The following is a 144,179-nucleotide window of genomic DNA, read 5'->3' on the forward strand; positions in this document are numbered from 1 at the left end:
CTAATGGTTCCCAAACAATTTATAATAAATTTATAGGTCAGAGTACTAAGGACACTAAAGTTATGATACTATAAAAATGGAAAGAAAATAAAGAGATGTAAATGTAAGACATGGTCAAATCCTTAATCTAGATGAAAATTATACTTCTCTTTACCTTCTAATACATTTTATTTATTGAACAAAATATTACACATAATCATTCAGATAACAATCCTATGCTCTTTTAACCTTTAAATTTTAACTACCAAACGCTCACTAGACTCTCCTAACTTGTTTTATAACTTTCAATTGAAAAGTAACTATTCATATTATAGGTTATTGAATTATATCACCAAAGATAAAATGAATTCAAGGGCAGATAAGATCCTGAAACAAAACCAAAAACAAAGATTAATGAAATCACTAGGAAATCAATCAAAAAACAGAACTACCTATCTATTACAAGGTATGAAATATATGGTAATTGTCGGCATCAGATCTGCTATTATTCTCCCTCCCCCACACCATTTTACAATCCAGATTGTCAGTCTGTGAACATCCCAGCTAGCTATTGGTCCGCTCTTCAGTCTGTGAACATTCTTGGCTGTCATTGGTCCAGATTGTTGGCCTACAAACATCCTAACCAGTCATTGGTGCACCCATCAGCCTATGAACATTCTCAGCAGTCATTGGTCCAGATTGTCAACCTGTGAACATTCTCGTCAGTCATTGGTCTGTTATTAGCCTTCAAACTACTTAAGAATAGCTCCCCCACCATTTTCTCTCCTCACTTTCATGCTGTCTTCTGGCTTTCACTCTCTCTTGTGCCTTCCTCCTTCTCTCTCTCTCTCTCTCTCTCTCTCTCTCTCTCTCTCTATCTCTCTCTTCCTCTCATTTTCTCTCTCACCCTGCAGGGAGACACTCTGCCTGTTTGCTTAATAAAATCTCTTGCATGAGTTCCCTGTCCGAAGTGGTTTTCTGGGTGCTGTCAATAATTATAGGATATTTTTTGAACTAAGAGCAATTCAAAAGGTCCATCTATCGGGGGTTTTTTTGACAAGTCTGTAATTAAAATTTATCTTAGATAACTGTCAATCATTCTTCTAACAATGTTGAGAACATTTCCTAACTATTTGTCCCAGGGTCCAACATGTATTAATTACCTTCTAGAATGTCTTTCTTCTCTTTGCATGAAGTCTCTCCTACTCCTATTTCCTCTGGTTCACCTTCTGAAACAATGGCAAATAATTTTTCATAAACTACAGCAGTGTTTATTAAATTCAGACCAGTAACAATTTACCTTAATGAAATAGAAAATATCACAGAGCATTGCATGAAGACAATGCATTGATTCATGACATTTGTCTCAGTTATTCATATGGAAGTGCTATGGTTTGGACAAGTGTCCCCAAAGGCCCATGTATTACAGATCAGTCATCCATCAATGATTCTAAAGGAAGATGGCAGAACCTTTAGTAGGTGCAGCCCACTGGGAGGTTTTAGGCTGTGACACTTGCCCCCAAAAGGACTGTGAGACCCCATCCTCTTCATCTTTCTCCTTGCTTCCAGTCTTCATGAGGTGAGTGACTTGCTCCACCATGACCTTCCCATCACGAAGTGGGCAGAAGCCTCCAAAGTGTGAGCCAAAATAAACCTTTTCTTTCTATAAGCTGGTTTATCTCGAGTATTTGTTACAATAATAGAAAGCTCACTAACACAGTATGTATGCATGAACCAGATATTCACTTACATATGAATATGTGTGTGTCAGAATAAAATATATTTTTTACTGGTTTTTAGTGGTTAAATATATAGGTAGGACAGCAAATATTTTTCTTTGGTCACTTTATTTCTTTTAAAGTTAAAGAGCATTTTCTGACCATGTTTCCTCTCTTTCACTCCTTGTTGATAGTCCATTTCACTTAGGAAAAATTTACAAGATATTTTCTTAGAGACTACTTTTCACTAAATTATATAAGCCTAGAATTTAGTATCTTAGAAAGTGAGGCTAATTTAAAACCTTTGACACATGAATTATGGCATGACTGCTATTTAACCTCTACATAATGAGAATGACTCATGATATCTGTGTGTATCAGCAAACTTCTACATTATTATTACAATTGATGAAGCTAGGAAGTTTTTTCTTTTTTTCTGTATGTGGCACAATTGAACTCTCAACTATATTACAATAAATATCATTGCTTTGATACATAATACAAAAGACATTTAAAAGAGAATTTTTCCACACTAATTTTGCATAGTTTCTCATTACTAGAGGCAAAGTTGGGGATTAATTTTCAGCATTAAAAATATGAATCTTTCCTAAAATAAAAACTACAGAGATGGGAAGGCATATGATACTATTATAAAATTCAAAATTTTTTCTTTGGATTTTTTTTATTTCCTTTTTTATAAACTTTATTCAGGTATAAAATAAAATGTCATACATTTTAAGTGTACAGTCAGATGAGTTTTGACAGTGTGTACACCAGTGTAACCACCACCCCTTCCATTCAGTCCTTCTTCAGACACACTGTATGAATCAATATGTCCTTCTGTGGCCAGCTTCTTTTGCTCAGCATAATTTTGTTGAAATTCATTTATTTTGTTCTATGTAATTTGCTTCTTTTTACTGTTAAGTGGTATTCCATTATAGGGGAAAAAAATCACAATTTGTTCATTTACTCACCTATTAATAAACATTTTGAGTTGTTTCTAATTTTGTTTTTTTGCTTGTTTGTTTATTTGTGTGTGTGTGTGGTGTGGGGGATTGAACCCAGGGCCTTGTGCATGTGAGGCAAGCACTATACCAACTAAACTATATCCCCAGCCCCTAATTTTGGTTATTATGAATAAAACTGCTATGAATATTTGTGTACCCATCTTTTATGAATATATATTTCACTTGGGAAAACACCAAGGATTAAAATTAATGGGCCACCCATTAAGTCTGTTTACCTTCATAAATAATGACCTGTTTTCCGAAGCAGATGTGCAATTTTATGTTCCTGCCCAATGTCTAAGAATTTGCTATATCTCCTTTCCAACACGTTAGCATTTTCTCTTCATAATTTATCTGTTGTAGTAGGGTTCCCCAGAAAAAACTAGAATCAACAGGAAGATATAGATATAGCTATACATATGAAGGTATAACCTGTAGAACCTATGGGTTCCAGACCAAAAATACATATATTGTATGTGTCAGGAACACACAATATAATTCAATATATATAATACACATGCAGTAGAGTGTATAAACATACACAGACATGAGTCTATTAATAATGGCAATACCTTCAAAGGAACATATCATTAGACAATTTTCTCATTGTGTGACCATCAGAGCATATTTACATAAACCTAGATGATTCATACCTACACAGTATAAGTCAATCACGTAACATAGACTCTTTATTTTTTTTTAATTTTTTTTATTTTTTTGTACCAAGGATTGAACCCAGGGCATTTAAACACTGAGCCACATCCTCAGTCCCTTTTTTTTTTTTTTTAATTTTTTAAATTTGTTTTAATTAGTTAGACATGAAAGTAAAATGCATTTATACACTTTGATATGTCACACATAAACGGGGTATAATTTCTCACTTTTCTGATTGTACATGTTGTAGGAGCACATCAGTCATGCAGTCGTATATGTACATAAGGTAATAATGTCTGTTTCGTTCCACTATCTTTCCTATCCCATATCCCCCACTTCACTCCCCTCTACCTAAAGTAACTATTCTTCCCTAGTGCCACCCCCTCTTATTGTGAATTAGCATCTGCATTACAGAAAACATTCGGCCTTCAGTTTTTTGGTATTGGCTTATTTTGCTTAACACTATAGTCTCCAACTCCATCCATTTACATGCAAATGCCATAATTTCATTATTCTTTAAAGATGAGTAATTTTGTCCATTGAATATATATACCACATTTGCTTTTTTTAATTTTGATTTTGATTCATTGTACACAAATGTAGTATAACTATCATTTCTCTGGTTGTACACAAAGTAGAGTCATACCATTTGTATCCTCATACATATACATAGGTTAATGATGTTTGTCTCATTCTATCATCTTTACTTCCCCCACCTCCTTCCCACCCCTCCTTTCCATCTACACAACATCCTTCTTTCTTTCTTCCCTTAACTCCCCCCACCCGCATCGTGTATCATCAACCACTTATTAGAGAAATCATTAGGCCTTTGGTTTTTTGGGATTGGCTTATTTCACTTAGTATGATATTCTCCAAGTCCATCCAAAACCTTTTGTTTTAGTTTGACATAGCCTCTTCATACAGTCAAGAGATATGGTAAACATGAGATGTATGAGCTGCTTCCAGTGTAAACTATACTATCTTGCAGTAAACTTTTTTAATAAGTCACAATACATTCTAAAATAACAAATGTACAGTAAATACATAAACATAACATCATTTAGTATTATCAAGTACTAGGTACCATACATAACTGTATCACTACACTTTTATATGACAGTAGTGCTGTAGGTGTCTTTAATTACCAGCATTACTGCAAACATAGGTAATACATTGTTCTATGATGTTAGGATGGCTATGACATCACTATACGATAGGAAATTTTCAGTTTCTTTAAAATATTATGTGACAACCATTGCATATGCAGTCCACCATTGACCTAAATGTCATTATGCAGCCTGACAGAGGAGATAGAAAGGGAGAGAGAGAGAGATTAAGGAACTGACTCACACAATTGTAGAAGCTGAGAAGTCCCAAGACCTGTAGTCAATAAGCTAAAGCCCCAGGAGAGCTGATGTATAGTTCCTGTGCAAAAGCCAGCAAGATGGATACCCCAGGACAGTCCATGTTTCTGTTCAAGTCCAAAGACCAAAAAAGACCAGCATCCCCACTCAAACAATCAGGAAGAAGGAGTTCCCTCTTACTTGCCTTTTCAATCTATTCAGGTCTTCAATGACTAGATAAAGTCTACTTACTTTGGGGAAGGCAATCTTGCTTTACTCAGTCCACAGATTCAAATGTTAATCTCAACTAGAAACACTCTCACAGGCACACCCAGAAGAGGGGTTGACCAAATGTCTGGACACTCTGTGGCACATAAAATTAACCAACAAAGATATTGCATCTATAATCTCATATCTCCTAATAAAATATAAATACTGAAAGAAATCCCTGTTGTATACCACTAAGACTTGTGACATACTGGAAAGACTAACCAAAGAAGAAAAATGGGTAAAAGAAAAAGGAATGAATGGAAATCAAGTAAGAAGAAAGGCAAGGAGAGGTTTAAATTGACCTGACATTTGTCTCAGAGGAAGGTTTGTAGGAATTTCTATTTGGGAGCTATGGAGGATGCTTCATTGCTGAGCAAATACACTCCTTGTTAATGGTAAATTCAGAAATAACCTCTAGATACCTGCCTTGTGATTCAGGTCTCTAAAATAACCAAGTTCAAATAAAAATAAATTAAATTACCAAGTCTGCTTCCTTAATGATTTGCCCAACACTAACCATCTTTATCCCAAGCAAGGGACTGTCCTCTAGATAACCAACTCCATTCATGGTAGCTAAGAGTTAAACGGGAAAATACTCCTGAAAACATGCTCACGAAATCACGGAATGCTACTTTAATCAAGTCTCCTCTTCTTTGCGCTGAAATTTAGAAGAAATTGTCCCATTCTCCACTCCACCCTCCACCCAGCCTCAATGTTTACATGCAGTAAAGATGAGATTCTGATGTTTGGCTTTCAGAATGACTCTGTCCATTGAACACTTGACCAAAACTCATGAAAATGTCCTCTGAATCAATTCTGGGTTCTTATAGGAGTAAGATGCTCTCAAAGGTCATTTTAGTTCACTGTTCTAACCCAATATTTTCCCATTTCCCTTCATTTGTTTGGTTCAAAAATCTTTAAATACATTTTTTTTCAAGTGAGGGTGGGGAAAGGTAAGGGGACAGTCCTATTGTGAAGAAAATGTGAGTCATACTCTTGGCTCCATTTCGCTGTGCTGGGATTGTGTCAGGCCTGGGTTCAGTGACAGGTTTTCCAATCTGAGCATTTTATGTGCTCTAGCATTAAATAAAAATATGCAAGTTCCAAATGTCTGCCATAATTTTCTTAATATTTGAAAGCTTTTACAACTTTCAGGTGCATGCACTGGAACATTTCAGAAGGGTTTCATTCTTCTAGACATTTAGACTAACAAATATGAGAATTTAATTTTATGAATGGGGTTTTCCATACACTGGTATCCTACCATAAATGGCCAGCTATGTGCCAAGAATTGTTCATAATGCTTGATGGTTTTTAACTCTTTTAATAATTTAATCATCATAACCATGGCAGTTGAATACCAATATTATCCCCATTTTACATATGTCTGTGGCACAAAGAACAAATAACTTGTAGAAGTTTGCATAGCTAATAGATGAAAGATCTGGAAATTCAACCCAGACTGGCTGTCTCTAAAATCCACATCCTTAACCACTGTACTCTCTTGCCTTTCCATAGAGTGGTTCTTTCTTGAAGTGGCTTAATTCCTGAAGTTTCAAAGGAGGCTCATTTAAGATATTGCACCTAGAATGGTAATATGTCATAGAATTTGGGAAGGGCATTATGATAAGGACCTCACATTCTTCTTCTTATACCACTGTAGGGAAATTTTATGTTTTCTCAAAGCAAAATAGATACACTACCACTTAGATGCTATAAATTTTAGAAATTATAAAATCAGAGGAAAAAATAAAACGACTATTTCCTACTCTCTACTTAGAAACTTTTTTTTTTCTACTTAGAAACTTGATAAAATATTTCTGACACCAGTTGTATAGGGATTTTTCCCCACACACTAACCAAGCAATTCTGCATCAGATTCTCCAATGGATACAAGCTGTTTGTTTTCTAATTCCATTCAATTGTGACATTTTCTATCTGGAGATAACTTCAGATCCCACAAGTTGAAGTTGCAATCTCACAAGACTGTCCTCCAGTTCAGATACCAATTACAAACTCAAGTTTGTGGTCATATTTTGACTGACTATCTGTAACGAGTTTCCCAAGACAGTCTCAGACTTGAATCATCTGCTAGAACAACTCACAGAACTCAGGGAAACACTTCACTTATATGTACTGGTTTATTATTATAAAAGATATAACAAAGGACAAAAAGGAGCAGCCAGGCATAGGGCAAGGCATGTGGGAAGGTACGTGGATCATCCATGCCCTCTCTGGGTACACCATCTGGGTACATACATCCCCTCCACATGTATGGCAATCAAGAAACTCCTCGGATCTCACTGTCCAAGAATGTTTACAGAACTTGACCTTCATCACTTCCCTTTCCTAGAGGTTGTTGGGTGGGGGCTGAAAGTTCTATCCCCTCTAATCTCCTAACCACTTGGTCTTTCTGAAGCCTGGCCCCATCCTAAGCCATGTAGGGGCCCTATGCTAACACCTCATTAGCAGAAACTTAGGGGTAGCCAAAAGGACTTTTATCATCAGGAAATTCTGAGGGATTAAGGAACTTCCTTTAAAAATCAAATACAACAAGAAATGTTCCTATCACCATTGTCACTCACGAAATCACAAGGTATTTGGGAACTCTGTGCCAGGAACCAGGAACAAAACACAAATACATTTCACATTATATCACAGGCATATTAATCAAAGATTATTTTTGAAAGTCCAGAAATGGCATCAGGCAAACATGAATAATTTTAAAAGTTTGATGTTGTCAATAATCTAACACCATTCACTTTTTAATTTTTCTGTTTGATTTTTGTCATATAACAATATCTTCCAAATGATCGATTCTCACATAACTAGATAGAAAACACATTATACTTGACCAATAGGTGTCATAAATTTTATGTTCCATTCTATTGATTTTAATGAAGAGAATATATCTGGGCACATCCATAATTTATTATTAAAATATCTATCCTCTTGTGAGTACTGGTTTAGAAGTCAGGAGACATAGTATCAACTTCCCTCTTTCCAATGTTCTGTGTTGAATAAATCACCTAACTTATCTTCCTACTGGTTTGCTTATATGTGGATACTAGGAATCCCATTAGGAGATTTTTTTTTTTTCCTCTCAGGGTAGTATGGTTTTATGAGTTCTTCCAGCAAAACAATTTTTATGGTTATGTGTATTTAGGTACCTTCTTTTGCACTTTCTTTTGAAGATTTTTTTTTCTTTCACAAAGAAAATTATCCTTCATTTATCCCCAGGGAACTTCAGTTTGTTTATTTTTTAGCTTGTCAAAGTCATTCAGAATTTGAAGGAATTCACTTAAAATATCTGTCCTTCAACTCCAATATGCACTAGCTAGGGGGAAAAACAAAATATGTCTTGTGTATTGAATCAGTTTCAGCAACTTATATGAAATAAACTACTTTTATATCTAGTCTCAAAAAGGTTTAAACAGAGAAGGAATAGGTCAAAAGATGAGATTAACTGGTCTTAACTATTCATCTTCTATTTTCTCCTCTTCCAATAATATTTATTTAACACCCTCATTTACTGTGCTATGTTATGCCAAGAAAGCATAACAGATGTATTTCTTGTCCTTGAAGAACTCGGATCCTAAAATAGGTAACATTGAAATGAAGAAAGGGATAAGTAATGGGCCTGAAATATGCAGAAAAGACTGCCTCTTTCAAAGTATATGCACTTTCACCCATTTGTGCTATTTGGAACCTGGTAGTAAAAAGGTCTTCATCTCCAAGGCTGAGCTCCAAGGCTGTCACTTTGGGTGACATCTCTGTCCTGCTCACTCCTTTTTTATTTTTATTTTTTGTACCAGGGGCCCTTAACCAATGAGCCACATTCCCAGCCCTTTTTTAATATATATATATATTTTTTTATATATATTTAATTTATTTAATTTTATTTATTTAATATATATATATATATATTTTTTTTTTTTTTTTTTTTTTTTTTTTCCAGACAGGATCTCACTAAATTGCTAAGGGCCACACTAAGTTGCTGAGGCTGGTCTTGAATTTACAATCCTACTGGCTCAGCCTCCTGAGTCTCTGGGATCACAGGCATGAGCCACTCTGCCAGACTAGTCCTGCTTGATTCTGTGGGCCATTCAGGAAGGGTCTTGCCTGGAAAGAGTCAGCATTTGTTCTTTTATTACACTGTTCTCTCACACCTGTCTCCTTTCTCTTTCCTTTTTATTCCTCTTCAGTCTCCATCTCATACTCTTAACAAGCCTTCATTATATGCAGATAATAGAGTCCAGGTACTTCATATAAAGCCAGCCCCATATGTTACTTGACACCTGAGTTCTCAAAATTATCCTTAACTTTTTTTTCTTAAATTATTCTCAAATTCTTTCTTCCAATGATAAAGGGTTCCTAAGGAAAAATAATAATGTTAAGTCAAGCATAGCATCTTTCCATAAAGAGGCTGAGAATCTTCAGTACAGGGACTATAAATAATTCTTGCTGGAGTGATATTCTTATTTGAAGCCATATTGTTGGATAAGGTCATGGGAACTATAAAGAAAGATTTGCTGAATTCTGGTAGAGCTTAAATTAAGAGAGAGAAAGCTTAGAAATACTCCAGCAGTATTTGGTCAAGAACATTTAGATGCAGAGGAGGAAAGGAATAATTACTCTGGGATATCCTGACATTCTTCTAATTTGTAACCAAAGATAAGGAATTGGACAGTTAAGAAGAGAAACAGCAACAGAAGAATTTTAATTAGAATGACTTGTTAAAGTTATTGGTCACTAACTCACTTTTTTTTTTTTTTTTCCCCTGGTGCTGGGGATCAAACCCAGGGTTTTGTGCTTGCAAGGCAAGCACTCTACCAACTGAGCTGTCTCCCCAGCCCACTAACTCACTTTTGATGAAACATATAAACACCAAGAACCTTCATATTTTTTTCTTAACTGGAAAAATATTTTATATATACTTTATTTTTTAATTACTTTTTATTTGTTATAATTAGTTTACATGACAGTAGAATGCATTTATATATTTTGATAAATCATACATAAATGAAGTATTTGTAAAAGGTGGCTAATGGTGCTCCCCAACTGGAGAATGTCAAAAATAACAAAACATTATTGAAAAAATGTTCAACATCTCTAGTAATAAGAGAAATGCAAATCAAACCTACCCTAAGATTTCATCTCACCCCAATTAGAAAGGCGATTATCAAGAACACAAGCAACAATAGGTGTTGGCGAGGATGTGAGGAAAAAGGTACACTCATACATTGCTGGTGGGGTTGCAAATTAGTGCAGCCACTCTGGAAAGCAGTATGGAGATTCCTCAGAAAGCTTGAAATGGAACCACCATTTGACCCAGCTATCCCACTCCTTGGCCTATACCCAAAGGACTTAAAATCAGCAGAGTACAGAGATACAGCCACATCAATGTTCATAGCTGCTCAATTCACCATAGCCAGATTGTGGAACCAACGTAGATGCCCTTCAGTTGATGAATGGATAAAGAAGCTGTGGCATATATATACAATGGAATATTACTCTGCCACGAAGAATGATAAAATTATGGCATTTGCAGGCAAATGGATGAAATTGGCGAATATCATGTTAAGTGAGATAAGCCAATCTCAAAAAACTAAAGGACGAATGATCTCGCTGATAAGCGGATGGAGGACATATAATGGGGGGTAGGAGGGGTTAGGGTTAGGGCTAGGTTTAGGGTTAGGGATAAGGAGGGTGGTAAGAATGGAGGAAGGAAGGACTGCATAGAGGGAAAAGAGGGGTGGGGGGGGTGATGGGGAAGGGAAAAAAAATAACAGAATGGATCAAACAACATTGCCCTATGTAAATTTATGATTTTTAATTTAAAAAAAAAGAAAATTTACTAATAAAAATTTTCCAAAAATAATAACATATCTTTCCTGAATTTTTTCAAAACTTCATTCAAGTTTTCTATAATTTTCTTTTTAACATGCTTTTTTAAATTTCAATAGAATATAGCTATCCTATGTGAATAGCTAGAGAGATTTTCCCTCTGTCAGCTGAAAAAAAAGGTATTCATGTCTATAAAATTTTAATAGCAATCTCCATAATTTAAAATAAGATTTGTAGGGTTTTGTTTTTTTAGAGCAAGACTGGTCATGAAAGTGACAGTAAAACATGATAATGGTGAGATGAGGAAGCAGGTGAAACACAATGTTAAATATAAGACAAACCATTTAAAATATGTCTTCTATAGACACAAATACATTTAAATTGCTGTTTAGGTGCTCTTACACATTTGTTGTTTGTAGGGATGGTTGAAATTCATTGTTCATTTAGCTGCAGCTCAGTTGGTAAGCATGTTAATGAACTAGGTTCAGTTTGAATCATTTCTTTAATACATGCAAATGCTTTCAGAAAAGCAAAAAGAGCCTTCCCCTCTCTAGGGGCACCTAGGTAGGAAAACACTGATTTTATATAGATTCTGGTGACAATATTGGAGTCAATAAATGTTTAAACTTAATCACTTGATGAGATTTATGCATTCAGTAGAAATAAAATTCAGTACAGTTGTGTTCATAGTTGTGTTTTTGCTTGGTGTTTAAAAAATGCTTCCAGAAGGGGTAAATGTTTTATTGATTAGCCAACCCAACAGTTTTTTGCTATGTATAAATAATTGCTAGGTGTTTCAGCAAATTCTAGTTGTAAAAGTGACTGGAGTCAACATTACTTGGCAAATTACTATAATTCCTTACTCAACATTTTTCATATTTCAATTAACTTTTTTTCCTCCTCTAAGTACTAAACAATGAAGTAAATGCACAGTTAGAAATCGTTTTGTCATGCCTGAACATTACTATTTCACAAAGGGCAATCAATTTCGGATACATAAGCTGTCAGTAAAATAATTGCATTTACCTTTTAATTGATGTTTAAGTCTCTTTAAGACCATCATTAACAAGACTCTTTTAATGATTAGCCAGAAAATATCTTTATATAATTAGCACTTTTCTGATAGCAAGCAGTCCACCTTTGTCCTAGAGGGGTAGAGGAGAAGAACATTTGAGGAGGCCCACCAGAAGACAATTCTAAGTCAGATATTCCCAACGGCCACAGAGGGTGAATATCTGGAAGTATTTAATAAAATTCCTGTAGGGAGAGAAGAGAATGCTCTTTATAGTATTGTCATCATTTTGTAGCAGCGGAGGTGGGTTTCAAACATTGTCCTTTCCTGTGTATAAATGCAGAACATCTGTGGGAGCACATGCCTGTGTAGGCCGTGCAAACAAAAATAGAAGGGTTTCCATTTTGAGATCTCCTTCCTGGATATTGTCAGGGGTGAAAAAATAAAAAGGACCAGATCCATTTTTTATGGCATTTTAAGTTGATATTTACAGTTGCTACAGAGAATAATTTTGTTCATCCATTATTTTAAGACAATGTTCCTGTTAATGATTTTTTCAAAGTCCCCAATCACAAGATTCCCACATGTGAATAGCAAGGGGTTGAGGTCATGCATTACTGTCTGCCTGGTTCAACATCTCCATGATCACAAATCAGAAAGTAATTCAAAAGGGATGAATTCCAGTCCTTCCGTGCCTTCTGCTAAAGTAGTTAAGATTGCCATTACAGATTACTTTCAAAAGCTCACATGTTGATCTTATTCAAGTAATAATTGGAATATTTCTATTAGATTTGACTCAAAGCAATCTTTTTGGTTATCGCAATCAGTCTAAATTCCCTAATCATACCAAGTTAATTTAAGCTAAATGATTGAAAACAACAGAGAAAAGTAGTGACTTTATCATTTGGAATAATTTGGGTGGTTTTTTTCTTTTTCAGTTAAAGAATACATCACAATATGAATGAGGTTAGAAAATTTATATATTACATACAATTCTATGTAAGAATCAGAATCAGCATATATCCTTTGGTTGAAGATAGACTCATTTTTAAATTACTCTATAATTGTCAGGTTTTGTTTTATTTCGTTTATTGGTGCTGGGGATTGAACCCAGGGCCGGTGCTTACTAAGTAAGTTCTCTACCATTGATCTACCTTCCCAGCCCTTTTTTTTTTTCTTTTTTTCTTTTGTTTTTTTTTTTTTTTTTGTTTTTTCTTTCTTTTTTGTTTGCCTTGTTTCTTTGTTTTTGGTTTGAGACAGGGTCTTGCTACATTGCACAAACTGATATCAAACTTCCAATCCTCCCTCCTCAGGCTCCCCAGTAGCTGGGATTACAGGTATATACTACCATGTCCAGATTATAATTGCCAGTTTTGACTGTTCCATTAGTAAATCCAATCTTATATTCACTCTATCATGGATGATAAATACCCTAATTTGAGGCATCTAACAAATAATTACCAGAGACATTTTTATCCCTTGCAGATATGTTATTTTAATAATATTTTATGAGAAACATGTCTTGTAAAAAACATTGTATATTCTAAGCCTTATTTATGATGTTCTATTTGGAAAATGTCATGTCAATTATGTTTTTCAAACATTTGTCTCAAAGAAAAGGGCTATAATGTGTTTCATTTATTTTAAATGTTACTTATTATAGAGCAGTAGTATTTTAATAAACTGAAGAAAACCCTTATAGTTGTTGACAAGTAACTACAACTGACTTACAAAGAGTCAGACAAAGCTTTTTGAGGTTACACACCAATATTCTAAGTGCTGTGATAAAGAACGACATTCCACTATTGATTATTAGAGTGGTAGGATGATACTGAACAGAAAAGCCTGAGATTGTTTTGAAAATACACTGGATCCATTAGACTTATATAAAGAAAGTGATAATAGATTGTATGAATTATTCTAGAACTCCTAGCAAATGAGGTTGGTATTCTTTAATCCCAAACTGTCCTTTCAATTCCTTATTTAAAAAGTAACTTTCCATATGAAACAGGTAAAAGTCAAAATGGTATTCATCTCCTTCGTTTAAACTCATTGAATGTTTTTTCTAAAAGGAGAAAGAACTTCAAAAAAACCTGTATTTTTTTTTCCTGTATGTTCTTATCAACTTTGAATTTATAACTTTTACCTTTTTCTCTGTTCCCTGTAATTTGAGACTGCAAGGGAAATTATTGCTATAAAGTTTAATGTATTTCATTGCAGTTTATGGGTGCAAAGTCTAACTCATCAAAAGTGAATTACTGATTGGCATTCTTGCAAAGACCTTTAGGAATTCTTATCATATACGGCACGCAATTATTAGTAAAGGTATGGATGAAAATGGGGTATCCTTGATTGTGCTTACTGAATTCCAGAATGGAAATGGAATCACCACTGTTATCATTTGTTTCAGCTCCATGTAGATATCTAATTGGATGTATTTTTAGAACTACTAACCACACAACTAACAAAAATAAAATTAAATGCTAATGGAGAATATATATAACAGGTAAGCTTTGAATTTTGTCTTTTAGAAGCTAATGGTTTAAAACAAGAGATACGATATGTAAATAACCATAAAAGAGATGTGACTGGAGATGAGAAGTGAATGGCAGGGGTAATTTAGCAAAGAAGAAAATGACTTCAGAGAAAGTCTATGAGGGGAATATGACAGATGAGTTTTGGGAAATGAATCCAGCAGAAATAATCAGAAGATGAAGAAGACAGGGAAGTCTGCAGTACTTAAAATTACTACTAATAAGGGAGTGATCAAAATGTAAAATCATCAGACGTAGGGAGATGCAGTAACAGGAGACCGGGGCAGGGGGACCTCTGAGGCTGCTCTGAGTCTGTTCATTTCCAACCCTCCCACATTTGCCTTTTCCTATTTCTATAGCCAACCCCATGAACGCTGTAAATATTGAAAACAGTTAAGGGAATCCTCTGGTGCATTTCTGCAATTCTTTTTCTCCTTTTGCTATTCCATTTTTAATGAACAGAACAACACATGAAGAAGCTCTGGTTTCTAGCAATGTTCGTTTCACACTTAGATTCAAACTCCAAGGCAACAGCTGAGCGTGAGTCCTCAACGCAGAGCCTTGGAGGGGCTGCGCAAATGAAGAGAGGTGAAGTGGTTTTTCAGAGGAGGTGCCGCAAAGCCAAGGTGACACTAGAACTTCAGGTCATTAAGGATTCCCAGGCCATTTGCTGCTGAAGGATTAATGTCTACCTCAGGTCCTGGGTGGATGCCAAGTAGGATAATTGCTTGGGGAAAAATTAGCTTGGATAAATTGAAAACTGTTCTTTGCCTGTATATTAAACAGTCTGGAAGCTCTCATTTTTCCATATGGTTTTTGTTTCTGGGCAGCCTGCTTACTGCTAGAGGCTGTAATTTTTTTGTTATTTGCTTGCAGGACTTTGAGTCAATAGAAAAGGTTTAGGCAATTGAATTACATTTGGGGTGGGCTGCTTAAAATATGTAGGTGATGGAGCAAACTGCATTCCTGAGCCTTTTAAGGTAGTCATTAGCAAGCATATTGTGGCTACCGCAGGTAAAATTTCTCTCATTAATTTTAATTGGGGAAAATCATCTTCACTTCCTTTTCCTAAAGCCCACACTTCATTCCATGGTTTAATTATGTCATTAATGCACCTCACCAAAAAATCAGTTCATCTCTTCTTGATCTCCTAATAAGTGTCCTACGACAGTTCATCCCAAACTTCCCCACCGTTTTCATGCCCTGGATTCTCCACACTCCTTCATTCTCAACAAATGAGCTCACGCCTACTCATAGAGAAGCAGACAGTCATTTAGCATAAACTCCCTCATTCATCCTCTTCTCAGTTTTGGTTTCTAGACCTCTTGTGTCTCTCTTTCTCATTTAGTCTCAGGAAAAGAGGTATTTTCGTGGCTTAGCATCATGTCTGGGTTCTTTGAGTCTCCAGACATGAGCAGCAGAAGAACAGAAACTGCATCACCTGATGACAGCTTGCTCCAAATGCAGGACCCGTGATGGACCTGAGAGGCAAAAGCTGGATATTAGATTAGTACACGTACTCACATTATGTCTTAGGCCTCAGTCATTCTCACATCCCTCAGGAATATTTACCTTTAATTATTTTCTTTCATTGTATCATGACAACTTCTTTCTCTCTGTTGGCTCCGAAATTGCTCATAGCTTTTTTTCAGTCTTGTAAATTCATCTCTTCCCACCACTTCTCACTTAAATTACACTTTAGAAGATTCTTAGCTTATTCTTACCCAATTGTCTTGATTTAGCTGCATCCTTTTCATGATGACTCCCAATGTTTTATTTCCACATTGTACCCTTGAAAGTGGCCAGTGAAGCCAGTCGTGATGGCAGATGCCTATAATCCCAGCTACTCGAGGGGCTGAGGCAGGAGAATCGCAAGTTCAAAGATAGTCTTTGCAACTTAGCAAGGCTCTGAATCAAAATAAAAAATTAAAAGGACTGGGATGCCACCTACTCCTCTGACAGGACATTAATATCCAAAATGTACAAGAACTCAAAAAAAAAAAAAAAAAACCAAATAACCCAATCAATAAATGGGCAAAAGAATTAAAAAAAACATTTCTCAAAAGAAGAAATATAAATGACCAACGAACGTATGAAAAAATGTTCAACACTCTTAGCAATCAGGGAAATGCAAATAAAAACTACATTGAGAGTTCATCTCCAGTTAGAATGACAATCAAGAATACAAAGAATAATAACTGCTGTCAAGGATGTGGGAACTCTCATACATTGTTGGTGGGACTGCAAATTGGTATAACCACTTTGAAAAGCAGTGTGGAGATTACTCAATAGACTAGGGATGGAACCAACATATGACCTCAGCTATCCCACACCTTGATATTTATCCAAAGGAACTAAAATCAGCATACTATAGGGATACAACCACATCCATGTTTATAACAGTGCAATTCCCAATAGCCAAGTTACGGAACCAGGCCAGATGCCCATCAACAGATGAATGGATAAAGAACATGAGGTATAGAAACACAATGGAGTTTTACTCAGCCATAAAGAAGGATGAAATTATAATTGCCAGAACCGGAGAATGTCATGCTGAGTGAAATAAACCAGACTCAGAGAGTCAAGAGTGGAATATTTTTCTCTCTTAGCAGAAGCTGAATCAAAATAAGGAATAAAGAGGGAGGGAGGGAACAACATGAAAATGGAAGGTAAATCATTGGCATGGAGAAGATGGGTTAGGGTAAGGGGGAGAGAGGAAAGGGGAGGAACAGCAGAATAAGGTTGACCAGATTATGCTGTGTGCATGTGTGAATGTACCACAGTGAATCCCACTCTTATGTGTACCCATAAAGTACCAATTTGTAAAAACAATAAATAGGTTGGGGTCAGGGAAGGCCAGTGGAGTAGAGGAGGCAGACAGGGAAGAAGGGGAGGGAAGAAAGTGGTACTAAGGACTGATAAGGAGCAAATTATGTTCCATGCACATGAGATTATGTTAAAATGAACCCCACCATTACATATAGTTATAATGTACTAAAAAAAACATTTTTTAAAAAAGGGCTGGGATGCTGCTCAGTGGTGGTCAGGCACATGCCTAATCTTTCAACATTTTTTGGCTTTTTTTTACACAGAAATTTGAAAGTATTACACAGTTATGATGTGAATGTTAAATCAGTTTGATATGGAAAACTAAACTTTGTTTTCCTTCCTTTCTTCAAATATTTTTTTTTTCCTAAGAGTGACTACCAAGGCTTCTTGCCTTAAGGAAATGTTGACTGGTTTTGCAATTTGTGATAATCAGAGTATTTTTTATTATACCATAAAGTCCTTTATATCAGGAAAGAGAGGAGTACAGGTGGGAGGAGAGAAGCAGGGAAAAAGAAGTGGGGAGGAAGTGTGGGGTCTTCCCACCACTAGCACAGCAAACAATTTCAGAGTTGTCTCTGGCAATGCCCTGGGAAGGTCACAGGAGCCCAGGAAGGGTTACACAGTACATCCATAAAGGAGACTGGTTCCCTTCATCTCCATGTGACAAAGAAGCTGCAGAGTGACCTGCCTGACTACAAAGATTATCCATAGACTTGAATATCCAAAATGGCAATGTGAGAAATTCTCAGGAAATTTAAAGTACTGCCATTTACATTCAATATCCCTTCTCATTCCACTCCCAATCTACCTAATTCTCCAACCATCACTAAACCTTTCTAGTTTCATAGGAAAAAGTATGAACAACAAGGCTGGAATTAGATCAATTAAAAGGAAACATGGTATTATTGCTTTCATCCTCAAGTTTAGAGACAAATTCATACTTGCTAAATGATTAAATTTAACAATATTTTCTTATATTTTATTTTGGTGTAATACTTGGAATGGCTTCCCCACTCCAAGGTATAAATATTATTACATATATATTCTGTAATTTGTCAAGTACTTTAGTGGTTTCGTTTTTATTTTAAATCTTTAACTCATCTCTGGTTTATTTTGGTACATTTTATGTGTAATAATGTAATAATGTAATTTTAAAAGTGTTTCCCAAATGGTTAGCCAGTTTGATTCTCATTTTCGCCACATATAAAACTCATAAACAGAATACCCTAGAAATGGGAAGCTTCTCTTTTCCCTTCCTTTCTTACATTTCTTCAGTCTGGTTCCTTTCCTAATTTCCTCCAGCTCTGTCCTCTTTCAGTTTATTCTACCCTGAAGCCAAAGCGATCTTTCTAAAAGGCAAATCTTCTCATGCTGTAATTGTTACTGACAAATATTTGAAGGGTTACATTATAGAAGAGGAGTCTGCTCTGTGGAGCAGAACCAGGACTCCTGGTAAGAAAATCAGTGCAAATTTAAATTGTCAAATGGTGAAGTGTCCTGTCTTGTGAGGAATTAATTCTTTCTTTTGGTTCTCTATGAAAATAATCTCGAACTGGAAGATCACTTGTCAGGAATGCATGGAAGAGGTTTTCTTCACAGGGAGTTGGAATAGATGATTTCAAGATTCTACAGTTGTGCTGAGTGTTTGGCGTTTCATAGAAATAGCTCAGAATACAACAAAGGAAGAGAAAATCTATACCTGCCAAGATATTTCTTATGTAAACATACCCAGTTTTCCTGTTAAAATAGGGCAAAACACTATATATATGGTCATTTTGGATGGTGTGGAGTATTCTAACAGGAAAATTTTGAGGTTTACAATAAGATTACTATTAAGTACTCTCATTATTTAATGTTTTTATAATAATGGGATTTGATTTTCTGAATATCTTATATGTTTATTTGAAATTATAGATCTTTCCCTTACTATTGATATAGTATTTTATTACAAAACACTATTTTTTTCAAATATTCAGTTTTGTATTTCTAATTAATTGTGATCTATTAATTATACCAAAATATATTGACCAGAATTGGGTATTAACATAACTCATTAGAAGTGATTTCTTTCTTTTATATGGAGTGATGTTATTAGACCAAAGTCTCTGTTTTAAAAAAAAGCTTGGAACAAAACATTTATTATACTTTTTAGCAATATCCATCAGCTTCACATTGATTAGCATATGAAATGGGGGCAAGGAGAGTGTCAGAACTTCATGGTTTAGTGATTCAGTCTCTGAACCACAATCTAGTTAAGAGTAGAGCCGCAGGGTTACTAATATATTAGGACTAAGGTCACAGAAGGGAATCAAGTGCCTTATGCCTTGACTTGATTATTATTAAATGTTTCCCTTCAGGAACATTACATTAATTTTCAATTTCAGAAGGAAAATTACTTTTGCAATACTTAGAACAGGATGCTAACTAGGTTCATCCCAAACCTGGACCTTTGCCAACAGCCCTGAGATATTCTTGATAGATAATTTCCTCCCCCCTCCTCCCTGCATGCAGTATGTTCTAATTGCCTAGTGGGTGGAAAATATAATTTTATGCTAAATGAATTTCTGCAGGTGTTATTTGTAGTATCTATATAATCTAGCCACAAAGTCACAGGGGACCTGTTGCCTGGATAAAGGTTTTAAATATATGGTGACTGTGGAGTCCCACATATTTCTCAAATAGATATTTTTCATAACATGTCTCTACTTTTTAAAATGTATAACATAAAAAATGTGGTAGAGTTTAGCAGATGAAGGAAGGCAGCACAATAAAGTTAAGTTCCTCCAACAGCAAATGTTTGAGGGTCTATTCTGGACATAGACAGAAAATTTTTTCTCCCAAGGATACCATACTCATTTGTATGGTGGGTAAATATGCTTAATAAAGTCTCTAGATTGCACAAACGAAGGTGACATTTGTCAGAACATTCAAGTTTTAAGATTTTTACTTATGTGACACCTATATGAGCATCTTTTGTGATTTGGCTAATATTTGGAATGGTGTCAAAGAATATTACATTCATGCCATTATATATGGGGGAAGCTTTTAATTCCTTCATTCCTCATGTACCACAGAACTTTCCTAATTGCAATTTTATTTGATGTTAGAATCAGATCCTGAGAATTGTACTGCCTAAAAATCATAAAAATTGTATTTTTGTTTTCTCTTAGGTATACTCCTTGTTGCAGATAATGCAAACAACACCAGCCATAAGATATAAGTTATGTTTCCATTCTATTATTTTGAAAGTTTCAAACGATTTAGCATTAATTTTGCCCAACCCCAGTCCAATAAATGCAGCACTCTTGAGTGTATATCAGTCCTAGCATATCAGTTATCTGTTGCTTTGTGACAAATCACCTAAAAAGTCAGTGGCTTTAAAACTGCCATCATCCATTACTTATCACAATTATGAGTGTGAATCATAATTGGAATCAGTAGGCGTGGACCATTTTAATGCATTGACTTGGAAGTCACACAGTGTCACTTGTGCTATATTCTGTCAGCCAAAACAAATTACAAGGTCAGCTCATATGTAAGGAGATGAAGAAATAGACTACCTCCCCATTATTAGGGGATTGGCATTGAAGATGAGTGCAATCTAATCAATAGCCACAATTGAATTAAAATCTCAAGAAATGAGAAAACAGGAACAATCCACACAACCCAACTAAAAGGAAAAAAAAATTTTTTTTTCAGTATTAGGGATTGAACACAGGGCCTCACACATACTGGGCAAGTACTGTCCCATTGAAGTACATTCCCAGCAATTTTTATTTTTATTTTTGAGGCAGGGTCTCACTAAGTTGCCCAGGCTGGCCTTAAACTTGCAATCCTACTGCTTTAGCCTTCCTAGTCACTAGCATTACAGGTATGTGCCACCTCACAGGGCTAAATGTGCTTTTTTTAATGGAAAAAAGTTTAAAGAAACTTTATGAAAATTATATATATATATGAAATGTATATTAAAACCACATCTACCAAAACATCACACTACACCACCATAAATATATATAGTTATTATTTTTCATTAAAAAATCTTGGGTATATAGGTACAGAAGGATAGGAGAAATCACTTTTAAAGTTACATAGAGGGGTAGGAAAACTATGGCTAATATTAACCAAATCATTCAAAACAACTAGTAGAGGGGCTGGGATTGTGGCTCAGTGGTAGAGTGCTTGCTTAGCATGTGTGAGACACTGGATACAATTCTCAGCACCACATATAAATATGTAAATAAAATAAAAATAAAGGTCCATCAACAAGTAATAAAATTATTTTTATTTTTTTATTTTTTATTTTTTACAGACTACATTTTGATTCATTGTACAAAAATGGGGTACATCATTTCATTTCTATGGTTGTGCTCAATGTAGAGTCATACCATTCGTGTAATCATATAAAAATATTTAAAAAAAAATAACTAGCAGAGAGGATTTTGAATGTTCCCAACACAAAAAAGTTACCCTGATCTTATCATTCTACATTGTACACATGTATTGAAATGTGACATTGTATCCAATGATTATGTACAATTACTCCATGCAAGAAAAAAAAAATTCAACCTTCTCTTCATCTTCCATAAACCTCATTTGTAAAATTATTGAATTTTACCTTATATTTAGAATATCTTCATATCCAACCTTATTAGGCTGACAGCTATTGTTAAGAAAGGATGGGGGTCTGGGAATATAGCTCAGTTGGTGGAGTGCTTGCCTCACATGCACAAGGCCCTAGGTTCAATCCCCAGCACCACAAAAAAGAAGAGAGAGAGGGAAGATGTATATCATTCCTATTTGTTCATTGACACTTTACAAGATTCCTTACTCTTACAAGTTATCGATAAGTGCTGGCTAAGTTTTTACCTTATCTATTAATTAATCTTTAATACTTGATACAGACATGTTGAAAAGAACAGACCAGCCATAGCATGGTTTGCTCTGGTTGCCTCATAGATTTTAGGTGGAAATTAAACTTAGTCAATCCTTTACATTACAGGTTTTCTTTAAAATCAAGGAACTTTATGCATTTTTAAAATGAGCATTGCTTTTTGGTATATTTTTTGAATGTTTATAATTTAAAATGCAAATCCCTTTCATGCCATTTTTTTAAGTTGAACTTAGCTTTCTTGGATTTATACACTGGAATTTGCTCTCAGTACTGGCTTTTTGTCCTGGAATCACTTTCTAACAGAACTTCATAAAAACCATATTAAATACATTGGCAATATGAGATAAGGAGCGCACACACAGATGATAAGCTCAGAATATACTCTAGCAATTCCTGGAGGGTAGACGTGGGGATAGGGGCATAGTTTGTTTTAGCATCCGATGGAATAGTGTGACAGGTTAAAAGCATCAACTTGATATACATGTGACATGTGTAGTCTTTTTAGAACAAAAACTGCACAAAAGGTTTGGCTAAATCTTAGCTGGTGAAAATATGTAAGGATCAAGTAAAAAAGAGAGAGGTTAGAGAATGAAGGTTTAATGCTTAATGTGCATTGGGCCAATATCTAGTAAGTAAGAACAATCTGTATGATTTGGGGAATAAAAAAGATTTTTTTTCTCTTAATTCAGAGAATTAACCAAGTTCACTGAGCATCTATTTATCTGTGGAATACAGAAGGGCTTTCATTATTGAATTATATTCAGAAAAAAGCTTTCACTTTCTGCTTTATATTACATGTCTAGACAGAGGCTTAGTTTCTACCCAGAACTGAGGGACACTTAAATAATTTATTCCTGAGTACAGAAGTTTATCCTAACTCCTAGAAATCCTTCTCCATCAATCAGGTAAGTCCCTAACTAAACAGATGGGATTTTCACCAAGTTTTGATGGCCAACAGGCATTGTTGAGCCAAGAATGAAAATTAATTCCATAGACAATGACCTTCTTCTGAAAATGCTTACATAGTCAAGGTTAACATTCAATCACTCCAGGAAGATGTGTTCTGCTTGATTTAAGAGAGGCCCTTCCTTCTATTACTACCCAGCTTGCTATTGAACAGGAACTCAGGGGGAAGGTATCTGTCAGATGACAGTGTTCTCCGCATCTTTCCAAATGATGAGGTTCAGGACATTTAAAATATAGTTTCTCTCTCCATTTGCAAAGGAGGATAGCAGTGCTCAGTGCTCATATCCACCCAAATGGAAGGGCAGCATTCAGTGCATGGAGACCCCCAATGGTTTGTAATATATTTTGAGCATCGCAGACTCTGTTACCTGTAGTATGTTTTAAGTGCCTACCCAATTACACACGATGTGTTAACTTTAATTCGGTGGATCCAGAAGATACAACTGGAAGTACAACTGTTTTTGAGGAAGTACAACTATTCTCTTTTTACACACAGAGACTGGGATTCAGCAATATTAAAGGAGTTCACCCAATGTGACATTTCAAGGTTGTTCAAGAAACAATATTTAGAAATATGTTTCCTGACTTCAAATTCACAACTCTCTTAACCCTTTCCACCTCTCCCCTCAGGGAAACCTCTCGTACTGTCACAGTATTCTCTCTGCATCGTTCAGTGTGAGTTATAAATTTCCGCATCAATTCTATAAACTTCAAACTAGACTTTCCTCCTCTACCTCCAATCACAAAGACCTCAGAGCCATATCGCCTCCAAGGAAATTCGTCATTGACTGGAAAGAAACTAGATTACAAACAAAAACAGCCCTTCATGGTTTTATCAGTGTTCAAGCAATCCTTATCCAAAAACATTTAGAATGAACCACTAAATCACTGCTCTACTTTTAAAACACATTTTAATGAAATAAAACTCTAAATGATATCCACAGAGCCTTCAAAGAAAATTTTCTAACTTTAGCTGAATATAACAACTAAGTTGAGATCTTTTCTCAAACTACAAAAGTAATTAATTCACCACCTGGCTTAGTGCCTCAAAAGGATTAAATATAAAACATGAAAATTGCTTTCAGTTAAGGGGCAGCAAGATGAGATCGCTTGAGAACTTAGCAAAAGACTCGAGATCAAAGACGGCACATTGGCAGCAGGTCAGGGGTATCTGTTCAAGCACAGCTACTCTCAGGGTTCAAACGATCGCCATTTATGTAGAGCTATAAATAAGCAGCCTCAGTCAGGAAAGGGTCCCCCTTTTCTACTCTTCAAAAACTGCTAGGGAGCATTGTATTTATCCAGGATTTTTGTGTTTAACGACCACAAGTGGAATTTTAGAATCTAGTATCATTGGCATAAAGGGAAAGACATTGCTGGATTTTCCAAAATCAAATAAATAAATAACTTCAGTATCTAGGTATATGATTTGTGCAGCGTTCTCTATAATTCTAAATTTTCTTCTTTAAAAATGTACTTCTGTCATGATGTGCCACCATCTACAGCCCTCCCTTAAAGCCAAACCAAGGGGGCTGCCCAATCTTGAACTTCAAACCTCCAAAACTGTGAGCTAAATAAACCTTTTTTCTTTATAAGTTAAAGGTTTTCTTTATAAGTTAAGAATTTCTGGAGAAATTCTGTCTCCAGAATTTCATTGTGGTAATGCTAAAGTCCTTCTTCAGAGAGAGAATTCTGACCATATTCATATTTGTTTTCCTTCTTCCTAGCACTCAGCCAGCCAGTAATATGGAGTCAGTGATTAGACTCAAGTCAGACTATTCAAGTTCTATTACTGTGTCACTTACTAACTTTATGACCTCACTCATTATTTTTTTAAAAAGTGGTATAAATTCACTAAACAAAATGGAATACACAAAAAGCTTAATATAATAATGCTCAACAAATATTAGCATTTCTTGTTATTATTATTGATCTTGAATTTAGCAAAATATTCACCAACTTTAATCATGTCTTTGTGACTCAGGGAGAGAAATATGGAATGAATAATGGTCCTATCAGATGACTAACAACTAGATAATTGACTGCACAAAAAGATTGGTGAGAATTACTAAAGGGAGTTTTCAGGAGCTGTACTTGAGAACACTTTGGCTTCTTCTGATCAATATTTTTACCAGTGACTTGGCTGGTGATTTATCACATTTAAAGAAAACCTGACATATCTGGTATAAAATAGCATTTCGCATTCCCTGATTCAGCCTTTCTTAGCTTCTCACTAAAGTCTCCATGAAAATCAAGCACATTATCAAGATATCAAAAACTGAAACTGATGATCAATGGGGTGTGAGAATTTTAAGACTCATTCACACTTAAGAAGCTTCTACATTAATGTCTCAGGATCAATACTAGCTTGAAATATGTTCATTTTATTCAATTAATATTTATTGATCACCCACAATGTACACAGTACTATTGTAGGAACTTGAGATTGATAAGTGGACAAAACAAAAATCCCAGTCTGTATGGAACGTAGGGATTAGGAGACAGTAGTCATTATTAATAAATAAAATATGATATATGATATATTCAATGGTGTTAAGTTCTGTGGAAAAAAATGGGGGACAGAAGGAAATATTGGCAGAGGAGAGGGAATGCAGTGTTAAACAGGGTGGTCCAAGTCTCCTGGCTGAGAAAATGATATTTGATCCAAGGGTCAAGACAGGCTTGAAGGAAAAGAGGGAGTCGGTTGTGCTGACGTCTAGGAGAGAAACACTCGAGATAGAGGGAGGAATCAGAAGAGAGGCTCCAAGGTGGGAAGAAAGAACGAACGAAACAAGATTGCTCACCTCTTCCCCTGCTTGTCTGTAAGGGAAAAAAGAATCATCAAGTGAGCCGAGGTGGTTTGCATGTTAAATGTCCCATGTGCTGTAGGGAGATAGTGGAACCTTCAGGCGATGGGACCTAGTGAGAGTCCTCAGGTGACTGGCAGCATGAGGGACTTCTCCTGTGTCCTTTTGGAAATTTTCATGTGACCCCTTGGATTGTTATGAAAGAAACAAGCCTGCCCTTCTGCTCTCTTTCTCTCGGCTTCAGTTCAAGATGTGACCGCTTGCTCCTAACACACTCCTACCATGATGTGCCACCATCTGCAGCCCTCACCAGAAACAAGACCAGTGGAGTTGTCCGATTTTGGACTTTGACCCCCCCCCAAAATCACAAGCAAAATAAACCTCTTTTCTTTATAAGTTAGCTGTCTCAAGAATTTCTTTGTAGTATTGCAAAACTGACTACTCTATGAGCCTAAGGGGTTTGTTTTAGAATTAGGAAATAATGTACATGTTGAATAACAGAATGAGAATCAGAATCAGAATTCAAAAAGGGCCAAACTGAATTTAAGATGAAGTTAAATAGAAATAAATGTAAAGTATTACAACTGAGTATTAAAAAGAAAGTACTCACTAAGCACAGCAGCTTAGCACACCTCTAATCCCAGCTACTCAGAAAACTGAGATTACAAATTTGAGGCCAACCTAAGCAACTTAGCCAGAACGGGTTGCAAAATAAAATTTCAGAGATCTAGTAGTAGAGAATTTACGTGGTATGCACAAGGCCCTGGGTGAACAAAGACATATCTTAACGAGAGGATACAGCAAAGACACTTGGGGCTTTTAGCTGAGTTTTTTAAATCCAGTGTGAGTCAACACTGGGAGTGGCTACCAAAACAACTTTGCTATTGAAGGGCAAAATTATTATGGAGTGTCCCAAACCAGGAAATGAATATTCTGGGCTGCTCTACATGATTGGTGAGATCCTAGAGTGTATTGGTCAGTGTATAGTCCACACTGAAAACTCAAATGAATGCAAACCAACTTTAAGGAGACAAAATGGCCTGACATCTAAGAAACAGTTTTATGAGATAGAAATTGAGAAGCAAGGAGAGGAATGGAATAGAGTAGAAATAAGAAAATGTTTTAATAGTACACATACGAAACACTTTGCAAACCAGTTTTTCTTATTTTTCCCTCACAATAACCAGAGGTAATTATTATTATTATTATTATTATTATTATTATTATTATTACCTTCTCTTTTTTTCATTATCTCATTTTTTTTTTAAGCCAAAGATCAAAACTGAAGATATTGGAAAGAAGAGGCCAGGCTTGGCTCAGGCGCCTGGGACTGAGCACACATGGTCTACTGACTACTGTTCCAATCTAAGTAGGGTTACCAGCCTCCCATGAGCTCTGCTGCCTCTCAGAAAAACCCTCTACTCCAAACACCCCAGTATCTTCTCTCAAAAGACTGAGAACCAACGTTCCATGTTGGCAAATGACTACATACTTGAAACCCGTCTATCTCCTTCCTCTTTGACTTTGCCTTCTCTTTGTAGTCTTTCTCTTTTTCTTAGCTCCCAGCACTCCTCCTTCCACTTTGAAAATTAGTGAATACCATAAGGTAGCTATCATGTGAGTGTCAGAAGAGATAGCTTAGGAGGGAGGAAGCAAAGAGATAAAGATGAATAAAAGATCATATCCAGTAAGTTGGAATTATCTATGCATCATGATCCAGGCATTCCCCTCCGAGGTATATTCTCCAGAGAAACTCTGCACACATGCACAAGAAAACATGTAGGAGGGTATTTAAAGGAGTACTATCTGAAATGTTAGAAAATTCAATCGCATCTAAAAGTCCATCAAAAACATGGATGAGCAGAAAAGTAAAAAGAATGAACTATACTGCCTTTTAAGCAGCCACATCGATGTTTTTAGCAGCTCAACTCACAATAGCTAAAATATGGAACCAAGCTCAATGCCCTTCAACAGTTGAATGGGTAAAGAAAACATGGTGTACACACACACACAATGGAGTATTACTCAGCTTTAAAGAAGAATTAAATTATGGCATTTGTCTTAAATGGATGGAGTTAGAGAATAAGCAAAATAAGTCAAACCCAAAAAACCAAAGGCCAAATGTTTTCTCTGATATGAGGATGCTAATTCATAATAGTGGTGGGGTTGTGCTAGGGAAGAATAGAATTACTTTATATTATTAGGTAGAGGGGAGTGAAGGGAGGTGAAGGGGTATAGGGGTAGAAAGGATAGTAGGGTGAAACAGACATTATCATCTCATGTACATGTATGACTGCAGGAACAATTACATATTGTGATCCTACAATGTGTAATCAGAAAAATGAGAAATTACACTCCATGTAGATTTGATTAATAAGATGTATAAATGCATTCTACTGTCATGTACAACAGATTAGAACAAATAAAAAAAATTTAAGAAGAATGAACCAGATCTACACAGAGCTATATATTTCTCAGAAAGGAAGTTGAGTTTGAAAAACAAGTTACAAAATTATATATAAATATGACGCCACTTCTGAACATTCAAGGAATGTTATTTATACACTCATGTCCTTCTTTCAAGAATGGTGTTCCTCCTTGTCACTCCACTTCCTCCTCGGTTAAGATGTACCCATTTGCTCCTTCTTGGGGACTTGGAAAAGTCCTCCACAGAGATGAGCTCTTGTCCTGGAAAAGAGGTAAACAGGGAGTTCTACCTGAGGAAACTTTTAACTGGGTTTTCAGCTTATTTTTCTTGCATCTTACCTTTATATCCTTGCTTAGAATGCCCATCACCCTTGCCTGATATAAAATCCTTACCCATCCTTCAAGGTCCAATTTAAACTAGTCCTCCAAAACACTTTCCTAATTATCCCTAATTGAAATTTAATTCTCCTTTCTCTTATTCTCTTAGCATCTTTCTCAATTGTGTTGTTAGCATGTCTTGTAAGATTATTTCATGTCTGTCTCCCTATCAAACTGACTGTCTCTGGAGACCATGGGTTTTATCTTTCCTGTGTCTGAATTCCTCCCCAGCACCTCTCACAAGTGTCAGACCCTCAGAAGAACCAACAGGTGTTTATATCAGTTTAATCCTAACTCTGTTGTCTTCAGGCTGTTTGATATCTAGATATCATGCTGCCTGGAGTCAATGCTTTCTTACCCTCATCCTCTTAAAAACTAGTTTTGTGATCTGCACTCTACACCTAACTAAGCTCTCCATCAGATGACCTCTTCTCTACCTTGACAGACTTCTCCTGACATGAAACACCCATCAGCTATTTCCTGAAACAGCCTTCAGCCCCAGGTATCATTGTGTGGGTGTGTGTTCACTGTGTGTGTGTGTGTGTGTGTGTGTGTGTGTGTGTGTGTTCCCACTCTCAAATCAATTTCAATTATATTTCCAATATAATTAAATATAATTATATGACATAAAAATTTTAATTAAAATATTACATTTTTCAATATTGAGAACTATAAACTTGTAGTCAACAGGATTGAATTATGCCTGATTTTTTCAGAGTTCTTTCCATGCTAGTTCAAAAAACCACCATATATAATTTTGGCCAATAATAACAGCAAGAGCTGATAAATAAGTTGCTTTAAAATGGATCTCCCCAATTAACTGCAGGATTAGAAAGTTACTGGAGTTAAATGAGGTATTACTAGAGCCTTTGGGAGTTTTCCAAAAGGCATTCTGAATTAGCAAATAATAGGGAGCTTTCTTTGATAGCTAATATATAATTGAATGCAGCTAAATAATAGTCAAACCCAAAGGAAACTTGCATATATAATAAAATTCTAATTTTAACAGACATTTTCTTAATACCAAAACATTCAGTTCACATTGTATTTTTCTCACTCTCTCCATCTTTCCAGATTTACTTGTATTCTAATTGAAGTGCATTCTTTAGTAGTTCTCTCAGAAAATTTGTGAGCAGTAAACTAATAAGTGACTTATTTTACCTTCAATTTTGAATGATGCTTTTACCCCAGAACTACAAAAATATTGCTCTCATCTTTTGGCATATTTTACTAAACAGAAATCTAATATCAGTTTAATTACTATTCCTTTGGCATTAATCTGTCTTTTCTCTCTGCTTCTTTTTAAAATCATCATGTTTTTACTCATTTTATTTATCCTACTCATTGCACAAGTACTTTTAATCTACAGCTCAGCTCTATTCCTGTTTAGCTAAATTAATAATCCTCAATTCCACTATTAGAACAGTGTTAGAATAGTCCAGATAGTTTTCTCCAATTCTAGAAAATTCTTATCAACTACCTCTTCAATTCCAACTTTAAATTTTTTTTGAACAACTGTTAGACATAAATCAGAATCATTCTGATTTCTTTTGTCCTTCATTGTTCCCTCAAATAATTATTTTTCTATTTTATGTAGTGCTCTGAGTAAATTTCTCAATACTTTCTTCCAATTCATTACTTCTCTCTTCAAATTGTGTTTAGTGTCTTGATATGTTTTTATTATATATTATATATAATGTATTTATGTATATATTTATTATATATCTACTATTTATGTTATATATATATTTATCATATATTTATTATATATTTAGTATACATATTATATAATCATTATGTATTTAGTATATATTATATAAAATTGATATATTTTATAATTTTGGTTTGCAGACTCATTTTCATTGGGAAGGATTCTCCCTCTCTCTAATCTGCCTACTCTTTCCAAGCTAACAGTTTTATGATTTCATCTATACAATCTTTTGGAGAAAACTGTTCGGAAACTTAGAAGTTTAGGGCTCTTGCCTAGGGTGATAATAAATGCACAGTGTTTCTCAGATCCTTCCTTTAGGCTAATACAGGTCCTCTCACCTCTCTCAGCACCCAGTTAAGTACAGACCCTGTCCACTGTCATTTGCAACTCTTTACAGCTTCCTTCACAAGAAAGTCACACAGTTCCTAGTTTCTAGTGGTATTCCTGACTCCAGTACTCTATTTTGTGTGCATTTTTATTCTTCCTGTACTCAAAAAACACAAACTCCTATAAGATCCCTACTTGAACACCCCACATACTTTCTGGTTCATGGATATGTGTCTCTTATCTTGGTCTTGATAAAGTCCTTTTAGTTTTCTCTTTTTTTGTGTTACCTGTCATTTCTGTTTGCAGCTAGAGTTGGCATGAAGGGTTACCAAGTGGATACTGTCCCACTACCACTACATTCTAGCTCTCTGTGAAGTAATTCAGGCCATCCTACTGGAAGCCTTCCCTCTTCCTCTACTAGTCTACTTTGTAGGTGTTATCTTATGAGATCTAAGTTCCTTCAAATGAGCCCACAATCATGAGATTGCTCCTAAGATGGAAGCGATCACTCTAGTTCATATCCATAGACTTTCATCCCAGGTAAATACCTCAAAAATGTGTTTACACTGTTCTCAACTGATAACAGGTCAGTAGCATCAATTCACACAAGCTTTTGGTGCTACCTGTCTGTTTAAATTCACTGAACCAACAAGAGACGGGTACATAGCCTCTGTATTAAGAGAACTTGACACTTTACAAGACCTGGGAAACTCTGGTTATTCTAAACCTTGACATTGAGTAAATCAGAGTAGGCATCTGGAAGGTTGGGTTGCCCTTTATGTTTTCACCTGTTGAACTGATCATTACGTGAACAATCTACCCCCTTAGCATAGACTGCAGAATATATATGAGGCTTCTTGAAAAGAAATAATGTGGCTTGTCTTCAAGCCATATCTGTATTACAAAAATACTGTTTTTTTCTTAGATTATATGTTTATGCTGGTAGAGTTTTAAGAAGGCAAATGGAAAGTAGCTGCAAGATACAGCATGTATTAAGAAAGTCAGTAAGTGGCTGATAATAGAACAAAGCTGTTAACCTATAGCAATAATCGCAACTCTCAAACATCACTTTCAAAAATAATGAAGAATTTGATCATTTAACCACTACCTTTTCAATATTATTTCTCCAAAATATATGTATGTTATTTGTATGATAGAAATGAGAAAAATAAAAAGATGTTATTAGAGAACAGAAAAACCAGATTAATAAAAGTTCCAGCCCAGAACTTTTTTTCAGTATCTCTTCAAGTCCATCACATAATTTGTCTACAAAGTAGAAATGCTAATATTTGCCATATCTTCAACTAATAAACACTCTTTGAACAACCAGGATTAATACTCAACATAAATACATCAGAATTCTATTTTCACTAACATTGTTCAAAGCCTACTAAAATTTTTAATCCATTTGAAAATAATTGCCTAATTACATGAAAAGACATGAACACCTGACTAAAATAAGATTTCACACCCTGTGGAACTCACATAGAGCTGTCCCAAGAATTTACAGAGGGAATAAATTGGGCCCATAAACTTGGAGCCTTAGGTCAGGTTTATCCTGATCTAAAGCTTTTTCCAACTGTAAGGAAAAATTTAGTCTTGTTTTATGAGATGAAAAAGTCATAAAATATACTGCTCTTACACAACTGAGTGACTCGAATTGCTACTTCTCTCAGCAATTATACTATGAGCTACAGGAATCAAATGACTCCAGGAGAGGCCATGGGCCACTGTAAAATGCCAGCGCTGGTGTTTTAAATGAAATAGCTGAACATTGTCAAATGAAGAGCCGTGTTATGAACAGTGCTAGCATTTAAAAGCGACCAGGTCTCTGCCTACCCATTCATCACCGGTGTGTACTGGAACTGAAGGAGAATGGATTTAGAGCATTCACATTTGCTTCCTACTTTTTTTGCCACATTTATTTTTTAAAACTGATCTTCAAGTGTCACTAATGATTGGTGACTGTCGGTTTATCAAATTCAGTGGTCTTTCCTCAAACCTCATCTACTTTAATGTCTCCAAAACACGAATGAAACTCTTTTGTAAAATACCTCACACTTCTGGCCAGGAAGGACACAACATCACCAGGTTTCTATCCTCCATGACCTTCACTCTTTCCTTTTCACATACCCTGAACTTTCTTCACCAACTCTTTCTACTATCATCTCTAGGTTAAAGACTCCCCACACTAAAAGTCTAACATTCACTTCGCTCCATTCTCTCAATTCACATCTCTAAAGTCCCAATCTTTGGGTTTACATTTCTAAAACTTTCTCTGAAATGACCCATCAATGTGTCCCTGAACATCCTACTTGGGAACCACCTAGTAACTCTCTACTTAATAAAGCTTAAGTGTTCCATCTTTGCCAAATCTTGCCTTCTGTTTCTTATTATTTTTGCTGTTGTTTATTGCCTTGATTCAGGTCTTTGATACTTTCCAAAGTAGCCACCTAATTGATCTCAATGGTCTCTCTTTGCCAGCCGGATGCATTAGAAACTTCAGAAACATGACTCCACTTTCCCTTACTAGACCTGTTCATTATTACTCCTTCACACATTCAAGGAAACCAGTCCACTTGTAAGCCATTAAACCACTCCCATGTGCTGCCCCTCTGGACGATGCTGGTGCCTATTCTTCAAAACCCTTCACAGTTGGTCATCTGTTAAGGACTGAATTTTTGTCCGCCCTCCCTCAATTCCTTGGTTAAAGTCCTAACACCAATGTGACCATATTTGAAGATAGGGCCTTTACAAAGAAAATTAAGGTTAAATAATGCCATAGGAGTGGACCTTAATCAAATACAACTAATGTTCATATATGAAGAGAAGGCATCAGAAGCATATGTGTGAAGAGGAAGGGCCATGTGAAGACCCATGGAGAAGACAACATCTATAAGCTAAGGAGAGGAAAAAGACTCAGAAGAAACCAAACCTGCTGACATTTGGATCTTTGGGCTTCCACCTCAGAACTGAGAAAAATTTCTGTTGTTTAAACCATCCATTCTGAGGAATTTTTGTTATGGCAGCCTGAGCTGACTAATACAGCACCTCTGCCAAGAAGTCTTTCTGAATGGCTCTCCCCACAGTGGAAACCTCTAACTATTTATTCTTCATGGCTACCATGGCACAGTTTGAATATCCTCATCCAAAATGCTGGTAACCTGAAGTATTTCATATTTCAAATTTTTTCAGATTTTGGAATAGTTGCACATATCCAATGAGATGTCTTAGTGATGGTCCCCAAGTTTGAACATGAAATTGATTTGTGTTTCATATACACCATATATACATGGCCTAAGGATAATTTTAGACAAAATATAGTATTTTCAGTGCACCTGAGTTTTGACTGTGACACATCAACAGGTCAGGTGTGGAATTTTCCATTTGTGGCATCATGTTAATGCTCAAAAAGTTTCAGATGTTGAAGCATTGCAGATTATTGGATTAGAGATGCTTAACCTATTCTTCTTAGAGGTTTTGTCTTGAAATAATTTTAGAATTACAGAGATGTTGCAAAACAGTACCAAGTTCTCATATACTTTTCATTCAGCTTCCCCTGACATTAACATATAACCAAGAAATGAATAATGATATGATACTATTAACTTCTGACCTCATTCTAATTTCACAATTTTTTCTCTAATGTCCTTTTCTGTTCCAGGATTATCCAGAATTCCACATTGCATTAGTGGCCCTACTTTCTTAGAATCCTCCGATACATGATATTCCCAGTCTTTTCTTGTTGCTTATGACCTTTATACTTTTAAAAACTGAACAGTTATTTGCAGAATGAACCTCAAGTTGAGTTCATCTAATGTTTTCTGGTGATCCAATTGAGGTTATACATTCTTTATTTTTTTTAATCTGTCACAACATTGTTTCTTTTTTTTATTGTAAACAAATGGGATACATGTTGTTTCTCTGTACATGGAGTCAAGGCATACCATTTGTGTAATCATAAATTTACATAGGGCAATGTTGTTTGATTCATTTTGTTATTTTTTTTCCTTCTCCCCCACCCCTCCAACCCCTCTTTTCCCTCTATACAGTCCTTCCTTCCTCCATTCTTACCTCCCTACTTATCCCTAACCCTAAACCTAACCCTAACCCTAACGCTAACTCCCACCCCCCATTATATGTCATCATCTGCTTATCAGCGAGATCATTCGTCCTTTGGTTTTTTTGAGATTGGCTCATCTCACTTAGCATGATATTCTCCAATTTCATCCATTTGCCTGCAAATGCCATAATTTTATCATTCTTTATGGAGGAGTAATATTCCATTGTCTATATATGCCACAGTTTCTTTATCCATTCACCAACTGAAGGGCATCTAGGTTGGTTCCACAATCTGGCTATGGTGAATTGAACAGCTATGAACATTGATGTGGCTGTATCTCTGTAGTATGCTGATTTTAAGTCCTTTGGGTATAAGCCAAGGAGTGGGATAGCTGGGTCAAATGGTGGTTCCATTCCAAGCTTTCTGAGGAATCTCCATACTGCTTTCCAGAGTGGCTGCACTAATTTGCAACCCCACCAGCAATGTATGAGTGTACCTTTTTCCCCACATCCTCACCAACACCTCTTGTTGCTTGTGTTCTTGATAATCGCCATTCTAATTGGGGTGAGATGGAGTCTTAGGGTAATTTTGATTTGCATTTATCTTATTACTACAGATGTTGAACATTTTTCCATATGTTTGCTGATTGCTTGTACATCTTCTTTGTGAAGTGTCTTCTTTGTGAAGTTTCCTTAGCCCATTTGTTGATTGGATTATTTGTATTCTTGGTGTAGAGTTTTTTGAGTTCTTTATAGATTCTGGAAATTACCGCTCTATCTGAAGTATGAGTGGCAAAGATATTCTCCCACTCTGTAGGCGCTCTCTTCACATTACTGATAGTTTCCTTTGCTGAGAGAAACCTTTTTAGTTTGAATCTATCCCAGTTGTTGATTCTTGCTTTTATTTCTTGTGCTATGGGAGTCCTGTTAAGGAAGTCTGCTCCTAAGCCAACAAGTTGAAGGTTTGGACCTACTTTTTCTTCTATAAGATGCAGGGTCTCTGGTCTGATTCCAAGGTCCTTGATCCATTTTGAGTTGAGTTTTGTGCATGGTGAGAGATAGGGGTTTAGTTTCATTCTGTTGCTTATGGATTTCCAGTTTTCCCAGCACCATTTGTTGAAGAGGCTATCTTTTCTCCATTGCATATTTTTGGCGCCTTTGTCTAGTATGAGAAAATTGTATTTATTTGGGTTTGTGTCCATGTCCTCTATTCTGTACCATTGATCTACCTATCTGTTTTGGTACCAATACCATCCCATTTTTGTTACTATTGCTTTGTAGTAAAGTTGAAGATCTGGTATTGCGATACCCTCTGCTTCGCTCTTTCTACTGAGAATTGCTTTAGCTATTCTGGGTTTCGGTTATACATTCTTGATAAGAATAGCATGGAAGCAAAATTGGCCCTCCTCAGGACATCATTGTGATGGAGACAAGGGAACATGCTGCCAGTATGTCTTATTTGGGTGACATCAACCCAGATATGTGGTTAAAGTGTTGTCTACCAGGTTCATTCACTGTATAGTTACTATTTTCCCTTTATATAAATGTGTCAAGGGAGATCATTTAAAATTATGCAAATATGTGTTTTCTCATCATATATTCACCCACAAATTTTAGCATACATTAATGGACCTTGCCTGCAACAAGTATTACTGAAGAGTTTATTCAGTAATTTATTCAGTAGTGAATTCAATTTCTCTAGTTCTTTTAAAATTTAATTGGACTTCTACTGAGTGCATTTTCCCTTCATTAATTTATCTTTTCAAATATTTAAGTTGGTTTGGACTCATGATATTTTCCAGGGGTCGGGGGAGGGCTGGGGATTGAACCTAGGACCTCACACATAATAGGCAAGCACTGTACTACTGAGATACATCCCCAGCCCCTCATGGATATTTTATGAGTTATAATTCACCACTATCATTATGTACTTTTTTCTCAAATTGTTTCAACTCTAGCCCTTGATTTTTGAGCCCCTAAAATTTGGTTCATATTCCCTTTCTACCCAAAAGTCCAGCAATGGCTAGTTCAGTCTCTTTCATGGTGTCACTCCAATTTTGAATCTCCTGCCTTCCTTTTCACTTACAATGAGTCTTAAGATGACCCTGGGCTGTAGATAATCCAGGAGACTCTCCACATTTTGAGGTCAGATGATTAGCAACCTTAATTCTCTCTGCATCTTTAATTCCCCCTTGGCATGTAGCATAGCATACTCACAGGTTCTGGAGACTGGGACATGTGTATTTGCCGGGGGGTGGGGGGGACCCACACCTGCTAATGTGGAGCATTATTCTGCTATTCTGCTTCCACAACAAGTATCAATTCTTGTATCCCCAACTCTTAAGGCAACATTTCCAGCTTCGTTCTGGTCTTCTCCCTTTCCTTGTTTGAAGCTTCTTTTGCTGATGAGAAACCTGGCTGTCATTATCTATGATATATTTACTTGCTTGTTCAATACACATAGTGTCAGAATTGCTGACCCATACTCTGTAAGAAACAAATTTGGTAACTCTGGTACAGTATTAATGCACAGTTCCTTTTTGTTTAATCTCGCAGTGTAGAGGCAAAATACTGTTTCTCAAAGTTTTTTAGATTTTTTTGTCTTTCACATGCCTTCATTGTGGTTATGTCATTCATTTGTAGCACAGTTACTGTTTGTATGACATTTGGATTTGACCCCTTATGGTGGTTGATTTTAATTATCTATAGGGGGAAAATTATAACAGAGGAAAATGGATTTCTTTCCAGACACTGTTGCTAGAAAATCAGCAACATCATGTGTGAAAGACAGGATTTTCTGATGATAAATAAGAAACCCTCTGCTCAAAAACAGCTCTATAATATTTCCTGCAGAGGTTTCAAGTTGGGAATAGCAGGCCAAATACCTGTTTTCTTTTAAGTAATAGTTTCCAATATTAAGCAACATTTTTTTTTTTTTTTACTTCAAGAAATTATTTATAAAAATCCCTGTTTTCACTGTTCCACAAAACATTAGGACTGGTAGTTCTAGGCTCATATTGGTACATGACAGCAGTTGACTGGAAGTGAGAAGTGGCAGCCTCCTTTAGACAGGTTATAAATCCTTCAATTTACCATCATGTCTGTTGCTTCCCAGCCCAGTCTACCTCCTTCATTTACAGTCTGCCTGGGCCTCTATGCATTTGAGTTTGTAACCAAAGATCTGGAGCTCAGTGTGGAAGCTATCTGGTAATAGACCGAGTTTGGATTAGCATATTAAAACAGTAGGTACCCTTTGTTAATTATTTTCAGTGCCAGGAATTTTATTAACTAATATGTACCACAATCATTAAAATCTTACAAAAAGCTCTGTAAGAGAGGTGAAATCTATTTTATTAAAGAGATAACTGAGGACCCAAGATATTAACATGATGAAGAGTGATAACTTAGAGTAGGGAAGGAGTCAAGGTCCTTAAAGACCACAGATGGTAGAAATAGTGACAATATAGAGATGATTACAGAAGTTTGTGCAGGGAAAGATCATAGAAAAACTACTTTTAAAAAAAAGCAGAAGAAAACTTGTCAAAGAGTGAAATGCACAGCATAGAAAAAATAGAAGACTAGGAAAGTAAATTTCTAAGAACCACCAACACAGGCCAAGATTGTGCATGCCTATAATCCTACACACTCAGGATGCTCAGGCAGGGGGATGGCAAGTTCAAGGCCAGGCTTGGCAACTTAGTGGTACCCAGCTAAAAATTTAAAAATAAATAAATAAATTTTTAAAAGAGGAGGGGGGTGTATAGCTCAGTGGCAAAGCACTTTCCTAGCATGTGCAAGGCACTAGGTTTGATCTGCAGAACCTAAACACACACACACACAGGAACACACACACACACACACACACACACACACACACACACTAGCAAGAACAAAGCCCCAGCAAGAAACTGTTCAAACACCAAACAAAAAGGCAAGAATACAAGAAGTTGAAGAGGCAGCAAGAACCAAGCCAGCCATAGTTGAATGAGGATGGGCCCATAGGCACCCTCAGCCCATGTGAATAGTGATCCTTCAGCTTTCTTCACATTTTATTATAACCCCTCCTTGTTTAATTGATCTACCTAGTAAATTTGTTTCTAACTTTATTCACAGCAAAAGGGGGTTGTCTGAAATGAAAACTTGAGTATGAAGATGAATGTCCAATGACCCTATCTAACTGCTCTGGCTGCCTGAGCAAAATCCACTCAGTACCATACAGAGGAGACAGTGTTAAACCATACTCCTCGATCCTTTCTTTGAATGTACTCCCTTCTGTTACTAACCCTTTCCATTCCAATTTGAGGTTACCTTTTTGTTTCATCATTGTTATTCTTTCCTTGTACTCATTGGTATTCTGGTAAATATTGAACAGAAAACTCTTCAAGAGAAAAAGGGGACAGAGAGAAAGGAAGGAGAAGAGAAGGAAAGAAGAAAGCAAATTCCTGAAACTGTAGTTGAATTTGCCTGTGCCCATGGTGGAAATACTCCAGCTGGAGCCCATTTCCAGCTCCTTTGTGTTGTCACTGAAAACAGACAAGGGAGGACATGTGTAGTGAAACACCATTTTATAGGATTTCCATCATCCCATATGTATGCAATAGATATATCAATAGTATTGATAACAGTATCATGTAGAGAAAGAAATATAACTTCATCCATAGTGTTTATTACTTTGTTTTTAATACAATGTATTTAATCATAAATTAACATCATTTAATTTTTCACAACTGCTATGTACAATAACCAGCTAACAATATGCCTGAAAATATAAGAATTGGTTCTCATGAGCCAGTGTGAGCCACCTTGAAGCAACTACTATTTATTCTTCAAATATATAGACAACATGAGACACTTAGGTGAGCCAGAGATCATTTTCTGTTTTCTATACATAAGTTTTTAATTTTTTACTCAGAGACCGTCATTCTGAAATGAAGAAATGTAATGTCAGTCTTTTCTTAGTACCACCTCTTCCAAACATTGTGCAATTCTGTTCCACAGTCTGTCTGAGTGTGGAAGGGAAGCCACCAGTTTCTTCCTTGTCAATGTTAACAGGTGCCACTGAGATGTTTGTTGTCCAGGCCCACATGACATCCAGATCAATGTCTCTCTAGTCCTCTGTACCATGCTTGGACACTGAATTCTTCTCTATCTGCTATAGGAGCTAAGTCTTTTACCCTCTGAATTTTCTCTGAAATAAACTGACAAAGTCAGATTAATCAGAGAGAAGATACATTAATTTATTACATGCATGGAAATGATAATAGAGTGGAATTACCCATTAGACTAACATCATTCAAAAACCCTTATATACTGTCATGTATATCAAAAAAGAACAAATAAAATTTTTAAAAAAATTTTTTTTTTTTTTAAAACCACGTATGCCCTTTTTACTAGAGAGTGGGGAAAGGAGAATGTCAGGAGAGTAGTAAACAATCTTAGGATGGGTTTGGAGGACATAAGATGGCCTGGAACAAAGTTAGCTGGACTCGCAGAGCAGACAATGGATGGTAAATGATTCTCCATGGGCCTGAAATAGAAGACAACGGTGTGTGACCCAGGTTTTCCAGGTGTGTTGACCGACTTCAGTCTTTCTTTCTATGATGTGAGTTTAGTTGATGCTCAGGGAAGAGATCAGAGGTCATTGTTTCTTCTTTGGTGAGTGTGGATTTTAGTCAGATAAGGAACTTTGCAGAAAGTCTCTCCCTGAGCTTGGACCCAGGAGATGCAAGACAAAAGTTACAGGGACCTTGATTCTGAACCTGCTTAAAAAGGCTTTTCATTTCCTTGAAATCAAGTTGCTTAGAACAAAAACTATATATATGAAAGAAAATTTTCGGAGTATTCTCTTTTGGGCCCCAATACTGCTTGTATCCCCAATCTGCCTCAGAAACCCCCAACCCCTCCAGCCCTGCTGGAGAACAGGGTGAGTGAGGTCCCTTTGTTCCAGGAATTGCAATATCTCTGTTCTTCTTTCCTCTCTCCCCAATTCCAGGAGAATTGTTTTCCACTCTGGGAAGACTTGAAAATGTAAGACTTCAAGAAAAAAATCCTTATTTTCGGAATCCTCTCCCCATTGTGACACTTAGGTTTTTTGAAACAACATTAAAAGAGACTCGTCAGTTATTTTGATGAATTGCCATGTTGCAACTCTTCCCTGAGATAATGGATATCCAGGTGGTATATGGAGGGATTCATGTAGGAATGCAGCATAGGTTAAATCTTATTAAAAATAGGAATTACTCTAGACATAAGCTTGCCCCTTGGCCTCTCTTTTCCTGGTCATGTCTTGAGTAAATGTCACTTCTAGGAGAAAGATAACAGTCAAAATGAGTTCCATGCAAATTCTACTCTTTCTCCATTTCCTCTCCACCAGCACAGAGTGTCCTCCTCCTAGCTTCTGGAAAAAAACATGAAACTTTTTCAACAGAAGCGTACAAGTGACGCATCCAGAGCATGCTGTTTTTCTTTCTAGTTGAAGTTTACTAAAGCACACAACTGATTCTGAAGCACATTCCTCTGGAACCATGAGTACTGGCATTTTTACAGCCCAGGGCACTATCATCCCTGGGGAACTAGTCCCACAGAACTCACTGCCCTCACTGCTATTTTCCCTATAGATTCATCCTCCATTGTCTTTAAAACTCTTCTTTGGAAATTTTTCATTAGTCCCTGGGGGTCAGTATAGCATCTTTGAAAATCCCTGCTGAGGTCCTCATTCCAGTTATGGGAGAGCTGGGCTTGGGAACTCCTTAGACCAGATCCAGCAGCAAGGCATGTCACTGTGCATCCGCCAGTATCACTCCTGCCTCCCAGGCCTGCCCCTGCTCTCTTGGATCAGTTCCCTGCAACATTCGTTTACTGGACGCTTCTGTGAGTGAGGTTTTGTGTTTTCACAGAGAACACAAGGATAAATGACGTATCGTGCCCTCTTGCTGCTCACAGTCTGTGACATGGTCAGGAAGAGGCAAACAGTCGTACCTGAAGTCTCACCAATGGGGTGTCGGGGGCAGGTATGTGATGTCTGAAGTAAAGATCAAGTAAATGTCTGACAAGCAAAAATAGAAGCAAAGGAAGATGATCAAGACAGGAGGAACAACCCAAGCAAAGGCACAGACGCGTGATAGAGAAGGTAGAGGGAAAGGCTCCCAAAGATTCATTGGGTGAAGGCACCCAGATTCATTGAATGCTCCAGAGAGAGGCAGGTGGTGCAAGAATCGGGCAGGAAGGGTAAGTGGGACCTGGTCGGGTACCATCATGTTCATCATCATACAGCAACTGGAACTGGGAAGCCAACAGTGACTTTAAAGTAAAAAAGAAGCAAGAGCCAACATCCTTGTCTTATAAACAGGCAAGTGAAGGGCCAAATGTTCTTCAGTGACTTACCCAAGGTCACATCACCATTCAGGAGCAAATTCTAGGCAGTGACCAAGGTCATCTGTCTTTAAAGCTAACAAGGCACAGGCTGCTGTTCGTGACCCAACCCTTGCCCACCTACCACTTGAGGTCCTGCCTCCCCCAGAAGATCCGTCTTCCTGTTTCTGATCCTTTCCCTGCTCTGATCTTGCCACTTGGAAGCCTTTCCTTTGCTCAGCCCCTTCCCATTTCTGGCCAGAGCTGGTGAACTCTGACCATTCAAGGCTTTGCTGAGATTTTTCCTCTTTGTTCTCCAGTGTGTGTCTCTTACCCTCCTCTTCACATCTTCCTGGCATTGCCTGGGTTTGCACTTGTCTGGCCTCGCCCAACAGGAGCCTTTTGAGAGACAGGTTCAGTATTTTCCTTCTCATTAGCATCATGCCTCAGAGACATGATCATGTACTCTAAAATGGTCTTAAAAATGAGTGGGTCTCATTCGGTCACTTTGAAAAGGATTATTTGGTACACAAATAACTCACTGGCTAAAAGTTAAATCAATGATCTAGTCGAGAAAGATGTCCATCTCATCAACAAAAGTATAAAAACAGTGGTTACAAACCAAAGATGAGAAGTTTTTTAATTTTTTAATAGATGTAAAATCAAAGGGTCACAAGAAAAAGAAGCCAAGCCCCTCATTTCCTGAATTCACACACTCAAAAAAATTGTACATGGAAACTAGCTTCTCATTCCTGCCCTGTGTGAAAACGTATTTTCACTTTTCCCTTGGAATGTCTCTTTGCCCCTCATTACAGGTAAAATTACATTTCCTCCAAATTCATATCTTGAAGTTCTGCCCCAGGACCTGACCATGGAACTTTATTTGAGGAGAGATCATTAGAGAGGGACCTAAGTTACAATCAGGCCTTTGGGCTGGGCCCTCATCCAGTGTGTTTGGTGTCCTTCCAAAAGGAGAAATTTGGGAAGAAAGACACACAGGCCAGGAGAACTCGATATGAAGATACAGGGAGAACCTGGTCATCCAGAAGCCAAGAAAGGAGCTGGACCAAATCCTTTTATCATGGTCCTCAGAAGGAGCCCTGTCCACATCTTGATGTTAGAATGTAGCCTCCAGAACTCTGAGACAACAGACTCCGTTTATGGTAATTTGTTAGTCACCCCAGGAAACAAGTACACCCCACCTGAGCATTTTCCTCCAGATATACCTCATTCTTGTTCATCCAACATTTCCCAAGAAATAAATAAAGAAGTCATTTTATATATGTATATATATCCACATATATGTATATTATAAAATTTTACAGCTTCATTTGGCTTCTTTTAACATCAGTGAGTAATCTTACCTCACAAAGTTAGATGTAATATAGGAAAAACCTCTACAATTTTCAAACCCATAATAATCAAGTTCTATAATCACCAAAAAGAAAGGTACAAAAGAAAACCAATGCTGAGACCTCTTATAAAGCAAGCACAAAGGCAGAAGACAAAATTGGCTGTGCAGTATCATTAACTAAAGCTATCACGGCTCCTTTGTAATCTTAAGCAGCTATTCCACAATTTTTTCACTCGCAGTGATGAACTGAACTTTTGATAAAAGAAAATATTTGATCTCCTTTTAGCCAAAAGTCTTCCCTTTATAAGCCCATTTAATATTCCAGAAGGATTTTCTTTCCTTTGAAGAAATATAAGTTTGACATTCTAAAGGCATTTGTATTTAAAAGTGTACAAAAAAAATTGGGGGAGAGTACCTGGTGAAGTACTGACTTGCCCCTGTGGCTCAAAAGTTCAATTATTTCAGTCATTTCACTCAGAATAGCATTTCTACCTTTTAACCTTCATCTAAATAACGTCCATTTCTTTTGCACTGTGATGGAGTTCAAGCCCTTTGCAATATGCTTCAAAAGTTGTAATAGATATACAGTTGTACTCCTTTTTCTTTGTCCTGGGTTTTAAACATCTTCATAAACCCCAAAATAAAATAAAACTTCCAGTTTCCCAAGAAGAAACCAGTAAGGAAAGATTGCAATTCTCTCACAGAATGAGCATGTAACAGGCAGGCAAACATTTCTCTTTTATCGTGGTGTTCTGAAGCACAAGAAATAGATATTCTAATTTTGAAAAGCTGACTCCTATAAAAGCAGTTATAGACTGTGAGAAAATTTTCTTAACAATGAGGAATGAAACTCTCCTCAAAAAATGTTTATGTGATTTGCAGAGATAGTTAAAGTACATCTTAAAAGGCAGTTTGTATCTGTCGAAGGTGGAAAAGGCGACAGGATTGTGATTGAACATGACAAGACTTGGTTTTTAAAAACTGACTTCATTTGGCAACTAATAAAAAGAATTATGCTGACTTGATTCATGGAATTTTCCCATTTGAGGAAACAGTAAAATCCAAATGAAGGAAAAAGAAACTTTACAAAGTTGTCATTTTAAAATGTGGCTGAAAACAAATCAAGAATGGAAAGACCTTCACTACCATATTAGTCAGGATTCTATGTTTGGAAACAACAGAAATTGAATCTGACCAAAGAACAGAAAGGAAATTTACCTGAAGAATATAGTGGATCTCAAAAAGCAAAACAGCCTGAAAGGATACTTCCAACAGTCTAAGAAGTGAGAACTAATGGTCAGGTTTGCCTGGATATAACCACTGGAGGAATCAGCTTCAACTGCTTCTCCATCAAGGCAAATGTGATTAGCCGACCTTAGTTACCCACCTAGAAGAGTTAAGAATCCTTTGACTAAGATTGCTCACAATACAGAAGAGACAGTTTCTCCAAGGGAGACTTGGAACTGTTTAAGAGGAGAAAGTTCTGAAATAGGTGCATATAGTAAACAAATAAATAAACATACTCTATAAGTAAGTTTATATGACAGCAAAATACATTCCTTACATGTTTTTAGGGGGGGAAAGGTATTCAAAACTCACCTTTCACCTACTAATGATTTTATATGAAAGACCTGGTGAACTTTTAAACAACCATCAATGGATGAATGGATACAGAAAATGTGGAACATAGACACAGTGGAATACTACTCAGCCTTGAAATAGAGAGAATCCTTTCATTTGTGACAGACACCTTGGATGAAACTGGAGATCATTATATTAGACAAAAGAGAGGAACAGAAAGACAAGTACTTCATGATCTCACTCATACACAGAATCTAAGAAAGTTGATCTCAGAAGTTGAGGGTAAAAGGGTGTTTACCAGAGGCCAGAGACAATGCAGGAGAGGGAGGCACAGGGAAAGGTTGATCAGTGGGTACTATGTTATAGTTAGATAGGAATAAGAAGTTTTGGTGTGCCCTTGCACAGCAGGGTATCTACCTATAGATACCTATAGATTGGTATCTATAGATAACAATATCTATAGATAATTGTTACCTATAGATAACAATTATGTACTATACATTTCAAAAGTTATAAGAAAGGATTCTTGACTAGTTTAGTGTCACACTCCTGGAATCCCAGTGGCTTGGGAGGCAGGATAGAAAATTCAAAGCCAACCTCAGAAACTAGCAAGGCCCTAAGCAACTCAGTGAGACCCTGTGTCTAAATAAAATCCAAAACAGAACTGAGGATGTGGTTTAGTGGTTAAGTGCCCCGGGTTCAATTTCTGGTAAAAAGGAAGGAAGGAAGGAAGGAAGGAAGGAAGGAAGGGAGGGAGGGAGGGAGGGAGGGAGGGAGGGAGGGAGGATTTTGAATGCTTTCATCATAAAGAAATGATGTTTGGGGAGATAGATATATTAAACCTGATTTAAACATTATATAACATATACATGTATGAAAACAGAACATAGTGCCACATAAGTACAATTTTTATTTTTTATGTATTGGTTAAAAATTAATTTTTATAAGCTTCCAAAAATGTCAAACATGAAATTAATTTAAGTAATTTTAAGCCTTTGACATACCCAAAAATAGTTACCTGCATATTTTTCCATGTTTACAAGTTAGCATGAATACATTAAAGTGCTCCTATGTATACTTCCAACAGTTTGTTATCTAGAAAAACAGATATTTATAGACCATAAGAATGATACTTCAACTGTGCAGACATTCCTCATAAAAATGTGTTCTCAATCCTGCCTGTTTTTAGCTAAACTTTTGCAAATAGTAACTGATCATAAAGCTTTCATCTGATTTTATGGTTTTGAACTTTGAAATTAGATGGCATGAATCAGAAAAATAAATTTAAGAATTTTATAGCTCAGATTCTAATATTGACTCAGGAACTACAATTGAAGCCATCAAAGACAGATTTTACAATTCACTATTGAAACATTTAATATTTCTGAGCATAAAAAAGTATGAAAATGTATTGATCTTAAATTTTCAAAAACATACCAAATAAACAATTCAATTGAATAGACATTTGATACCAATCCTCTGCCAAATTCTAGCACTGAAAAGATAAACAACACATGGACCCTACCTTCAAATCACTCAAAATCTAGAAGCCTGGTAGCAGGTAATTATGTTATGAGGGGAAAAAAAATAAAAGAACTACATCCTTCACTCCCCAGCTTCCCCCCATCCACCAAAGTTGATTAGAAAACACTGGGAAAGATCTTTGAAAATCTAGTTCTAGGACTAGGAATATGGTTAGTAGTAGGAGTGCTTGCTCAACATGCAGGAGGCCCTGGTTTCAATCCCCAATGCTGCCAAAAATAAATAAATAAATGAAATGATGGATTCTAGTCCCAACCCTTGGATTCTGCCAAGGTATGAGGTGGGGCCCAGAGACCTGTATTTTTAGCAAGTTTCTTCATGTGAACCCAATGCTAGTTCTTTTAAGAAACAGGCCAAGATTTGGGTTGTGGCTTAGTGGTGGAGCGCTTACCTAGCATGTGTGAGGCACTGGGTTCAATTCTCAGCACCGCATATAAATAAATTAATAAAATAAAGGTCTACCAACATCTAAAAAAGTTTTTTAAAAAAAGAAAAGAAATTGGCCCCATTGGAGGCCAACAAGGGACTGTCTTTTCCTTTTTATGTTTGGAACTGACAAAGTACCACAAAGCAAATGACTTCAACAATAGAAATTTATTGACTTACTTCTGGAAAAAAGAGAAAAAGAATTACATGCAAGATACTGCAAAAGCATGCAGAAGGGAAGACTTCAGAAGAGATGTGTGTTTAAACTGGACTTTGAAGGATAATAAGGCAATCGGAGTTGGGAAAACTTGCTAATCAAGAAGAAAAATAATAAATGCTTTGAAATATTAAGAAATAAAGGGAAACATGGGAAAGGCAGTAAACTTTGTAATGCTAAACCACAATTTTGTCAAGAGTACCGAACTAGTAGCTAGAATTTGAGTCATATCAGAAAAGCTTTTCAGGCTATAAAAAGGAAATTGAACTAAATCTTATAGATTTACATTTCCTAAACTAAGAATAAAGAACTCCTAGTTAAACAAGCTTGAGAAAATACTTCATCCTAAAATCCTATGCATTGACCTTACAGGTGAGTGAGGAACCTGTTTTACTGCATCCCCATAAAGTTTCATTATAGTTTGAGAAACTGATTCCATCTCCAGAAGACAGCCATGATTAATCTAAGAAATTATAATATCTTGTCTTTCTTGCTTGAGACTGGCTAAGGAACTCTGATCATGGCCAATCAGCATGCCATGATGAGTGTTACTGGTCCCTGTCACTGGTCCAGCGTTGGACCTAAATCACATCAAAGTGAAAAGTCCTATTGTCCCATGATTGGGAAAAATCTCCCTCCCTCCTCTCTCTCTCTCTCTCTCTCTCTCTCTCTCTCTCTCTCTCTCTCTCTCTCTCTCTCATCTCTTTCTCCTCTCTCTCTCTCTCTCTCTCTCTTTCTCTCTCTCTCTCTCTCTTTCTCTCTTATTCTCTATCTAGCTTCAGAGAGAATAAATACGGCTTTAAAGCTTTAATGCCATAGGCCATGGGCAATAATCCTATGGTTACAAGAAGAACCAACCTTGGTGGATGGCAAAGCAGAAAGTGGAAAGAACCAGTCCTTGATGACGTCATTGAATTGCTGAGTCAACAAGTGCTTAAGAGAAGATTAAAACCTGGTTCATGATGTCAAGGGGCCCATTATCTCACAGGGAAGAAGGCAGGTGCAGGAATTTCAATACACTTTAAAAAGCATTACAGCAGAGATCAGAAGAGACATGGAGAAAACCAAGGAGAGGGAATTACTTACTCTTCTAGGTAAGGCCAGAGGAAGCTTTGCATCTCTTCACCCGACTTTTGGGTGATGGGCAGGAGTCCATAGTTAGTCTACAAATACATTTGGTTTTAATATGTTGTTATACTAAGCATTTTACATATGCCCTCCAAATGTTGTCAAATTATGAAAAGTAAAATCATTTTTTTAAATGAAGGTGCTAATGGGTATCTGACAAATTTCAAACAAATTTAAAATAGAGTGTTCTTTTTAAATTGTTTTGTGCTGGAGATTGAACTCAAAGCCTTGTACATGTTAAGTGTATACATTGTGCCACCAAGCTACATCCCCAGAATCCCAGTTTGAACATTTTTTGTATGTGTGATGGGCAATATGAACAGCCATAACTGGAATCCTTTGAAAATGTAGCCAAAATTTTAAGTTCTAATTAATACAGTAAGCCTTGTAATTACTGTTCAGCAAACTCTATCTTTAATGCTCAGGAATCTTCCCATCAGTAAAACTTCAAGTGTACCATAAATGCCATTTGGTTTGGGTTTTGTTTTGCCTAAAAGCCAAGTATAGAATTATAATTGATGATATTGTTTATTGCCTGAAAATCCCATGCCCAGCAAGCTTTGTTTCTCTACCTAATAATTTGCTAAGTGCGCTCTTACCAGAAACATCCTGACAAGTTTCTCACCATATAATAAAACAAAGTGTTAAACTATCCTCATGGCTTCTCAAGACCAAGGAGTTGGAAAGAGTCAGCGCAGGAAGGAAGCCACATCAAAGCTCTTTTATCTCAAGAATAACATTAGATCGTTTAAATTTTTTAAATACTCTTCCAATTTAATTGGGTTTCTTAAACCTACATTGATGGAGAGGGAAACGTTCTCACTTATTTTATCTTAGCAAAGTGGAGATAAATGTAAAAATGTCATGTACATTCTTTATTTAAAATGAAGATTCTTCTCTTTTGAGTAAAGACTTTAGGCACAAAGTTCTCATCTAACAGCAATATTTTGACTCCCTTTATGCTGGAATCTTCATTTTGACAGTCTTGCAGCTGTGCGAGTTTGCAGCTTCCTGAGCTAAACTCAAGAGGCTCTGAGTCCGTGCCAGCTGTCTTTCAATTTTACATCAACTCTCTTGGTGTTTTGTCAGTTTAAAGCTTTTGCAAAGTTTTCGGGGCCTGAATTCATTAGATAAGGGAAATGGGTCACCTAAATCTCAGCCAGCCTCAACTGCCATAGACATTCACCATTGCAAATGTCCTTCAAGACTGAATTAGAAAATAGACCCCATGGGTTTTTGTCTGTGTTGGTATTTGATGATACCCTTATAGCGGCAGCTGCTGAAGCTGTATGTGCCTCAATAAAAAAAAAAAAAAAAAAAAAAACTCTACTTTAAATTCCCTTTCCATCATATTTTTTTTCTGTATAACAGCTGTAATAATAAGGGCAAAAGGTCACTCGAAGTTCAGTTTATTAAGCAGATGACAAGCAACAAATCCATCACAAAGTCACTTTTTAATAACGGCTACTAGAAGAAGAAATATCTATATTGTTTTTAAAGAATTCTGCAGCATCCCAAAACAGATAAGAAACAGATTGTCAGGAATAGTTAAGTAAGCTGAAACACAAAGCTTCAACCAACAGAAGAATTTGATGATTCCTCAGACTGACGAACAGCTTTATTATCACAAGTGATCCCATGTCATGTACATTCTGGTTCACTGTGCATCTGAGATCAGCAAAGAGCCAGTCCTTCCCACATCTCACCAGTAGATAGAAGTACGTAAGTGTATGCCTCTATTTAAAACTGAAAGGAGCAAAAATAAAAAGTGTGAGGAAAAAGAAAAAGTATTGATAATGTTCTGTAATGCTGTAAATGAATAAATGTTTCATCCTACAAAGATTAAAATATGTATAAATTTTGCCTTCTAAAAGTGATTTCTTAAACAGGGAGAAAGTATCAAGGCAAGATACTTCACAGAGAAACAAATTTCCTTCAATAGGATTTCAGATTATATGAACCAAATTTTATTTATTGCCAACTGCTTTTCTATTATAGCACCATGTGAACTAAAGTATCTTCTTCAAAATTAGCAAATACCGGGGGCAATCCAAGATGGCGGACTAGAGGGTGATCCAAGATGGCAGACTAGAGGGTGACTGCATCTCCAGTCGCTCCAGAACCCAGGATTCAAGAAGGGGAGGCATTGAGAGACTTGGACTAAAATAGAACCACAGGGTGAGTATCCCCCACCCAGTGAAGCGCTGCCTGGGCGGCAGTCCCAGAAACGGATGGCTTAATAGAGTAGGACAGGGCAGCTAGAGCCTTCCCCAGGCGGCCCTGTGCACTCAGGTGGTGGGCTCCTCCCACAGGGCCAGATTCTTCAGCATCTCGGAGCAGGTGCCCCAGTGAGAGCCTTTCTGCACAGAACCAAGCTTCAAGTCCCTGAACCAGGACGGCGAGTTCCTGCCCGCAAGTTGCTTCAAGGACCAGGACAGGGCAGCCAGGGACTTCCCCAAGCAGCCCACAACCCGGCCCCCTCCAGCGGGAAGCGCCTTTCCAGGCTACCTTCTCAGAACAGACCCCCCCAGTGAGAGCCTTTCCACACAGAGCCAGCTCCAAGTCCTGGAACCAGTAGCGGGCTAGGGACAGCTTTCCTTGGAAGCACTGCATTATCAAGTTACTCCAAGACTTCAGGCTACTGAAGGCAGGAAGATGATACACTGGAAATCTACAGGGACAATATAAGACAATAGAAGAATTCTGCAATATCACAAAGTCCCACTGACATCTGACCAATATGAGAAAACAAGGGAAGAAAATGTCCCAAACAAACCTAGATACTATATCAATAAAACCCAATGAGACCACAGCAGAAGAAATGTCAGAAAGGGAGTTCAGAATGTACATAATTAAAACAATCAGGGAAGCAAACGAGGAGATGAAAGAGCAAATGCAGGCATTGAAGGAGGAGATGAAGAGCAAATGCAGGCATTAATGATCACACCAATCAACAGTTAAAGGAGCAAATACGGGAAGCAAGAAATCATTTCAATAAAGATTTAGAGATATTGAACAAAAAAACAAACAGAAATCCTTGAAATGAAGGAAACAATAAACCAAGTTAAAAACTCCATAGAAAGCATAACCAATAGGATAGAACACCTGGAAGACAGAAGCTCAGATATTGAAGAGAAAATATTTAATCTTGAAAACAAAGTTGACCAAACAGAAAACATGGTAAGAAATCATGAACATAATCTACAAGAATTATGGGATATCATGAAAAGGCCAAATTTAAGATTATTGGGATTGAGGAAGGCTTAGAGAAACAAACCAAAGGAATGAACAATCTATTCAACGAAATAATATCAGAAAATTTCCCAAATCTGAAGAATGAAATGGAAACCAAGTACAAGAGGCTTATAGGACTCCAAATATACAAAATTACAACAGACCCACACCAAGGCACATTATTATGAAAATACCTCACATACAAAATAAAGACAGAATTTCAAAGGCCGTGAGAAAAAAGAATCAAATTACATTCAGGGGGAAACCAATAAGAATATCAGCAGATTTTTCAATCCAGACAAAAAAGCTAAAAGGGCCTGGAACAACATTCACCAAGCCCTGAAAGAAAATGGATGCCAACCAAGAATCTTATACCCAGCAAAACTTACGTTCAGATTTGACGATGAAATAAGATCCTACCATGATAAACAAAAGCTAAAGGAATTGACAAAAAGAAAGCCAGCATTGCAGAATATTCTCAGCAAAATATTCCATGAGGAAGAGATGAAAAACAACGATGCAAATCAGCAGCGGGAGGAACGAGCCTAAAGGAATAGCCAAATAAAGGGGAAACCAAATCATGTCAAAAAACAAAAATGAGTCAAATGATTGGGAATACAAATCATATCACAATAAAAACCCTGAATGTTAATGGCCTGAACTCATCAATCAAAAGACATAGACTGGCAGATTGGATTAAAAAGAAAAATCCAACAATTTGCTGCCTGCAACAGACTCATCTCATAGAAACAGATACCCATAGACTAAAGATGAAAGGATGGGAAAAACATACCATGCACACGGACACAGCAAAAAAGCTGGAGTATTCATCCTCATTTCAGATAATGTGCACTTCAAGCCAAAACTCATCAAAGGGATAAAGAAAGACATTACATACTGCTTAAGGGAAGCATAAATCAGCAAGACATAACAATCATTAATATCTATGCCCCAAACATTGGCTCAACCGTGTACGTCAAACAAATCCTTCTCAATTCCAGAAATCAAATAGACCACAACACAATAATACTAGGCAATTTTAACACACCTCTCTCACCGCTGGATAGATCATCCAAACAAAAATTGAATAAAGAAACCATAGATCTCAATAACACAATCAACAATTTAGACTTACCGACTCATTTAGAATATACCATCCAACAAAGAACAAATACACTTTCTTCTCAGCAGCACATGGATCCTTCTCTAAAATAGACCATGTCTTATGCCACAAAGCTACTGTTAGCAAATACAAGAAGATAGAGATACTACCTTGTACTCTATCAGATCATAATGGATTGAAATTAGAAATAAATGACAGAATAAAAAACAAAAACTTCTCCAATACCTAGAGATTAAATAATACACTATTATATGATGAATGGATAACAGAAGACATCAGGAGGGAAACAAAAAAAGTCTTAGAAGTAAACGAGAACAAAGACACATCAATTCAAAATCTCTGGGACACTATGAAAGCAGTACTTAGGGGAAGATTTATTTCATGGGGTGCATTCAAAAAAAGAAGTAGAAATCAACAAATAAATGACTTACCACTACAGCTCAAAGCCCTAGAAAAAGAAGAGCAGACCAACATCAAAAGTAGTAGAAGACAGGAAATAGTTAAGATCAGAGCCGAAATTAACAAAATTGAAACAAAGAAACAATCAGAAAAATTAACAAAATAAATAGTTTGTTTTTTTGAAAAAATAAACAACATTGATAAACCCTTAGCCACACTAACAAAGAGAAAGAGGGAGAAAACTCAAATTACTACAATTCGGAATGAACAAGGAAATATCACAACAGACACGAGTGAAATACAAAACATAATTAGAAGCTATTTTGAAAATCTATACTCCAACAAAACAGAAAACCTCGAAGACATCAACAAGTTTCTAGAGACATATGAATTACCTAAACTGAACGAGGAAGACATACACAACTTAAATAAATCAATTTCAAGCAATGAAATAGAAGAGGTCATCAAAAGCCTACCAACAAAGAAAAGTCAGGGACCAGATGGGTTCTCAACCGAGTTCTACAAAACCTTTAAAGAAGACCTCATTCCAATACTTCTCAAAGTATTCCATGAAATAGAAGAGGAGGGAACCCTCCCAAACTCATTCTATGAAGCCAATATCACCCTGATACCTAAACCAGACAGAGACACATCGAGGAAAGAAAATTTCAGACCAATATCCTTAATGAACATCGATGCAAAAATTCTCAACAAAATTTTAGCAAATCACATACAAAAATATATTAAAAAGATAGTGCACCACGATCAAGTGGGTTTCATCCCAGGGATGCAAGTTTGGTTCAACATCCGGAAATCAATAAATGTCATTCACCATATCAACAGACTAAAAGTTAAGAATCACATGATTATTTCAATAGATGCAGAAAAAGCATTTGATAAAATACAGCATCCCTTCATGCTCAAAACACTAGAGAAAATTGGGGTAGTGGGAACATTCCTTAACATTGTAAAGGCCATCTACGCTAAGCCCATGGCCAATATCATTCTAAATGGTGAAAAACTGAAAGCATTCCCCCTAAAAACTGGAACAAGGCAGGGATGCCCTCTTTCACCACTTCTATTCAATATCATTCTTGAGACTCTAGGCAGAGCAATTAGACAAACCAAAGAAATTAAAGGGCTACAAATTGGAAAAGAGGAACTCAAACTATCCATGTTCGCTGATGACGTGATTATATATTTAGAGGAACCTGGAAATTCCACCAGAAAACTCTTAGAACTCATAAGTGAATTCAGTAAAGTAGCAGGTTACAAGATCAATGCTCATAAATCCAATGCATTTTTATACATAAGTGATGAATCTTCAGAAAGAGAAATTAGGAAATTTCACAATAGCATCAAAAAAAATAAAATACTTGGGAATCAATCTCACAAAAGAGGTGAAAGACCTCTACAATGAGAACTACAGAACACTAAAGAAAGGAATTAAAGAAAACCTTAGAAGATGGAAAGATCTCCCATGTTCTTGGATAGGCAGAATTAATATTGTCAAAATGGCCATACTACCAAAAGTGCTATACAGATTCAATGCAATTCCAATTAAAATCCCAATGGTGTACCTTACAGAAATAGAGCAAGCAATTATGAAATTTATCTGGAAAAATAAGAAACCCAGAATAGCTAAAGCAATCCTCAGCAGAAAGAGCGAAGCAGGGGTATCGAAATACCAGATCTTCAACTCTATTACAAAGCAATAGTAACAAAAATGGGATGGTATTGGTACCAAAATAGACAGGTAGATCAATGGTACAGAATAGAGGATATGGACACAAACCCAAATAAATACAATTTTCTCATACTAGACAAAGGCGCCAAAAATATGCAATGGAGAAAAGATAGCCTCTTCAACAAATGGTGCTGGGAAAACTGGAAATCCATATGCAACAGAATGAAACTAAACCCCTATCTCTCACCCTGCACAAAACTCAACTCAAAATGGATCAAGGACCTCGAAATCAGACCAGAGACCCTGCATCTTATAGAAGAAAAAGTAGGTCCAAACCTTCAACTTGTTGGCTTAGGAGCAGACTTCCTTAACAGGACTCCCATAGCACAAGAAATAAAAGCTAGAATCAACCACTGGGATAGATTCAAACTAAAAAGGTTTCTCTCAGCAAAGGAAACTATCAGCAATGCAAAGAGAGAGGCTACAGAGTGGAAGAATATCTTTGCCACTCATACTTCAGATAGAGCACTAATTTCCAGAATATATAAAGAACTCAAAAAACTCGACACCAAGAATACAAATAACCCAATCAACAAATGGGCTAAGGAAATGAACAGACACTTCACAGAAGAAGATCTACAAGCAATCAACAGATATATGAAAAAATGTTCAACATCTTTAGTAATAAGAGAAATGCAAATCAAAACTACACTAAGATTTCATCTCACCCCAATTAGAATGGCGATTATCAAGAACACAAGCAACAATAGGTGTTGGAGAGGATGTGGGGAAAAAGGTACACTCATACATTGCTGGTGGGACTGCAAATTAGTGCAGCCACTCTGGAAAGCAGTATGGAGATTCCTTAGAAAACTTGGAATGGACCTACCATTTGACCCAGCTATCCCACTCCTTGGCCTATACCCAAAGGACTTAAAATCAGCACACTACAGAGATACAGCCACATCAATGTTCATAGCGGCTCAATTCACAATAGCCAGACTATGGAACCAAACTAGATGCCCTTCAATTGATAAATGGATAAAGAAACTGTGGTATATATATATATATATATATATATATATATATATACAATGGAATATTTCTCCTCCATAAAGAATGATAAAATTATGGCATTTGCAGGCAAATGGATGAAATTGGAGAAAATCGTGTTAAGTGAGATAAGCCAATCTCAAAAATCCAAAAGAGGAATGATCTCACTGATAAGCGGATGATGACACTTAATGGGTGGTGGGAGTGGGACAAGAATGGAGGAAGGAAGGACTGTATAGAGGGAAAAGAGAGGTGGGAGGGGTTGGGGGGAAGGAAAAAATAATGGCATGAATCAAACATCATTACTCTATGTAAATTCATGAATATGCAAATGGTATGCTGTTACTCCATGTACAAACAGAAACAATATGTATCCCATTTGTTTACAATAAAAATAAATTAAAAAAAAAAGAGAAATGCAAATCAAAACTACCCTAAGATTTCATCTCACCCCAATTAGAATGGCGATTATCAAGAACACCAGCAACAAGAGGTGTTGGTGAGGATATGGGGAAAAAGGTACACTCATACATTGCTGGTGGGGTTGCAAATTAGTGCAGCCACTCTGGAAAGCAGTATGGAGATTCCTCAGAAAGCTTGGAATGGAAGCACCATTTGACCCAGCTATCCCACTCCTTGGCCTATACCCAAAGGACTTAAAATCAGCATACTACAGAGATACAGCCACATCAATGTTCATAGATGCTCAATTCACTATAGCCAGATTGTGGAACCAACCTAGATGCCCTTCAGTTGATGAATGGATAAAGAAACTGTGGCATATATATACAATGGAATATTACTCCTCCATAACGAATGATAAAATTATGGCATTTGCAGGCAAATGGATGAAATTGGAGGATATCACGCTAAGTGAGATAAGCCAATCTCAAAAAACTAAAGGACGAATGATCTGGCTGATAAGCGGATGAGGACATATAAGGGGGGGTAGGAGGGGTTAGCTTTAGGGTTAGGGTTAGGTTTAGGGTTAGGGATAAGTAGGGAGTTAAGAATGGAGGAAGGAAGGACTGTATAGAGGGAAAAGAGGGGTGGGAGGGGTGAGGGGGAAGGGAAAAAAATAACAGAATGAATCAAACACGATTGCCCTATGTAAATTTATGATTTTTAATTAAAATAAATAAATAATTTTTAAAAATTAGCAAATGCCACATCACATCTGATTTGGCCACTTATTATATGATTTTTGCACATGCCATTCATACTTGTTAAGACTCGGTTGCCTTCTTTGCAAATGAGGATAACATCCAAATCACAGTGCTACTGTTGGCATTAACTGAGGAATATAATGCATATCAAGTACCTGGCATATAATACATGAATAATAAGTGCCAACTATTAATTTTTAATGGATTCCATAGTGCAAATAATATAAGTATACTGTGCTGTCTGAATTTATAACTCTACCTATTCTTGGGAAATGTGGGGAAAACAGAGTGTCTATTGAGGTTTGTTTTATTTACCTTTTTCGCTACTGTGACTAAAGGACCAGATCAGCAGCATAATTGTAGGGAGAAAAAGTTTCAGAGGTCTGAATCCATAGATGGTAGGCTTCATTCCTTGGGGCTCCACGTGAGGCAGGACATCATGGCGGAAGAGTGTGGCAGAGGGAAGCAGCTCACATGATCATCAGGAAGCAGAGAGATACAAAATATATACCCCATAGGCACACCCCCAAGGAACCACTTCCTCCAGCTTGACTCCACCTGCCTCCAGTTACCACTCAGTTAATTCCATCAGGGATTGATCCACTGAATAGGTTAAGGCTATAACCCAATCGTTTCTCCTCCAAACCTTCTTGCATTGTCTCACATGAGCTTTTGATGGACACCTCACATCTAAACCATAAAAAGGATCTATTTGTATATATAACTCTAAGCCAAGCCCTCTTGGAAAAAGAAAGAAAAGTACATGCAGTGAAGAATTTAAGGCGTTTGACAAGTCAACTAGATACTTACCAGAGAGGTCACAAGCTCTATAACAATGCCGTCCAATAGTTCTTTTTTTTGGGTGGGGGGCGGTGCTGGGGATTGAACCCAGGGCCTTGTGCTTACAAGGTAAGCACTCTACCGACTGAGCTATCTCCCCAGCCCCCCCCACCCAATAGTTCTTTCTTCAAATACTGTATACCTGCATTAGGGAACATGGAGAACCCTAGACACATGTGACTTTTGAGCACATGGAATGTGACTAGTGCAACCAACTCAACTGTTAATTGCATTTTAAATAATTCAAAGTTAAATAGCCATGTGTGGCAAATGCTACCATATTGGTTAGTACATCTCTATATGAATAGACACTTTCATTAGACCTTCTTAGGGAACATAAAAGAAAAATAGATCTGACTAAATAAAAGTTCATTGAAGATGTGAAAAAGGCCTGCTCCAATGCAACCCCTAGATCTTTAGAACAATCTTACATACTGAGCTATGATAAATCAGAATTTTTTTCCCCTAGACTAAACAAGGACTTTACTTGATAGTACAGAGAGCGGGTAAGCAGCTCAGGTAGCTGTTCTTCCAAAGTATAGCAGAACTAATTGTCAGTCACTAGATAAGATGAAATACTCCAGGACCATTTTAAAAATACTACTGCCATGAGCTTCCCAAGAGGATGTCCCTGGCATAACCCAATGCCAATAGGAGGCACCTCCAGAAGAAGAATGGGTGCTTGAGAATCAAAAGGAGCCGTTGTTGGTTTTGCCTTAGGAAGTTCTAAATTCCTGGAAATCCTCAGCTCCTCTGCTTTCAGTTCCTTGTAAGAGAATAAAATTTAATTCCCCTTTGCCATGTAACCTAACATATTTGGAGGTTCTAGATATTAACACATCCTTAAATGGGTCATCATTCTGCCTAACACACATGCATGTATGCGCACACACACAGTCCTATAACTGAGTAGTCACAATGATGTTTTGAGTCTCCAGGTATCAACATCAACTTCCTTGGACCCTATGTCCAAGAATTTACTAGATATTTGGGTTATACCCATGAATACTCTTTCTGAAGTATATGATTAGCTACATAATTGGCCCTAAGTTCCTTTGGGTAAGTCCTGGAGAAACTCTCACTTTGATAAGTGCTATTGGTGTTGCAGGATCCTCCATGGTGGAAATGAGGGTTCATTCAGTGGGTTCTCAGTCTAAGAACTAGCTCGGTCTGTAAACCGAGCAGGGGGGTTATGATATTTTATTGCAGTGACTGCTCTTAGCTTCCTAGTCACCAATACTCCCTTTGGTTTGGTTATATAAATTATGAAATACCATTGTTACTGCACATCTATTTTGCCCCTGGGAAGGAACATCATGCTCCACCTCCACAACTCCCTGTAAATCAGACACACCTGGCTTTCACCTTTGGTCATTACAATAATTGTAATCACCTTGCTTCTGACAGTTAAGTGCACCACCCAACCTCTGTTATTTTCAGATTCTTTCGCCTTCTTTACTCTCAGTGATCACAGTTCTGTAACAGCAATTTCTGCTGCCAGTCCTGACTCCAGAGAGCTCAAGACAAAACCGATGTCTGTTTTGCCACTGCATTCCATATCACTTCTACCACCTTAAAGGTATCTCTTCCATGTAATCTCTTGGTATCATTTATCGACGAGAATTATCATTTGTTATATTTTTTCTTCTCAATATAATGTGTTTTTCATCTGGCTGCTTTTAAGATTCTCTCTTCATCAAATTGTTTCCAATGGCTTGAATATGATAAGTCTAGGGATGTGTGTGTGTGTGTGTGTGTGTCAAACTTGTTCTTTGGTTGGGTATCCAATTGGATCTTTGGTTTGACATCTGTCATTAATTTTGTGAAGATGTCAGTCATTATTTATTCTACTGGGTTTTTTTTGTTTGTTTCATGTCCTCCTCCTTTTCTGAGTTTCCCATTGCATCTATAAGTGGACCATTTGATATTGGACCATCCGAGAGTTCTTGGAATCTCTGTTCTGTTCTATGATGAACCTGCTAACTCATCCTCACATCTTTTACTGTGCCATTTTTTATTTCTACCATTTGTATCTTATGTTTCTTCTAAATTTTCACCATTTTACTGGAATTACCCCTCTGATCATGCATGTAGTCCACCTTTTCCACTTCAGTCTTTAACATAATAATAATAAAAATATTCTGTATTTCCCACTTAAGAATCCCAACATCTGAATCATATCTGAGTCTGGTTGTGCTGATTGTGTCTCTTGGTAGTATATTGAATTTTCTTTCTGAATTGTATTCCTTATAATTTAGAATCCGATCCCACATGTACTTTTTCAATATATGCTACTGTGTTTGGGGCTAGATCCTGAAATTCCTTCAGTTTCTTTGCTTTCTTAGCAGGCTCATCACTTCCCCAGTCATTTTTTAAACATTTTTTAGATGTTGATAGACCTTTATTTTTTTATTCATTTATTTATATGGTGCTGAGAATCAACCCAGTGCCTCACAATGCTAGGCAAGTACTCTACCGCTGAGCCACAACACCAGCCCTCCTCAGTCATTTTATATATTATTTGACCCTTGTTATTAGTCAGGAAATAAATATATTTTCTCTGGAAGTGGGGTGATGTTGTAATTTTGCAACATCTACATTGTCTATCATCATTTACACCTCTCAACGTCATCTACAGCAAGACTTGAAAAAGGAAGAGAGAGAGGATTCAAGATAGTAGATTAAGGGTACCCAGAACTTGTGGCTTCTGCAAATAAAATAGAATCAACTGGTGAGCTGGGCATGGTGGCACATACCTTTAATCCCAGCTACTCTGGAGGCTGAGGCAGGAGGATCTCAAGTGTGAGGCCAGCCCCGGGTGACATAGTGAGACTCTGCCCCAAAACAAACAAATAACAAAAAGGGCTGAGAGTGGAGCTCAGTGATAGAGCAACACTAAGTTGAATCCTCCATACTGAGCAAAAAAAAAAAAAAAAACTGAAGAACAGCTGCCGCACATTTAGATGCATGACTATGAGAGAATGCTGAAGTTCAATAGTGAACAGATGAACAGACCCAGACTTGGAGAAATCCAGAGACTTTGAATAGGAACAGAGGCTGAAACCAAGCTCCCCAGTAGTTATCACATACCAGCAGAGCAGAAGTTGCAAGTATTGGCAAAAGGGAGAGTTCCTTTGAGCGCCACTAGCACAGAGGGATCAGCACCTTACAAAAATACAGTCTAAATAGGCAATAGACCTGGGATCTACATAGCAAACTAGCTCTGGAGAAGTCCTTTGCACTTCTCAGAACATGCACATGGTACTGTAACAGGAAGCCATCCTGAGAAGGTCTCATCTGAGCTTAACATCTCTGGCCTCACATTTTCCTGGCTCTGGGTCCCCATGGCAATCTGAGTACACTGGCTCAGTGGGCAGCTGCCTTGAGAGTTAGTTTAATCCTGGGGGAGAGCCTCTGTCACAGCCCCACTAAGAATTCTATGTGATAGAAAACTGGTCTGAAATGCCAAGGGAAGGTAGGACACTTCCCCCTGACAACCAGCAGCTCAGGAAGCCAGCTGCAGGAGTCTGGGAGAGTGAGCAGTGGACCAGTCCTATGTGATTTCACATGGGAACTCAGTCTTAGAACACCAGAGTCAAGGGTGGTGGACTGTGCAGGGCCCACCTGCCCAGCCCAGTACAGAGACTTGCAATTCCATAGCCTCTCCCTGTGTTTGGAGGCCTTCATATACTGCAAAATTGGTATCTGCCCCACTCTTGGAGAGTATGACCCTAGAAACTCCAGAGTAAATCTTTGCCTGGGGATCTCTGAGTTCTGCCCTAGCTCCTTCTGGAGTGCAGAGAAGCCGAGAGGTATTCCAGCTGGCACTAGTCGCCAACCACTACTGCCAGCCACCTGGCAAGCACCACAAAGAAAAGAAGGGGGAAACAATTTCAGCCTTTGCTCTCTCCAAGGGAGGACAGCCCAAGAAGGCACAGAAAGAAGCTCTGAACAGCATAAGTTGCAATCACACACTCTTACGTGTACAATCAAGCACCTCAGTGTGAAGGAAATTTTATTTTTAAGAATTTTTTTCCTAATGCTGTTTTTCATTTGCATTTTTTCTTTCTTCTTTGTCTCTTCCCCCTCCTCTACTTCTCCTCCTTTCAATACTTAATATTTTCTTTCTTCTTTTTATTTTTTTCTCTTTGTTATCTCTTTTCTTTTACATGAGCATCCTGACAAGGATGGCCATAATTCCAAAGGCAAGCCTCATGAAAATACCAATGAACTAGAAAAAAAATCTTAAAATTCATATGGAAGCACAAAAGACCCCAAAAACTCAAAGAAATCTTGAACAAAAAGAGCAATCTTGGAAATGTCACAATACCTAATTTCAAATGGTATTGACAGACAAATAGATGTATAGACCAATGGACAAGAAAAAAAGGTAGAAATAAATCCACACATTTTAGTCAACTGATTCTCAACAAACTTGGCAAAAGCGTACACTGGAGAAAAAACATCTTCAACAAGTGGTGCTGGAAAACTGGATTTCACACATGGATTGAAACTAAACTCCTCTCTCCTTGCACAAAAATCAACTCAAAAGGAATCAAAAACTTTAATGGGAGACCTGAAGCTTTGGAATTACTAGGAGAACACAGGGAAAACAAAGATATTGACCAAAGCACAATTTGCTGGCTAGGACTATGATGGCCAAAACAAGAATTGACAAATGGAATTATATCACAATTAAAGCCTCTGCACAGCAAGAAAGTGAAGAGACAACCTACAACATGAGAGAAAATCTTTGCCATCTATTCACTGACTGAGAGTCAATATCCAGAATATAGAAAGAATTAAGAAGAAGAAAAAAAAAAAACAGAAAAGACTAAGTAATCCCAAAAATGAGTCAGTGGTCTGAATAGATATTTCTCAAAAGAAGAAGTAAGCATGACCAATACAGGGAGAAATGCTCAAATTTAGCTATCAGGAAAATGCAAATCAAAACCACACTGAGATTCCCTCTTAGATTCCCTCTAGTCAGAATTGCTATCATCAAAAAAATAATAAAAAATGCTGGTGAGCTTTGGAGAAAAAGGATCCCTTATACACTGTTGGTAGAAATATAAATTAGTAGAGCCACTGGGGAAAACAATATGGAGGTTCCTCAAACAAACTACAAATCACACTACCATTGATCCGGCTGTTCCACTCATGAGTATTTATCCAAAGGAAATGAAGTCAACCTACAAAAGAGAACCCTGCAGATCCATGTTTATGGTAACACTATTCACAATAGCCAAGATAGGGAATCAGAATAGGTGGTGCCCTTCAACCAGTGAATGGACAAAGAGCATATGGTATGTATACACAATGGAGTACTACTCAGTTAAATAATTGAAATCCTGGCATTTTCAGGAAAATGGGTGGAACTGAAGGGCATCATGTTAAGAGAAATAAGCCAGATTCAGAAACACAGAAAGGCAAGTATCACACATTTTCTCTCATATGTGGAAACTAAAAATCAAAAATGATGACCTAGAAGTAAAAGAGAGAAGGGAAAGCAGAGCAGGGGCAGGGAAGGAAGAAAGGAGGACAAAGGGAGGACAAAAGATAGATGAGAGTGTGGACATACTCAAAGCACAATTCATGCATGTATAGAAATGTCACAGTGAAATTCATTAATTTGTACTATTAATATGTATTTATAAGTAATTTTTTTAAAAGGAAGAGAAAGTTCAAGATTTAGGAGAATATGAGGATTTGAAATTTTCAAGTGCTTCCACCTAGATGTCACTATCCATAATCCCACTCCTTCCCAAAGAGGGCTCTGTATTTTGTAAAGCAGATCACCCACAGTTGAAAATACAACCCTTTTTGGAGCTCTGATACTTCCATAATCAAATCCTGGGTTTCAGTCCCTGTTTTTTTTTCTCACCTCTGGCAGAATGATTTATGCAGAATTCCAAGGAAGCCCTCTGACTTGTACTCTTCACCTTAGAATCATAGGAATTGTCCTTAGCCTTCCACTTTCCTTCTCTAATCCATTGTTCCATCCCTATAACAGCCACCCCATTTAATAGTCCTTAAATCTCTATTTCACCTGAACCTCTCAAATGCCTAACCTACCATACCTACCAGTGTGGTTCCTTTCACCAGTAACACACCATTTTTTAACAGTAGCAAAACTTTAGCAACTACAGTGCAGCCTCTTGTCAGGCTCCACCACTGCTATGAACAGTGATGTTAAACCAACTCTTAGGTCCCATCTTCAGTGGGCTTCCTAGGATCCCTCTACTTCTCTTGTTAGCTATAATAGATTTTTCCCCAGGAAAACTGTGTCTGAGACTGATATCTACTTACACAAGGTACATTCATGACATTTCTTAGAAACAACTGTGGGTGGTGAGAGAAATGGGATTGGGCAGAGGAAGAGGCTGAGAAGTGATAAAGTGACATCAGAGTGTTAAACTAAAACTCTGGAGATCAAGTAAACTCCGAAATGCAAGGATTCATTGAGCTATTTGCAGATATTAACCAGAAAAAGAAAGGACCAGGGCCTGTGACATGTTCCCACACCTATCACCAACAAGGCTGGATAGAAGTTGGGGAGTGTCCTTCAGATCTAGAGCTCAGAGGATGTTTATAAACACTGGAGAAGGAAAGCACTGTTTATACCAAACCTACAAGAGATAAGAAGGGAGAGATTGCTTAAAAGCAGGGAAGCCTTGGATAGCAGGCAGCCATAGTTGAGGGGAGGTTGCTTCTGGGTTGATTGAGCTTAACAGACCAGAACACTTACACAAAAACAGGGTTCAGTGGCCCTAGTGGTTGATGTGACAGGATTTGAGTTCAGGTTTTAGAATAGAAAAGGGTCTTTTGTTCTCTTTAGACGATAGCTTATTACTGATTAACCTCCCCCCATTTTTCCTCCCTTTTATCCTTTGACCCAGTGTAATTAAATTTAGGGTATCTCCGCACTTTCCTTGTATCAAAGGCATTTTTAAAAGGGAGCCTCAGACAATATTTGAGCACTCTGAACCTCAGATGTCCCTTCAGAGTTGTCTCAGCTAAGGCAAAGGAAATGAACATTTGACTCTCGCATCCATTAGTCACCATTTCAGGGAGGGGAGTGAAACCTAGGTAAATAAATAAGCTCGCTTCACCCAAAGATGGTTCCTAGAAAGGGTTGTGAAGCATCAGCCACCAATACTCTCAGTGCTACAGGAATGAACTCCTTGACCTGGAAAGAACTCTGTACAGCACACCTCAAAAGGGTTCCTACTGACAGGTGATAAAGGTAAAGTTTGCAATCCTGAAGGTAGGATCTTTTCCCAACATCTTGAGAGAGCTGATGGCTCTTTGCTCTGCATAATTTATAAGCCTGATCAGCAAGATTCATGACCCTCTGCTTCTTTCCCATTTTTTACATCCTAAGCTAAATATGATGATACTTCAGGGAATTTTGTGTGAATGCCCTAATTTCACCTCAGTCGTGAATGATGAAGAAAGAGAACTCTTGTTAAATAGCCTTGGTTTGGAAAGAAAAGGATCAAATCTCCAACATCCTGAGACCAGGACAGTATTCCCAATGGAACACCAAGAGCAACCTCAAGAGAAGACAGACCTGTGAGCTGAGATAGGTCCACCAGGAGATGCTGTTTTAGTACCAGTGTTGGAGGATCCAAGTTTTATTTCCATCAAATGATTCATATTTCTTTAAAGTTCACAACACTAAAATTTCAGCCTACATCTTTCTTAAGCATGTTCCCTTTTTTTGCATGACACTAAAGAGATTGATAGAAACATACCATAAATTCCAACTGCTATTAGACTTTACTCCTTTGGTACAATGTAATATCAAAAAATAAAATTAGTAGAGATAGTGGCTTGTATGTAATACAATTCAACATTTTAGGCTCTCCTAAAGAAAGTAGTAAATAATTAGAACCAAAAAATAACAAATCAACTGATGTTTAATGTGAAAAATGTAAACATTGCTGGTATTCACACTTGTGACAACAGATAAGGCAAGAAAAAAGTAGTTATTTTCACAAGTAGATAAAAACTGAATGCAATATTGTTTTACTCCTTATTACTGTATAATATAATTTTCTGAAGATTGGACATTAGTGGGATACTCCAAATTGTCTCATTGCTAAATATAAATAGAGATAGATACATATATACACATACACACACACATATATGTATATAATTTATTGAGTATCTAATATGTGCCAGAGATTATTGTAAATGCTCTTGTATATCAACTCTTTAATTTTTATGAGATTACTACACAGTTGTTATTTTAGGTAAGGCTTAGGGAGTTTAAGTAATTTGCTCAAGTTCAACCTGTTGCTTAAGTAACAGATCAAGGATTCTAGGGTGATCTGCATTCAAAATCATGTCCCTAAAGCCTAAGCCACAGGGCCTCTTTAAAGAAACTATCTTATTCTGATCTCAAAATTTTCTGATACTATTAGATTGATGATAACCTAAATCTTTCTATCCTGAAGATTCATCATTGCTTTCACTGATGCCTAAGCCTTGACTTCCTCCTGTCCACACACACCCAGGGTAGATTCTAAGGCATATAGAAATTTCATCCAGATACAGGATAAGTCCTATTTAAAAAAAAAAAAAAAAAAAAAAAAAAAAAAAGCCTTAACCTATTAAATAGTACTAGGAAAAGAGGCTGGACCAATTAGGAACACCAAAAAATTTTGGGAATCAGCTGACTAAAAACAACAATCAAGTTTTAAGTATTACTCAGCCATGAAGAAGAAAGAAATTATGGCATTTGCTGGTAGATGAATGAATGAAATAAGTCAATCACAAAAAACTAATGTTCTCTCTGAGATGCAGATGCTGACTCACAATTTGGGGTGGGGGGCATAGAATTTCACTGGATTAGACAAAAGGGAATGGGAAGAACAGAGGAGGGATGTTCATACATGAATACATGACCAATGTAACTCCACATCATGTACAACCACCAAAATGGGAAGTTATACTCCATGTATGTTTCATATGACAAAATACATTCTACTGTCATGTGTGACTAAAGAAAAATTTTTAAAAAATAAAAATTAAAACACACACACAGTTGAAGCCGGGTACAGTGCTGCACACCTGTAATCCCAGGAACTTGGGAGGCTGAGGCAGGAAAGCCAGGCTCAGCAACTTAGCAAGGCCCTCTCTCAAAATCAATTGAGGAAGGAAAGGGACCATAACACACACCCAACCCAGGAGGTTAACTTCATCTCCATCTCAGCATCTCAGTGGCAAAGCTAAGTCTTATTTTAAAACAAGAGTGCCTTTCTCACGTTGTAAGTATCTAGAACATTTGACTTTTTCTAAAGGGCTACCAAAATTTGAACCAAACATTATACATGTAAAAATAAGCAAAAGAAGATTCAAATACATGCTGCAAGCAGTTCCAAACAAGAAAACAGCAGGAAAGTCAAGAAAAATGATTTTGTTCTCAGTGGGTTTAACCCTGGAATGAGACTGTTATCTCCCTTCCCATTACAGAGGCACAGGCATGTAAAACACTGACTTTAATTAGATTGGTGCCAGGCACAGGATGACTTCAATATCAGATCAACCCACTGAAGCCTGGTCCGGGCTAGTTCTTACAAAATACGTAAATAGGCAGACATGATAGATTTCCTCAACAGATCAAAGAATTCTTCTTTCCCTATAAATATGCTCTTCTGGGAAATTAAGTGAAAGAGTCACTTTTATGTAGGAACAATATTTCTGTCCTCTCTCAATGTCAGAGGCCTTTAGACTTAATATCAGGATTTCTCCTCTAACTTTGCACTACTTTAGCCCATCCTTATGGGAATTTTTTTTTCAATTAATTAAATTCAGCAGTCAAGAGCCAGTGTTTCCTGATAGAAAAGAGGAGGCAGAGTAGAAAGGGGGGTGTGCATACTTGTGGACACAGACATCCTACCACCTGACTGAAAGGTCAGAATTGTATTCACTTATTTACCCTGTGCCAGTAGAGGAGAAAAGGGAAATTTCTCCTGCACACACTGGAGGTGCACTGGAATAAACTGGTAATAACAGATTAAATATGAAGTAAGGCATGCAAATATATTAATGTGTGAGAGGAGAACACAGCACAGGGAAAGTCACGGGAATGTGATTACCCTTTGCCCCAACATGACTCTACAGGGGAGGGAGCTAACAAGAATGCTATGGGAATGTTCGATGACTTCTAGCATGAGAGCATACAACCTGGGACAAAGTCAGGCCACAAAACAGACCATGGCTTATGTGTGATTTTCTGTGGGGTCAAGATGTAGGACAGTGGTTGGTGACAAAAGTCTGCACCAACCTGGTAAGCAGGCAGGCTTCAGGCTTTCTTCCTACAACATGAGTTGCCCCTTCTCTGGTTAAGGAAAATTCAGTGAGAAGGCTAAAGACAATTTCTTCTGTCGCTGGATCCTGGCAGATAGATAAGGGAACTTTTCAAAGTCTGTCCCTGTCTTAGGAAGAGGAGAATAAGGAAAAAGCTCAGAGGGACCTTGATTTAAAGTGGGTTCTAAGGTCTCTCAGCACATCAAAGCATGTCTTTGGGTTTTTATTTTCTGATCCCCAACTTCAGTCATTTTCTCCTTTTAAATAATCACATGAATATACACATCAGTCAGTTCCTGCTTAACTCAGTTTTTGTTTGTTTTCTTGTGTTTTTTGTTTGTTTGTTTGTTTGTTTGTTTTATTGTAAACAAATGGGATACATGTTGTTTCTCTGTTTGTACATGGCGTAAAGGCATACCATTTGTGTAATCATAAATTTACATAGAGCAATGTTGTTTGATTTATTCTGTTATTTTTTTCCCTTCCCCCCACCCCTCCCACCCCTCTTTACCCTCTATACAGTAGTTCCTTCCTCCATACTTGCCCCCCTCCCTAACCCTAACTCTAACCCTTCCCTCCCCCCCATTATGTGTCAACCTCCACTTATTAGCGATATCATTCGTCCTTTGGCTTTTTGAGGTTGGCTTATCTCACTTAGCATGATATTCTCCAATTTCATCCATTTGCCTGCAAATGTCATAATTTTATCATTCTTTATGGCTGAGTAATATTCCATAGTATATATATACCACAGTTTCTTTATCCACTCATCAATTGAAGGGCATCTAGGTTGGTTCCACAGTCTGGCTATTGTGAATTGAGCAGCTATGAACTTGCTTGTTTGGGTAGGGTCAGGGATCAAGCCCTGGACCTCGCCCGTGCTAGGCAAGCCCTCTACCACTGAGTTATTTCCTCGGTCCCAAATCAGAGTTTTACGTAACAAAAAGGTCAAATTAGATTTTGAAGCCTCCCTCACAAGTTTTGAAAGAGCAAACAGGATTTGCCTAGGAAATTGAGCAATCAGAAATAATTCTTTTATAGCTGAGTAGGTACTGATATAATCTATTTGGTATTATCAAAATAAAAACCTGCAGACTGAGTAACCTATAAAATTTAATTAAAAGTATATTTTGTCCCACTGGAATTTTTTTTTTCTCATCATAGCAATAAGTGATATAGAGTTCAGACGAGTCAGTAAAGTTTTAGTTCAATGTTACATCACAGTCTCAAAATATTTTGAAAAATTTGTTTCAGACAACAATAATAATAAAGGAGACATTCCGTTTGTAATTTTTGAAAGTTCAAGAAATAATTACCACTGAGTTGTTGCACAAATAAAGCGCATGCCAATACTAGTCAATGTGTTTGTTATTACAGTATAGCCCTTCAAGGACACACTGACATCTTACATCTGAGACCAAATAAAATTTCTAGAAGTCATTGAACACTGGAGACCATGTTACACACACACACACACACACACACACACACACACACACACACACACGAGAACAATGTTTAATTCCGAACAAGTGAACTATCATACAATTTACACTTAACAATACTAGTTGGGGGCACCAAAGATAATTTAAAAGACTACTGTGGTTTAGATGTAACTTACATGTGTCTCCAAAGAAATATGTTAGGAAATTGGTCCTCAGTGTGGCAATATTAAGAGGTAGTGGGATCTGTAAGAGGTAGAACCTAGCAGAAAGTCCCAAGTCACTGGTAGGTTCTTGAGGGACTCCCAGGGACTCCAGTTCCTCTCTGGTTTCCTCTCTGGCCTCTTGATCTCTCTTCTGTGGCTATTCCCATTATCGTGATGCCATCCACTGTGAGGCCTTCACCAGAGCCAATATGATGCCAACACATATCCTTGAACTTGCAAAACTATAAGCTAAATAAATCTCTTTTTTATAAGTCATCCAACCTCAGGTATTTCATTACAGGAATGAAAAATTAATATATTAGCCAAATCCTTCATACTTAATTATAAAGTTAGTATAAGTGTTTTCCCCCTTAGATTTACTTTTATTGAAATATATTACTTGACTCAGGAGAAGGGAATTTTTCAAATGTTCATTAGATATCACCTGAGTTTTGAGTCATTCTTATGGTTTTCTTTCCAAAAAAAATCCTTAATTAGTTTTTGTTTATATTGTTCACTTAGGTGTTCTTAATCCCTAATATGTTTATAACCTTCCTTAGGAAATTGCTCTTAACTCTGGATTGGGGAAAAATAGTTGGTCTCCAACTATCAACTCTTAGTTTACAAAACATTCTTCAGTCAGTTGATTTGAACTGGAAAGTAAAACCCCCAGTGGAACAATCTTCTAACTGATGATCCCAGGTCAGCTTTTACAAATCATAGTGATACCGCCGTTGTCGGAGCTGAGTTCTGCTTCTCAAATGTTGAAGTTTGAACATTAGAGAAGCGTGACAAGGCAAGTATATAAAGCAGGTTTTACTTAAAGGTAGTAACACATACTTCTCCCCTGAGAAGGGGGCCATGGCTGGTGTTCTGGTATCCCAAGAAGTGAGAGCACCCTGCCCCTTTTATAGACTAAAGTGTCCTATGTTCTCCTGCTCTCTCCCTGCTTATCTCTCTCCTTCCTGCCTGGTGACTAGGCCCAGGAGATGCTGGTGAGATGGCAAAAAGGTGGGAAGCAGATGGGCAGGGGGAAGAGCCAAATGGAGTGATTCAGGCAGGTAGCAGCCCAGGGGGCATTAACTAGCAAATCCCTTTTGGAGGGGTAGTTTAGGCAGGTAAACTTGGTGAGCAAAGGGCTCTGGAGACATTGACATTCCATTCTCCCAGGGGAGGTCTCCAACTTCCAGACTCAGATGGCCTCCATTTTCTCCAATCCACCCGATTTGACCCAATTCCCTATTCTACACTAACTGCCTGTCTCCAGTTCTGGCTTCATTAGCATAATGGAATGTACCACAGCATCCTTCGTCTGGGTGGTGCTGTTTTAATAGTCAGGCACGTTCACCCCTACGAGTAGGGAAGAGCAGCACAGCTATGCCAGCCCCACAGTAAGAACAGGGCATCGTCTGGCTCAAGTCACAGAAGCTCAGAGTGGGGATCAAAGGAGGAAAGTGATGGCTGCTCTCCTGAGAATTGCCCCATCAAGAAACTCCTGCTGGAAGCGAAGGCAGCATCAATCAAGGGCTTCATCAGCTGCTTCCCCTCTACTCCCCTTAAGGCAGGCTCTGCAAGCAGAAGCCCAGGAGACCCTTTACAATGCAAACTAGATTCTGTTGCACAATCTCAAAACTCTCCAAGGTTTTCGTCTCACTTTGAAAAAAAAATTCTAAGTCCTTTCCCTGACCTGCATGATCAGGCCTCTGGCAGCTTCTCTGATCTCATTTCCTTCTGCTCTTTTCCCCACTGCCATTCACCCCCACTCCTCTACTCCAGGCAGTTTAGCCTCCTTGCAGTTCTTCAAACACATCAAACATCTCCCCACTTCAAGCCTGGGCACTTGCCCATCTCTCTGTCTGGAGAACACTTCCCCCAGAGGAAGAAGGGCTTGCCTCCTCATTTAATTTCCATGTCTGCTCTAATGTCACCATTTTTGAGAGGTCTCTTCTGATGACCATGATTTACCACTCTAGTCACTCTCGATTACCCTGCTTCTTTTTTTTTTATCATAGCACTTAAAGTCCCTTTACTCGTGTTACATTTTTATCTTTCCTAGTGCAATATAAGTTCCATTAGGGCAGGGAATTCATTTTGTTTACCAAAGGATACCCTAACACAGTGTATAGCGCATAGGTACACATTCTGCACACATTCGCTAAATTAATGATTGAGAGGTATGAGTCTCAAAGACAATTGCTCAAAAATCACAGCCTGCCTACATTTTAAATTGGCGTCTATCACCTTCACATACTAGCCAATGCTAGGGGAAACTTAGACAAATTGGAATAATGGAATGTACAATTACTAAAATATGCCTCCGAACAAAGTATAGTCTGGAAAATTAACAACTGGAAATTTTAAAAATCAATTTATGGCAACTTTCATTTTATCACGTAGTGCTTTGATCGTAACTGGAAACCCTAAATGCTATCCACAACAGCACTCTCCCGTCTCCTGTATTGTTGGGACTAATGACACGTTAACTAACTCAGGCTGACTCCTTACTTCCTGGCGAGTGAGCAAGATCAAGGCCTCAAAGGCGGTTTCAAAAGTTAATGACGATAAATCGGACCACTGTCAGGGATTGGTTAACAACAGTTCCACCAACGTGATCAGCTCTTGCTTGCCATATAGTCCTATGGGACTCTCACCTGCGTGAACCACCCCCACCCCTGTGCCTTGCTGACCTTTAAGCTGATTGGTTCCCACCTAGCCTCCACCCTACATAAAAGCTGTGTGACTTCCTCAATAAACGAGTTCCTGCTGTGACGGGTCTCCCTGACATATTGAATTGTCCTCCGCCCCGCCCTACCTTTCCCCCTCGTCTGGCCTTGTTGGGGAGTGCTCCCTTCCCTTGTCGCTGGTCGAGAAGAGCAAGGAGGCTAAAGACCCCAACACTGTATATCTGCCAAATTGTGCAGATCTACATAGACATCCAAAGCACTTGGCTCAAATGGGAGGGAAGGAATTGCCTAAGACCACTGCATTCACAGATGGAGCATCTTCAACACTCTGAGACTTTCAGGCTTAGAGGACACTCGTTATACCCAGCAGGGGTGAGGATCACTAATCACAGAATGGTAGAATGTAAGAGCTGAAACTCCAAAGAAATTATTAAGTGAACCCCTAAATTTATATTTGAGTAAATCGAAGCCCAGACAAGAGAAGTTGCTGATGAATCTTAATGGTTTCATTAAACAACTTTATAAATGGGTTTTGTTTGGAAGATATTATTCACAATTCCCCTCCCCATCTATTATTAAATTCTGAGCAATGAAAAAATTAAATTGTTGTTTGTTTGTTGGTGATTTTATTTTTATGTTTATTTATTTGTTTTTTGGTGGTACTGAAGATTAAAACCAGGGCCTCATACATGCTAGAAAAGCATTCTACCACTGAGCCACATCCCATCCTTATTATTTTATTTTTATGAAACAGGTCTTGCTAAGTATCCAAGACTGGCCTCGAACTTCCAGTCCTTCTGTCCTCTTGCCTCATCCTCCCAAGTATCTGGGATTACAGGCATGCACCTCTGAGCCTGCCCATAAATTTGTTTTATATGATCCAGTGGTAATGTGTGGTGTGTGTGTGTGTGTGTTACTGGGAATCAAACCCAGAAGTGCTTTACCACTGAGCTACATTTCCAATTTTCATTTTTTATTTTGAGACAGAGTCTCACTAAATTGCCCAGGTTGGCCTTGAATTTGTAATCCTCCTGCCTCAGCCTTTCCAGTCCCTGGGATTACAGGTGTGCACTACAGAGCCTAGTCCAGTTGTCTTTTTAATGAACAGCTCTTTAGAACCTGGTATAGTATATAGCTATTGACTTCTGCCTGCTCAGTAGCCCTCAGTTCCTGCTCAGAAACACACAGCTCTGAAATAATTACTTTTTCCTTATTCTGAGCCCAGGCCCTTGGGCAGAGCTGAAACCCCTCTTAGATACTGAAGTCAGTCTCTGACCCTTGCCTGGTTAGCGGGAACACAGACTAGCCCAGTCTACACGAATGGGTTCATGGTTGGACACATGACCCAATTTACACTCACTACAGGATTTGGAAGTCTTAGTTACAGGAGTAAACGGGAGAGGAAAATTCACAGTCGGCCATAGAGGAAAAGCCTGCCTGAAAGGTGAGGCAACATCACTGAAAGCAGAGAGGAGAGATGGAAAGAAACTGAGATCCAATGACATCAGGCCCTTTACATCCAGCCACGTGTACCCCTTGATTTTTTGGTACTCCTGTCAATACATTCAATTCAGTTTTTCTGTCACATGCCACCAAAAGAATACAAACACACAAATAACTGCAGTGAGTGTTGCATGAATTTATTCAAAAAAAGCAATTTCAGGATTATAATATAGAGAGTGATGTGGACACACAAGAGCAAAGCTTTTCATATTTACTTGCTTTCCATAAAAAGGACCACACTCTAAAGCTAGAAGCAATGTAAATATAGTTAGCAAGTTCCTTGGCTCTAGCCAACATTATAGAGCTAGCAAGTATCAAGAAACCTGCCTGAGCTTTAGTCCTCTACACTTTCTTTCTATCACAATCTCTACCAGAAATAAATGTCAATAAATTATTCTTAAAAGATCTTGAGAACCAAATTTCTATTTTTACTGGCTGATGGGAAAGGTTTTTTTTTTTCTTTTTATTTGTTCTAATTAGTTATACATGACAGCAGAATGGGGAAAGTGTTTAATATAAAAAGATACTATTAACAAAAAACAGCAGCTGCAAAAGTTACCATCAATTTGGAGATTTGTTTTTATTCTTAAGTCAGAAAAATCAATGACTGTAATAACTGCATACGTCACTACCCACAGTTCCTGTGATTCCCCAAATGTAGCTACAGGAAAGATGCTGTCACGCATACCATCTTTGGGCTGGGAGGATGAACAGAGCCAGCCAGAAGAGTTCAATCTTCCCTCTGTATGGGGTCACCCACCTAATAGAGCTGTCTGTAATAACAACCAGCAAAGTAAAATGGAAAAAATGCACTAAGATAAGCACTTTCTTATTTCAACCTTACTTGGAAGAGGGGGGTCTAGTAAAAATCCTTGTACAGCAATACATTCTTCCATCTTGAGGAGATTTGGAAGGTTTAACGCACTCTCAGTCCTCTTTGGAGGGCTGCAGTCCATGAGTCATTTGGCTAAGTAATCTGCTTTTTCCTAAAGTAAACATTTATTTGTAGTTTGGGGGTGGAGTTATAGTTGCTTGGTTATCCATGACTGTGTTCATGCAGAAACAAAAGTTAAGCTTATAGATATTCATATAGAAAATTAAATCAATCCAAAGAGTGCAGGAGAAAAAGAAGCACCGTCATAAGCAATGATAAGCAAATTGATACCAATTTTTTGATTGTGTTTTTATTATGCATTAGACAGAAAGTTTCCTTAATTCTTTACTTCTATTTCTAAAAATAACAAAAATGAATCAAATGTTTTGTTAATCCAAAAAAGGAGGGACAAATTGGGGGTATAGCTTAGTGTCTGCCTAGCATACACTCTAGCATATTCTGGATTTGATCCCCAGCACTGATCTATAGCCTGAATATAATTCCTAGCAGAATCCCTACAAGTTTTGTAGAAAAAAAAAATCCCAAGGATTTCTGTATAGATAGATATGTATGTTCCAAAATTTATACCAAAATTCATAGGAATTTGAATAACAAACAATTCTGCAAAAGAAAAGTAGAAATAACCACCCAATGTTATCTTACTATATTTATGACAATGTGGTATTTATTGGTGTAGAGATAGTTGTATAGATCAATAGGACAGAAAAAGATCCACACATATATGTCTGACTGATCTTTTCCAAAGGTACAGAAGAAGTTTGCTGGAGGAACAATAGTCCATTCACCAAAGGGGGCTAGAGCAATTAGACATCCATAAACAAAATTCTCACCTTTATCCTCACAGTTTATGCAAATATCAACTCAAAGTGATTACAGGCATAAATGTATTTTCAGGACCATAAGCTAAATGAAGTGTTCTTAGATTTGACCCTAAAAGCACAGCTTATAAAGAAAAAAATACATTGGATCCCGTCATAATTAAAAATGTGTGCTTGGTGAAAGACTCCAAAGAACAGGTAAAGAATAAGCAGTGAACTGGGAGAAAATATTTGCAAATCATCTTTCTGACAGCTCTGCAAAAGAATATGTAAAGAACCTTCAAAAACAGTGAAAAAAAATTGTTTTTAACTTCCTGAATGTTTATCCAAGAAAACCTACCAAATTCATTGAAAATAGAAATCTATGGTATCTAAAATATGACCCACTCTCAATCCCCTCTTCTAGCTCAGCATGACAGGAATCCCCCGTGGGGTAGATGCAGCCAAGAACATAGAAATTCTTCTCCCTCCAGCTCACATTGAGGAATGTGGAATCTTCCTGGGAGAGGAAAGCCAACAGCATTTTTCATCCTTCCCCCAGTCCAGATTAATACTGTAGAAACCAGACCAGGGCAGCTGAGCAGTCAGGGGCCCCCAGGAGAGTGAAGCCTCTATCCCAGACAGGGCACTGAATGCAGGTGAGGATACTGAGAAACCATATCATTCATGGCTGCTGATAGGAATGTAAAGTGGTAGGGTCATCTGGAAAAGGGTATGGCAGTTTCTTATAAAACTAAACTTGTGCTTGCCACATGACCCAAAAATTACCCTCTAGGGCATTTATCCCACAGAAATGAAAAATCTATGTTCATACAAAACTCACATGTGAATGTTTATAGCAACTTTATTCATAATAGACAAAAACTGGAAATAACCAAAATGTCTTCCCATGGGTGAGTGATTAAACACACCATAGGGCATCACAGAGCAGGATACTATGGAACGAAAAGGAATTGATACACTAATCAACTTAGATGGATCTCAAGGAGATCACATTGAGTCCATCTCAAAGGTTACATACCATATGACTCCATTTAAGAACGGTCTTCAAATTGCCAGGGAGTGGGGTGATGGTGGTAGCTGTGTAAGGGCAGCCTGAAGGATCTTTGCCATGAACTTTCTCAGTTGTGACCATGGCGATGACCACATGAATGTACTTGTGACAAACTGCCTAAGGACGAAATTCACAGAGGCATACACATACCAATGCATGTAAAACTGGTGAAATCTAAATAAGGTTGATGGACTGTACCCAAGTCCATTTCCTGCTTGTGTTTTCATATATAGTAATGCAGGAGTTACAGGAAAAATGAATGAAGGGTATGCGAACTTTCTCCATATTATCTCTTACAACTGCATGTGAATCTAGTTATCTCAAAATGAAATTTTTTTCATAAAAGTGATTTAATGTCACACAAATTTGAATGAGCAAATGATTTTTAGTTGAGATCAACTAAGCCAGCCAGATTATCATTGCTGACCATTAGAGCCAGAGAATTTCCTTTATTTCACCTTATTTTGGAACCTTAAGAAATGAAGACACTAAGAATTGTATTTGAGTGTTACTTTTCTCCAGCTGTCTCCTATGGTAGCTAATAAGCTGAGCAATTTTTATTAATCATGGATGTTGCCTCAGAGGTGATGCAGTTCTGTGCAAAGCATACAGTCTATGGTATCATGGGCATGTATATTAGTAGTTTTCCATCACTATAACAAAATACCTGAGGCAATTAACTCCTAAAAAGAAAAATCTTATTTTGGCTCCCATTCTGGAGGTTCCAGTCCAAGATGGGGTGGCCCCATTTATTTGGGGCTCTCATCAAGGAAGAATGTGTGGCAGAGAAAATTTCTTACATCATAAGCCAGGAAGCAAAGAGAAAGGAAGAGAGGCAGGGTTCCCACAATTCCCCTTGAGGCCATGCCCTCAATGACCTAATGACGTCCCATGAGGCCCCATTTCTAAAGGCTCTAACATGTCCAAATAGCACCCCTTCAGGACTAAGCCTTCAAGCATGGCCTCTGGAGAACATGCATCCAAATCATAGTGCCTCACATTAATTTCCTGCATGAAACCCTGACACTCAATAAGCAGAACTTGCCCTCTCTAAAAGCCAGAACTGTAAAGTGGTCTAATAATAGTATCTCACAGAATTTTGAAAAAATTAAATGTGATAAAAATATGTACACAAAAGGATTAAACAATCATCGAAACAAAACCCTAATGGTCCTTCAGAGATTACCTAGTGAAATCCTAAGCTATAAAGATGAGAAATCTGACATAAAGAAAAGTGACAGAGTCCAAGGGGCATAAGCAGCCTATCAGGAAAGGAGCAGGTATGTTAGAAGACCAGTCCCATTTTTATAATAAACAGATTTTTAAAGCATTTGAAGGAAATCACCTCTTACTCTGCTTCTTGTTAATCTTTCCATTTCACCTGGGTGATACTCCACAAAATACAACTGTTTCAGAAATAAGAACAGATTCAATTACCAACATAAACCACATGGGCAAATTCTAACAATATCATTTATATCATATACAACATTTGGTCATGTCTTTAGCCCCAATTTGAAAACTGGCGTGCCTTTTCTTCCTTTCATCTCAACAAAAAGTAAATTTCAGAATTTGGAGGCACTTATTGCTAAATTTTCTGATAAGTTGAGTACCCCAGTCAATTTTTAATCCATTAAGATCCAAATCCTATCAAGTTGGACTTTGTCCTTTCCTTTGGAAAATGGAAAATGGGCCTTTGCTCTTCTCCCTTTATGGAAGCTGACCAGATGTTAAAACTCACAGGTTTTTCCTGGGGAATATCAGGACATTTTATATTCTCATTTCATTTATGTGAAGTCTTTCTAAGTAAAAGCTTTAAGATTTTGTTCTATAGCAGTGTTCTAGTTCTTGAAGTCCACCTGTCTTAAGATATTTTTGTACTGCTTTATAGGCCTGACTTTTCAAGTTCTTATCTGAGCCCATGATAAGCATGTTTAAGAAAATGCCTTTTTCAGAGCCCCTAGACGGGGAATACATTCATCTTTATTTATGCATGTTCTGATAACTTTATATAACTTTATATGTCTTACTCGCTCACAAATCCTTTGTGAGCCAAACTTACTGAAACAATAACCTCAAGTTCCCTACGGGTTTTCTCTACCATAATATCTGCTTTCCTGTACTTTATTACATCACAATTCCCTAGGGTTTGTACTAATAAAAACTTCTACATATACACCACATCAAATTTTTCAAAGCATATTAACCCATATAATTTTACCTGTGACTACTTGTGGGTATTTTGTTGGCTGTTTTTTTTTTTTTTTTTTTTTTTTTTTTTCCTTTTCTGCTTAAGGGTAAAAATGAAAACAATGAAAAAGAGACTACCCATGTCCAGAGATGGAGGTCAGAGCAAAATGCATTGTCTGGCTTAAGCTCAGTTCCTTCCCTGCCTGGTAACCAGGACTCACCACCACCTGCCCCTGCCCCGAGCTTTCTGGAAGCTGTATAAGTTGCTTCAGGCTGACTGCAGCTGGACAGTCTACCAGGGTGAAATGTTACAACTCAGGAGACCACAGTGCTCTTGACTCTTTGGGGTGTTCAAAGCACAAACTGAATGGCCAATTAAAGTGGTTTCAGTCAAATGGTGGTTAGACCAGAAGACACAAAAGGTCATTTCTAGCACCAAATTCTGTGATTATTACGAAATACTTCCTTCAGTCCAAATGATAATTTTTTTAGTAGATTGTTTTCCTTTCTTCTTCCTTACAGACTACGATTGTTAAAAGAAAAAGAAAAAGCTAAAGTTACTGTATAAAAGAAGCATTTAAGGCATATAAATGTTTGCCCCATTTTTAAGCAATACTCCACTAATTAATAAATTCTTAACTGTTTTTCCTACTACCAGTGTCTCCTTTCTCTAATCCACCCTCTGTGTCAGTGCTGTGCAATAGAATTCTTGCACTAAGGGAAATGTATTCTATACATGCTGTTCAATGCAGAAGCCACATGTCACTATTAAGCTGTTAAACACATGAAATGTGGCTATAGTAACCAAGGCATTCAAGTTTTAACTTCATTTTATTTTAATAAAAACAGCTGAAAAAAACTAAAAAAAAAAAAAAATAGCTGGAGGCAGCTAGTGGCTGCCATATTTTACAGCATAACCTATATGATTATCAAGGCAATGGTCCTAAAAACAACTCTGTTCCCCTGCTTTAGAATTTCTCCCAGATCCCATTTCCAAATGTAGGGTGGCAGACTATGCCACCGCAAAATAAGCCACCTTAACATAGGGATTATTTTGAGTCAAAGGCACTTGAAAAAAGAACAGATGCATAAAAAGCACTCTGACCTCCCCTCTTTATCTCAAAAATTGGAGATGAAATTCCCATGTGATAGATGCCCTCCCTATGCCAGAAGGAACATAACATTCTCATCAAGGACCAGAAATCAAGATGGAGAAAATTCTGTACAAACAGACCTTGTTAAAAGAATTATCTTCTTTTAGCTTCTTCCCTTCATGGTTTAATTCCTTTTCCATAATTGCCTCTTTTTGTTCAACCTACTATAAAAAGGTTTAGGTTTTGCCACTTCTTCGGGTTTCATTTCTTCATGAGGGCTCTTGTGTCTTGTAAAACATATAATTTGCATGTTCTCCTGTGAATCTCTTATGTCAATTTAATTCTCAGTCTCAGCCAAAAATGATGAGAGGGTAAAAATGAAACTTTGTCTTCCTTATACCCACATCATGTTTCTCAAACTTCCCTTTCAAAATCCCACTAACAATAGAAGCTGGAAAACATAATCCTAAATCCAGGAGCCTAACTTAAGACCAAATAAGTTAGAAATTAATTTAGAGTATCCTTTTTATCTTTAAAAAAGTGTGACTTTTGCCGTCCTCGACATAATGTATCCATTTCTATTAATATATAAAGGTTTAAAATGTCTTGCTGTCTGACAAAAGAACAAGCTTCCTACCTCCTTCATTAACAGGTGAGAAGCTATTACATTAATGATAGCATTAATTAAATTAACTACTAACAATTGAGAAAATCCAATTGAATGAAAGAAAGATGATTGTTGCTGAGGGACATATCAGATTTACATCCAATCAATTTCTCTTCTGGATTGAGTGTCATAAAATTTTGAGAGCTGAGATTCGTGTACGTATGGGGTACAAATGGTAATCATTTTTTTCATGAATTTATAAGCTGTATCAGAATAATAATTGCCAGATGTTGCAAAAGTAGAGCTGGGTGAAAATGATTTTAGGTACTTGTTGGTGGATATTTTTGTACTGTACCAGTTAGCTGAGAAATGAAATCACTAGTGTCATAAGGCCAGTGGTACAATGTCTTTTTTCCCAAGGAAAGACTTGTTAAATCTCTTTTCCAGTATAAAAATGGTTACTGTATACAAGTGAAAAGACAGCTGATGACAATCTTATTTTATCAAAACATTATCATTTTCATCATACAAAATATGCTAAAGTCGCATTAAGAATCCCTCTTTTCTTGGACTGGGGCTGGAGCTCAGCAATGGAGCGCTTGCCTCGCATGTGAGAGGCACTGCATTCGATCCTCAACACCACATAAAAATAAATAAATAAAATAAAGGTATTGTGTCCACCTACAACTAAAAATATTTTTTAAAAGGAATCTCTCTTTTCTAATAAAGGAAATATTTATAACATAATAAAAAGTTAGTGTACTTGCCTACAACCATGTCCTTATCAAGGAGATACAATGACTGTTAGATAGAAACTGCATCATTTCAACCCAAGAGGTACAATGCCAATAGAGTAAAATAAGGCCATGTTCTTTATTTTCATTTTTTTTCTTTTTTCATCTTTAAAGTGTTCCTTATTTTCTGTAATTGAATTAAACTACTGTTTGAGACCCCCATCTTACTGATGAGTGAGAGAAAGTTACCCTTAAATTTGCTAACTAAAGCTAATTTGCTCAGGGTGTAGCTCAATGGTATAGCGCATCCTGCTTCAATTCCCAGCACCAAGAATAAAACTCAAAATAAAGCTAATTTATACCTTCTTACTTAAAACATTCCCTTTCAAGTAAATATTCAGTCAATTCAAAGTATACCTTCCTGTGAAGGTTTTTCTCCCCATCCTTCTCCTTTTTCCTAAGAATTCTGCATTCCCGAAAAGCCTTTTAAAGCTCTGCAGCAATGAGACAGGGCCTCTGGTTAAACCAAGATGAAGGAACCATTAAGGAAGCCTTCCTTTGCTTGTGGACATGTTCTTCATGACATCCCTTCAATCTATGATGTCTCCCTATTTAGCTGCAAGAATGCTTGTAATTTTCCCCTTCAAACATGTAAATATTTTTAAAATGTCACTGTAACAGTAACGGCTGCAAGAGGACACCAGTTTTCAAACTCATTGCAACTCCTCAATTACAAACTCCATATTTTAAGTTAACATGCTCCTTTCTCTCTCAGAATCTCTTTTAATTTATTTGACTTCTCTGTGCTGTTTTCTAGGGGTAGCGTGGTGCTCTCATTTCTTGGCCGCCAGAGCCAGAGCCCTGGGTCAAGTGGCTCAAACCTTCCTATGGCCATGAATATTGACACTGCCGTCAAGCTTCCTATTCTGAACCACTGATCCATGTTTCCAGTTCTCTTTCAGGAAAGGGCTTTCTTTCACCAGCTGACTTCAGCTGTCACCTCCTTCAATGTCAAGAGCAACTGCAAAAGACTTCCTTGCCTACAGCCATGTCCTTCTCAAGAATATTCACATCCAGTGACTGATAGTTGGAGGCAGGTCATTTCAATCCAATGCAGGACAATGCTGATGGAGCATTTTAATTCCAAGTTTCTCCGTGGAATCTGCAGAGGTTATCATGGGGACTGCTTTGGCCCTCAACTTCTCCCTCGGCTCAATCCTACATCCTTTACTTTCCTTCCACAGTAAATTTCCTGCATACTAGTCTCACTCTCAGGGACTGCATCCTGGTGAACTCACCCTGCAATACATAACCTCCACTTCCTGAAATAGTGGAGACTTGTTTCTTACAGCACAGATACTCAACAAAGAAATGACCTGATTTGCTAGTTGGGTTATGTTATATATAAAATGCTACACCATCTAGACCAGTGTTCTCAAAGTCCTGGATTTATTTGTATATTAGTATCCAGATCAATCAACTCCATGGATGAGCCCTAGGAATCATTATTTTTCAAAATCTCTCTGTGAAATACTAAAATGTAGCCAAGATTGAGTCTGCTCTAGGCTTTCAGGGAAAATAACACAATTGAGCAAGATGGAAGAAAAGGGTCCTGCTGTGTGTGCTTGTGCTTGCATATGGACAGCGGCTTCCCTCCATCTAATCTGCTAGTCATGCAGCACACACACCCACACACACACACACACACACACCCAGAACCTCTGCTTTTGCTCATCGCAGAACATGAATTGTTTGTGTACCTGGTCAAGGGCAACTTCTCCATCTGTGCAATGGAGGCCATCTTCTCAAAAGTGCCATCTTCTAGAAAGTGCTCCCTCCATACTGCATCATTATTTTTCCATTCTCTACAGCAGCATTTCTATTAGCATGTGAACATGCCAAAAATTATTCTTTACTCTGAAAAATAAAAATAATTTTGTTGTTTGCTCTATTTAGTTATATATGACAGCAGAATGCATTTTGATTCATTGTACACGAATGGAGTACAACATGCTCAGGGAAAAATAAAAATAATTTTAAAAACTATTCAACCCTTCTGCTTATCCAGCTACTTCCCACTCCTTTTTCAGGAACACATCTTCAGAGCATTGACTACATGTGCTCTTGTTATTTTCTAACCTTGCATTCTCTCCTGAACCTTTTTTTTTTTTTTTTTTTTTTTTGTAGTGCTGAAAGTTGAACCCAAGGCTTTGTGCATGCAAGGCAAGCTCTCTACCAATTGAGAATCAGTCTTTTATCTAACCTTTCAACCAAAACTGCTCATATCAAGGTTGCGGTTCACCTTGCCATACTCAGTGATTAATTCTCAGTCCTCATGTTCCCATCAAGAGCCTCTGACACAGTCTATCACTCCCTCTCCAAGAAATTGTTTTATGTACTGAATAGCAGAGACTGTCTTCCTAACCTGATGGTCCCTCCTTCATAGTTTTCTTTGCTGTCCCCTCTTCATCTTTCCAGCCCCAGCACATTACTTTGCTGATGGGCTTATCTCCTTGCTGTCTATATTTGCTCATTAAGGGATTATCCCAGTTTTGTCTTTAAATACCATCTATATGCATGAGACCCTCAAATATAAATTTCCAGTGCAAACTGTTTCCCTGAATGCCAAGTTTATTTATCGCAACTATCTATTTCAATCTTCACTTGGATATCTAATTGTCATTTCTCATTTATCATATCCAAAAGAAAACATAATTCCTTCTCAAGCCTGCTCGTTCCAATCTTCTCAATGACAGTAAATAGCAACTTCAACCTAGTTCTCTCACCAAAATCTTTAAAGTCAATCTTAACTGTTCCCTTTGATTCCATGTCACAAAATCCGTTAGCTCTACCATTAAAATGTATGTAGAATCAAGTCACTTCCCATCACTGCCCACTGCCACCCTAACTCAGCAACCATCATCTCTCAAAATAAATCTCTTTGTTCTTATTTGTTTATAGGCCTACCTGTCTGGCTCCAGGTCTCCCCTACGAATAGCTAGGGCATGGAATGCATGTACCATTTTACTTTGTAATTTCAGTATCTCCCACAAGACTATGAGCAGATTCTTAGTTATCCCTTTGTCCCTATTCACAGTGCAGTGACTGAGCACAAATTTAAGGATTCAATAAATGGTAAGTGGATAAATAATGAGTGAATGAATGTTACAATATAGACCATCATGAATAAAGAGATTTATTGATCTGCTTGACAGAAAATTCAAGAGGTTATTATTAGCTACATTCACTGTGCATGTCAACTGGAAAGAATTTCACACTTGCTTTGATGTATTCATTTTTCTGCTCGATTCAGTTGGTAGAACTGAATTGTCTTTCTTCTTTTCAGAGGCTGATTAATTCAAATAAAAGGGCATGTGTAGTGACCCTCACAGCACACTGACCAAGTTAGTTGACTCCAATAATTCAATATGTACAAAGAAAGTCTGTTGAAACAAGATAGGAGCTAATGAAGCCAACAAAATCAATTCTAAAAGTTTAGAAGGGCCCTAATCATCTATATATATTTAAATAATCTCAAACTTATTTATACAGAGAATTGGTAGTTAACGCATATTCCTGGATAACTCAAGTTGGCAGAATATACTCTTTTAAAAGTTTTAGCCATTTTTATTTTTTATTTTTAATGGTGGTCTAGGAGAGATAAGTTCAGAGAAGCCTACACCTGGTCCAAAATTAAAATTAACGTGTATTTCCCTTAATGAGAATGACTTCATGATTTGCATTCATATTAATTCTCAACAGACTTATTTAAAATTGTTTTGAATTAGAGTTTCATAATTAGGACTTAACATTTAAATCATATTCAGGAGACTGTGCATATGGTTAAACAGACTGCCAGAATAAATTATGAACTAACGAAATAGTAATCTATTACTTTAAAGCATTTGGTAAGTCATATTGTAGTTATCCTTTTATATCTTCTTTAAAAAGTCTTCTCCTAGGCTTCTTAGCCACAGTTCAACACTCATTTGACCTATGACACTTGTTCACAATAACAATAACTTTGACTATCCCATGCCAGGGCCTCAAACTGACCTATGGGCCAGTGGCAGGAGAGAACATTTCAGTAAAATACCTAATGTGTTTATTTATGGTCTCACCAACCTGAGGTCTACTCCTTTTCCCCCAAAATATAGCCTCCAATAATGCTTTTCTCAACTTAAAGTACCCTGTTCTCAATATTCTGTTTAGAAATTGGCAAAAAAAAAGAAAGAAAGAAAGAAAAGAAAAAGAAAAAGAAGAAAACAGAATTGGGTGTTCACACATTTGCTTTTGAAATCTGAACCCAATTTTCTTGGTTACCTTGCCTTCTAAACTTTGCATCCTCCATTTCTCTCCAACTTTATTATATTCTAGCATTGTCTCCTTCCCTTTAGTAAGGTGCACAGCCTCAGCACTGTTTATACTTTGGGCCTGATGACTCCTTGTCATAGGAGATTGTCTTGTGTGTCCTAGGATGTTTAACAGCATTCCTGGCCTCTGCCCACCAGAGATGCCACTAGCAACTCCTCCCATCCCCACTCTGGTTACAAAAACCAAAAATGTTTTCATACTTTGTCAAGTGTCTTCTGTGGAGAGATGAGGACATACTGTCCTCAGCTGAAGACTGCTGCTCTATGATAGTGGAAGTAAAAGTCCTTTCCAAATGACTTGGTTACTAAAGATCTCTGGGACTCAAAACCCTATCATCCAATCCCTGTTACGGTGTCTTTCTCTTAAAATGTGAAATCTTGCACTCAACAGGCTTTAGGCAAAGATAGGGCAAAGGTTGGATCAGGCTCAGGTAGCCATTTTCTCCCATCTCGCCTAGGATGGACACAGCACCTCTCTCTATCACGCCCTCTGCTGCCAATCAGGAACAGAAGCCAGACCACCATGGAGAAGAAAAGCAAAGAAAAAAATGGCTGATGTTAACACAATAGTATGTAGAACCGTGGGCATCTTAACAGTCAGAATTCTGAGTGATTATAGAGGGATACCTTGTTCATGATAACATGGCTGTACCATGTTGCCTTGTTCGCCTTTAATAGGGCCCCTTAGTATCTTCACTTTGCACAGCACTTCACAGTTAATGGATCTTCTGTCACACACGTATTCTCATTTGCCCCTCCAAATAATCCTGTTAGTTAAATCAGGCAAACATTATTGCAGCAAATTCCATACTGGTTAGCTGAGGTTTAGGAATGTTAAATGACTGAGTGTTCAACAATTTTTATCAACACGTGATAACAGCATTGTACCAGTTGCTAGAATTCTGTTTCTTTTCATTTGTTTTATTTTATTTTATTTTATTATTTTATTTTGATTTGTTTGTTCAAGTTGGTTTGTTTTGTTTTTGCTTTTGTTGTATTTGTTGCTTTCGCCATGCTGGAGATAAAACCCAGGATCTCACACAGGCCAAAGACTCCACCATTTAACCACATCCTCAACCTACACTTAATGCCTACCCAGCTATTAAAAGTCAGCCCATAGGCCTCATTCACAATGAAGTGTGAGTTAATGACTCTTCCCAAGAGTGTCTTCATTTTAGTATCAAAAGAAGAAAATTCAAAGGCTAAAATTTTAGGCAATAACAATCAAATCAGAGAGAAATGAGTTAGGAAGGGAGGGAGCATAGGAGAAATACTTCCAACACTCCTAAAATGACATCTGAAAAGTTCTTCCAAATGTATCTTACTGCTAAACTTAGTGCCAGACTCCTGCAAAAAGTTGAACATCAACATAAAGTTACTTCAGACGAATCTTATTTATTCCAAAAATGAAGTTGATGCACAATAATGAAAGGTGAGAGTTTAAAAAGAATTAGAGCAAGGAAGTTATGAGGAGGGATGGTAAGTTCTAAGATGGGAAAATGAGATCATTAGATGTTCAAGTTGTTATGTTAAATCAGAGGTGTAAAATTCCATGAAGAAAAGGAGAAATTAAAAATATGCCCCTCTTTCCCAAATGACTGAATAACAGCTGTTATTGTGTTTTGTTCTTGTCCGTCAGACAGAGGCCCTGGGTTTTATCCCTGTGCTGATCTCAGAAGGACCCCTGAACCCCTTTACAGGGATGACATCGTCTTTGAATCCTGTGTCTGTCAACTAGAAATGGCACATAAATTCCTACCCAACACTTTCTTTTCCCTACAGTGTTTTTGTCCATTTATTTTTTGTCCTCCTGTTATCTCTTGACCTGCTTTATGCTATCAACTTCTCAAATGTCTTTTAATAACATATAAAAAATTATCCACTTGATGTTTCCCGTTTTGAAACTCCAGGCTACCAAAAAAGATTAAAGTAACCAAGTCTGATAAAATTAGACTAAACCTTTCTTTGAAGCAATGTTGGGGTTTTTCTCTCTTTCTTGTTTAAATGCAGAAAGCAACAACATCTTTTTTGAGTCATTATAAATGTGAAAGGGGCTTAACAAGTTATCAAGCTCATTACATGATTGAGGAGGCACTGTATTAAAACTGTCAAACAAGAGTGCAAACTCCTATTCTTACTTATTTTAAATCATCAGTGAAGATAACTTCATAGAATATTCTGTTTATAAATTAAAAAAATAATATGGTGATACTAGTTGATATATATGGATATGTATCTCCATAGAAAATATGGGTTTTGTTTTTCTTCAGTAGTACTACCCATACGTTATAAATATGCATTCTCATTTAAAAGGAAATAATAGACATAGAGAACTGAGAATAAGCCTTTAAAAAAAAATAAGAATTATATCAAATACATAGGGGATTAGAAAGCATCAGCAATCATACCCAGTAACCAGACAGAATCTGAACCAAAATAATGGGTTAATCAGAATCCCCAGAGAAAAGCTGCCTCCATAGACCCACTCCTCTCCCTGAAAAGATGAGCCTGGGACAACCATTAAAGACGCTGGTAGGACAATTGGATAGGCAACCTAGTCTGACACATCCTCCAACAAATGTCATTGACTTGGGGGAGGAATAAGGATGTGCTCGGGGACAGATGAGGTGGGAGCAAGGAAAGGGAAGAAGCCAAATAGGAATTTTATTCTGTTCTATATTAACCAGACTCCCTATTATGTCCTTGAGCCATATACAGACACTCTAGGTGGGGCTCTCAAATAGGACTCAAGTGAAAGTAGGACATTGTCTTCTGCTTATTACTGAGGATGACAACGCATTACATGGGAATACGTGATAGAATTCGATTTGGAGCCAGTGATTTGACACTTCCCAGAGATGTGTCTCTAGACCCAGGATTGATGGCCTTGCTTACATAGAAGTGCCACCTTAACACAAAACACAAATTAGAATTATTTTCCACCTCTTCATTGTGATGAGGGAAATAAAATAGTTCAGGTTATTTTTATTTATAATTGGATTATGAAAGCCTAGAAAAGAAAGGAGTTGAGCTGGGAATGTGACTCAGTGGTAGAGCACTTGCCTAGCGTGCACAAGACCCTGGGTTCCATCCCCAGAGCTGCAAATTAAAAAAAAAAAAAAAAAAAAAAAGTGCCAAAACATTGATACTGCCACACTTAATTATCCAGGTATAGTTTTAAACATCTTTAAATAACCTTATTTTAGACATTTTCAAACAATAGGTGGGCAACTAATGACTGCGATCTAAAGTGAAATGAATATTTCAACTCCAAGATACTACTGGTCTTCACAGTTCCAAATATAAATCTATTGTTCATGAAATTCCAGTAGTGATGATGACAGAGTAGAAGTGATTTAGGATTAATAAATATTATATGAAAATGTATTCATAATTTTATTATTAACATGACAAACAATGACCTAACCTGAGTCTCTAAGCTCAAAGTTTATTTCTGGAAGGAAGAAAATGAGCAAATAGCTACATCCGTACCATAGAGAAACAGGGACTATACATTATATAAGTGTAAACAAAGTTCCAAATTATTTTTAGATTTATAAATGATCAGAGCATTTTTATTTTATGTTTTTTTTAATATCAAACTAGAAGGAGGCAATAAAGTAAAAGGATCATCTTAAAATATATATTCCAAATTTTTATGGATGGTGAAATAAAAAGTTTAGATGAATTTTAAGTTTTGGTATGTCTAAAGAAAACTAAGTTCAGCTTCTGAACCATCATTTCTCCTATATGCCAGTAATGCCTTCTGTCTTCTGTAATTACCCAAATATGTTTCATGATGTCATCAACCCAAAGACTGGCATCCTACTTTGTTAATACAAGAGTAGATCAGCTAAGTCTGTTTCTTTTGGCAAAAAAAAAAAAAAAAGAGAGAGAGACTGGAAAACACATCCTAGGAATCTGCCAATTACTGTTGAATAGAACCAAATTTTAGTTTTATTTGAGACTTGTCTCAGTCTCATCTGTTAGAAGACAAGGGTTTTTGTTTGTTCGTTTGTTAAGTTTCAAGGACTTACATACTCTGTTTGCAGTAGTTTGTCTAAACAATTAACAATACAGTGCTCAAATCAGCAAAGAGTACTTTTAGGTCTGATATGCCTCATGGTTCCTCTTTCATTAAAACCGATTCCTTGTGTAAATCAAAACCCAACATCTAACTTCATTCTTTCTTCAAAGAAGAGATTTTTATTATTCTGCTCCTACAGCTCTATAAATCAGATTCTTGCAAACTACACTTTCTAAGCCATATTTCTAGTCACACAATATATAGCACATATAAAAGGTTCACACTGCAGACTGATATTCTCACTGTCATCTTTGCCATCTTTAAATTCACACCCCTGACCTATGATAAATGCATCCTCATGCAGATACACAGTCTCACATATGCTCATGAATTACAAACATAGATGGGGTAGATAACAAAAACCAAAGCAGAATTTATAACATGCAAATTCATCATTTATCTCTTTTTATTCATATTTTTAAGAGGGAATGGCTAGTTTTTTCTTAATAATGCCTGCTGTTTTTCCACTAAATCTTTCTAGTTTAGGCAATAAGAGAACTTATCAGGAATATCTGCGGTAGTGCACATAATTGATGGGAATGCTAAACAGTTAGATCAGAAGGAGCTCGAGGAGCCGGAAGGGCACTCCCTCTTGAATGAATATGTTCAAGCCAGTTTCAGCCTTGTCTATATTCCACTCAAGTTTTGTATTTATGGAATAACATATCTGATTAATTTTGCCTCAATCATAGGTTTCTCTCCTCCCATTTTTCAAAAGCGAAAAAGGCTATTCCTCAAAAAAGAATTCAATAGTATCCAAAGTTGCAATGGATGCTGGGCAACTGAAAACAGGAAATACCCACCGTTGTCTAGCCGTTTGGCTTCCTTATATCCTATACATCCTTCTTTTACATTATAGACCCCAAATGTCTCCAACCAATGTTTTATAACTATTGTAGACAGCATTAGACCCAGCATCTCCCTAAAGAAAACCCCAAATTGGTTGTTTTCTAGCAAAGTTGCCAAAAGTAGCATGGAGCTTGCTCTTTTTTTTATTTTTAATTTGTTCTCTTTACGTATACATGACAGTAGAGATTATTTTGACGTATTTTACATACATGAAGTACAACCCATTCCAATTAGGATCCCATTCTTGTGGGTGCAGGATGATGTGGAGTTTCACTGGTAGTTTGTTCAGATGTGAACATAGGAAAGTTATGTCTGATTCATTCTACTGTCTTTCCTGTTCCCATCCTCTCTCCCTTCCCTTCACTCCCCTTTGTCCAATCCAATGAACTTCTCTTCTTTCCTCCTCCACCCTTATTATGTGTACCATTCACATATCAGAGATAACATTCAACCTGAGATTTGGGGGACTTGGCTTATTTCACTTAGCATGATGACCAATCATTTGGATGGCATTTCCCTAGAAATAGTGATTGACTCAAGGAAAGGCATGGCATCTAAGGTAGACAAATCATGGCCACTAAGACTTTTCTAATTTCCCCCGCTGAAGTTGAACCTCATTATATGTAGAAAATTTGAAATAATGCTGACGCCTTATTGTCTTTTTAATTTCTTAAGAAAATGTCTTGTTTGTTTGCTTGTGGTGCTAAGGATGAACACGGCCTTGAACGGGCTGGGAAAGCTCTCTGCCACCAAGCCACATCTTCAGTCCTTTGTTTTTCTTCTTTCCTTCCTTCCTTCCTTTCTTTTTCTTTCAGACAGGGTCTCACTAAGTTGCCCAGGCTGTTCTAGAACTTGCAATCCTACTTCCTCAACTCCTCACATAGCTGGGATTACAGGTGTGCACTGCTACACCCAGCTCTTAAATTTCCTTCTCTCACAACATAGAGTACTAACTACTCATCCCTTGGTTTTTTGGTCAATGGTAAAAGATCGCACTGCTATCAAAATAATAAAATGGATACAAGAAAATCACATATCAACCAAAAACTGTTGTATCCCCTGTTCAAACATATTTTTTACAGCTTTATTCAGGTATCTTTTACATGCCATAAAATTCATCTATTTTATGTATATGAAGAGATTTAATACATTCATACATTATCGCATTCGTCACCACAGTTGTTCTACAATACTTCCATCATCCCAAAAATTCCCCTGTGCCCATCTGCCATCAATTCCTACTCCAATTCCCATACCTATATAACTACTGATCTGCTTTTTCAAACTATACATCTGCCTTTTCTAGAAATCTCATCTAAATGGAATCTTGCCACATGTAGTTTTTGTGTCTAGTTTATTTCACTTTGCATAATGTTTTTGAGGCTCATCCATATTACTGTCTGTATCAATAATTCATTCCTTTTCATTCCTGAGTAGTATTCAGCAAAAAGGATATATCACATTTTGTTTATCTACTCCCTAACTGATGGACATTTACATTTTTTTTCCACATTTTGTTTGGCTATTTTGGATGATATAGCTATGAACATTTACATACAAGACTTTGTGGACTTATGTTTTCATTTCTCTTGGGTAGATTCTAGGAAAGTATATTTTCAACTTTGAATAAACTGCCAAATTGCTTTTCAATTTACATCTAACATTCCTTCCAGCACTGTATGAAAGTCCAAGTTCCTCCACATCCCTAACAACTCTTGGTATTACGCCTATTTGATTGTTGCCTTTCTAGTTAGTGTATAATACTACCTCACTGTGTTTTAAATTTGCATTTCCCTAGTGACTAATGAGTTTCTTTATTTGTTATTTGTATTCCCTCTTTGATGGAGTCTCTACTTAAATCTTTTCTTATTTTTGTATTGTAAGAGTTCTGTCTATATTCTAGATATAAGTTCTTGTCATGTATGTTATTTGCACATATTTTTCCTAAAATCTCTAATCATTGCGGGACACTTTGCCCTTACTATTGCTTCTTGAGAAAGACATGGTAGGGGATACTAACAACTTTTATTAAGTCAGAACAAGATAAAGTGTCTTATTGTAGAATCTTCTTTTTTATTGAAAGCAGACCTTTGAGGTAGCTACTCTAACTATCCTTGTATCACTAATGAGGAAAGTAAGTTGTTGAGGGATTGAGTAGCTTACTGTTTTAGTCAGCTTTTTCTTTGCTGTGACTTAACAACCCAACCAGAACAATTGTAGAGGGAAGAAAAGTTTATTTGCAGGCTCATAGTTTCACAGGTCTTAGTCCATAGAAGGCCAGCTCCATTTCTTGGGGCTGGAAGTGAGGCAGAACATCACGGCAGAAGAGCGTGGCAGAGGAAAGCAGCTCACATCATCAAGAAATAGAGAGACTTTCCACTCTCCAGATACAAAATATGTACCCCAAAGCCACGCCAATTCCAATCTCCTCCAGTCACACCCTACCACTTCAGTTACCAGTCAGTTAATCCCATCAGGAATTAAGTCACTGATTAGGTTAAGACTCTCACAATCCAATCATTTCTCATCTGAACCTTCTTGAATTGTCTCACATGTGAGCTTTTGGGGGACACCTCACATTCAAACCATAACACTCACCTAGAATTACGTGGCAAGTAAGTGGAGCCAAGAAGTGAAAAGGACAGCAAGAGTTTTCCCTTACACTCCTGCTGTATCAGTTGCTGGCCAGTCAAAACAGATTTTTTGCCAAGGCTCTTGATTCCCCTAGAGGCCAAGTTTTCTCAAGAGAAAAAAAAGAAAAAAAACGTAAAGCTGTAATGCTTTGATTTCTTTTGTACCCACTGGAAATAAAAGTTATTCATGCATCAAGCAACAAACAATTCCACATATCACTCTAATTCCTGCCAGCTGTCCAATGTACAGATGCCAGAGGCCACTGAACAGTAGAAATAACAGTAGAAGAATTGGAGGAATTGAAGTCAGTCTTATGCTCAGCAATAGCTTATGCAAAAATTTTTACTTTAAATAAAATTAAAGTGTGCCCATTAAACATTTGTTATGATTTAGATATGAGGGGTCCCCCAAAAGCTCAGGTATGAGACAATCAAGAAAGTTTACATATGAAAGGATTGGATTAAAATAGCTTTAACCTAATCAGTGTATTAATCCCTTGGTAGGAATTAACTGAGTAATAACTGAAAGCAGGTGAGATGTGACTGGAGGAGGTAGGTCATTAGGGGCATACTTTTGGGGTTTATATTTTGTTGTGGTGAGAAAAATCTCTCTCTCTCTCTCTCTCTCTCCATCCTGGTGCCGTGTTTCCAATTGCTTTCCTCCATCATATCCTTCTACCATGATGTTTTGCCTCTCCTCCAGCCCACAGGAACAGAGTCCATCATCTGTAGACTAAGATCTCTGAAACTATGAGCCACCCCCTCCCCCAAAATGTTCCTCCTCTGCTTGGTTTTGTCAAGTCTTTTGGTCACAAAAGTTAAAAATAAATTAATAAATACAAAAAAAAAAATTGTTAAAACTAAAATAGCAAACAGTGCTTAAGACAAAAAGGAGGTAAAGAATGAAATTATGTCTTTTGCAGGAAAATGAATGGAACTGGAGAATATTATGTTAAGCAAAATAAGCCAAATTCAGAAAGCCAAGAGTCATATGTTTTCTCTCATATGTGTAAGTTAGAGAGGAAGACAGAAAAGAAAGGTGTGTGTGGTATGGGGGTGGGAGGTGTGGCATGGGGGATCTCAAGAAAATCATAGGGAAATTAGTAAAGGAAAGGGATTGATTTGTGAGGGAGGTAGGGAGGAAGGAGGAAATACTAGGGAATGTTTTTGACCAAATTATATTTTTATTGTGTGCATGTACAAATATGTAACAATAAATCCCATCACTATGTACAACTGTAATATACCAATAAAAAATATGGGGGGAAATAAAAGGAGGAGAAGGCTGAAGGTAGTTTCCCGTACCTCTCCATAGAACACCAATGCCATACACAGAGGAAATGGCAGCCATGTTTTTCAAGGAAGAAAGCCTCAGCTTAGTATCATCCAGCAGAGGAAGCCTGAACAGAAGGGGAAAATGGCAGCCACATGCGGTAGCCTGACAGCCTGGTTATTAGCAGTCCCCTACACACACACACACACACACACACACACACAAACATGCAAGCTCTGAAATTCTGCATGACATACCATATATTCATTATAAAATAAAAGAATAAAAGTTACAAGAGCAGGGGTAAAAGTGCTAGTCTTGGTTTTGACTATACTCTATCCCTGTTACTCAAGTTGGTTAATTAATTGAGTCTCAGTTTCCTATTGAAGAGGCAACTGAGTGAGACAATATGTTAAAATCTTCACAGCTATAACCATCTCTAATGTTCAAAAACCCACCCAATCCAACCTCTGCCAAGGGAATTGAAACCTTTCTTATAAAACAACCCATATTCTAACCTAAAAATGTATAAAGACTGAAGGCTTTAAATGTTTAGCTATTCCTTTTCTTTCTTTCTTTCTTTCTTTCTTTTTTTTTTAAATTGAGAAAGTGTCCTTCAGGCAGAAGAAAACTTCTGTGTCCTCATCTGTTGGCTGGTCCTTTTCAAGGCACAATGCATTCCTAACTTCTAACCTTGGTAGGTCACTTTTTTTTTTTTTTTCTTTTTCTTCTTTTTCCTATTGTAAGAGCTCTCTGAAGTTCTGAAATCTTGTCTGCAAAATAATGAAGAAAACATCGTTGTCTGCAAGGCTGCTTGTCACCTCTGAATATACTCCATCAACTTGCTGCCACTTCATCTTGTTTAGGCTCATCGACTGCTTTGTAGAAGGACAGTGATGTCCACATCTATCTCCTTGAGACAGGCAGAGAAACAAATCCTTTTTCCTGTCTCAAAAAGAGCTGACAAGCTTTTAGTAGTGTTTGTCTTCACTGAAGGGTGATAACCTTGAAAATGAAAGTTAAAAGAAAATGATACAATTAGGCATGTAGTCTTCTGCATTCTATATTACAATTGGTTTTCTTTTATAGTGTAGCATGTCCAAGTTTTTTATTCCCCCACTTATTTTTCTAAAACTAAATGTAAAATTTATTTATAAAATGCAAGTGCATCGTGTTGTTATTATTTTGCAAGAATGAAATTCCTCTTTTAAGCCTAAAATGGGTTAAAACTATTTTTGCTTTAACACTTTACATCCTGTCCATCACTCGTCCCATATTATCCATGCCAGTTTTTGTCTCTATATTGGCATTTCTTGACCCCCATATTATGTCATATTCAGAAAATATTGAAGTTTCCCTAGAATAATCTATGCAGATTATAATCAAGCCTTAGAATTCAATTATATTATGTTGTATTGACTCAAGGACAATAGAACAAGTTTGATATCCCATTAATAATTTACATATCATAGTTCTCTCAAGACCCAAATTGTGTTCACTACTGAGGTTCAAATAGATATAGATAGATCTGGCAAGCTGGTAGTATGGTCCTCTAAGGGTCTATTTTCATGAGGAACTATGAGTCCCTTATAAAAGATTTCATCCCAACAGAACAAGAAGCCAGGCACTGGCTGTCTATCCCTCTGGAGATGGACCACATCCTCTCTTGAGGGTGTATTCCTTGCTTTATCCTAAAAGTGTCTCTCTTGAGATTGCCCCCATTCTCCCTTGAATGTGTATCTACTTCCTAAATAAGCCTCTGTCTGTGCCTTTGACTGGTGCATGCTGAAATTCTTTTATATCAGGTATGCCAAGAACCTGGTCCTGAATCAAGTTCCCACTTTTCTCTTGGAATTCCTCAGATCCTTCTGAGATGTGTTTTCTCTTGTGACACCATTACCCTGTGAGATCTGACACTGTCTAGAGAGTGTCAGAATTTAATTATAGGACACCCAGTTGGTGTCCACTGGAGAATTGCTTGGTGGTGATACTGATGGTGGTGACCCACACATCTAGTCACAGAATACTTTTGTGTGTCAAGTATGAGAGTAGAGAAGAAAAAAATAGCTTTTTACCCTCCCTTATATCCTAGAACAAGGATCATGCATATATTTTAGTTTAAAATGCCTGCTCCCTTAAACAAATGGTTCTCAAATGAAAGAAATGCAAGATTTATTACTAAATTGTGGAGCATCTTGATTTATAGAACTGAAGAGTATGTCAAAAGGATATTGAACACTCTTATTTAGTGACATCCCATTGAATAAGTTTCCTAACCTCACTGAGATCATTTTCTTCTTTATAAAATCAAACTAATACTAATTGTGAGGATTAAATCGGGTGGTAGACACATTGTGTGGAACGGGTGTCAATATTTCTTTCATTTTATAAGTGAAAGGAAAGTCTAATCTACTTGGTGACACTGGTCTGGTTCCAGAGGCCATTAACACAACTTTTTATAGTATGTATGAACTTTCCTTCTCTCTCATTTTTAGAAAATGATAGAAGGAAGCCCCAGACCTGGCCAGAAAACAGATGTATCCTTACCCCTTGACCTTACAGATGTTAAAGTAAGTCAAATTGGAAACTAGACCTGAGGAATCATGAGCAAAGGCAACAAAGCCTCATATGTGACCTAAACCTTGTCTGATTTGGAAACGTAAAAGAAACTCCACTTCAGGTTTTTTTGTTTGGTTTGGTTTTTGTTTGGGAATTTGTGTTTTGTGTGGTCCTGGGTATTGAACACAGGGCCTTGCACATGCTAGGCAAGCACTCCACCACTGAGCTACATGCCCAGCCCTTTTAATTTTGAGACAAGATTTTGCTAAGTTACCCAGGCTAGACTCAAACTTGTTTTCCTCCTGCCTCAACCTCCCAAGTACCTGGGGGTACAGGCATGCACCACTATGATCAGCACAGCCAATAATCGTAAGTGCCTATATTAAGAAAAACAGAAATGAACTAATCAGAAACAGCCAATGACTTATATAACAGTGACTTTCAAGGGGATATACCAAATAACATAATTGTATAACTGTAGCCAATCAAATATTTTCTCTGCTCTACCTCTGCCATCCTATGAAAGCCTCCTCTTGTGTTCCCTGGATGAGCTCCTGAACCACTTCTGGTTTAGAGCTTCCCAGTTCATGAGTCATCAGTGCTCAAATAAACTCTAAAATAAAAAAGAAGCGGCAGCCAAGCACCGAGCTTTGCCATCGGAGGACAGTAATGTTTACGAGTCCAGTGTCGTGTCTGTTACTCTGCTTTGTCCCAGAGCCAGTTCCCAAGGATTCATGTTCAAGGCACAGGGGGAAAAGAGTTCCATGAGCAAAAACTCTAATTCACAATGGAAAAGAGACACTCCAGCAGATCAAGATGTAGCTATGGCTTCTTCCAGATGCCCAGTCCAGCTCCCAGGAGCACAGTGACTCCTAGGGAATGACAGACAATGGGCTGCTGAAAAGGGCTGAGCTGGCAGGCATAATCTGGTGCCAAGTCCTGTGAAGGCCTCCTTGGGGATTCACAAACACACTGAAGGATCATTCTAGAAGGACCGAGGTCATGCAAAAGCATGAGGGGGCATCCTAGAGGGCACTTCTGCCACTTTCCCTTCTCTGCTTTGGCTACCTTCCTCTTGGTTCATGCCTTTCTCTATGGGTGTACTTAGCAAATCCAGGACATGTGGTAGGACTGAGCCAGCACATCCCAGGAGATAAGAGCCAGATGGGGCCTTGGAGGCCAGATTTGCACTGGCCTATCCACCTCTCTGTAGCTAGCTGGTGCTGGCACTGACAAGGTTCTGAGTGCCAACAGAGTCTGAGTCATCATCCACCCACAGCTAAGTGTTGCTGCTTGTGCTCAGTGGGAGCTAAGTATGGACAAAATATCCTTGTGGGCTTAATCTGGCCTGCAGGCTGTATTTAGCCACCCCTGCTCTGGCCCTGACGTACTGCGTGCACTGATACTAGAACGTCTAAAAGTTACACTCTCTGGTTTTGGCTCAGGACTTGATATTACATCTTCAGTCTTGCATTCCCAGGAGAATGCAAGCCATCTCTTGTTCTTTTTCATACTATTTATACAGAGTCAAAGTCAACAATCTTGTACATGGAGGTCTTCCTTTGCCATGAATTGTTTTTTATCTTTTCATCTTCCCACCTCCACAAAATAATTAAGTCTCATAGATATGCCAGGGAGTAGGTTTGAACAATGTAAATTATGACATCCCCTAAAATAGCACAATCTAAAATGCAAAGATATTAAAACTCTATAACAAGATTTTAAGATGTTTAGAACTGTAGTGCAGGGCTGAGCACAAAATAACACCTCAATAAGTAATTTGTTTAGTTGAAGTCTGATGAATTAAATGGAATGAAATAGTAATTGGCTGGTTTTTCAGAAACAAGGCAGAGTCATAAATTCAAAAAGAAGTTGGGAAGAAGATTTTTTGAAGAAGCCAAAGGTTCAAATGCTACAAAGGATATAACCAAAGAGCATAACATTGGGAAAAATAAAAAAAAGAGATAATAAACTATGTCTCTCTTGGATTTTGTAATGGTAAATTAAACAGTATGTAAAGCATCTAATATAAGGTCTGTTTTAATGGAAATGGATTAACCTTTTTTAAAAGTCATATAGAATAGCTTTATGACTATTTGCAATAGGGATTAAAGGGTCAATATTCATCGCTTGTCTAAGCAAATGTTGGACAAATCAGATAAGGGCTACTATGTGGAAAATGAATGTCAACTATAACAGTAAAGATGGTGCCTAAGCATTGGATGCTATGAAAAACTCACGTAAATATCTATGTTCTATTTAATTACCAAAGAAAAGCTCTAGTAAATCCCTTGTTTGTATGTGCCACCAAAACCATTTGGCCTGAACATCGGGAGGTGAGACTTTGTTCATATTATGCCTCATCTATTTCCTACCACTCCAACATTTGACACGGTTCTGTTGGAGAAGAGGATCCGACACTTGACTCTGTTCGGTTGAAAGATCATCCTCCCTCTGGGGGCCACAGGCGTGGCATGTCTCCATGTGCAGTTGCTTTTAATATTAATAATCAAAATATCCTTAGATTCAGATTATAGAGAATACTGAGGAGATTCCATGGTACTGGGACACAAAATAACATATAATAAAGTTTAATATTAATACTTACATGAAATTATAAATAAGCAATTATGATTTGCTCAAATTTGTAGGGAGCCTGTGATTTCTTTAAGTATACAAATTCTCTGAAAGTTATATATAGGTATATGAGAGTGTATCCCTCTGAGCTTTGATGTGATGTTTGGTCTTCATTGTTTTCTTAGTGTTTATGATTAAGTTTAGGGGTATTTTTCCCACTTAATAAAAAAATAAATAGGTTGATCATAAGTACAATTTGTATTCTTCCTACGTCTAGTTCTTTAAAGATCAAAATAGAGTTTTAGTCCGCCATTGAGTACATGAAATAGAATAAATATTAACGATAAGCTGATTCCTCTATTCTCTGTTAGTAATAACGAAAATTTTCCACTGTTAATGACTAACGTTATAGCTCTTGGAAAGGGTAACTTCTATAGGACTTCATGACGTATTCTTTCAGGGAAGTTAAAACTAAATAGAGCACGGTGCCCTCTACCTTGCTGGGAACTGGGTTTTGGTTTTTTTTGTTTTTTTATTTAAGCTCTCATACAGTAAGAACATGTTTCTTGAATAAGATCATTAATTATACTCTTGAAGTTTTTTTACTTAACATTTCCTTGTATTATCCATGAAATGATGTAATCAATACCAAAGAAAAAACATACAAAAAGACTCTGTGAACAATAAAGATTCAGACTCAGCCTCAGAACACTTGGTGTCTCTGTGTGCTGTTTCTCCACCACGCCGACGCCTCCCATCCACCTAGGACTCCTGGCTGCTGCTAGGGCTGGACCTCGGCAATATTATAGCTTTAGATTTATGCCACTGGTCAAGCCATGACCTCAGTAGTCCCTTATGGAGACCACACTAGGCTAATTTAGGGACCTAAAATTGTGAGATCTAGAACTGTTTCCATCCCTTCTTAGATGTATAATTAGGGGCAAGTTACTTAAGCTCATCAAACTTCATTTTTCTTATCTGTGAAATGAGAACAATATTTTCAGCTCTTCCTACATTATTAAGTTATTGATTGTCACATTGTCTGTCCTGGCTCTATCTTGTGTGAGCTTAATGAGTTCTCTTCAGCAGTGGGTCAGGTCTTGATTGAATCACATCATAAACCTTTACATCGGCAAATGAGGTAACTGTGAATCCCATTTTAGAGATGAGAAAACTGAACATTGAGAATTCAGTTAACTTTCATGTCTGGTTAGTGGCAGAGCAGGAGTCTGACTTCAAAACACATGTGCCTAGCCATTACTCTAACTGCTTCTCAGAAGCTGGTGAACTTGGAGCATGTATTAAATGTATAGGTATTAGGCACACTAGTGCTTGCCCTCCAGAAGATTATAATCCAAAGTCATGATTTAGAGATACACAGAGTCAAATTGCCATTTGCATCCACCCCAGAAGATTTAAATGAACTCTGATTCTCCAATTGGGGGGTAATTTCCTTTGATGGGTTGTAAGACCAAAAAGGATTACCTAACACTCAGGTGGGGCTAGATAATCAATCTGTGTGGCCATGTGGTACAACTTCCTTTCTGGTTTGTAGGCCCCTTTCCCTCTATGTCTACTAAAGTAGAATTTAAAGAAGAAATTTTTGTTTACTGTCCTGTAATTAGAAGGAAAAAATGAATTTCGTTTGGTTTGAAATACACACATTTAAAGCTACACTGCAAAAGCAAAATCTTTTTAAAATAACTTCAGTGATGATAAGTCTTCATTGGGCTTCCTTCCCTGTATGCATAACATTATAGTATTTAATTGCTTCCACAGTCAGAGCCTGGAACTTTAAAATGCCAAAGTAGCTGTCTGATGCCATTTTATATTAAAGGATCAGACTGGAAGCCCTGTCTCCCCACTCTGTCCTGCGCTCTTTCCTCTGTAAGATTACCCTTCTTTATGCTAGTTTTAATTCCCTGCCTGAAGGAGAAGAATTGTGTCCTTCTTTCTTCCTCTCTGCCAAATTCCTATTGATTGGTTGGTGATGAGTTAGTAAGAACTTGATGAGAATGCATCCAGGCCTTCAGTGTCAAGATCAAGGCAGGCTTGTCAAGGGATGCCTTTCATCTTTTCCTCAAGTCAGTGCCTTAGGTAATCACTCCATGTCCAGAGGCAATGAGTGCCCCAGATGAGGTGCCGTGACTCAGGGAACTCTGGCCCCAGCTTTGTCAGCTCATTAAGGATACAGTCTACCACAAAGTGACTTTTGAACACACTAAGTAGGAAGAATCAAATGGTTTCTGCAGTGACAGGGTCAGCTGGATCAGAGCCCGAGCCTTGAAATAAATCAGATACTGAAGAAGTAAACAACAAAAGAAACTGAAGACACATTGGATACAGACGTGGTGCTTTTATCTGTCAGACAGCAAGCCGCCAACTTTCTCTTTTGCAAACAGACATGGTGTTTCCGTGGTGCCATCTTATCACATTGTGGGTAACTCGCCCACCTCACCTGTTGGTCTGTGAACTCATGGACAGCAAGGACCCTATCATGCATATTTTTATTCCAGAGTTTGCAGCACATTCCCTTTTATATAGTGAATGTTTGATGTATGAAGAAATAAAAGGAGAAAGAAACAAAACTCTACATCTGGTATCCTGAAGAAATTTATAATGAGGCTTTTTGCTCTTGCCCCAGATTATATAAAACCACAATAAAAAAAATGCATAATTATTTTGTAGAAGAGGGAGATCGGAGAATGAAAAGACTAACAAACAAAGAAACTTTTATTTAGGGGCCACTATGTGCCAAACATTGTGGCAGAAAAATTTCATATCTCAACTAAACCTTACAATACCATCATGACTCAGATATTTATATTCTTCTTTTATATATAAAAAGAAACTGGGGCTCAGAAAGACTGACTAATTTGTTCAAATTCAGGCAACCAGAATTCCAATCACCAGTTCCACAGCCCATATTCCTCTTCATTTCATCAGACTATTTACCATAGGCAAAAAAATATATTTTACAGCCATAATTTAAAAACATTTTATCAACAAACAGTTCTATCATTTTAGTACCACCAGCATTTTTGCCTCATCTTCCACTGACATGCTTTATTTTACAACACTACTTTGGAACTTCTGCTTCAAGCAAAGATGGAATAATGGGAACAAACGTACTCCTCTGGCTGGAACAACGAGAAAAACAAATCAAATATATTAAATAGTTTTCAAGACACTGAGCATCAGGCAATAAACAGAGAGACGGTGAATCAATCATGAGAGCCCAAGGACTGTTGTACCTCACTTCTCTGAGAGAGCTTCCAGACAGAGGCACAAGGAAGGAGAATCCAGGCACAGCCCAGTGAACCACCTGAGTTGATGCGATAGAGCTGAGAGCATAAGGAGACCCCAGGCTGCTGGGGTTTGCAAGACAGAGGACTGGAGAGGAGAGAATTTAGCAAGGAGAGAACTCATCAGATTTGTAGAGATATCTGTCTCCTTGTTAGCTATGAGGTGTCCCCCCAAAACTCATGTGTGCAACAATGAGAGAATGTTCAAAGGTAGAATGATTAGATTATAAAAGCCCTAACCTAACATGTGTGTTAATCCACTGGCATGGATTAACTGGGTGATAACTATAGGCAGATAGGGTGTGACTGGAGGAAGTAGGTCACTAGGGGTGTCTGGAGGGTTTATATTTTGCCCCAGGTAAGCAGAACATGCTCTCTCTCTCTCTCTCTCTCTCTCTCATTGTTGCACTCTCGTTCTTGCTCTTTCTTTCTGTCTCCCTCCCTCCCTCCCTTTCCCTTTCCCCCTCCTTTTCTCCCCTTTCCTGGCTATTCTGTCCTGAGCTGTTGTTCTCACCTCCTGCCATGATGTTCTAACTCATCTTGGGCCCAGAGCTATGGAGTCAGCCAACTATGAATAGAATTTCTGAAACCATGAGCCAAAATAAGCTTTCCCTCCCCTATGTTGTTCTTGTTGGGTCTTATTTCACAGACTATTGATCAGTGTAGGAATTTGAAGAAATTACCTGTGGCCGGGAAAAAATATCCAAGGGAGGGCTGGGGGTATAGCTCAATGGCAAAATACTCATATGGCATGTGCTAGGCCCTAGATTTGATCTTCAGCATGGTGGCGGGGCCAAGAAGATTAAAGGGAAGAATGTTCAGCATTCACACAAAGCCAAGAATATCTTATTTTTCCATCCAGTTGGATTAATTCATAAATTATGGGACTTTGAGTAAATTGTCCCAGTAGTGGGGAATAATTGAACCAAGACTAAACACGGTATTACGTCTCAAAAACAGACATAAAGGGATTAAACTGTTTGCAAGTAACTTAACCTCATCCTAAAATAAAGTTCAAAAGTATATGTAAGAGTACAACAATATACTGCACCCAGTCATCTAAGGCATCAGGCAGGCAAAATAGTAGGAAAGCACAGTCTAGAATATATAGGAAATGGACCAATCAACACCAACCCAGACCAGCACAGATGTTAGAACTAGCAGACAAAAACATTAGAGCAAGTATTCTACTATTTTCCAGACATTAGAAAAGCCAAGTGAAAACATGGAAGATTTGAAAAAGAACGAAATCAACCTTTTGGAGGGGGAGGGGCATACACTAGATAAAGTTACGGGCAAATTAGGCATTGCAGAAGAAAATATTACTGAACTTGAAGGCATAACAATTGAAACTATCTAAAATACAACATAAAGAAAATTTTTTTTTTTTATGAAAACAGGATCAGCAGACTGTGGGACAACTTCAGGCAGCTTAATGTATATGCAGTTGGAATTTCTGAAATGAGGATGTGAGAAAAAAAATTAAAGGAAACAAAGGCTGAAATTTTTCAAATTTGAAGAAATGGCAAATACAAAAAGCTCAACAAAACTCTAACATACAAAAAAAAATGAAGAAAAACGACAGCAGGGCACATTGTACTCAAACTGTTCAAGACAGTGATAAAGACTAGTCTTAAAAGCAACAGGAGGAAAAAAAGACACATTCTGTGCCTAGAAGCAAACAGAAAATGCCACCAGATTTCATCCCAGTAATAATGCAATACAGAACACAGTGGAACAGTATTTTCAAAATGCTGAAAGAAAAAAAAAACTGTCAATCTAAAATTCTATCCTCACTGAAAACATCTTTCTGAAAAGTAAAATAATGATGTTTTTAGATACACAAAGCTGAAAGCATACATCACCAGCAGCTGAATGTCGTGGTACTATGATCCAAGGGACTTGGGAAGATGAGGCAGGAGGACTCCAAGGTTGAAGTCAGTCTATGCAATGTAGCAAAATCTTGTCTCAAAATGAAATAAATTTTAAAAGAAAAATTTTTTAAAGTCTGGGCATATACCTCAGTGGTAAAGTACTTGGTTAATACGTGCAAGACTCTGGGTTCCATCCTCAGTACCACACACACACATACACATACACACTCACACACACACACATAATTCATCACTAGCAAATCCACACTATAAGAAATAAGGGAAGTCCTCTAGCCAAAAAAAAAAATGACCATCAAATGGAAATAATAATCTGAAATAGTATTGAAAAACACCAACCATGGTAATACATGACGTGCAATTGGTAATTTTGTGTTGACTTGATGGTTCATGAGGTACCCAGATTAAACATTATTTCTGGATATGTCCATGAGGGTATTTCTAAATGAGATTAGTATTTGAACCACCAGTTCAGTAAAGCAAAAGTGACCAAAGTAGATGGGCATCAAGCTGTCCATTTAAGCCCTGAATAGAACAAAAGATGGAGGAAGGAAGAATCCACTCCTTTTGCTTCTTGCCTGTCTGGAAGTACATCTCACCTGCCTGTATAACATCTCATTTTCTCTGGCCCTCAGATGGATTCACACCCTCAGCAGCCCCTGGTTTTCAGTCTCTGGATTTGTACTGATATTATGCCACTGGCTTTCCTGTGTCTCCATCTTGCAGATGGCAAATTGTAGATTCATCAGCCTCAGTGATCATAAGAGTCAATTCCTCATAATAAATATATTTAGAAATATCATATTGATTGTTTTTTGGAAGACCCTGACTAATACATATGAGTAAATACATAACGTTTTTTTAATTATTTATATCTCTTAAAAGGTAGTTGGCCATTTAACCAAAAATAATAACAGTTTACAGAAAAGTAAAATGCAAAATAAAAAACAGCATACAGATTGGCAGAGGGAAAAGGAAGTATGCTGTTGCAAGTTTCTTATCCTATACATAAAGTGGAATAATGCACTTGAAAGTAAACTGCAATGAGCTAAAGGGGTTTAAGTCCTACTAGAGTAACAAAATAAGTTACAGCTAATACACCAACAAAGGAAAAGAAAAAAGTATCAAAATAGCAATATTAGCAATAGCCAAAGAATAGAAAGAACCCAAATGTTCATCAAAAGATAAATGAATAAATAAAATGTGGTATATACATATATCATAATGTTCATATTCTGAATATTTACTATATTCCATGCAAAGCACTTTACATATATTATTCCAATCATTCCTCAGCATAATTCCCTGCATGAGAAGCTTTATTATGCTTATTTTACATAAAAACTACTTACCTAGAAAAATTCAACTCAGCAGCTAATTAATGTACGTCATACTACAAGTGCTACAAGCAAGAAAGTAGCAGATATTTACCCTCCTGCAGTCACTACTGCAAATAAGCCAATTCAATTTATTTCAACAAATACTTATAGAGTTTCTATCTTGTTCCAGGCATGATTCTAGGCATTGGAGACAGAAAGAAAGGGTTAGTTGTAGGCCCTGACAAGGAGCTCACAAGCTAGTGAGGAGATCAATTTTTAAAGGAAAAAAGAAGGGCAATAAGATCAATAAGTATATTATAAAATACAGGGTACACAGAAAAAGAAGTGATTTGGGGCTGGGGAGATAGCTCAGTCGGTAGAGTGCTTGCCTTGCAAGCACAAGGCCCTGGGTTCGATCCCCAGCACCCAAAAAAAAAAAAAAAAAAAAAAAAAAAGAAGTGATTCACAACCTGAAAAGTTTTTGATCTGTAAAATAAAAAAAATGGGACTTGGAATGTAGCTCAGTTACAGACTCTTGCCTAGCATGTGCAAGGCCCTGGATTCCATCCCCAGCCCACAGAAAGCAAAAAGGAAAACTAACTAACCCTAAGGTAGATATTGGCTCTAAGAACAACAGAATGAGCACACATGCAAATAGTGTGTGAGCAAAAATGTCAGGCCAGGCATGATGGCACACATCTATGATCCTGCTAACTACTCACAAGGCTGAGGTAGGGGGATCACAAAATCAGCTCTGGCAACTTAATGAGACCTGTCTCAAAATAAAAAACTCTAAAAAGGGCTAGGAATATAACTCAGTGGTAGAGCACCTCTGGGTTCAATCTTCAGTACTACCAGAAAAAAAAAAAAAAAAATTTGTGAGCTTTCATTTTTCCCTACCTTTTATCTCTACATCTGGAAAAGTCAAACTACTGAGTCAACATAATCAAACCTCAAACTACACAATCCTTGGCAACTGCCCAAGTTGCGAACAGATTAACTAATTGAATTTTCAGTCTGTATCAATGATGGCACCAGTCAGTTCATTAAAACTGCTGTAAATTTTAATGTAGAAATAATTTAGATGTATTTTTGTTATCCCAGGCTGCTGGTTTTCCTTCTTACAATGAACAGTCTATAAATTCAATAACAAAGAGACGCTATGATCCTTAATTCACTGAATGAATCACTGTGATTCAAGTAACAGGCATATTTTTTTTTTAATTCTGCAGAGAGAATTTCTAAAACCTCAAAGAATATAAAGAAAATTGGTTAAGTAAAACAATTTCAATTTGCCATAATTGGATCTTTTCTATAAGTAATTAGTAGTATCATTTGCCCCCAGTTACTTATAATGAAATCAACTGATTTTTTATCAAAATTGATCTTATTTTTTTTCATGTAGTCAGTCATTCATTCTTCCAATTCATTCATTTTTCTAATAAAGTTTTATGAAGGCCAATTATGTGCCAAGCATTGTTCTAAGAGCTAGGGCTATGGCAGAGAACAAAATGGTCACTCTGCCTAAAGAATTTATGTTCTAGTGAAAGACTAATTCAAAGAATAAATATATACAAGACCAGATGGTACTGTGCATTAAGAAAAATATAATAAAGCAGGATAAGGGCACAGAGAGAGTTGGGGGCTCACAGAAACAGTGTCACATGGGCAAAACCTCAAGGAAGGACAGTGTTTTAGTCAGCTTTTTCACTGCAGTGACTAAATGATTTGACCAACACAATTAAAGCAGAGGAAAGGTTTATTTGAGGGCTCACAGTTTCAGAGGTCTTAGTCCACAGAAGGCCAGCTCCATTCCTTGGGGCTCCAGGTGAAGCAGAACATCACGAGGGAAGAGCATGGCAGAAGGAAGCAGCTTGCATCATCAGGAAGCAGAGAGAGGGTCTCCAGATACAAAATATATACCCCCAAAGCCACGCCCTAATTCCAATCTCTAGCCACACTCTACCATTTCAATTAATCCCATCAGGGGTTCACTGATTGGCTTAAGACTCTTAAAATCCAATCATTTCTCCTCTGAACCTTCCTGCATTTCCATGTGAACTTTCCGGGAAAACCTCACAATTAAACTATAAAAGGAAGAAACAACCCATGCAGGTATTCCAGAAGGAAGAGCAGCCATTGCTAAAGACATGAGAAAAGAGCCCTCCTAGCCCATTCAAAATAAAACAAAAGCAAATCAGAAAGAAGGCATGAAGGAAGTTGCAAGACATAAAGATGTAAGGACAGAGATGGGGCTAGAAGACAAACTTGGAGTACCGTGTGAATTTTGTAAGGGTCTTGATTTTTACTCTGAGTGATATAGAAATCATTGAAAAGTTTTGAACAGAGGTATGTTATAATCAATCTGAGTTCCAATTCAAAGAATCACTCAACCTGTTGGGTTGAACCTTTGGGGGACTAGCACTAAGACCCAGTAGAAAGCTACTACATTCATTCAGGAGCAAGATGGTAGTTTGCATCGAGGTAGTAGAGGTGAAGGAGGTCAAAAAGAGATGAACTCTGGGTAAATTTTGATAGTATAGCCCATAGAATTTACTGATGAATTGCTTGTGAACTGTGAGGGAAAAATCAAGAATGATGCTATGAAAAAAATTTTTAAAAGAATAATGCCATAGTTTATGACTCAAGCAGTTGGAAGAATAAAAATGTTTTTTGTTTAGATCAGAACTACAAGAGTAGATCTGGTTCTGGGGGAAAAAATGGAGGTGGCAGAGAAACAGGATACATGTTGCTAGACATCAAAGTAGAACTGGCAATAAGCACTTGAATGTATGAGTCTAGAGCTCAGGCAAAAGGTCTGAACTGGGGATATAAATTTGGAAGCTATCAGCATATAGGTGGCACCTAAAACCATGATATTGGATGAGATCTCTTAAGAAGTAAGTGTACTTGAGGGGCTGGGAATGTAGCTTAGTTGGTAAAGTGCTTGCCTCACATACACAGGGCCCTGGGTTCAATCCCCAGCACCACAAAAAAAAAATTAAAAAAAAAAGGAAGTAAGCGTACTTGAGAAGATAGGAGGCTCACAGATCATGCCAATAGTTAGAGGTCATAAAGATTTGGAAGAACGAGCAAAGATTAAGAAGGAGCAACGAAGGCCAAGTGAGGTTTGGGAGGGGGGTGTTGTTTATTGTTGTCATTGATTAGAGGGGTGGGGCACCAGAGATTGAACCCAAATGTGTTCTACACTAAGATGCAGCCCCAGTTCTTTGTATTTTTTATTTTGATATAGGTCTCGCCAAATTACCCAGACTGATCTTGAACTCGGGCTCCTCCTGCCTTACCCTCCTGAGTTGCTGGGATTACAGGCATGTGCATCTACACCCGGATCATTGCTGTTTTTAAGGTAAAAGAGATTACAATTCTTTGTGTTTTTTTATTGTTGGATCATAACTCTTCAAAAAACAATTTAGATTGAGATGAATTTGACTCTGTCTTCTTAGAATTCTCCTCCTGTATCAATGTGACTCATATGTCTCTTAGTATTCTGTTTGCTTATAGATTTTGCTAATGAACTACCTTAGAGTAGTTTGTAAAGCAAGCAACATAGAATCTACTGGTCTTTTGTCAGTCCTTTTATATGTTGCCTGCTCTGGAGTCATCAATAAAAGATTTGAAAATTAAAGATGTGTGGTGTGTGTGTGTGTGTGTGTGTGTGTGTGTGTGTGTGTGTGTGAAAAATAGAGAGGGAGAGGGAAAGAAGAAAGCTAACTGCATATTACTTAAATTTTGATATTTGTAATTCATTTTAGACAAACTTTTAAAAAGAAAATTGATTATGTAAGAAAATAGTTCACCCAGAAGATAGCATCCTCCTGTGTGCAACAATTTATTCCCCTTAATCGTCTTGATCTTTTCAAATTAACACTCTCCAAAATCAAATTTACTTCAGACAGGCATCATTTTAGGATTCGAATCTTTTTTTGTGCAGATTTTACAAAGAATTCAGTAAAATTGTGAATATGGATCAACTACAGAACCAGAACATCAGAAAGGACTAATAAATAATAATAGCAAATAAATAATAAAGTTGTCACAAAGGATATCTGCTTAGAAAAATTAATGAGCACTGTGAATCTTCAATGTGTGTTTTTCTCTTATATGTATAAACTGTGTATGAAGTCAACAGGGCCTATATGAGTTTAGTTTGGTGTTTGGGTCTTTTTTATTTGGTCTGAGATATTGTATTCACACACTGGTATTCTAGGCTTATGAACTTGAGAAAAATCATTGCAGAATGATTGGAAATTATGATTTACATACGGTTTGTATTTTTGACATCCTTAAACTTGTTTGTCTTTTAGACAAAAAGCATTAGGATAAGTAGTTGGAAGAACATTACTTTAATTCATTATTATAGGGTCAAAAGAATTCAAGAAAGATTCTCATCTTTCTCCTGCAAGAGTTAGAAGCACATTTCAGGATCATGTTTTGGTTCCTTTTTATCCATCACTGAAAATGGCAGGGACATTTAAATGCAGGTGGGTGCTTAACTCTATTTAGATAATGTTGATGATGGCCATTATGGTGATAGTAAATATGCAACTGGACTTTCTCCCTCACAGGTAGGGTTGGAAGTTATATTATCCTATAAAATATAGAAAAATAAAAATTTGTCCTATATACCTAACTCCCAAATCCTGGGATCTCACCAAGTATAAGAGAGTAACTACCAGGCATTCTGTATAGCCAAAAAAAGCTAGTCACAGCCCACTCCTGCCTAAAGTAGGCCTAGGAAGAGAATAAATCTTAAGAAAAATTCAATTAAATTTTTTCTCACACTCTACTGCACAAATGCCTGAATAAATTTGGAAATGTAAATGTTTCTTGACCTAAAACTCATCCATCTCCCTGAGGACTTCTGTTCTTTAAGATCATTGGAATAAAATAATTATCCAATAGATCTTGCTGAGATAACCAGGGAACTGTTACTTTAACATTAACATTGGTGTTATGACATAGACTACATAGATAGGTAGTTAAATTATTTATAAGTATTAGCTGTTATTTCTAGATAAAGGTTTTTATTTACAGATACTTGTTATTATATAGAGATAAATGTGGATAAAGAGATGATTTGATGTGACAAATTAGGAATCAGTGTTTTCAATTTTGATTTCTACCCTACCACATACTGTGACCCTGAGCAAATTACTTAACCTCCTGGTGGCTTAATTTATACATCTACAAAAGGGTAAATTACCACCTATGTTATTTACAGAAAGGATTTACTTAACATAGTAATTAGTAGGACTCCATTATTTTGGTAAAATTCTAACAGCTGGAAACCTACACAGATTTAATTTATGGAAAATCTTAATACTAAAATAACTACTAATACCGTTTTTTCAAAAAGGAACTATCCGACTATAAAATTGGCAAATGTTTCCCTCGAGCTAGACAAATGAGTTTACTTTGTTGTAAACTCATCAGCTCACTAGATCAGACTATAGGACTAGAAAATTCAAGATCATAGGAAGAGTTTCTGTATTTCTCAGATACTTTTCACACACACACACACACACACACAAAAAAAAAAAAAAAAAATTGTCTGAGCTAGACCTCAATTACATCCCGGACCACATCTCAATCTATTGTTTTATAGGACATGGTATGGCTCACCAAGGAGTGTGACCTAATACTGAGAATGCCTCTGTAAGACCTGTTATCACCATTACCAAAAACAGCAATGCAAAACGTAAATCTTGTTAATTGTGTAGGTTAGTGAGGTCACCTTGGTTCCATTACAAGAATGTAAAGCTCAGGAACCTAGAGAGTTTTTGTCTGTTTTCTTCATTACTATATATATCTCCAGCTCCTAGAACAATGCCCGGTATATAATAAGAAATAAGCATGTTTAGTGAATTAATTATTCTCAGTCAGAACTTGGAGCACTCTTTCCTTCCATTCTCAAAGTAACTAGAGGATTTTCCAGAAGACGGGTATGGGAAAAAAAAGAAAAAGCCTCTCTTTAAGATTATTAGGTTATGTGGTATAGACAAATTGACATACGCGTTGAGAATAATTAGAAATAAACAAGGTAAGGACAACTCAGAAGCATTTATTCATTATAACACTTGTGCCACTTGGAACTTTTGCCCAAAACCTTCCCTTTTTATGCTTGTTGACCTAACAAAATTATTTAAAACATTCTCTTTGACCCAGACACGGTAACATGCATTTAGAGTGCTGGAACCAAGCACCTATAGTTCTAGTAACTCAGGACACTGAGGTAGGAGGATTGCAGTTTCAAAACCAGACTGGGTAATTTAAAGAGACTCTGTCTCAAAGAAAAAAATAATGATAATCCTCTTTCATTTTCAAGAAGTCCTGAGTGAGACTAAAAATTATCTTCTTATTCCAACCTACTGACCTAATCTACCCACCAGGAAATTCAGAACCTAGATTCCTTTTGAAAGTAAATTCCTTCCTCTAAGTAAAGTTGAAACTAAATCCTAAAATAATCCATCAGAATGTCTAATAATAAAGACTAAGGTGCAATGGAAAGAATAATAAACTACAAGTGAACCAAGTTGCAAAGTAATCTAAATTGTGCCCACTAACTAGCTGGGTAACTTTAGGGAAAAAAATATTTCAATGAGTCTCACCTGCAGAAAGCAGGATTGATTGACATAAACTAGACTAGCACTGAGAAGGCCCTTCCAGTTCTGCTATTTCATAATTCTTCAGTTTATCGCTTTCATTTTCTCCTCACTTCTGTTAATTGGTGAGAGATGGTTTGGGGCACGTTGAATTCATTTTCTAATGGTTAACTGATTTCAGAGATCATTTATGTGCCTTAAAATTCTAAAAAGGATGGTGCATACCTATAATCCCAGTTACTTAGAAGGCAGGAGGTTTGCAAATTTGCGGTCAACCTCAGCACTTAGGGAGACCATGTCTCAAAATAAAAAACCAAAAGGGTTGGGGATGTAGCTCAGAGGTAGAGCACTTCTGGGTTCGATCCCTGGTACAAAAAATAAACAGGCAAACAAACAAAAAACCACTCAGTAAACAATGCTTCTTAGTTTCATTCACCTTTAAGGGAAAAGCTGAGAGCATGATGTGATAGAGAAACCCAGCCCAGGATTCTTAGGGCTCGTTTACCTCTTCACCTTTATCACCACGACTACCCACAAAGCAGTAGGAAAGTCTACCTGATGAGAATTTGAGGGAGTGTCGTGATTTGAATTTATCCCACAAACAGAAATGCTCAAGTCCCCATCTCTAGAATGTGTGAATGAGAACTAGTTTAGAAATAGGGTCTTTGCAGCATTATCAAGTTGGGAAGAGATGATATGGGATTGAGCTAAACTTATTAAAAAAGAGAAATTTAAACACACAGGGAGACAAACATGGGGCGAGGACGGATAATAAAATGAATCAGACGTTATTACCCTGTGTACATACATAACTATACAACCCATGGGATTCTACATCATGAACTACCAGAAGAATGAGAAATCATACTCCATTATGTAGGATGTATCCAAGTGCATTCTACTATCATATGTAACTAATTAAAACAAATACGATTTTTTTTAATGTGACATTTTTCATGGAAGTAGAGGGTGGAGGGATGCAGCTAGGAGCCAAGTGATACCAAAAGCCCACAGCACCAGAAACCAGGAGAAAGGCAGAGGTCAGCCTCTCCCACAGGCCTCCAAAGGAACCAAGGTGGTCAAAGCCTTCCTTGCCTTCTGAATTCCAGCTTCCAGGACTGCAAGACAACATGTCTTTGTTGTATAAGTCTCCAGTCTGTAGTATCTTGTGAGGACAGCCCTAGGAAACTAGACCTGGAAGCATCAAAGCAACTTCCTGCTCTATTGTGTCCCTTCCCACAAGGGAGCCTAGACATGCCTCACTTGACTGTGTAAAGTGCAACAAATTCATCATTCCCGTGAACAGGACATTGCCGGGAACTGTGCAGGACCTTAGCCTCAGCTCTCTCTCTCTCTCATGCTTCACTCATGGTTTTTATTGATTCCTTTGAGGGCAGGATGTGATTCACCCCAACTTCCCTGCTTCTTGGAACCAGCATGGAACACATGATTGTTTTGCAGGTGTTTCTACAGCTATTATAGAGAAATAGGGTATTAAAGTGATTAAAAAGTGATACAAAATAACAGAAATCTCCACAGTATAGAAGTATATATGTGACTTTACTAAGAACTTATGGAAGTGTGGCCTGATTATTGTCACATGGTACTTGCTCAGTGAGGAAGACTATTATTATTTATAGAATCGCTTCATGAGTCATTTCTAAATGTGGAGCCTGTCTAAGGACACTGAGAATAGAAAGATAAGAAGACACAGTCTCTGATCTCACAGAGATTACTCTTCAGAAGGGACATAAATAAGTAAATAAGGGCAACAGCTATTTTAAAAGTATGTATGTCATATTGGAGTGGCATAAATTATTTGTCACTGACAACTTCCACAATAAAATGACCCTGAATCGAGACTTGAAAACTATAGGTGTCTGTCCAGTGGGAAGTTGAGAAAGGCATTCTAGCATGTGCCCAGGTCTGGATATGTCCATAACACATATAACTATGCATACCTTGGCAAACTTCTGGAGCTGCAAGCTGTCTGCTATGGGTGAAGTAACAGAACAAAATTGAAAACAAGTAAGAAAAAGAGCCTAAGGGAATATGTTGATGGCAAGAGAAAAGTGAGTTCAGAAAATCATTTCATATGTTCCTACAGATTTTTTTAAATTTCCTTTTTTAGTTGTAGATGGACACAATACCTTTATTTTATTTATTTGTTTTTATGTAGTGCTGAGAATCAAACCAGTGCCTCACATGTGCTAGGTGAGCGCTCTACCACTGATCCACAACCCCAGTCTCCTACAGATTTTTTTATAGGTAGCCTTTACATATGGCTTCATGCATCATAGTTGGAAATTTAAAGAGACCATCATCAGTTCAGAGACTCACAATATCATAAAACTAATTCTTTGCTCAGGAGTGTTAAGAACATATTTACAATAATCCGAAAGTGTAGTTGTAGTAACAACAGGAAAAAGCAAGAGAGAAAAGAAACAAAATAAAAATGGTAAGGTGGTAAAATAAACTAGACCTAAACATTACATAGATGTGGAGAAAAGAGAACGGGAGGCCAGCTCTCAGATTTCTTGCATTGACGACAAGGAGAACACAGACACTGTAAGATGAAGATTAAAGGCAAGAAAATGAATCAGTTGTGGGAATATTAACAGTTAAATGCTTTGTGGGAAAACACTGGTGAAATTGTCCAGTGAGCAACAGCGCCCACAGAACTGGAACGCAGATGACAGACATGACCGAAGTGGGAGACAGGGAAAATGAGCTTACAGTTGGCAGGGGAAGCTAGAGAAATAGATACGCTCAGGGAAATGGGCCGGGAGGATAAGAAAAAAGGTATGCAGTGAGTGGCCAGAAGCCTGGGCCCTGGAGTCAGAATGCTAGGGCAGAGGCATACCTCTGTCATTAGCTAACTCTGTCACTTGAGCAAATTACCTAACTTCTCTGCTTCGGTTTCCTTGAATGTGAAATGTTGTGAGAAATGAGTTATTTTATGTATTTAGAAGAATGCCTGACCTAGAGTAAATAATTGATAGTACTCAAGGACAGAGAGAGAGAGAGGAAGGGGAAAGGAGAGACAGAGAGAGCGAGGTCAGTGAGAGAGAGCGAGCCAAGGACATAAGCCCAATGAAAAGCAGCCTGTGAACATGGACCAAGAGGAGCCAGCAAGAAAGGCTGGGAAGGTGCTGGCCGAAAGACTGTCAGAAACAGCAAGGAGGGTGAGCACGTCAACTGTTTATTCAAAGCTGAATCTCCAGTGAGGTCAGAAGATTCAAAAGTCTATGAGGAGTGCACTCAGCTCAGTGCAGAGAAGCAACTGATACAGGAGACAAGGAGGAGGCCACCTGTCCTCACCTGTCTGCTACTGTTTTAACCTGCTTGTATGTATTTGTAAAAGAAAGAATTTTGCTTGACATGAAGGTGCAACAAGAAGATTAAGCGTTTTGTTCCAATTTAGTCAACTCTCTGTTCTTTGTTGTGGTTGTTTTACAAATTGTTCTGGGGAAGGGGTTAGGGAGGGAGGGGAGCATTTCAAGTTGATAATGCAAATAGGCAAAAAGTGCATTGCTTTTGTCCCTTTTCCCATTTGCAGCCCTATCACTCACTGTCCTCACCTGCCTTTCCCAAGGCTGGAAGAAGTAAAGATGGCTGGGTGAGGTGATGCACACCTGTAATCCCAGTGGGTTCGATTCCCAGCATCTCAAAAAACAAGTACATAAATAAAAATAAGACTCTGTCTCAAGAAATAACAGCAGAGAGAACATCTGTGTATGTGAAAGTTGGTTAGCAACCTGCTTAAAATGCACGTTTTTCAGGCCCTACTTTCACAGAGTTCCAGAAATCCACAGTTTTAACACACTCTCTGTGTGATTCTGATATCAACACTGAGTATCTGACTTTTCAAAATAATCACTCAGGACTGCGTAGAAATTGAGAGGTGCTATTTCTTCAGTACAGGGTCAAATACATGACAAAAGAGGGCAAGATATTTTATGGTACTAGGCCCCACACTGAAAGTATTTCTATTCAAAAGTGGTTCTCAAACTTTAAGGACTTTAAAATGGGAATGTCTGGGCCCACACCCAGTTTTTGACTTAGTAGGTCTGCAGTGAGGCCCAAGAATTAGTTCTAACCAACTCCCAGGATATACTAATTCTGCAGATCCAAGAACCATGCTATATAGTTCAGATTCAGAATGTTCCTCCAAAGCCCAGTATTAAATCCTTGGTCCTCAAGGCAGTGCTATTGACAGGTGGTAGAACCTTTGAGAGGTGGGGCCTTGTGGAAGGTCTTTAGGTCATTGGAGGTATACCCTTGAAGTGGATTGTGGGAGACGGTCTCTTCCATTTCCCTTTCTTTTGCTTCCCAGACAAGAAGTGAGGGGCAGGGCTCTGCCATGTACTCCCACAGACCCAAACAGACAGGGCTGACCAATCACCAACTGGAACCTCCAAAACTATAAGTGAAAATAAATTTGTTCTCTTTAAAACTTGATTATCTTAGGTATTTTGTTATAGCAACAGAAGCTAACAGACTACATGTGGAGAAATGTTCTTCAATTTCAGAAAATGATAACATTTTGTCCTCTTATTTCAGGAATATGAAGAAAATCAAACTACACACACACACACACATCTTCTTTTCTTTTCTTGTCTTTCTTTTTCAAGCATAAAGTGGGACAGGAGTATAGCTCAGCTCTAGAGCTCTCTCACCTAGCTTGTGCCAAGCCCTGGTCCTAGGTTCAATTCCCAGCACTGAAAAACAAAAAAAAGGCATAAATGGCAGGGATGTAGTCCAGTTGTAGCACAAGTGATTATGACCCTAAATTCAATCCCTGGGACCACAAAATAGAAAACTGTAAAGAATGAACCCAGTCCTGATCCACGTTGCCAAGTATCACACAGCCTTACATACTAAAGTAGAAGAATGATTTCCCACATCCATTATACCATGTGGTCTCACAGCCAGCCCAGATGGGTCAAGGTAGAGACAAACAGCAGTTTGTTCCTTCAAGTATATCACAGTGGTTTTGCATAGCCATTCCAGAACTTCCTAGGGAGCTTTTAAATAACACAGCAAGAGTACTGGGTTCAGCTCTATCAAAGAATGTTCTTTTAATTTGAACCTACTTGAAGTAAGACATAGTTTGTGGTTTATTTTTCCTCCCTAACTCTGGGATGTTGGGCAAGACTCCACATGAAGATTAAGTTAATGATAAGGTCCAACTCACCATGCTTGCAAATGACTTGTTTCGTAACTATGATTCATAATTACATACTTGCATAGTGTGTGTTCAACATGACTGTACTGTGATTCCCTTTAGCAACTAGCTTTAAATTCCTTTAAAATGAGAAACCTGAAATAGTTTTTGTGTGATGCATCATTCACTATAACAAACTGAAGTGTAGGATACCTGCATATTTTGTCTTTTTAAATTTTTTTGCAGTGCTGGGAACTGAACCCAGGGATTCGCACATGCTGGGCAAACAAACACCCTACCACTGGGCTACATTTTCAATTCCTTGTCTATTTTTACATTAAACACTTTTTAATAAAGATAGATCAATGGATGGATCAATCAATCTCTCTATATATACACACACATGTATGTTGATTTTCGAATAAGAAAGACTATTACATGTAACATGTAGTACACTGTTACATGTAGTTACACTGTAACATGTAGTTTTTGACACTGTTATAGGTGAATTATTACTTGAAATACACATGCTCAGTTGGACATAGTAGTATAAGCCCTTTATTACAGCTAGTAAGGAGTCTGAAGAAGAAAGATCTCAAGTTTGAGACCCACCTGGGCAACATAATGAATAATCTTTTTTTTTTAAAAAGTCTAGGAGTGTAGCTCAGTGGTAAGGCACTTGCCTAGAACACATGCGCCCCTAGGTTCAATTCTCAGAATTTAAAAAAAAAAAGGTAAAATTTTTAATTATGAAAAGAATATTCTATAAAGAGAAACAACATTTACAGCCATATATATTTACATATATATTATATATACATAATTATATATATAAATTAGAAATGAAGATTGTTGTCAATTGTACAGTCAAAATTGTATTTTAGATTAATTTGAAAAAAATAGGGCTGGGGAGATAGCTCAGTCGGTAGAGTGCTTGCCTTATAAGCACAAGGCCCTGGGTTCGATCCCCAGCACCCCCAAAAAAAAAATAGTTTGTTTAATAAATCACAGTTGAGTGCTGGAGGTGTAGCTCAGTGGTGGAACATATGCTTAACACACACAGGCCCTGGATTAGTTCCCCAGCTCCAAAATTTAATTAATTAATTTAATTAAAGTTTTTAAAAAGCTGCTGGTGATGAAACTGGAACATAAATCTTTTTTTTTTTTTTTTTTTTTTTCGAATGTCGGGAACTGAACTCAAGGTCTCACAGGCAGAGTAAGCAAGTACTCTACCATTCAGCTCCATCCCCAGCCCAATAAAAACTAGTTTATCCCACCACCCTCATCCTACTTAAAAAATAAGAGACGTTTAAGATCACAGGCATTTTAGATGTAAACCAGGTGACTCTGATAAAATCACTCTGGGATGACAATGAGATTTCTGAAGCCCCACGGGTGTCCCAAGGTGCTTCTGTCCAGGAAACAATGGAACAATGAGAGCTGCCCAATAGCTTAGTTTTTCAAGATGTCTTCTTCTAAGCTGCAGTATAAAAAGGGAGGATTCCTTTTTTTTCCTAAAAATAAATAAATAAAGTTAAGTCATTCTGGCATACATCCTTTTAAAAATGTGGAAATGAAAGAAAAAATTTGCTAGCTCTTAATAGCACTTTTTCTTCCCCCAAATTAACCACAACTAAATAGTTGTGGTGTATATGTGTATATATATGCATATATATGTATGTATGTATATATATATATGTATGCATATCCTGGTTATACACGTTTTCCTTTGTCTTATCTACATAGTGAAGTCATATTATACATTATTTTTTTACATCTTGTTTGAAAACACAAACCTTGGAGTTATTTTTATATCTGCAGTTACAGATCTTCCTCACACTTTTTAATTGCATAATATACAATTGAATGTGCGTAAAAGTTATACAATCATTCTCTTATTAACAAATAGTTAGATGGTTTCTAATTTTTGCTTTATAAACAATGCATCAATGCAAGTATATCCATGGCATAAACTACCAGTTGCAGAATTGGCTAGGTTGAAGGTTTTGTCAAACTTGCAATTTTGACAATATTGCCAAATTGCTCTCTTAAAGGGTTGTCAAGTTTCACTTCCACTAACAGCTAAAAAGAGAGAGAGAGACAGAGAGACAAAGAGAGAGAGAGAGAGAGAGAGAGAGAGAGCTTCACTAGCACTGGTTCTTCTCTTAATTATTACTTTCAGCAACAGTAAAGAAGGGGCCTATTCCAAATATTGGCAAGAACCAATCAACCCCATGTAGAATTCTCCATGTACTGGTGCATCAGAGCACTCAATGAATTCTGGTGATAACTTTCAAAAGCATTAGTCTAATTTCACAGGTTAGTTTATTATAAATATGTATTTAACATATTTATCAAAAAATACTCACCATATGCTAGTTTCCCCAGAACTTGCTAATAATCTGGAATCCTTGCATCTGTCCCATGTTCCATTTTGTCCTTGGGGTATATACAGTCCTTGCATCTGGATGTAATATTAAAGAATAATAGCTCACTTATATAGGACTTTTGCTCCAGGATCTTAGCACACACTATACATGTTATCTCATTAATCATAAAACATCCCTTTAAGGAAGACATTTTCATCTGTATTTCAAAATAACATAGAGCTGAAACTATAGGACTGTTAAGGATCTCCCTTAAGGGTTTTCATGAATTAATGGTTTCATGTTCTCTGGCCTTCGGATCTGAGTTCAGCAAAGTTCATGACAGAGCCTCTCTGAGTTCTCTTCATTAAGGAAAGTCTCAAAGCTTTTATAAAACTATAACAAGCACAGTGGGGCAGAGGTCTCCAGATGAGACAGGGAAGGTTGCGAACTACTTTCTCAAAGGACTTTGCTTTCTTCCATTAAACAATTGCAAAGAGAATAGAAGTCAGGCCACAGGTGAGAAGAAACCACACTGTAGATTAAAGTTTACATTAATCTTGAGATTCAGGGGATTTTCAAGGTGTTGATTTAAATGAGACAATCTATAAAACTTCATGAGGCAACTTTAAGCTTTGACCACCTTGAAGGGAAGAGGAATGAGCTAAAAGTTATGCTGGAATTAGTAGAAAATAATACAAATTCGAAGGCAAATGTGTTAGATTGACCAGTTTACATTGCCATGTGAGGCCTGATAAACAGTGATAGAACCATGTCAAACAATAACAGCAAGTGGAACATTCTACTCAACACTGCCATTGTGAAATCTAGAGCTGGTTATGTGGAATTCCTGGCCTGACGTAGGGAAGGTTTTCTATAGAAGCCCCAGGTCAGCAAAGACAGTCACAGAAATGACTGTGACATTTCCTTCAGGCTTATGGTAATGCTCACTACATACAGTGGAATTTTCCACTGTTGCATTTCTATTTTCTCTCATAAAAGAGAAGATTCTGGGGATACACAGAAGGGCAGAAATGCCTTTCACAGGAGGATCCCACTCAGGAATCCTCTGCCTGCAGTTCTGAGGTCTTAGCAAAGCCTATCATTGCCTCCTCCTGTTCTAATTTGCAGCAGAATTCTGTGGCCTCAGAGGAGGAAATGCAATATGGTGAACAGAAAAATAATACAAAATTCCTTAAATAAAATTCTCTCTTGCTTTGTAACTTCAGCCAAGAGTGACTTGTGAACCAGTAGCACAGATCAAAAGACAGCACACAGAATTTTCCAGAAAGAATGCTAGGGCAGAATTTTTTTTTTTTTTTTTCCATCTAAAACACTAAAATAGAAAGAACTCAGAAAAATAATGTGCAAAATACTGTGGGTTTTAGTTAGCAGAACTGATTTGCTTTCTATAGCAGCAAAATTAGATTTGACTATCTTCAATACTAAAAGCCGTGGAGCTTAGCTGCATAGTTCATATTCATGTTAATTCCAGTGTGTTAAAAAGCTCATATTCAGGTTAATTCCTGTGTGTTAAGAGGGTCTTCATTGTTTTTACTGTTTCGAGCTACTTAAAACCATGAACATGAACACCGAAGTCGGTGTCCTAAAAAACTGTGCCATGTTTGATCCAAAAGTTTCTTATGGTAACATACACTGTACGTGTCTCTGACATTTGAAAGATTTCATAAATGTGAAGCATTTACTGAAGCACACACATGCAAATACTAAACTGTCTTCAGTAAGAGACAAGGTCAAACTCCAAGGGGTTCCTGTCTCCCGTAGAGTTTGTCATCAGAAAACCAAGGCAGATTGCCATTGTGTGTGTACATGAATTTTCTTTATATCCTTTGTTTTGGTTATGGGGCTTATCCTAGTGATTTTACAAGATGCCTGCTGTGTTCCTGAGAAAAAAAATGTGCAAAGCACACTTCCCCTCAGCTAATCCACACCCATGGGAGATATCTTGAGTGATTAAGTGTTGGGCTCTTAACTGCTCTCTCTCCACTCTGTAGGCAGCTTGGTGTTAATCACGACAAAGATATCCTTTCAAGTGAGAATACTGGCAGGTCCCTTTAACTCTTATTGGACCCTCGAGGCAGTTGGCCTAATCTAAGTCTGAAGGTTAACTTCCAAAATTTAATTTAATTTATTCAATTAAAAATATTGGTATTGTTAAAAAGATAGGTGACCTTTTTCAAGATCTTTTCAGGCAGTTTCAATGGTTTGGGAGAACTCAGTGCAAAAATCTTTGTATTCTCTAAAATGGGGAGGCCTTTTCATGAGAAGACAGAGTAAAATTATTATAGAGATAAAAAGGATCTCCAAATCATCACTATAAGCCTATCATGTTATTAGATAAAAATTTCCATATGATTTTTATGTCACTTTTTTGGATAAAATAATATAAACATATGGTCCAAACTTGAAAAGACATGAAACACTGGATAGTGAAAAATAAATATTTCCCACTTCCTGTCATCCAGTTAGCATCCCTGGAGGGAACCACTATAGTGATTTTTCCAGAAATAGTCTATGAATGCCTTGACATACTTGCAGCAAGAGCTCAGTCCTGGCAAGTTCAGAGAGGTCATAAATCATTTGCATTTTATAATTATCATAAAGTAATAGTGGATCTTTCACTTCCAATCTCAAGTATGTTACTAAATTGGGCAAGTTAATTAATCTCTCCTCCTCAATTTCTCTATCCATATGATGGAACTAATGGTACCCATCAAGCATGATTGTTAGGATTAAGTGAGGTCACATACCAAAGTTCCAGATACTCCCCTTGCTTTTGACTATGGGGAGGCATATGCATTTTCTTTCAACTCCCATTTCCAATGCAGGGTACAAATTCTTACCAAGGTAGGACTGCCTTGGTAGTCCATAGCATAGATATGATAAAGAAGCGTGTATTATGCTGTCTGCTTGCACAGCACTATCACTTTGTTTTTCTCCACCTTGCTTAAGTTGATTGGCTTCTCCCTTTATCACTTTAACTTCCTTAATAATTGTCTTTCATCTTCCTCAAGATCACTTTTGAAACTTGACAGCCTTCCTACTTTCAAAAAATTTTATACAAATAGTATTATTGAGAGTAAAAGAGGAAAGAATTTATTATTTAATAAATATTGTTGATGCAACCAATATGTGCCAGGCGTTCTGCTGAGTGGTACAGAACCAGGCCAAGAAGCGCTTGATGTAGGAATCAGTAAAATTCTGGGGATTACTTGGTCTCCTGAGACCTCGAAAGTTATTAGCTCATCCAAACTTAAAGCTTCAGTTACAAGTAAAAGAAAAATCCAACCAGTTTTAAACAATTCAAGGAATTTATCGGCCTAAATGTCTAAAAATCAAAAAAACTGAGCAGGCCTTTAAAAACAAACAAACAAAAAACTATGACTCCATAATACCAGCAAAGACCATCTTTCTTTCTAATGCCTCACTGAGATGCCATTTCCATCTCAGGGTGCCTGCACTAAAGGTAGCCAGAAGTAACCAGAGCAACATGCTTCCTAGTTCATACCTACAAAAGCAGTGAGTAGCTCTGAAGCAGCTCCTGAGGATTAAAGAGGAATTCCTCCACCCCCCAAAACTCCAACAACTGTCTCTTTAATCTCATCGTCCATAATTGGGTCACATGCCTACTCTGAGCCAGTCAGATGGACAAGGTAACGTGATATTACTGATTAGTTTAAGATTACCATGGATTATTTCTGGAGGTAGACAATTCAACCTAAACCATACCAGAAAACATAATGTTCACTTAAAGAGTAGAAAGAACTCTAGATGGTGAGAAGGGATTCCCCAAGTGTCGGCTCCTACTTCTCCCAGTGTGTCAGTACCATGTCACTCTCTTAGGCTGGCTCCATATGCAGGACTTTTACTTTAGGTGCCTTCATAGTCTGATTTACGCATAGCTGAGACTTGTCATGGACAATTCTTACACTAAATACCTCTGACCCCACAACTTCAATCCCAGTCACCAACTAATAATGTTTAGACCTTAGTGATAAAATCCTCAAACAAAATCATCTAACTAGCTTGTACTAACCTATGAATAGGCTCTCAGAGTAGGTCTCCACACACTGAACCAGTTGCAAGACCAGAGGAGTGGGTCATCTGATGCAAACATGAACCAGTAAGCCCATCTGTTCAGCAGGAAAACAGATTCTTTTAGAAGGGGATGTGGGCAGAAAGACATACATCTTTAGAAAAATCCTAGTGGTGAAAATGACAGGAAGAAAATGGCACCAAATTTAAAGATAAAAGAAAAGCTGTCACCATGATTTAAAATTAGACTCTGTGACTGATCACAGACTTTTTGCTTTAATCGCGATTTTAGCCTTATAATCTCCAAAAATTTTACTTTACAGGATGCTGAAACACTTCTTTGAGGAAAAACATTACAGAAGGAAACAATCTTTGATCATAAATCTAGAAACCTCAAAAGATATTTATTATGCTCATTATATCCCAGGTGCCGAAAAGTGTCAAAGCATAGCTAACTTTTATGCCTTTTCTTGCAGACTATTACTTCCTCAAAATGAATTTAAATAGTGAAAAAGTTAACAGAATACCCCAGTAGAATTTCTCAAGACTAAACTTCGTTCCATACTCCAATTTGACCCATTTTCAGCTCCTGAATTCCAAGAAAGCATTAGAGATCCCCATGCCATCCCCAGCCCCACCACAGATGTGATCACTGGAGGGGAGGATCTGAGTTCTCAGCAGGGCTGTGGCAGTAAGTGTTGTGTGGTTACTCACACAACCAAGCCTCTGCCAGAGCAAGAGAAGAACAGGGAAAGCTAGGAATGAAGAGCTTTTGCATTATTCTTTCATTCTCTTATGATGTATTCAAGGTGTCTGAACTAAATAGCTATCTGACTGGTCTCTATTTTAAATGTGAAGTAAACAGTGCAAGGACACTCACCAGTCCCTGTAAATCTGAGACTGGACTGGGCAGAGGGCACCAAAAATGCCCCAAATTATGGAGATTTCATTGAACAGCTTCTCAGTGGTTCCAATACTTCAGTTAAGAGCCCTTTGCCTTGACTAACCCAAAATATTTTTAAAATAAAGTTGAACAAAGAAAAATTGTAGGAAATACAGAGGACTGGAAATGTGGTAGAGCACTTACCAAGCATGCAAATGGGTCTGGGTTTGATCCCCAGCACTGCAAAAAGTAAAAATTAGGAAACAAAACCAATTCCAGTGATGGTTAAGACTGAAGAAACAATTGACACTTAAAAGAAAGAGGACTTTAGACATAAAGGCACAGTGGAATTGTTTTTAATCAACATTTCACGCAGCAACTCTGCATGGCCTTCCCACTTCTCAATAGCTTTGATTTGTGGAAATAATGGTTATGTAATTTCCACACATTGTGCTCCAATCACAGCATGGAGGCAACAATAAAAAGAAAACAACTAAACATACTTGAAGCTGGAGATTTTGATAAGGTTCTCCTTTTACTTCATGAAGTTTCTTTAACGTGGTATTTTTCTACAGTACCTGAAATATTCCTATTAATTTTAAGCAGATAGATGTGAATGCGGCCTGTCTCATTTTCTTAGAGGTATCTATAGCAGCCACAATGATTAATCTAGTTGTAAAATATTAACAAAAAAAAACTATTGGACTATAAAAATCCCACAGTTGACAGATTGTTAGTGTTTCTCTTAAAAAAAAAAAAAAAAAAAAAAAAAAAAACCTACTCTATACCATCTGTTTACAAAAGATGAGAAATGATGAAGAAAATTATTTCTGTTAGGGTATAATGCTACAGCCATTCAGAGAGAGGTCTCTGGCATTTTCAGTAAGGATTTGGTACAAGGAACAGGACAGCATCAGGACTGCACAGTCATTGGCCAGGAAAAACAAAAATGATTTCCCCCCAGTTCCCTATTTTAGTTTTATTCTTTGAACTTCCAAGAGTTTATTTATTATTGTTGTTGTTGTTATTTTTAATTTGGCACAGATTGTTTCAAGAATCATCTTGGTTCCCTTTTTTGAAGTTTTTTTTTTTTTTTTTTTTAATTGTTGAGACGGTTTCTAAAGTGCTCCACCTCCACCACCTGTCATCAGATGGGGGTTGCGGCAGGGAGAACGCTCATCCTTCTGAGAGCAGCTGTGGACTGAATGGTGAAGGGCAGCAGGCACAGGAGCAGAGGCAGGCACAGGTTTGAAGGTAGGTGGGCAACACAATGTCACACTGTAAAAATACCCAAGCAGTAGATCAGTGAGAAATTTCTATAGCTAAGAGTACCTGGAGAAATGCAACTTATTTATTAAATTTTAATTATCTCAAAATGATTTCCCCCATTGCCTATACAATACTGGGAAATTTTCCCCTTCTCACCTAGTCATTTCTATGTGATTAATGGTACGTTGGTCATTCGTCACTAGATGGCATTGTGTAGTGTTCCCTGACAGTAGTAATTTAGCAAAGTTACTGCTTGGACCATTTTTCAATATTTTCTTCTTCAATGTGAATCTTGAGAGTCTAAGTCTGATCCTAGGGTTTGGGAGTGTAGCTGGGCGGTAGAGCACAGCCCTGAATTCAATCTCCTGCACCACCAAACTAAATAAGTAAATAAATTTGATCCTGATTATTTCATCTCTGTATATCTTATGGGGTTCATACTATAAAATTTCTATTTTAGTTAATATTGTTTTTCCTCAATGTATCTTCCTAGTACTGAACCCAACGTATATTAGTTTTAAACAACAAGAAATTAATTCTTCCTTTACATATTATTTCAAGTCTTATATACAAATGAATATTTATAAAGGCTTTGCAGAAATAATTGTGTGTATATGTGTGTGTATGTGTATGTGTGTAGAATTGGGGATCAAACTCAAGGCCATGCTCATATTAGATACGTACTGTACCACTGATATCCAAACCCCGCAGAAGTAAAACAAAGGTCAATACACCTAGGATCTCTACCTAAGTATTCAGCAGGAGAAAAACACACACACAAAAATGAACACTTGCTTTGTCTAGGCACAGTCAGTTGAAACCTAGTTATGAATAAGCTATGCATATGGAATAACATAAAAATAACCAGTTGATGCTTTAAGAAAACTTGTGAAATTTATAAAGGCTATATAACAGCTACGAATAAGGAAATCTTTTATAAATATAATGAGTCTATGGTCACAGTCTTGTATTCTTCCAGCTATGACAAGTAATTATGAATACTTTCATTTGTTAGATCTCAATAAATCTTATAATAATGAAGAATAAATTCTAATGTCTGTATTGTCAATCAGAATAGTTTTTCTTTAAATTATAATTACAATTTAAGACCTGAGAACTTGTAAATAATAATGAATGACAAGATGTATTATTTGGGGCCTGCTGTGGTGGCACACATTTGTAATCCCAACTACTTGGGAGGCAAAGGCAGGAGAATTGCAAGTTCAAGGCCAGCCTGGGCAACTTAGCAAGAACCTATTTCAAAATAAAAATAAAAAATGGGCTGGGGATGTAGTTCAGTGGTGAAGTGCTTGACCAGCATGTGTAAGGCTTAATCCCTTAATCCCATGTGTAAGGTTTAATCCCTAGCACCACAAAAAAAAAAAAAAAAAAAAAAAAAAGGAAAAGAAAAGAAATGAGCCCAAGAAGATAATGGCAGATAAATAGATAATGATGGCGTGATGGATAGATGGATAGATAATGGATAGCATCTAATACAATACTTGATATTCTGAATAATTCTCTAAAATCTGTAATATTTGGACTGGGGCTGTAGCTCAGTGGTAGAGTACAGGCATAGCATGTGCAGGCAAGGCCCTGGGTTCTATTCTCAGCACCAAAAAAATAAAAAAAATTAAAAAAAAATAAAAGAAGACAATACTGATCTTCTATTTTCATTTACTTAATATCTGAAAAGATGTTTCTCTGCTTTAATTTGCTTTTTGATTTTTTATTTCATTCATTCATCCATTCAACAAACATTAACTGAACACTCTCTTTAGATTCAAGAGATGCAAAGATAAATAATAGTATACTAAGTTTACCCTCAAAAATCTTTTAGTCTTTTATGTCTTTCCACAAACATGAATATCGGAATCCTTCATGGGAGAAGGAGAAAGGGAGCATAGAGAGAGAAATGTAATGGAAAGGTTCTTCAATGAGGAAATTAGATGTGTGGGTTATGGCCATAGTTCTGCCAGTAACTCATACTATCATCCGGGACCTCCCTAAATGTACCATCAAATGAAATCATTTTATAAGGAAGTGCCTTGTAAACTGTAAAATACTTGTAAAATGGAAGTTTTAAAGTCTTTTTAATTTCTTCCCATAAGAATCCCAGGTTGTGTTTTTTTTTTTTGAACTTTGATCCTGCAATCAAGGGCTTCTTCCATTTTAATTTTCCCTTCTATTTCAAAATTCAGTGGCATAAATAAAGTCCATTAAATTTCCAACTCATCTTGTAAAATGAAATAGTGGGCAGCCAAGTACTGTGATCTTGGAGAGAGGGCACAAGGCCAAACTCAATGCCCTGGGATCGAATGGAGAATATGGGATCCCCTACCCCTCTTCTACTCTGCTGATCCTGTGGCTGCTCCAGGTTTCTGTAGTGAAAAATACAATTTCAAGAAAATTTTTGTCACAATGACAGTGGGATGAAAATACCTCCTGTGAGTTTTCTTCTAATCCCAAACTTTACCTAGTCTATACTTTAATGGCAGGGAAAAAAAAAAAAATAAAAGTTCTAGTTGACTACTGGATTAGGAGAGTCAGATAATATCTACTCTAGATAATATTTATTCTCATATTCACTCAATAGTTCTGCAAAATGCTTATTTTTCACTAAAAGGAATCATACCTTAATCCACCATAGGTAAGTCAGAAAACTTTCCTTTTCCACAGATTGTACACAGAAATCATTATGTAAGGAACAATAAACTCAAATGCATTTAAGACCACAAAGAAAGATCCATGAAAAGGTGTGTCCCTGGGGAGGTCTTTGGATCTAGGTGTGTAGAAAGAGGTGCTTTATCTTATTTTCTGGTGCATTATGTGGGAATTTTGTCTTTTACTTCATTACTGTGTTAGGCTGTATTTGTAGTAGGATGACAGCTTACCAGTAAAGATTAACTACTAATTAAGCCTTTGGGCTGAAACTGTTCCCTTAATTTATTGTCATATCCTCATTTGAAATAGTCTTACATCATTAAAAAAAAAAAAAAGGGAGGGGGGGAAGCAGCTTGGATTTGTTCTACCTGTAAATACAAGATTTTGCCTGTACTTATTCTGAATGATAGTTTCATTCTAGAATATTTGTCTACCATCAGGCATGAGCTATGAGGAAACTCAGAAGATTGGAAATAAAAGTTTCAAGACCAAGATACCTATTATTCCTGACTTTCCCTTCATTATTCAGGTTTATGACATTCTTTTCTTTGTTCAAAATATTATTTCAAGGCAACAAATATTATAAGAATGACTTATTAGAATTTGTGCACAAAGAACTGGTGAATTCTACTTCCCCAGTCTCAAAGACTATAGCACTTAAGCTTTTCATCATCAGTATATTTGAATGAAAAGACAATCTCCCTCATGAAAGCATATATACTCACATTTATCCATGGACAAAACTTGTACAGAAAGAATTAGAGATTTAAAAAAATATACTTTTGGAAAATGTACTGAGGCTTTTCTCTAAACATAAAATGTCATTTCATCGGTGCTGGTCATTTTTTAACCACATATGACAAATGATCACAGATGCTCATAAAAAATCTGAAAGGAATGGAATGTTATTCTCTTCTGAAATGCCCAAGTATCTTTCTTTTAAACTGCTTTTAAAAAGAAAAACAAACTTTACCACTTTGAAGAAAATGCAGGAAGCCATTTGGTCCCACCCAAAGTTCCTGCATGCAAAACGTCCTCATGGGGAAAAGGTTCAAGGTGTTTTTAAGAACAGAACTTTTATGTTTCTGCCTATTAACAATGGCACTTCCTGTTTTGACCTTTCACTATACTGACGCTATCAAGAAATTATATTATGGACTTCTCCTTTTTGCCCAGTAAAGACCTATTCTCTCACCATGTGTAGAGTTCAAAGTGAACATTGCCACTACTTAGCTCTCCTGAGGCCTTATAAATTGATCTGTGGTAACCCAACAAGGGTTGGAATGTCAATAATTTAATGTCCGAGTGGAGAGCCTGGTATGAAGTCAGTAGAGTGTGCAGTACTTCTCTGCTCAAATGTGCATGAAGCTACATGTTGCCTCTAAACAACCCCTGTGTTTACTAAAAAATATTAACAACCTCTAACAGATTAGTACTCAGTTATCTCCTTCTAAGCCACTTTCTTTAAAAAATGAGAAGGGGTCTAGGGTTTTGGCTCAGTGGCAGAGCACTTGCCTCACATGCCCAAGGCCCTGGGTTTGATCCCCAGTACTGGAAAAAAAAAAAAAAAAAAAAGAGAGAGAAAGAGAGACAAACTTTCTAGGTGACGCCTTTTTCAGGAAGCTGAGACTTGAGGATCACTTGAGCCCAAGAGTTCAAGACCAACCTGGCAACATATTAAGACCTTGTCTTCCAAAACAACAAAAAACCAATCCCCATCCTGCTACTGCCGGTTTCCCACACCCACCCCCACAAAAAAATCCAACAACAAAAAGAAAACTTAATCTTGAAATTTATCCTTGAGGGAAGTTTGTATCCCTATGCCATAGGAAACAATTTAGCAATTTCTTGGCTATCTTTTGCAAATTTGATAAAATTGTTTTCAATTATAAATATATACTATTAATGCACAAATTAAATTAAATATGCATAAATATAAATGTTAGGAAAACCTAAATAGCTGCTTCCTTTATAATATTTCAGTAATTTGGATATATTATAAAAATAAATTCCTTCAGGCATTTACTACTTTCATTGATGATTTATATATGGCTTAGTTAAAACAATTTTTTAAATTCATATGTTTTAGATGCAGAGTCAGATTGTTGCCCAAATCAAATGATACTAAACAATAAAACATTTGCTAGAACAGAAGATGAGCAAAACAGCCTCCAAGGAGACTACTGACATAGATAATAGCAAAGTTGCTAAAACTGCTAATCCCATTTGGAAATCTGTGCAACTTGATGAGCAGATGCACAAAAGATATTAGTGGGAGAGCTGAGAAAACCACAGATAATTAGAAAAGTCAGTTCATACAGAATACATTCTGGGGCAGAAATGTTTTAGATGTAGAAGATTTTCTGGCACAATAATTCAAATGACTAGGCTTTTCTGACCATTTCTATAAATTTAAAACTTAAACAACGAGTAATTGCCAAAAACCAATGTTTCATATTTTTTCCAAAACCAGTAAACAAACTAAAATCATCTCTAAAAATTATTGCCACTACATGTTTTCCTTTATCCTTCAATTTTAATTTTTGTTTCCTATCAATAAAAACTGATAAATTAATTTCTTGATTCATTATCAATACTGGACAGGTGAGAGAATTGGAGAAAAGGGAAATTAATTTTTTTGTTTAGTTTGCTTATTCATTTGTTTGATACTGGGAATTGTTTGAATTGGTACTGGTGAAGTCCAGAGGTGCTTTACCACTGAGCTATATCCCCAGGCTTTTTTATTTTTTATTTTGAGACAGGGTTTCACTAAGTTTCTGAAGCTAGTCTCAAACTTGAGATCCTTCTGCCTCAGCTTCCCAAGTCACTGGGACTACAAGTGTGTGTCCCTGGACCCAACAATAAGTAAAATTTTTAAAATCCACAATAATCCATTGAGTTCAATATACTGTATATCAACAATCACTTTTTTCTCTAAAAATCAGTGCTTAACAGGTCCAGTTTTAGATATCAAGAACTTAAGAGTAGTAACTAGGGAGTCAGATATTCTGTTTTAGTTAAAGGACAGTAGTACCACTCATTTACTATCTTCAGTAAGGCCAATTTACTCCAGTAAGCACTAGTTTCTCCCTTTATTAAATGACAATGACAATACACTGAAATTCATACACTTGTTTAGCGGATTAAATGAGAATATATGTAAAGTACCTATTGCAAAGTCTGGGACACAGTAAGCATGTTATAAAATTACTAGCTGCAATAATGTTGGTATAATACAATAATGCTGGCAATGCCGGGCACAATGGCTCACACCTGTGATCCTAGAAGCTCAGGAGACTGAGACAGGAGGATCACAAAATCAAGGCCAACCTCTGCAGTTTAGCAAGGCCCTAAATAACTTAGTGAGACTCTGTGTCAAAATAAAGATGCAGGGGGGCGCAAATGTGACTCACTGGTAAATTGACTCTGGGTTAAATCCCTAGTTTCCCCTGCAACAAATAATACCAGCAATAATGTTACTGATGATGGCTGTGATAATGCCTGCCCTACAGGAGTTCTAAACTTCCTCCAGAGATTTCTAGTTTTACGTGGGACTAAAAAACCTTGAAAATGAAAGTTAAAAGAAAATGATACAATTAGGCATGTAGTCTTCTGCATTCTATATTACAATTGGTTTTCTTTTATAGTGTAGCATGTCCAAGTTTTTTATTCCCCCACTTATTTTTCTAAAACTAAATGTAAAATTTATTTATAAAATGCAAGTGCATCGTGTTGTTATTATTTTGCAAGAATGAAATTCCTCTTTTAAGCCTAAAATGGGTTAAAACTATTTTGCTTTAACACTTTACATCCTGTCCATCACTCGTCCCATATTATCCATGCCAGTTTTTGTCTCTATATTGGCATTTCTTGACCCCCATATTATGTCATATTCAGAAAATATTGAAGTTTCCCTAGAATAATCTATGCAGATTATAATCAAGCCTTAGAATTCAATTATATTATGTTGTATTGACTCAAGGACAATAGAACAAGTTTGATATCCCATTAATAATTTACATATCATAGTTCTCTCAAGACCCAAATTGTGTTCACTACTGAGGTTCAAATAGATATAGATAGATCTGGCAAGCTGGTAGTATGGTCCTCTAAGGGTCTATTTTCATGAGGAACTATGAGTCCCTTATAAAAGATTTCATCCCAACAGAACAAGAAGCCAGGCACTGGCTGTCTATCCCTCTGGAGATGGACCACATCCTCTCTTGAGGGTGTATTCCTTGCTTTATCCTAAAAGTGTCTCTCTTGAGATTGCCCCCATTCTCCCTTGAATGTGTATCTACTTCCTAAATAAGCCTCTGTCTGTGCCTTTGACTGGTGCATGCTGAAATTCTTTTATATCAGGTATGCCAAGAACCTGGTCCTGAATCAAGTTCCACTTTTCTCTTGGAATTCCTCAGATTCCTTCTGAGATGTGTTTTCTCTGTGACACCATTACCCTGTGAGATCTGACACTGTCTAGAGAGTGTCAGAATTTAATTATAGGACACCCAGTTGGTGTCCACTGGAGAATTGCTTGGTGGTGATACTGATGGTGGTGACCACACATCTAGTCACAGAATACTTTTGTGTGTCAAGTATGAGAGTAGAGAAGAAAAAAATAGCTTTTTACCCTCCCTTATATCCTAGAACAAGGATCATGGCATATATTTTAGTTTAAAATGCCTGCTCCCTTAAACAAATGGTTCTCAAATGAAAGAAATGCAAGATTATTACTAAATTGTGGAGCATCTTGATTTATAGAACTGAAGAGTATGTCAAAAGGATATTGAACACTCTTATTTAGTGACATCCCATTGAATAAGTTTCCTAACCTCACTGAGATCATTTTCTTCTTTATAAATCAAACTAATACTAATTGTGAGGATTAAATCGGGTGGTAGACACATTGTGTGGAACGGGTGTCAATATTTCTATCATTTTATAAGTGAAAGGAAAGTCTAATCTACTTGGTGACACTGGTCTGGTTCCAGAGGCCATTAACACAACTTTTTATAGTATGTATGAACTTTCCTTCTCTCTCATTTTTAGAAAATGATAGAAGGAAGCCCCAGACCTGGCCAGAAAACAGATGTATCATACCCCTTGACCTTACAGATGTTAAAGTAAGTCAAATTGGAAACTAGACCTGAGGAATCATGAGCAAAGGCAACAAAGCCTCATATGTGACCTAAACCTTGTCTGATTGGAAACGTAAAAGAAAACTCCACTTCAGGTTTTTTTTGTTTGGTTGGTTTTTGTTGGGAATTTGTGTTTTGTGTGGTCCTGGGTATTGAACACAGGGCCTTGCACATGCTAGGCAAGCACTCCACCACTGAGCTACATGCCCAGCCCTTTTAATTTTGAGACAAGATTTGCTAAGTTACCCAGGCTCGACTCAAACTTGTTTTCCTCCTGCCTCAACCTCCAAGTACCTGGGGGTACAGGCATGCACCACTATGATCAGCACAGCCAATAATCGTAAGTGCCTATATTAAGAAAAACAGAAATGAACTAATCAGAAACAGCCAATGACTTATATAACAGTGACTTTCAAGGGGGATATACCAAATAACATAATTGTATAACTGTAGCCAATCAAATATTTTTCTCTGCTCTACCTCTGCCATCCTATGAAAGCCTCCTCTTGTGTTCCCTGGATGAGCTCCTGAACCACTTCTGGTTTAGAGCTTCCCAGTTCATGAGTCATCAGTGCTCAAATAAACTCTAAAATAAAAAAGAAGCGGCAGCCAAGCACCGAGCTTTGCCATCGGAGGACAGTAATGTTACGAGTCCAGTGTCGTGTCTGTTACTCTGCTTTGTCCCAGAGCCAGTTCCCAAGGATTCATGTTCAAGGCACAGGGGGAAAAGAGTTCCATGAGCAAAAACTCTAATTCACAATGGAAAAGAGACACTCCAGCAGATCAAGATGTAGCTATGGCTTCTTCCAGATGCCCAGTCCAGCTCCCAGGAGCACAGTGACTCCTAGGGAATGACAGACAATGGGCTTGCTGAAAAGGGCTGAGCTGGCAGGCATAATCTGGTGCCAAGTCCTGTGAAGGCCTCCTTGGGGATTCACAAACACACTGAAGGATCATTCTAGAAGGACCGAGGTCATGCAAAAGCATGAGGGGGCATCCTAGAGGGCACTTCTGCCACTTTCCCTTCTCTGCTTTGGCTACCTTCCTCTTGGTTCATGCCTTTCTCTATGGGGTACTTAGCAAATCCAGGACATGTGGTAGGACTGAGCCAGCACATCCCAGGAGATAAGAGCCAGATGGGGCCTTGGAGGCCAGATTTGCACTGGCCTATCCACCTCTCTGTAGCTAGCTGGTGCTGGCACTGACAAGGTTCTGAGTGCCAACAGAGTCTGAGTCATCATCCACCCACAGCTAAGTGTTGCTGCTTGTGCTCAGTGGGAGCTAAGTATGGACAAAATATCCTTGTGGGCTTAATCTGGCCTGCAGGCTGTATTTAGCCACCCCTGCTCTGGCCCTGACGTACTGCGTGCACTGATACTAGAACGTCTAAAAGTTACACTCTCTGGTTTTTGGCTCAGGACTTGATATTACATCTTCAGTCTTGCATTCCCAGGAGAATGCAAGCCATCTCTTGTTCTTTTTCATACTATTTATACAGAGTCAAGTCAACAATCTTGTACATGGAGGTCTTCCTTTGCCATGAATTGTTTTTTATCTTTTCATCTTCCCACCTCCACAAAAATAATTAAGTCTCATAGATATGCCAGGGAGTAGGTTTGAACAATGTAAATTATGACATCCCCTAAAATAGCACAATCTAAAATGCAAAGATATTTAAAACTCTATAACAAGATTTTAAGATGTTTAGAACTGTAGTGCAGGGCTGAGCACAAAATAACACCTCAATAAGTAATTTGTTTAGTTGAAGTCTGATGAATTAAATGGAATGAAATAGTAATTGGCTGGTTTTTCAGAAACAAGGCAGAGTCATAAATTCAAAAAGAAGTTGGGAAGAAGATTTTTTGAAGAAGCCAAAGGTTCAAATGCTACAAAGGATATAACCAAAGAGCATAACATTGGGAAAAATAAAAAAAGAGATAATAAACTATGTCTCTCTTGGATTTTGTAATGGTAAATTAAAACAGTATGTAAAGCATCTAATATAAGGTCTGTTTAATGGAATGGATTAACCTTTTTTAAAAGTCATATAGAATAGCTTTATGACTATTTGCAATAGGGATTAAAAGGGTCAATATTCATCGCTTGTCTAAGCAAATGTTGGACAAATCAGATAAGGGCTACTATGTGGAAATGAATGTCAACTATAACAGTAAAGATTGGTGCCTAAGCAATTGGATGCTATGAAAAACTCACGTAAATATCTATGTTCTATTTAATTACCAAGAAAAGCTCTAGTAAATCCCTTGTTTGTATGTGCCACCAAAACCATTTGGCCTGAACATCGGGAGGTGAGACTTTGTTCATATTATGCCTCATCTATTTCCTACCACTCCAACATTTGACACGTTCTGTTGGAGAAGAGGATCCGACACTTGACTCTGTTCGGTTGAAAGATCATCCTCCCTCTGGGGGCCACAGGCGTGGCATGTCTCATGTGCAGTTGCTTTTAATATTAATAATCAAAATATCCTTAGATTCAGATTTATAGAGAATACTGAGGAGATTCCATGGTACTGGGACACAAAATAACATATAATAAGTTTAATATTAAGACTTACATGAAATTATAATAAGCAATTAGAATTTGCTCAAATTTGTAGGGAGCCTGTGGATTTCTTTAAGTATACAAATTCTCTGAAAGTTATATATAGGTATATGAGAGTGTATCCCTCTGAGCTTTGATGTGATGTTTGGTCTTCATTGTTTTCTTAGTGTTTATGATTAAGTTTAGGGGTATTTTTCCCACTTAATAAAAAAATAAATAGGTTGATCATAAGTACAATTTGTATTCTTCCTACGTCTAGTTCTTTAAAGATCAAAATAGAGTTTAGTCCGCCATTGAGTACCTGAAATAGAATAAATATTAACGATAAGCTGATTCCTCTATTCTCTGTTAGTAATAACGAAATTTCCACTGTAATGACTAACGTTATAGCTCTTGGAAAGGGTAACTTCTATAGGACTTCATGACGTATTCTTTCAGGGAAGTTAAAACTAAATAGAGCACGGTGCCCTCTACCTTGCTGGGAACTGGGTTTTGGTTTTTTTTTGTTTTTTTATTTAAGCTCTCATACAGTAAGAACATGTTCTTGAATAAGATCATTAATTATACTCTTGAAGTTTTTTACTTAACATTTCCTTGTATTATCCATGAAATGATGTAATCAATACCAAAGAAAAAAACATACAAAAAGACTCTGTGAACAATAAAGATTCAGACTCAGCCTCAGAACACTTGGTGTCTCTGTGTGCTGTTTCTCCACCACGCCGACGCCTCCCATCCACCTAGGACTCCTGGCTGCTGCTAGGGCTGGACCTCGGCAATATTATAGCTTTAGATTTATGCCACTGGTCAAGCCATGACCTCAGTAGTCCCTTATGGAGACCACACTAGGCTAATTTAGGGACCTAAAATTGTGAGATCTAGAACTGTTTCCATCCCTTCTTAGATGTATAATTAGGGGCAAGTTACTTAAGCTCATCAAACTTCATTTTTCTTATCTGTGAAATGAGAACAATATTTTCAGCTCTTCCTACATTATTAAGTTATTGATTGTCACATTGTCTGTCCTGGCTCTATCTTGTGTGAGCTTAATGAGTTCTCTTCAGCAGTGGGTCAGGTCTTGATTGAATCACATCATAAACCTTTACATCGGCAAATGAGGTAACTGTGAATCCCATTTTAGAGATGAGAAAACTGAACATTGAGAATTCAGTTAACTTTCATGTCTGGTTAGTGGCAGAGCAGGAGTCTGACTTCAAAACACATGTGCCTAGCCATTACTCTAACTGCTTCTCAGAAGCTGGTGAACTTGGAGCATGTATTAAATGTATAGGTATTAGGCACACTAGTGCTTGCCCTCCAGAAGATTATAATCCAAAGTCATGATTTAGAGATACACAGAGTCAAATTGCCATTTGCATCCACCCCAGAAGATTTAAATGAACTCTGATTCTCCAATTGGGGGGTAATTTCCTTTGATGGGTTGTAAGACCAAAAAGGATTACCTAACACTCAGGTGGGGCTAGATAATCAATCTGTGTGGCCATGTGGTACAACTTCCTTTCTGGTTTGTAGGCCCCTTTCCCTCTATGTCTACTAAAGTAGAATTTAAAGAAGAAATTTTTGTTTACTGTCCTGTAATTAGAAGGAAAAAATGAATTTCGTTTGGTTTGAAATACACACATTTAAAGCTACACTGCAAAAGCAAAATCTTTTTAAAATAACTTCAGTGATGATAAGTCTTCATTGGGCTTCCTTCCCTGTATGCATAACATTATAGTATTTAATTGCTTCCACAGTCAGAGCCTGGAACTTTTAAAATGCCAAAGTAGCTGTCTGATGCCATTTTATATTAAAGGATCAGACTGGAAGCCCTGTCTCCCCACTCTGTCCTGCGCTCTTTCCTCTGTAAGATTACCCTCTTTATGCTAGTTTTAATTCCCTGCCTGAAGGAGAAGAATTGTGTCCTTCTTTCTTCCTCTCTGCCAAAATTCCTATTGATTGGTTGGTGATGAGTTAGTAAGAACTTGATGAGAATGCATCCAGGCCTTCAGTGTCAAGATCAAGGCAGGCTTGTCAAGGGATGCCTTTCATCTTTTCCTCAAGTCAGTGCCTTAGGTAATCACTCCATGTCCAGAGGCAATGAGTGCCCCAGATGAGGTGCCGTGACTCAGGGAACTCTGGCCCCAGCTTTGTCAGCTCATTAAGGATACAGTCTACCACAAAGTGACTTTTGACACACACTAAGTAGGAAGAATCAAATGGTTTCTGCAGTGACAGGGTCAGCTGGATCAGAGCCCGAGCCTTGAAATAAATCAGATACTGAAGAAGTAAACAACAAAGAAACTGAAGACACATTGGATACAGACGTGGTGCTTTTATCTGTCAGACAGCAAGCCGCCAACTTTCTCTTTTGCAAACAGACATGGTGTTTCCGTGGTGCATCTTATCACATTGTGGGTAACTCGCCCACCTCACCTGTTGGTCTGTGAACTCATGGACAGCAAGGACCCTATCATGCATATTTTTATTCCAGAGTTTGCAGCACATTCCCTTTTATATAGTGAATGTTTGATGTATGAAGAAATAAAAGGAGGAAAGAAACAAAACTCTACATCTGGTATCCTGAAAGAAATTTATAATGAGGCTTTTTGCTCTTGCCCCAGATTATATAAAACCACAATAAAAAAAATGCATAATTATTTTGTAGAAGAGGGAGATCGGAGAATGAAAAGACTAACAAACAAAGAAACTTTTATTTAGGGGCCACTATGTGCCAAACATTGTGGCAAGAAAAATTTCATATCTCAACTAAACCTTACAATACCATCATGACTCAGATATTTATATTCTTCTTTATATATAAAAAGAAACTGGGGCTCAGAAAGACTGACTAATTTGTTCAAATTCAGGCAACCAGAATTCCAATCACCAGTTCCACAGCCCATATTCCTCTTCATTTCATCAGACTATTTACCATAGGCAAAAAAATATATTTACAGCCATAATTTAAAAACATTTTATCAACAAACAGTTCTATCATTTTAGTACCACCAGCATTTTTGCCTCATCTTCCACTGACATGCTTTATTTTACAACACTACTTTGGAACTTCTGCTTCAAGCAAAGATGGAATAATGGGAACAAACGTACTCCTCTGGCTGGAACAACGAGAAAAACAAATCAAATATATTAAATAGTTTTCAAGACACTGAGCATCAGGCAATAAACAGAGAGACGGTGAATCAATCATGAGAGCCCAAGGACTGTTGTACCTCACTTCTCTGAGAGAGCTTCCAGACAGAGGCACAAGGAAGGAGAATCCAGGCACAGCCCAGTGAACCACCTGAGTTGATGCGATAGAGCTGAGAGCATAAGGAGACCCCAGGCTGCTGGGGTTTGCAAGACAGAGGACTGGAGAGGAGAGAATTTAGCAAGGAGAGAAATCATCAGATTGTAGAGATATCTGTCTCCTTGTTAGCTATGAGGTGTCCCCCCAAAACTCATGTGTGCAACAATGAGAGAATGTTCAAAGGTAGAATGATTAGATTATAAAAGCCCTAACCTAACATGTGTGTTAATCCACTGGCATGGATTAAACTGGGTGATAACTATAGGCAGATAGGGTGTGACTGGAGGAAGTAGGTCACTAGGGGTGTCTGGAGGGTTTATATTTTGCCCCAGGTAAGCAGAACATGCTCTCTCTCTCTCTCTCTCTCTCTCTCATTGTTGCACTCTCGTTCTTGCTCTTTCTTTCTGTCCTCCCTCCTCCCCTCCCTTTCCCTTTCCCCCTCCTTTTCTCCCCTTTCCTGGCTATTCTGTCCTGAGCTGTTGTTTCTCACCTCCTGCCATGATGTTCTAAACTCATCTTGGGCCCAGAGCTATGGAGTCAGCCAACTATGAATAGAATTTCTGAAACCATGAGCCAAAATAAGCTTTCCCTCCCCTATGTTGTTCTTGTTGGGTCTTATTTCACAGACTATTGATCAGTGTAGGAATTTGAAGAAATTACCTGTGGCCGGGAAAAAAATATCCAAGGGAGGGCTGGGGGTATAGCTCAATGGCAAATACTCATATGGCATGTGCTAGGCCCTAGATTTGATCTTCAGCATGGTGGCGGGGCCAAGAAGATTAAAGGGAAGAATGTTCAGCATTCACACAAAGCCAAGAATATCTTATTTTTCCATCCAGTTGGATTAATTCATAAATTATGGGACTTTGAGTAAATTGTCCCAGTAGTGGGGAATAATTGAACCAAGACTAAACACGGTATTACGTCTCAAAAACAGACATAAAGGGATTAAACTGTTTGCAAGTAACTTAACCTCATCCTAAATAAAGTTCAAAAGTATATGTAAGAGTACAACAATATACTGCACCCAGTCATCTAAGGCATCAGGCAGGCAAAATAGTAGGAAAGCACAGTCTAGAATATATAGGAAATGGACCAATCAACACCAACCCAGACCAGCACAGATGTTAGAACTAGCAGACAAAAACATAGAGCAAGTATTCTACTATTTTCCAGACATTAGAAAAGCCAAGTGAAAACATGGAAGATTTGAAAAAGAACGAAATCAACCTTTTGGAGGGGGAGGGGCATACACTAGATAAAGTTACGGGCAAATTAGGCATTGCAGAAGAAAATATTACTGAACTTGAAGGCATAAACAATTGAAACTATCTAAAATACAACATAAAGAAAATTTTTTTTTTTATGAAAAACAGGATCAGCAGACTGTGGGACAACTTCAGGCAGCTTAATGTATATGCAGTTGGAATTTCTGAAATGAGGATGTGAGAAAAAAAATTAAAGGAAACAAAGGCTGAAATTTTTCAAATTTGAAGAAATGGCAAATACAAAAAGCTCAACAAAACTCTAACATACAAAAAAAAATGAAGAAAAACGACAGCAGGGCACATTGTACTCAAACTGTTCAAGACAGTGATAAAGACTAGTCTTAAAGCAACAGGAGGAAAAAAAGACACATTCTGTGCCTAGAAGCAAACAGAAAATGCCACCAGATTCATCCCAGTAATAATGCAATACAGAACACAGTGGAACAGTATTTTCAAAATGCTGAAAGAAAAAAAAAACTGTCAATCTAAAATTCTATCCTCACTGAAAACATCTTTCTGAAAAGTAAAATAATGATGTTTTTAGATACACAAAGCTGAAAGCATACATCACCAGCAGCTGAATGTCGTGGTACTATGATCCAAGGGACTTGGGAAGATGAGGCAGGAGGACTCCAAGGTTGAAGTCAGTCTATGCAATGTAGCAAAATCTTGTCTCAAAATGAAATAAATTTTAAAAGAAAAATTTTTTAAAGTCTGGGCATATACCTCAGTGGTAAAGTACTTGGTTAATACGTGCAAGACTCTGGGTTCCATCCTCAGTACCACACACACACATACACATACACACTCACACACACACACATAATTCATCACTAGCAAATCCACACTATAAGAAATAAGGGAAGTCCTCTAGCCAAAAAAAAAAATGACCATCAAATGGAAATAATAATCTGAAATAGTATTGAAAAACACCAACCATGGTAATACATGACGTGCAATTGGTAATTTTGTGTTGACTTGATGGTTCATGAGGTACCCAGATTAAACATTATTTCTGGATATGTCCATGAGGGTATTTCTAAATGAGATTAGTATTTGAACCACCAGTTCAGTAAAGCAAAAGTGACCAAAGTAGATGGGCATCAAGCTGTCCATTTAAGCCCTGAATAGAACAAAAGATGGAGGAAGGAAGAATCCACTCCTTTTGCTTCTTGCCTGTCTGGAAGTACATCTCACCTGCCTGTATAACATCTCATTTTCTCTGGCCCTCAGATGGATTCACACCCTCAGCAGCCCCTGGTTTTCAGTCTCTGGATTTGTACTGATATTATGCCACTGGCTTTCCTGTGTCTCCATCTTGCAGATGGCAAATTGTAGATTCATCAGCCTCAGTGATCATAAGAGTCAATTCCTCATAATAAATATATTTAGAAATATCATATTGATTGTTTTTTGGAAGACCCTGACTAATACATATGAGTAAATACATAACGTTTTTTTAATTATTTATATCTCTTAAAAGGTAGTTGGCCATTTAACCAAAAATAATAACAGTTTACAGAAAAGTAAAATGCAAAATAAAAAACAGCATACAGATTGGCAGAGGGAAAAGGAAGTATGCTGTTGCAAGTTTCTTATCCTATACATAAAGTGGAATAATGCACTTGAAAGTAAACTGCAATGAGCTAAAGGGGTTTAAGTCCTACTAGAGTAACAAAATAAGTTACAGCTAATACACCAACAAAGGAAAAGAAAAAAGTATCAAAATAGCAATATTAGCAATAGCCAAAGAATAGAAAGAACCCAAATGTTCATCAAAAGATAAATGAATAAATAAAATGTGGTATATACATATATCATAATGTTCATATTCTGAATATTTACTATATTCCATGCAAAGCACTTTACATATATTATTCCAATCATTCCTCAGCATAATTCCCTGCATGAGAAGCTTTATTATGCTTATTTTACATAAAAACTACTTACCTAGAAAAATTCAACTCAGCAGCTAATTAATGTACGTCATACTACAAGTGCTACAAGCAAGAAAGTAGCAGATATTTACCCTCCTGCAGTCACTACTGCAAATAAGCCAATTCAATTTATTTCAACAAATACTTATAGAGTTTCTATCTTGTTCCAGGCATGATTCTAGGCATTGGAGACAGAAAGAAAGGGTTAGTTGTAGGCCCTGACAAGGAGCTCACAAGCTAGTGAGGAGATCAATTTTTAAAGGAAAAAAGAAGGGCAATAAGATCAATAAGTATATTATAAAATACAGGGTACACAGAAAAAGAAGTGATTTGGGGCTGGGGAGATAGCTCAGTCGGTAGAGTGCTTGCCTTGCAAGCACAAGGCCCTGGGTTCGATCCCCAGCACCCAAAAAAAAAAAAAAAAAAAAAAAAGAAGTGATTCACAACCTGAAAAGTTTTTGATCTGTAAAATAAAAAAAATGGGACTTGGAATGTAGCTCAGTTACAGACTCTTGCCTAGCATGTGCAAGGCCCTGGATTCCATCCCCAGCCCACAGAAAGCAAAAAGGAAAACTAACTAACCCTAAGGTAGATATTGGCTCTAAGAACAACAGAATGAGCACACATGCAAATAGTGTGTGAGCAAAAATGTCAGG

The sequence above is a fragment of the Sciurus vulgaris genome (assembly GCF_902686455.1).
Source record: "Sciurus vulgaris genome assembly, chromosome: 3".
In the NCBI taxonomy this organism is placed as follows: Eukaryota; Metazoa; Chordata; class Mammalia; order Rodentia; family Sciuridae; genus Sciurus; species Sciurus vulgaris.